Genomic DNA, 144,179 nt, shown 5'->3' on the forward strand with positions numbered 1-144,179 from the left:
TAGGAAAGGACGGACAAAGTATCTCTTCTACCAAACACACGATGGTACTACAACGCATCCGTTCTACCAGACATTCTTCAGAGGACAGGAAGATCTCTGTTGGGCAACACGGCCTTCCATCTACGACCAACCTATTGAAGCACAGCTCAGAGTAAATATTTATTGCATTTTCCTTTTCCAAATGGGCGGTTATTTAGAACGCATAAGATTCTGTATTTACGAAAGCATAGCTTTACAAGGTCCGATCAGAGACCAAATCCTTTGTTCCTCTGTCATCTCCTGACCTAAGTTCCCTTTTTATGTCTCTATTTTGTTAGGTCAGGGCGTGAGTTGGGGTGGGCATTCTATGTTTTGTTCTATGTTTTGTATTTCTGTGTTTGGTCTGGTATGGTTCCCAATCAGAGGCAGCTGTTTATCGTTGTCTCTGATTGAGAACCATACTTAGGTAGCCTTTTCCCACCTGTGTGGTGTGGGTAGTTATTTTCTGTTTAGTGTGTTTTACACCTGACGGAGCTGTTTCGGTTGTTCTTTTTTTGCTTGTTTGATAGTGTTCAGTTTTACCATTAAAATGATGAACACTTACCACGCTGCACCTTGGTCCTCACCTTCTTCCACCAACGGCCGTTACATCCTCAGTCTTCCCGTGTTTTCATTCAACCCCCAACCCCCTTTCTTTGTGTAACCAGCCGTCATATCTGTTCTGTCCGCTAGGAACGTTTTATTTTATGACATAATTAGTAATCAATGTATGACCCATCCTGTGTATATGTAATTCTGTGTGATTGTTTAGGTATTTAGTAAATAAATGATTAAACCAAATTTGGTATTGCTGACTCAACTTGTTAGCCAGGGTTCATGAAGATAACCAAGAATTCAATGACTTCAGATGAGACTGAATAAGGTGACGATTAAGAATTGACGGCTATTGATGTAAAAGATGACCAGGTCTTTAAGAGTTTATTCGGAAGATAACAGCTCTATAAACATTATTTCGTGGAGCCCCAACTTTCCAGTTAATTACATTTACATAATTAGTTCAATCAGGTAATATTAATTACAGATAAATGATTTTATAGAATAGCATATCATATCACTTAATCCGGCATAGCCAAGACACGACACCTGCAAGTACATGACAATAACATTTGATTAGTCGTCACCATTGGATCCAGGTGACTACGATTGATCCTCGTTATCTGATATGTTTTGCACACACACAATCATTTACAGCACCTTTCCACAAACCTTTTTCAAATGGACATGACATCCAATGTACCTTAAATAATAAAAATCTATAAATATAAAAATAAGTGGTGACAGGTAGTAGGTATGCTGCTGGCTTGATGCTAAATTAGTGTCTTGTCTCCAACTGGCAGCTGTAATAGTGTCGTTGGTTGGGAGAAGGGCGGGTGAAGGGCGGCTGGGCTGTGTCAGAAAAACGGCAGGAGCACAGCTGTCACGGGCGCTCTGTGAATGAAGCTGTCGCGCGGCCATTGGTAGGCCTGCAATGTAAACCACTTGCTGGTGAGAGATACTTAAATTATCCACAGTGCCACTTCATTAGAGATAGGCATACCATGCATGTAGCCTATGACAAAATACATGGATTTAGATTTAGGCTTACTACTTTGACCAACTGGGTAACACTTGCTCTTATACGTGTGTAATTAATTACTACAGTAACAACATATATTTAATGTTCTGGAACATTGGCAACTGGATGTTTCAATTTGTAGTTCATACATGTATAATCTATAAGAAAATAACTTTTACTTAATTAGCCATGAAATCCCGAGATTTAAAGCGACTGTTTTTCTGGAAGCTGTGATGCGCAATTTGCCCTACTTTTTCTCCCATGTGGGCCAGCCCCCAAGAAATTTGATTTCTATCCAATGAGCTTCAGCCCCTCACCATTTGAGTGACAGCTATCAAGATGCACACATGGCAGAGTGAAAGAGAGAGCAATGACATATAGCACATATATACACGTTTCTGACGAAGTGTGCAATTTTTGGTTACCACTTTTGTCTCGTGAGCACTACCTTCAGAACTACTGGCTAAAAAGAATACAAAAGTACCTGAGAATCTCTTTAATACCCAGGTATAAGAGCAACTCATTGAATGCCAACAATTGGCTGACCTGGCAATCTTACCAAGAGCAACAGGATACGAACCTGACTTCCTTGGGTCCAATAATATATACAAAAGTATGTGGACACCCCTTCAAATTAGTGGATTTGGCTTTTCAGCCACACCCGTTGCTGACAGGTATATAAAAACAAGCACACAGCTATGCAATCTCCATAGACAAACATTGCCAATAGAATGGCATTACTGAAGACCTCAGTGACTTTCAACGTGGCACCGTCATAGAATGACACCTTTCCAAAAAGTCAGTTTGTAAAATGTCTGCCCTGCAAGAGCTGTGCCGATGAACTGTAAGTGCTGTTATTGTGAAGTGGAAACGTGTGGGAGTAATAACGGCTCAGCTGCTAAGTGATATGCCACACAAGCTCACAAAACGCGACCACCGAGTGCTGAAGCGAGTAGCGCGTAACAATCATCTGTCCTCGGTTGCAACACTCACTACCGAGTTCCACACTGCTTCTGGAAGAAACATCAAAACAAGGACTGTTCGTCGAGAGCTTCATGAAAAGGGTTTCCATGGCCAGGCAGCCGCACACAAGCCTAAGATCACCATGCACAGTGAAGGGAAATCTTAACGCTACAGCATACAATGAAATAGCCGAATCCACTATTTTGAAGGGATGTCCATATACTTTTTATATATAGTGTATCTGACCTTCCTTGTGTACTCTAAAGCCCCATAGCTAGAATTCCTTTACAGCCAACCAGTTGGAAAAACCTATTGGCTACTTTGCATGACATCACAAATGCTAGCCACACTACCTATGGCTATCATTTCATCCTAGTAGTCACCCACAGCCCACTATCAAACAAAGTCACATTACAACTTTCTTTGTATTACCATTTTATGGGAAAAAGAGGAAACTTGTAAATATCTCATACCATTCCATTGTTCCCAAAAATATTTTTTTTGTGGCAAAATGTGATAGTGTTGGAGACAAGACTGATTAGTCAAAAGCCTTCCACAGACATGGCCTTTCTGTCACGCCCTGATCTGTTTCACCTGTCCTTGTGCTTGTCTCCACCCCCCTCCAGGTGTCGCCCATCTTCCCTATTATCCCCTGTGTATTTATACCTGTTTTCTCATTCTGTTTGTTGCCAGTTCGTCTTGTTCATTCAAGCTTACCAGCATTTTTCCTGTCAGCTCCTATCGTTTCCCAGCCTCTCTTTTAATCGTCCTCCTGATTTTCGACCTTTGCCTGTCCTGACCCTGTACCCGCCCACCTGACCTCTCTGCCCGACCCTGAGCCTGCCTGCCGTCCTGTACCTTTGCTCCACCTCTGGATTACTGAACTCTGCCTGTCCCTGACCCTGAGTCCGCCTGCCCCTGTTGCTACAATAAACATTGTTACTTCGACAGTCTGCATCTGGGTCTTACCTTGATCCCTGATACTTTTTTTCTTTCACTAGTAAGTTAGCTATAGAGTGCTGTGCAGTGCCTTCTGTGTGGATCAGTAAAAAGCCAAGCAGAGTAGCAGACAGAGGCGTGACCCTTGGGTCATCGATGAATGTTCTTTGGGGGAGTGAACAAAAGGCTAGCACCAGGTTGTAAACCTGTGAAAAAGCTTGTGAAAAATGTGTTTTTACTTTAAACATTAAATATATTGGAAGAGCCCACACAATACAAAAATAGCCTATAATCCAAAGTGAAGTGAAAGAGTGTGCAATCAGTTGGGATCCCAACTGGAGACAGGAGAGGAAAACAGAGGAATGCTTATTTTACATTTAAGCAATAGTTAATGTAAGTATCCATCCTGTGATCTCATCTTAATTGAAATACTCAAACATGAGGGTGACCAAACCCAATTATCACTCTCTTTTGTGAAATGGGGTGATATTCAGTTTTGAAAACAGGCTTGATGATAATACCATGTCCAGTTGAAGTTAAGAGTACACAATGCTTTGTTTCTTACAACACAAACATATCATTCTGAATCATGCATAGTGAACAACAGGAACAAATGTTGGCACATTTATGATCAAATGGGAATGTACTCTTGAGGTATTAAACGTACAATTCATTTTCTCCCTTTCCTCTCTTTGCATAGAAAAATACAAACACATAAACACCATAACACGCACACATACAAAAACACTTCACATAAGACTCCAAAGTGTTATAATTCATCTCTCATCTTCTTGCCCTTAGGTCGCACCAGTCTGCCGAGGAAGAGGATGGAGTTGGTCTTGGTGTCCTTCACCAGGAAGATGAAGGGATGGTCAGCGTAGAACAGCTTGGGGTTCTTCAGCTTGTCTGTGCCGAAGATGCTTATGTCTATGGGGTTCCCATCGGTGTCCCACTCCATGGCAGAGGCATGGAATACATTGGACAGATACAGGTCCTTCTTCCCAGAGATGTTGGACAGGTCCGCCTTGGTCTTATCCACAGCCTCAGTCAGACCCAGCTCCCCAAGGTGTTTCTGAGAGAGAGAGAGAGAGAGATAGAGAGAGAGAGAGAGAGAGAGAGAGAGAGAGAGAGAGAGATTTATTGTAAAGGAGTTTGAAGCACGAAGGAACTCTCAGCCACCTAAGAGTATCAGTGATGTGTACTGTATCCTAAAATGTTATTCAAACCTGGATCTCATAAACAGTTAACAAAATTATTGTAATTCAAATCTGGATCTCATAAACAAGTTAACAAAATTATTGTTATTCAAATCTGGATCTCATAAACAAGTTAACAAAATTATTGTTATTCAAATCTGGATCTCATAAACAGTTAACAAAAGTATTGTTATTCAAACTTGTATCTCATAAACAGTTAACAAAATTATTGTTATTCAAACGTGTATCTTATAACAGTTAACAAAATTATTAATAAATGTTGTTTTAAACAATGACCTGTGTCATCTCTAGGTATTTCCAGTACCTGGATGTTGTGGCTGACTTCCATGCAGACTTTGGGAAGAGACACAGCAACAGCCATCTCCTTTAGCTTGCCCATCCAGTCTTCCAGCTGCTTGCGGGTCAGCAGCTTCTCCAGCCTCTCCAGGGGCTCCACGTGGTAGGGCATGAAGAACACCAGGCTGGACTTCTTATGGGCCAGGGGCATGCTCAGGATGAACAGCTTATTCACCGTGTCTTCGTGGAAGCCATAGATACCTGCAGGTACAGTCAGTATGGATACAGACTCAAGAGACATTTCTAGGGCATTTCTTTACATCTTCCTTCACTTTGAAATGAGAACACCCCAGTTCAGTTCAAAGGTACTTTATGATATTATAATGAGGGCTGACCTGTGCGGTGCATCATGGGTACACCAACAGTGTGAGTGTGAGACACCAGGAAGCCACGGTTGTCCACCATCTTATGGTGGAACTGTTCATCCCAATGGGCTGTTCAGATATAAAGTAAAATACAATTATACTGTAAATATGTGAATGAGTAAAAAAACTAAGCGAAAGAGAGAAGAGTGCATCTACAAAATTCTGGTCCTTTGTAAGAGAGAACTCACGTTTAAAGAACATGGCATTGATGATCATGGCCCCATCGGTCTTCTCCACATCCTTGGTTACCTCGGGCAGCTTGCCATCGGTGGATTTGGCCGCCCAATCGTTGATGGACTTCACAGCGCTCTTCTTGTTCTTGAAGTTTATCTTTGTGTGTTCATATTTGTAGTGCTTCTTGCTGCTCTTGACAAAGGCATCTGCAAAGTTGACCGAGCTGGGGCTGTATAGGCGGTTGCTGATCTTCCAGGTGACGTTACGGGCCTTGGAGTCGCTGACCTCCTCCAGGAGCTCGGCCAGGCCAGCATGCAGCTGCTCGTCCTTCACTTTGTTAGCGCTCAGCACGGTCTTGACCTGGGAAGCAGTGGAGGCCTTGCCCCCGAGTGCCACCAGGCCCAGGGAAGAGGCCACCACCACCGGGGAGATGAGGATGTTCTCCAGGTCCTTTTCCTTGGCTATGTTCTGGTAGAGACTGAAGGCCAGGCTGGCGCTGTTGTCAGCCAGCAGGGTGGCGTGGTTGCTCAAGACCTTGTCTGTTGAGGCGGCGGTGGCAGCGGAGGCTGCAGTGGCCAATAGGGCCATGGCTACCAGGTTAGTCACCCACATGGTGTCAACCATATCAGTAGAGACTTGAGAGGGGACATGGAAATGGTGTATGAGTTAGATGTATACAGTGGACTTTCTTATGGAGCATCATAGCGATTACAGAGCAACAGAGTCTCAAATCCCATGTGTTAGAGGCAAATTAAATTAAATTTGTCCTGTATTTTGAATGCAGAAAACCTCTTGCGGGACTTCTCTCCTTGCTCTTGCCAGTGATAGCATAAGTTAAGGAGATAATGCACTTCTCAAACACTTCGCTGAGCTTCAAGAGGAATACCACATTCTCTTTTATTCAACCTGGATGATGCAGAATGGACATGCTGTGTGGTATACTAAGCTTTCATTATGCAGTCTGTAATGTAATTATAGACCTGAATTCATTGGTAGAGAATCTGAGAGCAGGGTTGACCGTGCCATTGGAGAGTCTCCAAGTAGACATTCAAGGCAAGACTCAAGAGCCACGTTGACACTGCAGCTGTAAAACGCCTAGAAGATGAAACAGTGGTCAACATTCTAAGTGGAATAATTCTACAGCAACTAATGAGGGCCATTAGCTACTGAATAAAGAATACAAGTTCTCTTAAGAAGAACAATGGACATTTAAATCAAGCTCTCGCTTCATTTGGGGGACCAAACACTTTTTTATTTATCTCTCCCTGTTCTGTGTTGCCCTGCAGGAGGCTTTCGGTAGCAGACAAGTAGCAACATGATCAGGTTAAGCCATGAAGTCTAAACAAAAGGATGCTATGTATCCTCTGAGGCCTGGAATGAGTGACCTTAAGCAGGCGTGAGGCTTCACATTTTTCAGTATTAAACAGAAAGTTTGATCTCTAATGTAACAATGACGCCCGTAGAAGTTTTGTTGGAACTACAAATTATTTCAGTACATTCTAAATTTGCATTACCTATTATTTTGATTCTGCATGCATAATTACAAATCACAGCACCAGCTAACGCCTCATGTCCACCAGATGCATCAAACTCTTCATTGTGAATGGAGCAGTCCACAACTGTGTGTGTACTGCATGTTTTCAATATTTTCAACTTGTGCTTTGCTTCACAAATGGAGGTAAACACACTGACTCCAACTAGCTAGGTTTTAGCTAGTTGAAACGCGAAACACGGGTGTCAAGTACGGAAAATGTGGGCCAGACATCCGGCAAAACAAAATGCATATGCATCTGGTGGACATCGGGCGTAATTCAATGCCCTTATAAGTCATAACAAAGAAACATCCTGGCACGTACAAATACCGGCAATGACGGTCTCATCTAATTGGACAGAAACCAGTGTGAGAGAAAGTTTAGAGGAGGAGGAATATGCCGGTTTACAGTTCCGTGCATCGTCATTAATATCTGTCTGAACATATGTTTATAAATTACACAGCTCATTTCTTCTGATAATCTATCTGATACTTTCTCTACACTCTCTACCACCACACAGCATGTGTTCAATTTACCAAGTAAAGTGAGATGCCCCCTGGCAGAGGCAACTGAGACTCAGATCAGAGCACAAGAGTCTGTTGCTGGGTGGGACCGCTACTAATAAAATAGGCTTCCTCAGACATGGCACAATTCAAAGCAGCATTGCCACTGTTAATTGACCATCACTTTATTTGATCATCATAGCATTTTCACTGTCATGTGACCCATTCATTAAGTGTGAACAGTGAAGTTGGGAGGAAGAAGTATGTTTTAGCCTGACAACTTTTTCCTTTCAACTGGCCTGCACATGCTCAATCACATGAAGCTGTATTGTAATACAGAACTAAATTAGCAAAAATAATTTTATAAGCCCGAAATGGAGGGACTTTCACATTCCTGGTCAGAAGTTTTCCTGCAGTTAACACAAGTCCAGCCCCCCCCCCCCCCCCCCCCCCTTTTTTTAACTTACCAGGCTCTTTCAGCAGTTGTCCTCTAATTTCTCTCTCAGCTTCCACACGATCCTTCAGCTGGTCTACAAACCATGGGGGAAATATTCTGGAAGTTGGGGAATGGAAAATGTTAATGACGTACAGTGATTTTCAATGCACTGGGCACTCCCACAGTATCTGTTGAGCAGCTATGTGAGTGGGACTTTCCCCCTCCAGGTCCTAAAGCCTGAGACACACTGAAAGCTCATTCACACTGCAGACAGACATCTGGCAGAGTTTCTATGAAGTTCATAGTTCTGTATTCTCAAATGTTGCTACTGTAATATACTGTACACAGTTTTAGACCATGCATCATAGAGCAACATTATTTTGTATTAATGGCCCTCCTGCCTAAAAAAACGGGGGAAATATGAATACTGTCTTAATTTAACAACATTTTCCACTTCCATTTTCGGATTTTCTGACAACTTCTAGATGTTGCACACCGCTTTGAGCCAGGGGTTAACAACAGACTGCTGGACTGAACACAGTGTGCAACATCTATAAATTGTCAGAAAATAGTGGTGGGAAATTGTGTTTTCTTAAGACAGTACACATATTTTTCTAGTGTTTGTGTGTGCCATTAAATCAAGTTAAGGAGGAAATTGAGGCCTTTGCAGCCTGAATGGATGATGCTTTATGTATGAGCTGGTCCCTGGTGGACACGAGTGTATAGCGGGCTGGGTACATTAATGTCAGACGCAGATGGCAAACAACATCAAATGAATAATAGTGCCATCTGTTTGGGTTACCTACTGCAAACAGAGTTGCAGGGAAGTTTTCTAACTAGGTCATTGAAAATCAAAAAATCCATGAGACCGAAGAATAATAATTGTTAGGGGGTAGAAAGTACTTTGGTATTATAATTGTTGTGGTTCGTAAATTTTGCTTGCAAGTTGCGAAGATTTGACCGTTTTTTTCTTCCTCTTCCTCCCCCTTCTTAGTGCCACGTCTGTGGCTGTGTCTGTCTGATTTGAGAGACTGATAGCGTGGGATGCAGGATGGGGGGTGTGTCCATTCAAGCCCCCCTACCTGGTCTGCCTAGCCATGCCAAATTGTTAAATGATCCCCTGGTGTCTAACTGACTCACTGAACAACATGTCATTATGGACATGCATGCAGTGTATCTGATTATTCCCTGTCGAAAAATCTATCCAGGCACTCTAAAACATGGAGTGTTTCTGCTGAACAGCAATAAAGTTTAGGAAATCACTCAACATGCCACAGTAGCCCAGTGTTTGGTGCCAAGGGATTTGTGACATCATGTTAGAAATTAGGTCACATTACACTGCTAGAGTGAAAAGGCTATGCATAAGACACATGTTCTGTTGATCTTTAGATACATGGACAATTTACATAGAGCCAACATTGGTCTGAGTACAAAATAAGTATCCCCACTCACCCACACCACATCTCCACCCTCAACATGAAAAAGCATAGCACTTGGCTACATGCTTTTGTATCACATAGCTAAATTCCAAACTGGCTCTTTGTCTCAGAAGAATAGGTTGGCCTGATATACTGCCTGAGGGCAGCATTGGTTTAGTTTTGCGTGCATATAGGGCTAGGCAGCCTCAATGAACTCTGCTGCTAAGTCTGCAGCTCAGCTAGCCAAGAGATGGGACTTCGAACATCTATACAGTTCAGATATATTTTCATTAAACTAAAATTCACTGTCACTGATTAACGGCAGAAACAGAATTAGGATCTCAATTTGGTCACCCTGTTGTTGCAGGAAATGTCCTGCACAGCTGGAAATGCACATTTGTAGTGTATTCAAGGCTTCTGAAGTTTTGCCCCAACTAAAAATGTATCAACCCCTACAAAAATGCCCATTAATTATAATCCACACAATAATGATAATTTCCTGTTTCTGCAGACTTATTTTCCTGTTGTGAGAAACTGGTCAAATTAAGATCCATCCTACATCTGTAGGAGAGACACAATGGTAAAACTGATGGAACAGACCCTCTTAAGATATTGTAATGGCTTTAAACATCTTGTGCCTTTTCTGCATATTTCTACAAATGTTTACAGACCAATCCATGAATGGTTTAATTGTGGTAATGGTTTAATTGTGTACAGTATATAAATGGCTATATAGTGCAGTCTCCAACTGAGATCTTATAGGCAATGCCAAACACAATGTTCTCTGTCATTAATAGATTACTGTATTGCACAGGAGGCTGCTGAGGGGAGAACGGCTCATAATAATGTCCAGAACGAAGCAAATGGAATGGCAAATACATGGAAACCATGTGTTTTATGTATTTGATGCCATTCCACTTATTTTGCTCCAGCTATTACCACGAGCCTGTTCTCCCCAATTAAGGTGTCACCAACCTCCTATGCTGTACTGTATTGTATACCTTCACTGAGGACTTAATAGCTCACGTTGGTTACTGCCTGCACAATACTGCATGTCAAGATGCATGTAACAATAGCAACGATGGCGGCATGGGAATCCCATCAACAAACAGTAGGAAAAAGGGGCAGTGGAACAGAACGTATATCCGTCTCCATGTTGTCCAGCTTCCTGTGATGACCTGCCTTGGTTCCACATCCAGAAATACTATGTAGCAGAGGGATGGAGGTGCTGATCATGGAGAGGGAAAAATAAGCATTCATGTGAAAAACTTCCAAAGCCATCTGGTTTCAGTTACCCTACAGTTCGTTCAGCACTCTGCTTAACTTTTTACATTTATTTAAGTAATTTATGAGGGGTTTTGGAGAATGTTTTGTATATCATATAAAATAAAATAAAATGAATGACAACTTCCATATCTTAGGCCTATAGCTCATCCATATTTTGAAGCAGAGGAGCATCCTCTTTGGAACTTTTTTCAGCAAACTTTGACTTTTCTCTCAAATACGAGCTCTCTGTAAGAGGAAGCATTGTCACAGTCGGTTTCTTCCTTTAGAAATAGAAATTGGCCTGATATTCTCATGATGTAAGACCTCAGTAATGTTGCCTTGCATGCTGATGCAACCTTCAGCTGTTTAACTCTCACCAACTACTGCCAAACCCACTCAAAGATGTGATTTACTGTATAAACTCTGGTACAGTAGTTTAGTGCCTGTCTGGAAAGAGTGGAAGTGTGCAGAGATATACTGTTACAGTTTATTCTGATCCCATTTATGCAGTGTTCTTCAATCATGTTCCTGAAGACCCACTGCCAGGTGAGCAGACCTTTGACCCAGCCCCATACTAATGAATCTGAGTCAGTTAATCAGGGGGTCAGTTGACATCAGGTGTGTTACTGCTGGGCTAGAGCAAAATCCTGCACACACTGTGGGTCTTTCAACCCATGATTGAAGACCACTGCACTAATGAGTAGAGTTTGTGTAGAAGATTTGTATCATGCAGAATCTTTTGTAATTTTTGGTCATATTGCTGACATACATATTGACAATACTTTCAGGCGTTGTACGTAGGAGTAGGGGCTAGTGTACATTTGGAACTGGACAAATGTTTTAGAGAGAGGCCCTCAAGTGAGCAAAGTGAGCTACAGATGGCAATAGCATTCTCTGGTGGATGAAAATCTGCTAATGTGCCATGATCATGACAGAGCTAGGGAATGTTCAGCCATGAGCTCTGTTGCACAATTATATATATATATATATATATAGATATATATATTTATTTATCTTCACTTGATTATAGCATTTAGATATCTGTTTTTTTTTAAATCAAATGACAGTCACACAATTTAAACTATTGGTTATAGACTTAGAAATGATCTATATATTTAAAAGTAACAGTAATTAACAGTTACAGTTTATAAACTCCTTATAAACCGCCTTGTAAATGATTGCAGTCAATCTCCAGCAGAGTGCTCTCAGAGACAGACACAGATTCACAGAGTCTCTGGTCACCTACTGTACAGTATGCTAAAGTAAATTAACTTCACTTGTCAGTTGCACAAGATTAGAGGGAATTGACGCAATCATCTTCCAAGCCAGGAGTTAATCTGTGGCTGTTAGGCCTGAAATAGATATACTGTTGGAAGTCACTCCCTGTGCCTGGTGTTGGCTCAATGCCTCCGAGCTGTATCAGGGGTTGGTGCTTGATGGCACCTGTAGTAGGCCAGCCATCCTGATTACTGGAGGTACCATACACAAATAGTACAGCCGATTAAGGCATGGACATCAAATCCAGCATTGAAAATCACCAACTACCATGATTTGGAACAGGGCCAGATTAAAAAATCACGGGCCCCAGAGCTTTTCATTTTTTATATACATGTACGGTGCATTCGGAAAGTATTCAGACCCTTTGACTTTTTCCACATTTTGTTACGTCACAGCTTTATTCTAAACTGGATTAAATAGAACAAAAATCCTCAGCAATCTACACAAAATAACCCCATAATGACTAAGTGAAAACACATTTTTATAAATTTTTGCAAATGTGTAAAACAAAAAAAACAGAAATACCTCAATTACGTAAGTATTCAGACCCTTTGCTATGAGACTCGAAATTGAGCTCAGGTGCATCCTGTTTCCATTGATCATCCTTCAATTGATTGCACATAATTTGGAAAGGTACACACCTGTCTATATAAGGTCCCAGAGTTGACAGTGCATGTCAGAGCAAAGACCAAGACATGAGGTCGAAGGAATTGTCCGTGGAGGGCTGAGACAGAATTGTGTCAAGGCACAGAGCTCGGGAAGGGTACCAAAAAATATCTGCAGCATTGAAGGTCCCCAAGAACACAGTGGCTTCCACCATTCTAAGGATCAAACCCGTTTTTTTCTATTTCTGCATAAAATGACATACCCAAATTTAACTGCCTGTATACAGCTCAGGACCTGAAGCAAGGACATGCATATTATTGATACCATTTGAAAGGAAACACTTTGAATGTTGTGGTAATGTGAAATTAATGTAGGAGAATATAACACAAAAGATCTGGTAAAAGATAATAAAACAAAATAACATGCGTTTTCTATTAAAAAAAATTGTTCCATGATATTTGAAATTGAAGAGAAAGGAATTTGTGTAATTGTAGATTCTGACCACCAGGTGGTAGCAGGGTTGTGCAAAGTTTCAGACTGATCCAGAGAAGTATTACATTCCTACACTTTAGTCTGCCAGGAGTTTGCCCAAATGTGACGAATTGGTCAATTGATATATTTTCAAGTGCATAAGTATAGAGAACACACAAAAATGCTATGGTAATGAAAAATTTAAGTTTACACACATCCAGGAATGTCATACATGATGGATAATTAGCTTCCCTGCAGAAAAAACACTTATCTTCACATGTCGAAGGGTGGGTGTGGGGCCAGAGACAGCAGGGGTTCAAACTGTAGAACCCAGTTCCTACATTTGAAAATAAAAATTTATTTATCAAAACAAAATTATTCTTCATTTAATCTCTGGGACCCTCAGGATGACAAATCAGAGCAAGATTACTGAACGTAAGTACATTATTTACCCTCAGAGGTGAATGTATCAAACAAGTTGACGTGATAAAAGTTTTTTGTTGTTGTGCACTCTCCTCAAACAATAGCGTAGTATCTTTTTACTGTAATAGCAACTGTAAATTGGACACATTAGCGCACTTTAGCAACAACCGTCCCGGTTTATGGACACCGATCCCATAGAGGTTAAATGGAAGAAGTTTGGAACCACCAAGACTCTTCATATAGCTGGCCACCCTGCCAAACTGAACAATCAGGGGAGAAGGGCCTTGGTCAGGGAGGTGACCAAGAACCCGATGGTCACTCTGACAGAGCTCCAGAGTTCCTCTGTGGAGATGGGAGAACCTTCCAGAAGGACAACCATCTCTGCAGCACTCCACTAATCAGGCCTTTATGGTAAAGGGGCCAGACTGAAGCCACTCCTCAGTAAAATGCAGATGACAGTCCACTTGGAGTTTGCCAAAAGGCACCTAAAAGACTCTCAGACTGTGAGAAACAAGATTCTCTGGTCTGATGAAACCAAGATTGAACTGTTTGGCCTGAATTCCAAGCGTCTCGTCCGGAGGAAACCTGGAACCATCCCGAAGGTGAAGGGTGTGGAGATATTTTTCAGCAGCAGGGACTGGGAGACTAGTCAGGATCGAGGGAAAGATGAACAGAGCAAAGTACAGAGAGATGCTTGATGAAAACCTGCTCCAGAGCGCTCAGGACCTCAGACTGGGGAAAGGTTCACCTTCCAACAGGACAATGACGCTAAGCACACAGCCAAGTCAACGCAGGAGTGGCTTCGGGACAAGTCTCTTAATGTCATTGAGTGGCCCAGCCAGAGCCTGGACTTGAACCTGATCGAACATCTCTGGAGAGACCTGAAAATAGTTGTGCAGCGACTAAAAATGGGAGAATCGCCCCAAATACAGGTTTGCCAAGCTTGTAGCGTCATACCCAAGAAGACTCGAGCCTGTAATCGCTGCCAAAGGTGCTTCAACAAAGTACTGAGTAGAGGTACTGAATACTTATGTAAATGTGATTTTTCAGTTTTGTATTTTTTAAACATTTGCTAAAATTGTAATAAAAAACTGTTTTTACTTTGTCATTATGGGGTATTGTGTGTAGATTGACGAGGGGGAAATCTATTTAATCCATTTTAGAACAGGGCTGTAAAATAACAACGTTTGGAAAAAGTCAAGGGGTCTGAATATAGGCTACTGTAGGCTACTAAATAACATTTCCAATGGTGCACTGACTCACCTAATAACAAAGATTAAGTCATAGGCTCCTCACAGTGATGGCTGATGCCCTCATCGTGGCAATAGCCTTTCTAAAGATGAGCTACTTTGAAAAACAGTGCTGTTAAAAATTGGGAGTTGTTGAGAAAATAAAATGTTCTGTTGGTTCTAGAGACAGATTAGTCTTCTCTTTTCAGCTTTAAACATTTGCTTTCCAAACTGTACGGTTTTCTTGAGAACAACCATAGAAATATAATCCATAGATGGCAGTCAGGACTGGCAGCCATTGTTAGCACACCCATACAATTAACAGTGAAATTGCCATGGTATTTTTTGCTCAGAAAACTTAAGGGGGCAAATAAAACCACCTGTGGGCCAAATTCGGCTCACGGGCCACCAGTTGGGGAACACTGATATATACTGTATATACTGTATAATACAGTTGCAGTCGGAAGTTTACATACACCTTAACCAAATACATTTACACTCAGTTTTTCACAATTCCTGACATTTGATCCTTGTAAGAATTCCCTGTCTTAGGTCAGTTAGGATCCCCACTGTATTTCAAGAATGTGAAATGTCAGAATAATAGTAGAGAGATGTCACGCCCTGGCCATAGAGAGGCTTTAATTCTCTATTTAGTTTAGGCCTGGGTGTGACTAGGGTGGGCATTCTATGTTATTTTTTCTATGTTTTCTGTATTGTTAGGTACCTTACAGAACTGTTCATTTTCCTCTTTGTTATTTTTTGTTCTAGTGTTCTGATTTGAATAAAATATCATGAACACGTCTCACGCTGCGCCTTGGTCCAGTCTTTCACAGGAAGAGGATTGTTACAGAACTACCCACCACCAAAGGACTAAGCAGCGTGGCCAGGAGAGGCAGCCCCAATATTTTTGGGGGGAGGGGGCACACGGGACGGTCGGCGGAGCTGAGGATGGAACCAGAGCCAGTCAGGGTGAAATTGGAGGTGAGCGAAGGAAGCAAAGCAGAGACAGTGAAGGAGTTGATGGGGAGATTGGAGGAGAGAGTAATGAGAGAGTTGCTGTGTTGGTGCATGAGGCACGACATCCGCCCGACGGAGCATGTCCTCGATTTGATTTCACCTGAGTCAGCTCTCCATACTCGTCCTGAGGTGCGTTGTAGCCGTCTGGTGAAGACTGTGCGAGCCCCACACACCAGGCCTCCTGTGCGCCTCCCCAGCCCTGCACGTCTTGTGCCAGCTTGGCGCAACAGATCTCCAGTACGCGTTCTTAGCCCGGTGCGCTTCATTCCAGCTCCCCGCATCTGCCGGGCTAGGGTGAGGATCCAGCCAGGACGGATGGTGCCAGCCCTGCTCTTGGGTCCAGTGCGTCTCCTCGGGCCAGGATATCCCATGCCGGCTCTAGGCACGGTTTCCCCAGTTCGCCAGGAGATCCCAGTGCGGCCTGTTCCAGCTCCCCGCACGTGCCGGGCTAGAGTGGGCATTAAGCCTGGAAGAGTGGTGTCAAGGCTACGCACCAGCTCTCCAGTGCTCGCCCACAGCCCGGTCTATTCTGTGCCTCCTCCACGGACCAGGCCTTCAGTAGGTCTCCCCAGCCTGGTGAGTAATGTGCCTGTAGCCTGTCCGGAGCTGCCAGAGTCGCCCTCCTGTTCGGAGCTGCCAGAGTCGACCCTCCTGTCCGGAGCTGCCAGAGTCGCCCTCCTGTCCGGAGCTGCCAGAGTCGCCCTCCTGTCCGGAGCTGCCAGAGTCTCCCTCCTGTCCGGGGCCCGCCGCGAGGGTCCCCGTTCCAGAGGCACCACCTAAGGGGGCCAAGCCAAAGGTCTCCGTCCCGCACCAGAGCCGCCACCGTAAAGAGGGCCCACACTGGACCCTCCTCTTGAGAGTCAGGTTTTGCGGCCTGAGTCCGCACCTTTGGGGGGGGGCCATAGAGAGGCTTTTATTCTCTATTTTGGTTAGGCCAGGGTGTGACTAGGCATTCTATGTTATTTTTTCTATGTTTTCTGTATTGTTAGGTTCTTTACAGAACTGTTTGTTTCCTCATTGTTATTTTTTGTTCCAGTTCTGATTTTAATAAAATATCATGAACACGTCTCACGCTGCGCCTTGGTCCAGTCATTCACAGGAAGAGGATCGTTACAAGATAATTATTAATTTCAGCTTTTATTTCCTTCATCACATTCCCAGTGGGTCAGAAGTTTACATACACTCAATCAGTATTTGGTAGCATTGCCTTTAAATTGTTTAACTTGGGTCAAACGTTTCGGGTAGCCTACCACAAGTTTCTCACAATATGTTGGGTGAATTTTGGCCCACTCCTCCTGACAGAGCTGGTGTAACTGAGTCAGGTTTGTATGCCTCCTTGCTCGCACATGTTTTTTCAGTTCTGCCCACAAATTTTCTATAGGATTGAGGTCAGGGCTTTGTGATGGCCACTCTAATACCTTGACTTTGTTGTCCTTTTTTGCCACAACTTTGGAAGTATGCTAGGGGTCATTGTCCATTTGGAAGACCCATTTGCGACCAAGCTATAACTGATGTCTTCAGATGTTGCTTCAATATATCCACATCAATTTTCTTCCTCATGATGCCATGTATTTTGTGAAGTGCACCAGCCCCTCCTGAAGCAAAGCACCCCCACAACATGATGCTGCCACCCCCGTGCTCCATGGTTGTTCTTCGGCTTGCAAGCCTCCACCTTTTTCCTCCAAACATAACGATGGTCATTATGGCCAAACAGTTCTAATTTTGTTTCATCAGACCAGAGGACATTTCTCCAAAAATGATGATATTTGTCCCCATGTGCAGTTGCAAACCATAGTCTGGCTATTTTATGTCGGTTTTGGAGCAGTGGCTTCTTCCTTGCTGAGCGACCTATCAGGTCATGTCGATATAGGACTTGTTTTACTGTGGATATAGATATTTTTGTACCTGTTTCCTCCAGCATCTTCACAAGGTCCTTTGCTGTTGCTATGGGATTGATTTGCACTTTTCGCATCAAAGTACATTCCTCTCTAGAAGATAGAACTCATCTCCTTCCTGAGCGGTATGACGGCTGCGTGGTCCCATTGTGTTGATACTTGCGTATTATTGTTTGTACAGATGAACGTGGTACCTTCAGGCGTTTGAAAATTGCGCCGAAGGATGAACCAGGCTTGTGGAGGTCTACCATTTTTTCTTGGCTGATTTATTTAGATTTTCCCATGATGTCAAGCAAAGAGGCACTGAGTTTGAAGGTAGGTGTAACGCACTGGGCGTAGTGGGTGCGGAGTCAGACACAGGAGGCAGAAGATACAGAGTAGCGCTTTATTACACACCGGGGAAAATGTACTCACCAAGAAACTGGGCGCACATATACAATTGCCCAAAACCAGGACCGCAACAGTCCGGAGGGAAAATCCAAAACAACCAGCACTACCACACAAAATAACCAGTGGGGAACTAAACAAGCCCGCACAAAGAGCAGGCGGGCCCACCAGCAGCTTAAATAGCCCAACTAAACCTAAACAAAAAACAGGTGTTACTAATCAGACAAAAACAACAGAAAAGGGATTGGTGGCAGCTAGTAGGCCGGTGACGATGACCACCGAGCACCACTCAAACAGGAAGAGGGGCCACCTTCTGTAGGAGTCGTACTAGTAGGCCTTGAAATACACCCACAGGTACACCTCCAATTGACTCAATTGATGTCAATTAGCCTATCAGAAGCTTCTAAAGCCATGGCATTTTTCTGGAATTTTCCAAGCTGTTTAAAGGCACAGTTAACTTAGTGTATGTAAACTTCTGATGCACTGGAATTGTGATGAGTGAATTGTAAGTTAAATAATTTGTCTGTAAACAATTGTTGAAAAAATTACTTGTGCCATGCACAAAGTAGATGTCCTAACCGACTTGCCAAAACTATAGATTGTTAACAAGAAATTTGTGGAGTGGTTGAAAAACGAGTTTTAATGACTCCAACCTAAGTATATGTAAACTTCTGACTTCAACTGTACATCATACATACACTGAGTGTTCAAAGCACCTTCCGAATATTGAGTTGTACATTGTTTGCCCTCAGAACTGCCCCAATTCATCGGGCATGGACTCTAGAAGGTGCTGGAAACGTTTCACATTAATGCTGCTCCATGTTGAGTCCAATTCTTCCCACAGTTGTGTGAAGTGGACTATTCTTGATACACCCGGGAAACTGTTGAGTGTGAAAAGGCACTTCAATCCTTGGTCTTGCCCATTCACCCTCTGAATGGCACACATTCACAACCGATGTCTCAATTGTCTCAAGGTTTAATAATCCTTCTTTAGCCTCTCCTTCCCTTCATCTACACTGATTGAAGTGGATTTAACAGGTGACATCAATAAGGGATCCTAGTTTTCACCTGGAATCATCTGCTCAGTTTATTCCATGGAAATAGCATGTTTGTAATGTTTTTTACACTCACTGTTATATTTTTGATGTATTAGTTTAGCATTTTGTTTTATCTTTAGCTGCCTCTTGGGCCTCCCACGGGCCTGGATTAATCTGGCCCTGATTAGGAATATGATCCTTGCAGGGAACCTATGGAAAAAATAATTGCGTTATTTAGTCATTATTGGAATATGTCGTTTACAGTGTGCACTTTTATTTACCTATCCAACGTGTAGACCTGATTCAGTTGATCATACCTCCGATGCTCATTGTGTCACTAGTTTCTAACGCCCTCTATTTAGAACCAGGGCAAATGCAGAGGATACACTGTAGCTCCACCCACACCGTGTCGAATGGATTAAGGTCCTCTCCTGATCTGCGAAGTGTGTCGGCGAGTCACAGTCCTGTGAGTCATTTTCTTGGGATTTAAAGAAAAATAACTTCGGACATTGTCATTTGAAATATAATCCTCGCTGCGTTTAGTTTAATTCATGTGATGTTTTGTCATTAGATGGGTTGCCAATATAACCAGAAACCACACATTTGCGTATTATTTGAAGTTTGAATCTGCAATAACTTCAAAGAGGGGACAAGTATTGGTGTAGCCTAATCTCACAAGAACATAGCTGTGACAGACAGGAACCTGTTTTATACGTTTTGCTTTGGAGAAGATACACGGTCGTGGAGGGAAGGTGAGTGTTGACATTGTGCGCAGGTTAACGGATTACGTTTCATATAATCCGATCGCTGTCACATAGTCTATTGACCTGTGTGAAGTGCCTTGTTTCCCTGCTATCATTTCATGAGACGCAATGAGACCATGATGACCAGAAAGTTGTATTTATTTTGGCTAACTGGGTAGATAAAATATACATCCTGTATAATGTATATAAAACATGTTAATTGGCACAGGTAAAGTAGCTCACAGTGGCTGACCAGACCTGGACAGTTTAAATATGATTTTTGTTCTCTATCACATCACCATCATCATACCTTACTGTATTATTTCTCACTGTAGCCTACAATTCCTGGTCAACCCTTACATTAAGTTGCACTGATACCTAGTTAAATAGAAATTGAATTCACTTGCGTAATGACCAAATAACTACACAGTAACTGTACTAGTGACCAATGCAGAAAGTACTTGGCCACTTGCTTCAATTCTAGTTGAATTAGTTGTTTTATACACTGTGTCTGCAATTACAGTGTAGTACTAGCTGAGTAATTAGACAATACTATATAGTTACAGATTGCAGAAGGGCAACTTTATGCAAACTATTTCCCAACTCATATCTCATATATCTCATATATTGATCTATAACCAGAGTTAAATTCAAGGCCAAATGAAGAAATGGCTCATAGTTACATTTGGGTCCTCTGCCATATATGACTGGGCCAGCAAAGACATCTCTGGGCTGCTATTATCTGTTTGTCTAGCTTGGGCCTGTCATAGAGATTATGATTTCTGAGAGAAGATCAACATTTGTGAATGCACACATTTCGCTTTGTGTTTTAATACAATTAATATTGAGGCCTGTTTTGACATTTTGACAGGTTATTATTTGTATTTATTGAACCTTTATTTAACTAGGAAAGTCAGTTAAGAACAAATTCTTATTTACAATGACGGCCTACCCCAGGCCAAACCCTAACCCGGACGACGCTAGGCCAGTTGTGTGCCGCCCTATAGGACTCCCAATCACGGCCGGTTGTGATACAGCCTGAGATGCAGTGCCTTGGACCGCTGCGCCACTCGGGAGCCCGTAGACTGACTGAAATATTTTCACCAGGTGTTGGCCAACCAGGTTGTGATATGGATCTCTTCCTATCTTTGTCCTGTACCAGATCCGTCAATAGTTTTAGAGAGAAGGTTGGGATGGGCTCTAGTAATCACAGCAACAAATCGCACCAGGGCCGTTGTAACATCTCAGTCATAAGCAACTCTAGGATCTCCATTTTAATTAATTGGGTTAATTAAGTTGACATTTTTTTTTTGCCTTTGAGAATCTGGTCGAGAGACTATACTTTTAGAGAAAAGGGTTCCAACAGGGTTCTTTGGTTGTCCCCATATGAGAGGTTCCATGGAGAACCCTTTTGGTTCCAGGTTGAAACATTTTGGGTTCCATGTAAAACCCTCTGTGGAAAAGGTTCTACATGGAGCCCCAAAAGGTTCTACATGGAGCCCCAAAAGGTTCTCCCTGGAACCAATATGGTTCTACCTGGAACCAAAAATAGTTCTTCAAAGGGTTCTCCTATGGGGACAGCCAAATAACCCTTTAGGTTCTAGATAGCACCGTTTTTTCTAAGAGTGTCGAGCCAGTGCTTTTGTAACAACACTTTCCAGTCTGTATCTTACCCTGCCTTTCCCAACCTACGTCATCATGAGGTTATTATCTGTCAGGTCTGAATCATCATTAATGAAATAATGATTTGGCCTCAATGTGGCAGACTCTGCATGAATGATCAAATGAATGCCAAGAGGTTACACAGCGTTGCTACTAAGGGACATCTCAATCAGCTTTAAGCCACATCCGCCCACTACCTGATAATGTCAGGTACATAACACAGTGCCAGCAAAGTCTATTTCTGGCACCAGCAACCTCAGCGATGATTGATTTCACATGTAGTATGAGTCATATCTGAACCTATGGTTTGAATGAGGGCAGTGTTAGTAAATGTTCAATGTCTTCCCACCCCTTTGATGAGTAGCTATGATGAGAACATTGCTCTAATGAAAACCCTATTGTGGGGAGGTGAACACACTGAATGAGAGATCCAGGAATGAATAACTCATGTAATATATTTTTCATGAGGGAATGAATGAATGATGAGGGAGCCTGGAGATAAGTAACACTGACCAATATAAAGAGCTAATTATATATATATCCATGGCAGAGACTCAGTGGATTATTCTATGAATAACCATGAGCTGATGATTCTAATGACAACGGTAACTTTGACATGTGCTCTCATCTGAGAAGCCAATTCTAGAACAATGCTATCGTCTGAGAGGATGGTTCTAGAACAGATTTGGCAAGGAAGTGAGACACAGGGAGAGAAACCTAGAGAAGTCTTCTCAGGTTGTTGTGGGCAGCCTCTCAAATAATCTAAACAGATTCACTCTCCTTGTCTCCTCTTCTTTACCTGCATGCTGGACAGAAGAAAACAAGTCCCTCTGCTGTAAGGATTTTACTTGGCTTGTCATACTTCTCATACTAGTGCAGATGGAGACGAGGAAGCCACTTTAGATGACTAAGATGCAGCCATGTTGGTAGGTAGCATCAAGGAAAGCAGAATAAAAAAGGAGACAAGGAGAGGAAGCCACTTTAGATTATTGAGATGTAGCAGTGTTGGTTGGTAGCTTCAAAGAAAGCAGACTCAAACAGGAGATGAGCAGAGGAAGCAACTTGAGATGATTGAGATGGAGTGTGGTAGATCTTTTGACCAGGGAAGCCAGACTCAGAGGAAAGACATAATGACACCCCAACAGGAAGGAAGTCCTGTCTCTTCAGTTCAGTCCCTCTGGCTATGGACAGATAACCACAAACAGCTGAGAGGAGACTGTTGATGAAAGATGTCACAAGACATTTAGGGGCCAGTCAGTTGGGTGGCTCTTCTGCATGGTTATTACAAGTTGCTAGGGGGACGCGTTAAAACAACGGGTGTTGAAGACACTCCGGTCAGCAAACAGACAACCAGACGGATTTCTCCATCTCTCACAGGTGGAACTAGACAGTGCCGTCTGATAGAGTGTGTTGACAGACATTTGCAGTGGATTATGGAATTGTTGTATCTTTTTCCATGGAAAAATAGAGAAACCAACATTGCACAGCATCCCCACACCTGCGACTGTTTCTCTAGTTTTTAACAATTTATACAATTTAGGACTAATTCCCAAAGGGGACTACACCCTTCTCTAATATTTGATTTGCCAGTTGTTTTGTAATACACACCACCCTGTCTCTTGTCTTGTTTCAGGTTGTTTTGCTTTTCTCTGTTTGCCCCTGGGACACTTGTTCCTCAGCTACAGTACGGCGGCAGTTATGAAACTCCCTGCAGCGATCCTTTAAAGGCCTCTGAAGTCTTACTACCTGGGATATTTTCCTGCCCAGGGTAAAGGTTATTCCAAAAAGCTCTGTTATAGATATTTCTCCAGTTAACTGCATCAACCATTGGCAGTATTGTATGTTAAACCCCAAGGAGTGCTTGAAGAATTCACTGACGAGTAGGTAAACCACACATTACCCTCCATATTATTGGCGAATGTGCAATCATTGGAAAACAAACTGGATGATCTACGATTAAGACTATCCTACCAACTGGACATTAAAAACTGTAATATCTTATGTTTCACCGAGACGTGGCTAAACGAGGAATCTAAATCTCTGTGCATCGGCAGAACAGAGCAGCTATGTCTGGTAAGACGAGGGGCGGGGTTGTGTGTCTATTTGTCAATAACTGCTGGTGCGCGATGTCTATTATTAAAGAAGTCTCAAGGTATTGTTCGCCTGAGAGTTCTCATCTATAGTATTCGTAGCCGTCTATTTACCACCACAAATCGATGCTGGCACTAAGACTGCACTCAACAAGCTGTATAAGGCCATGCGCAAACAAGAAAATCCTCATCCAGAAGCGGCACTCCTAGTGGCTGGGGACTTTAATGGTGGCCTTTTTACCTAATTTCTACCAGCATGTCACATGTTCAACCAGAGGGGGAAAAAATTATAGACCAGACGGATTACCAGGACGTGTACTCAAAGCATGTGTGGACCAACTGGCAAGTGTCTTCACTGACATTCAACCTCTCCCTGACCGAGTCTGTAATACCTACATGTTTCAAACAGATCACCATAGTCCCTGTGCTAAAGAAAACAAAGGTAACCTGCCTAAATGATTACCGCCCCGTAGCACTCACGTCGGTAGCCATGAAGTGCTTTGAAAGAATGGTCATGGCTCACATCAACACCATCATGCCGGAAACCCGAGACAAAGGAGGGGTGCGTGCTTAGTACAGGAGGGGTGTGTGCTTAGTCCCCTCCTGTACTCCCTGTTCACCCACGACTGTGTGGCCAAGCACGCCGCTCAACACCATCATTAAGTTTGCTGACGACAAAACAGTGGTAGACCTGATCACAGACAACGATGAGACAGACTATAGGTAGGAGGTCAGAGACATGGCAGTGTGGTGCCAGGACAACAACCTTTCCCTCAATGTGAGCAAGATGTAGGAGCTGATCGTGGACTATAGCAAAAGGAGGGCTGAACATCGATGGGGTTGAAGTGGAGCGGGTCAAGAGTTTCAAGTTCCTTAGTGTCCAGATCACCAACAAACTATCATGGTCCTAAAACATCAAGAGAGTTGTGAAGAGCGCACGACAACACCTTTTCCCCCTCAGGAGACTGAAAATATTTGTCATGGGTCCCCAGATCCTCAAAAAGTTTGAAAGCTGTACCATCGAGAGCATCGCCACTTGCATCACCACTTGGTATGGCAACTGCTTGGCATCTGACATTTAGGCGCTACAGAGGATAGTGCGTACAGCCCAGTACATCACTGGGGCCAAGCATCCTGACATCCAGGATTTACCTCGACTAACCTGACTTGCTACCGGTACCCCCTGTATATTGGCCAAAGCATTTGCTACGGTAGACCATTCCATTATTGTGGGCCGACTAATGAGTATTGGTGTCTCTGCGGGGTCTTTGGCCTGGTTTGCTAACTACTTCTCTCAAAGAGTGCAGTGTTTAAAGTCAGAAAGTCTGCTGTCTCAGCCACTGCCTGCCACCAAGGGAGTACCCCAAGGCTCGATCCTAGGCCCCACGCTCTTCTCAATTTACATCAACAACATAGCTCAGGCAGTAGGAAGCTCTCTCATCCATTTATTTAGAGATGATACAGTCTTATACTCAGCTGGCCCCTCCCCGGATGTTGTGTTAAATCCTCTACAACAAAGCTTTCTTGGTGTCCAACAAGCTTTCTCCACCCTTAACCTTGTTCTGAACACCTCCAAAACATAGGCCATGTGGTTTGGTAAGAAGATTGTCCCTCTTCCCACAGGTGTTATTACTACCTCTGAGGGTTTAGAGCTTGAGGTAGACACCTCATACAAGTACTTGGGAGTATGGCTAGACAGTGCACTGTCCTTCTCTCAGCACGTATCAAAGCTGCAGGCTAAAGTAAAATCTAGACTTGGTTTCCTCTATTGTAATCGCTCCTCTTTCACCCCAGCTGCCAAACTAACCCTGATTCAGATGACCATCCTACCCATGCTAGATTATGGAGACATAATGTATAGATTGGCAGGTAAGGTGCTCTCGAGCGGCTAGATGTTCTTTACCATTCGGCCATCAGATTTGTCACCAATGCTCCTTATAGGACACATCACTGCACTATACTCCTCTGTAAACTGTGCATCTCTGTATACCCGTCGCAAGACACACTGGTTGATGCTTATGTTTAAAATCCTCTTAGGCCTCACTCCCCCTATCTGAGATATTTACTGCAGCCCTCATCCTCCTCATACAACACCCGTTCTGCCAGTCACATTATGTTAAAGCTCCCCAAAGCACACACATCCCTGGGTTGCTCCTCTTTTCAGTTCGCTACAGCTAGTGACTGGAACGAGCTCCAACAAACACTCGAACTGGACAGTTTTATCTCAATCTCTTCATTCAAAGACTCAATCATGGACACTCTTACTGACAGTTGTGGTTGCTTTGTGTGATGTATTGTTGTCTCTACCTTCTTGCCCTTTGTGCTGTTGTCTGTGCCCAATAATGTGTGTACCATGTTTTGTATTGCTACCATGCTGTGTTGTCATGTGTTGCTGCCTTGCTATTTTGTTGTCTTAGGTCTTTCTTTATGTAGTGTTGTGTTGTCTTCCTTGTTGTGATGTGTGTTTTGTCCGATATTTATATTGTATTTATTTTTTAAATCCCTGGCCCCCGTCCCTGCAGGAGGCCTTTTGGTAGGCTGTCGTTGTAAAAAATAATTTGTTCTTAACTGACTTGCCTAGTTAAATTAAAGTCAAATAAAATAAATATAGCTTCATTATTGTTATGTCATTTTTCTTGTTACTTTTTGATGTGATTTAGATGTTTAGTAAATATTTTCTTAACTCTATTTCTTGAACAGCATTGTTAGTTAAGGGCTAGTAAGTACGTATTTCACTGTCAGGTCTGCACCTTTTGTATTCGGCGCATATTACAAATAACATTTGATTTGAACTTATTAAGAGAATATTGAGATAAATAATTATCGGTCTGACTTTGTCTCTGTTTAAGGCAGTTTGATTTATTGAAAGGTATGAGTGTTTTTTAAACTTCATTCCTTTTGCAGCTAGCTGCTGGCTTCATCTGTCCTCCACTTGTCTGTTTGAAACCTATTCAAAAGAAAAATAAAGACTTTTCCTTTTGTGTTCAACTATTCATTTGAATGGAACAGCCTAACAGGGATAAACATTTAACCTGTCATCAGATTTCTTGTTCTGAAAAGGCAGAGTGTGTCAATAGGGGGATGGGTGACCTGACCTGGGTAAAATATTTCCCTTGTGATGGAGTGCTGGGCGTCCCTGCATAACCCTCTCCTGGGGGCCAGTCCAGGGTGTGGACTCTGGCAGGGTGCCCACGGCTCAGCTCGCCCAGCATGGTGAGCTGCTCTAGGCTAGGTCTCTATGATTTAAAATTTACAACGTACTGTAGGTGTACAGGGCGAGAGTAAATTTGGAGTAATCAAGGTGACATACAGTGACACATTCAGTACAGCCTTGCACACTGCTTTTACACTGCTTCTACTCGCTGTTTATTATCTATGCATAGTCACTTTACAAATTACCTCGACTAACCTGTACCCGCGCACATTGACTCGAATGTTCACAACGTACTGTAGGTGCACAGGTCGAGAGAACATTTTGAGTAATCAAGGTGACAGACAGTGACAAATTCAATACTGCCTTGCACACTCTTGCCTACATCTAGCTGATATAGGGTTGCAAACGAGAGCTTCTATTGGACAAATTCAGGCACACTATACAGTGCATTTGGAAAGTATTCAGACCCCTTGACTGTTCCTACATTTTGTTACATTACATCTTTATTCTAAAATGGATTAAATTGTTTTTTTACCTCTCTTTAATCTACACACAATATCACATAATGACAAAGCAAAAACAGTTTTTTAGAAATGTTTGTCAGGTTGGATGGGAACGTCAGTTATTTTCAGGTCTCTCCGGAGATGTCACTCAGGAACACTCAGAGACTTGTCCCAAAACCACTCCTGCGTTGTCTTGACTGTGTGCTTAGGGTCGGTGTCCTGTTGGAAGGTGAACCTTAGTCCTGTCTGAGGTCCTGAGTGCACTGGAGCAGGACCTCATCAAGCATTTATCTGTACTTCGCTCCGTTCATCTTTCCCTCAATCCTGACTAGTCTCCCAGTCCCTGCCGCTGAAAAACATCCTACAGCATGATGCTGCCACCACCATGCTTCACCATAGGGAAGGTGCAAGGTTTCTTCCAGACGTGACGCTTGGCATTCAGGCCAAACAGTTCAATCCTGATTTCATCAGACCAAAGTATCCTTTAGGTGCCTCTTGGCAAACTCCAAGCAGGTTGTCATGTGCCTTTTACTGACAAATGGCTTCCGTTGTGCCGCTCTACCATAAAGGCCTGATTGGTGGAGTGCTGCAGAGCTGGTTGTCCATCTGAAAGGTTCTCCCATCTCCACAGAAGAGCTATGGAGCTCTGTCAGAGTGACCATCGGTTCTTGGTCCCATCCCTGACAAAGGCCGTTCTCTTCTGATTGCTCAGTTTGGCCGGGCAGCCAGCTCCAGGAAGAGTCTGTCTGTCCCAGATCTGTTACTCGACACTATCCAGTGTTGGAGCTCTACGGACAATTCCTTCGACCTCATGGCTTGGTTTTTGCTCTGACTTGTGTTGTCAACTGTGGAACCTTATATAGACAGGCGTGTGCCTTTCCCAATCATGTCCAGTTAATTGAATTTACCACAGGTGGGCTCCAATCAAGTTGTAGAAACATCTCAATTTCGAGTCTCATAGCAAAGGGTCTGAATTAGTGATGCACCGATATGTCATTTTTGGTCGATACCGATTTCTGATATTTTCATTGCCAAATTAAACCAATACCGATAACCAATATTAAACGTTCTTGCAGCCTTTTTTTGCATTCTAGTACAATAAAAACGCTAACACAACACATGGACGCGTGGTCTAAGGCACTGCATCTCAGTGCAAGAGGCGTCACTACAGTCTCTTGTTCGAATCCAGGCTGTATCACATCCAGACGTGATTGGGAGTCCAATAGGGTGGCGCACAATTGGCCCAGCTTCGTCCCGGATTTTGCCTGGGTAAGCCATCATTGTAAATAAGAATTTGTTCTTAACTGACTTGCCTAGTTAAATAATGGTTACACACGCGCGCACACACACACACACACCACTGACCAAAAAGTAATTTTGTTGGCATTTACGTATGTCCCCATTACCAGAAAAACATAATCAAAACCTATTTCTTTCACTTACTTGCTGTGCTGTTTCATTGTTCATTTGTTCAGTCTTTTCATTCTCAATCAGGATTTCTATGGAACGCCATTTGGGTCTTTGCGTGTCAAAAAATATATAACACTATAACACCATTTGACACCAATTACACAAACACAAGATATATACACTGCTCAAAAAAATAAAGGGAACACTAAAATAACACATCCTAGATCTGAATGAATGAAATATTCTTATTAAATACTTTTTTCTTTACATAGTTGAATGTGCTGACAACAAAATCACACAAAAATTAGCAATGGAAATCAAATGTATCAACCCATGGAGGTCTGGATTTGGAGTCACGCTCAAAATTAAAGTGGAAAACCAAACTCCAGACTGATCCAACTTTGATGTAATGTCCTTAAAACAAGTCAAAATGAGGCTCAGTAGTGTGTGTGGCCTCCACGTGCCTGTATGACCTCCCTACAACGCCTGGGCATGCTCCTGATGAGGTGGCGGATGGTCTCCTGAGGGATCTCCTCCCAGACCTGGACTAAAGCATCCGCCAACTCCTGGACAGTCTGTGGTGCAACGTGGCGTTGGTGGATGGAGCGAGACATGATGTCCCAGATGTGCTCAATTGGATTCAGGTCTGGGGAACAGGCGGGCCAGTCCATAGCATCAATGCCTTCCTCTTGCAGGAACTGCTGACACACTCCAGCCACATGAGGTCTAGCATTGTCTTGCATTAGGAGGAACCCAGGGCCAACCGAACCAGCATATGGTCTCACAAGGGGTCTGAGGATCTCATCTCGGTACCTAATGGCAATCAGGCTACCCCTGGCGAGCACATGGAGGGTTGTGTGGCCCCCCAAAGAAATGCCACCCCACACCATGACTGACCCATGCTGGAGGATGTTGCAGGCAGCAGAAAGTTCTCCACGGCGTCTCCAGACTCTGTCACATCTGTCACGTGCTCAGTGTGAACCTGCTTTCATCTGTGAAGAGCACAGGGTGCCTGTGGCGAATTTGCCAATCTTGGTGTTCTCTGGCAAATGCCAAACGTCCTGCACGGTGTTGTGCTGTAAGCACAACCCCCACCTGTGGACGTCGGGCCCTCATACCATCCTCATGGAGTCTGTTTCTGACCGTTTGAGCAGACACATGCACATTTGTGGCCTGCTGGAGGTCATTTTGCAGGGCTCTGGCAGTGCTCCTCCTGCTCCTCCTTGCACAAATGCGGAGGTAGCGGTCCTGCTGCTGGGTTGTTGCCCTCCTACGGCCTCCTCCACGTCTCCTGATGTACTGGCCTGTCTCCTGGTAGCGCCTCCATGCTCTGGACACTACGCTGACAGACACAGCAAACCTTCTTGCCACAGCTCGCATTGATGTGTCATCCTGGATGAGCTGCACTACCTGAGCCACTTGTGTGGGTTGTAGACTCCGTCTCATGCTACCACTAGAGTGAAAGCACCGCCAGCATTCAAAAGTGACCAAAACATCAGCCAGGAAGCATAGGAACTGAGAAGTGGTTTGTGGTCACCACCTTTAGAACCACTCCTTTATTGGGGGTGTCTTGCTAATTGCCTATAATTTCCACCTGTTGTCTATTATTATGATTTCACAGAAGTGTGATTGACTTGGAGTTACATTGTGTTGTTTAAGTGTTCCCTTTATTTTTTTGAGCAGTGTATATAACATTATTTGACGTGTCAAATAAGCTTGTTGACCAATCAGGACCTGAATATGACTGCACGCCACATAATAATTGAACGTGTTCATACATTTTTTACGTAGTTATTACATATGCCATAATTGAATAGATAATGCTAAACGAGGTTGCAATGTTGTTATATAAAATCAACAGAAGACAATAATTGTTTAATTTGCAAAAATCTGTTGAAATCACACTGGATGTATAATACTTTAGAATTGCACTGGGGGCATATTGCGGGACTCTGAAACAACCGTGAATTGAGACACATTTATTGTCAACCTATTTGTATTGAACACTATTCCCGAGGAAAAACAATACTGCGTGGATGTTTTGGAGTCTGGTACCTCTGAGGAGGACGTTGGGGAAAAATATCTTCATTATTGAGTAGACTGAAACCCCATTTCATTGATCCCCAATCCTTAGGTAAGTTGTACAGAGCAATATGAATGTCAATACACAAAATAGGCTGACTGGGGAGGTGATTTCACAGTCACAGTCCCGCGATAAGAGCTACGATGCTAAAATTTGCGTGAACTCTTCACAGTTGTGTTCTGTGGGTGTCACCGAGTAGACTGATATCCCATTTCATTGCTTCACATTCCAACCTTGTTTAACATTATCCACCAATTCTAACCTTCTGCATCACTGTGTAACTCCGGTAGGGCAACATCTGAAAAATAGCGCACTTGGTAGTGTGTACCGGTGCTCGACCAGTCGGCGAAAGCCAACATCACTCACGACAGAGAACTGTTGATTGTCAAGGGCAATGAATTCCATTAGAGTTGTCTCACTGAATTTTATTACTCTTTCAAATGACTGCTCAACTTGTTTACTGCTCGATCCACACAGCAGATATTGTGGGCTGGGTTAGAAATGCTGTGTTGCATGTGTAGTGCAACATTTACAATGTCGTCATTACGTCATATACAGTGGGGCAAAAAAGTATTTAGTCAGCCACCAATTGTGCAAGTTCTCCCACTTAAAAAGATGAGAGAGGCCTGTAATTTTCATCATAGGTACACTTCAACTATGACAGACAAAATGAGAAAAAAAAATCCAGACAATCACATTGTAGGATTTTTTTATGAATTGATTTGCAAATTATGGTGGAAAATAAGTATTTGGTCAAAAACAAAAGTTTATCTCAATACTTTGTTATATACCCTTTGTTGGCAATGACAGAGGTAAAACGTTTTCTGTAAGTCTTCACAAGGTTTTCACACACTGTTGCTGGTATTTTGGCCCATTCCTCCATGCAGATCTCCTCTAGAGCAGTGATGCTGGGGCACCGTCCTAGGATACCACCTTTCCAACAAGTTAGTTTGTCAAATTTCTGCCCTGCTAGAGCTTCTCCGGTCAACAAGTGTTGTTATTGTGAAGTGGAAACGTCTAGGAGCAACAACGGCTCAGCTGCGAAGTGGTAGGCCACACAAGCTCATAGAATGGAAACGCCAGGTGCTGAAGCGAGTAGCGCGTAAAAATAAATACTCACTAATGACTTTCAAACTGCCTCTGGAAGCAATGTCAGCACAATAACTCTTGGCCGAGCAGCCGCACACAAGCCTAAGATCACCATGCGCAATGCTAAGCATCGGCTGGAGAGCTGTAAAGCTCGCCACTATTGAATCAAATCAAATCAAATCAAATGTATTTATATAGCCCTTCGTACATCAGCTGATATCTCAAAGTGCTGTACAGAAACCCAGCCTAAAACCCCAAACAGCAAGCAATGCAGGTGTAGAAGCACGGTGGCTAGGAAAAACTCCCTAGAAAGGCCAAAACCTAGGAAGAAACCTATAGAGGAACCAGGCTATGTGGGGTGGCCAGTCCTCTTCTGGCTGTGCCGGGTGGAGATTATAACAGAACATGGCCAAGATATTCAAATGTTCATAAATGACCAGCATGGTCGAATAATAATAAGGTAGAACAGTTGAAACTGGAGCAGCAGCACGGTCAGGTGGACTGGGGACAGCAAGGAGTCATCATGTCAGGTAGTCCTGGGGCATGGTCCTAGGGCTCAGGTCCTCCGAGAGAGAGAAAGAAAGAAAGAAAGAGAGAATTAGAGAGAGCATGTGTGGGGTGGCCAGTCCTCTTCTGGCTGTGCCGGGTGGAGATTATAACAGAACATGGCCAAGATGTTCAAATGTTCATAAATGACCAGCATGGTCGAATAATAATAAGGCAGAACAGTTGAAACTGGAGCAGCAGCACGGCCAGGTGGACTGGGGACAGCAAGGAGTCATCATGTCAGGTAGTCCTGGGGCATGGTCCTAGGGCTCAGGTCCTCCGAGAGAGAGAAAGAAAGAAAGAGAGAATTAGAGAGAGCATGTGTGGGGTGGCCAGTCCTCTTCTGGCTGTGCCGGGTGGAGATTATAACAGAACATGGCCAAGATGTTCAAATGTTCATAAATGACCTGCATGGTCGAATAATAATAAGGCAGAACAGTTGAAACTGGAGCAGCAGCACGGCCAGGTGGACTGGGGACAGCAAGGAGTCATCATGTCAGGTAGTCCTGGGGCATGGTCCTAGGGCTCAGGTCCTCCGAGAGAGAGAAAGAAAGAGAGAAGGAGAGAATTAGAGAACGCACACTTAGATTCACACAGGACACCGAATAGGACAGGAGAAGTACTCCAGATATAACAAACTGACCCTAGCCCCCCGACACATAAACTACTGCAGCATAAATACTGGAGGCTGAGACAGGAGGGGTCAGGAGACACTGTGGCCCCATCCGAGGACACCCCCGGACAGGGCCAAACAGGAAGGATATAACCCCACTCACTTTGCCAAAGCACAGCCCCCACACCACTAGAGGGATATCTTCAACCACCAACTTACCATCCTGAGACAAGGCTGAGTATAGCCCACAAAGATCTCCGCCATGGCACAACCCAAGGGGGGGCGCCAACCCTTGGAAGGCTACGAACTTGGAAGAACAGAATTGTCTAGAATGTAATTGTATATTGCAGGGTTAAGATTTCCCTTCACTGGAACTAAGTGGTCTAGGATTAGTGGAAACGCGTTCTTTCGAGTGATGAAACACACTTCACCATCTGGCAGTCTGACAGACAAATCTGGGTTTGGCGGATGTCAGGAGAATATTACCTTCCCAAATGCATAGTGCCAACTGTACAGTTTGGTGGAAGAGGAATAAAGTTTTTCATGGTTCGGGCTAGACCACTTAGTTCCAGTGAAGGGAAATCTTAACCCTGCAATATACAATTACATTCTAGACAATTCTGTTCTTCCAAGTTTGTAGCAACAGTTTGAGGAAGGCCCTTTCCTGATTCAGCATTACAATACCCCTGTGCACAAAGCGAGATCCATACAGAAATTGTTTGTCGAGATCCGTGTGGAAGAACTTGACTGACCTGCACAGAGCCCTGACCTCAACCCCATCGAAACATTTGGGATGAATTGGAAAGCCAACTGTAAGCCTGGCCTAATCACCCAACATCATTGTCCGACCTCACTAATGCTCTTGTGGCTGAGCGGAATGAGATTTTACGACAAGCATGTGTCCACATACTTTTGGTAATGTACACTAAACAAAAATATGTGTTGGTCCCATGTTTCATGAGCTGAAATAAAAGATCCCAGAAATGTGCACAAAAAGCTTATTTCTCTAAAATGTTTACATACCTTCTAGTGAGCATTTCTCCTTTACCAAGATAATCCATCCACCTAACAGGTGTGGCATATCACGAAGCTGGTTAAACAGCATGATAATTACACAGGTGCACCTTGTGCTGGGGGCAATAAAAGGCCACACTAAAATGTGTGTTTTTGTCACACAACACAATGCCAAAGATGTTACAAGTTTTGAGGGAGCATCAATTGGCATGCTGACTCCAAAAATGTCCAACAGAGCTACTGGCAGGGAATTGATTGTCCATTTCTCTATCATTAGCCACCTTCAACATCGTTTTAGAGAATTTGGCAGTACGTCCAACTGGCCTCAAAACCGCAAACCATGTGTATGGCATCGTGTGGGCAAGCGGTTTGCTGATGTAAACATTGTGAACAGAGTGCTCCATGGTTGCGGTGGGGTTATGATATGGGCAGGCATAAGCTACGGACAAGAACACAATTGCATTTTATCGAATAGCAATTTGAATGCACAAAAATTGCCGCAATGAGATCCTGAGGCTCATAGTGAGGCCCTTTTTCTTAAGGTGTCTGTACAGATACAGATACCTTATCTGGCACAGTCATGGGAATACAGATGCATATCTGTATTCCCAGTCATGTGAAATCCATAGATTAGGGCCTAATGCATTTATTTCAGTTGACTAATTTCCTCCTGTGAACTGTAACTTAGTAAAATCTTTGAAATTGTTGCATGTTGCATTTTATATTTTTGTTCAATATAGTTAGTATATGTTTATCTCTGTTTTGTTCTGTTTGCTACCGCTTAAGATGTGTTTTTCAACAAACTCGGTGGAATGAATACACCCCAGATCACACGCAAACACAGTTCACTTTCATAGCAGCCACATACAAACAGGATAATAATTTTACTCATTGTGTAATTCCTTCTCACATCTACACGCTTTCCTCCTCTGTCCCTTCGCTTGTAGACTTCAGTGTACAACAAACACATCAGCTGTCTGTGACCAGGTGAAAAAAACTTTCGAAGCCAAACCTTCATATCATAACCGCTAACCGCTATACACAGCCTACATTGTTGTCTCTATATTAGCTAACTTCATAGTCAACTTAGCCACTAGAACTAACTCGTTAGTAAACCCGCTACAATCATGCAGTACAGTGTACAGTCAGCAAACAGTTTAGCAGTTACACCTGTGGACCCCAGTGGCAATAATGAATTGAACCAAAAGCTTACCTTGACTTGGAAGGGTTCCAGTGTTGGATAGCCATAGCCAGCTAGCTAACATAGCATCCCTCTCTGCCGTATTTTGAGTAGGCTAAACTAGCTAGCTGCATTCACTAGCTAAGTGAAAGTGAAAAGAAAAATACATGTATCTCTCGCTCTCTTGCTTCTCCTTCATTTTTCAATTAATTAATTTGTTCAAAACTGTTCAACTATTGTCTTTCTCTCTCTTAGTCAACTACTCACAACATTTTATGCACTGCAGTGCTAGCTAGCTGTAGCTTATGCTTTCAGTACTAGATTCATTCTCTGATCCTTTGATTGGGTGGACATCATGTCAATTCATGCTGTAAGAGCTCTGATGGGTTGGACGATGTCCCCCGGAAGTTGTCATAATTACTGTACATTTATGGAATGGGTGATATCCATGAGCTTCCTAGGTTTTGTATTGAAGCCAATGTACCAAGATGAGGACGGAAACGAGCTGTCCTCCGGCTAAACCATGGCGCTACCCTACAAAGTGCTGTTAAGGCTACTGTAGACTGTTACAAAACAGTGTGTTTTAATCAATTATTTGGTGACGTGAATATATTTAGTATAGTTTTATATAAAAAGGATTGCTTTTTTAATGTTTCACTATTTTTATTTTTATGAAATTCACTGAGGAGAATGCTCCTCCACATTCTCATCTGAAGAGCCTCCACTGGTTTATATGGTCATTACTCAATAAAGCATCAATCTTATTTCTTGAATAAACCCTATTCCAGGACCAGGCTAGATCTGTGAAAGGCTGATAGGGAGCTCATTCCAGCGTCATGGAAACAGTGGACCTGGCACAGTAGCTTTACACAAAACACAGCTGAGCTGAGGAAACCAGATAATACAGCTGGAGCTGCCAGCCACTCACGTTTTCAATCTCATTCTCTCTATCTCTCCGTTCTGAGAATCGGTCAGTCTGTTAGGTGATAAAGTACAGGGGGAAATTCACTGCTCTCTTTGTCTGGGAAGATTAACCAGGAAATGGGCTCCTGTCACTGTTCTATGTCTTCATCTGACAGCCATTCACTGAGAGAACACTGACGCTCACCCGAACCGCTGGTGTGATTAAAAAGACCAATAAATATTTTCGTGCTTATCTCGTTTAGGTTGGCATGGTAGCATTGATTTGGTAAATCAACAGAGTGGAGGAGATAGTGGAAGTGTAGCTTTGGCAATGATTGATACCGTATGTTCTCGTGTAAAATTGATTTTCAGCTTGAGGTAGGGAAAAACTAAGGGGATGTGGCTGACAGGCAAACTGATATATAATTTCCAAATTTGTTTGCATTAAGGTTAGGTTAATATTAGGGTTAAGGTAAGAGTCAGTAGGTAAGGGTCAGCTGTCAATAAAATATCACATTTACATAAGTATTCAGACCCTTTCCTCAGTACTTTGTTGAAGCACCTTTGGCAGCGATTACAGCCTTGAGTCTTCTTGAGTATGACACTACAAGTTTGGCGCACCTGTATTTGGGGAGTTTCTCCCATTCTTCTCTGCAGATCCTCTCAAGCTCTGTCAGATTGGATGGGGAGTGTTGCTGCACAGCCATTTTAAGGTCTCTCCAGAGATGTTCGATCAGGTTCAAGTTCGGTCTCTGGCTAGGGCAATCAAGGACATTCAGAGATTTGTCCCGAAGCCTCTCTTGCGTTGTCTTGGTTGTGTGCTTAGGGTTGTTGTCCTGTTGGAAGGTGAACCTTCGCCCCAGTCTGAGGTCCTGAGCACAATGGAGCAGGTTTTCATCAAGGATCTCTGTGAACGGAGCAAAGTACATATTTCCCTCGATCCTGACTAGTCTCCCAGTTCCTGCCACTGAAAACATCCCCACAGCATGATGCTGCCACAACCATAAGGATGGTGCCAAGTTTACTCCAGATATGAAGCTTGGTAGTTAGGCCAAAGAGTGTCTGTTCTGATGAAACCAACTCTTGTTTCTCATGGTCTGAGAGTCTTTAGGTGCCTCTTGGCAAACTCCAAGCGTGCTGTCATGTGCCTTTTACTGAAGAGTGGCTTTCGTCTGGTCACTACCATAAAGGCTTGATTGGTGGAGTGCTGCGGAAATGGTTGTCCTTCTGGAAGGTTCTCCCATCTCTACAGAGGAACTCTGGAGCTCTGTCAGAGTGACCATCGGGTTCTTGGTCACCTCCCTGACCAAGGCCGATTGCTCAGTTTGGCCGGGCGGCCAGCTCTAGGAAGAGTCTTGGTGGTTCCAAACATCTTCCATTTAAGAGTGATGGAGGCCGCTCTGTTCTTGGGGACCTTCAATGCTGCAGAAATGTTTTGGTAACCTTCCCCACATCTGTGCCTCGACACAATCCTGTCTCGGAGCTCTACAGACAATTCCTTTGACCTCAATTCCTTTTGCTCTGACTTGTGCTGTCAACTGTGGGACCTTATATGGACAGGCATGTGCCTTTCCCTATCATGTCCAATTAATTGAATTTACCACAAGTGGACTCCAATCAAGTTGTAGTAACATCTCAAGGATGATCAATGGAAATCGGATGCACCTGAGCTCAATTTCGAGTCTCATAGCAAAAGGTCTGATTACTTATGTAAATAATATATAACTCTTTTTTTTTATTATACATTTGTACATAAAAATCTAAAAACCTATTTTCGCTTTGTCATTATGGGGTATGTATGGATTGATGAGGAAAACATTTGGAAAAAGTCAAGAGGTCTGAATACTTTCCGAGTACACTGTAGATGAGATAATAGACAAAAAGTTGAATCATGTTCTGTTTTACATGTAATTAATACTTTCATTGAATGTTGGAAAGTGCATCACATGTCGTTAGGCCTAGTCTCTCATGACAGCCTCAGCTGATTTGGTTCTGGGTGCTGAGGTTGGGTTTGGCTTGATATGTGTTGAATTGAAAGGACATTAATTTGTCATTTTGTCCATTAAAACATGGTATTGGTCCTCAGTATCAAGTGAGTTGCCAGAGGATGGATGATGTGTTTCAGTCCTACAGATATATAGTATGATTTCCTTTCCTAGTCACACAACATTAAGAATTTATTGTAATAAGAATTTTTCACAATAATTGAGAAGGTTGCAACTTGAGATTGTTCACTCTTTTATTATGAGACCAGGCTGCTTCATCCAAAAAGTTCATAATTAATGTGAATATGTTTTACCTACTGTTTCAGAGCACCTCTCCAGTTTCTCATTACTTTACTCATTTCAAATGTATATATTGTATTCTATTTGCCCCCAGGTGGTAAGGGTAGGTAACAACACATCCGCCACGCCGATCCTCAACACGGGGGCCCCTCGGGGGTGCGTGCTCAGTCCCCTCCTGTACTCCCTGTTCACTCATGACTGCACGGCCAGGCACGAGTCCAACACCATCATTAAGTTTGCCGATGACACAACAGTGGTAGGCCTGATCACCAACAACGATGAAACAGCTTAGGAGGAGGTCAGAGACCTGGCCATGTAGTGCCAGGATGACAACTTCTCCCTCAACGTGATCAAGACAAAGGAGATGATTGTGGACTACAGTAAAAGGGGGACCGAGCATGCCCCCATTCTCATCAACAGGGCTTTAGTGGAGCAGGTTGAGCTTCAAGTTCCTTGGTGTCCACATCACTAACAAACTGTCATGGTCCTAATTCACCAAGACAGTAGTGAAGAGAGCACGACAAAGCCTATTCCCCCTCAGGAGACTGAAAAGATTTGGCATGGGTCCTCAGATCCTCAAAAGGTTCTGCAGCTGCACCATCGAAAGCAGTTAGAAAGAGAACTGAAGGTCAATGTTTCACAAAATCGACTCTTGTTTTGCAACTGTAGACAATTGACCCATTGGTTGTGTCTAAGTATTATGAAGCCATGAGGAAGGTTCATACTACAGTAGTTGCATTGAGACACTTTCAAAGGTATTGTTTACGTAATACTGCTGTTTAAATGACTGTCAAGATGAAAATGTTGAACGACAGAGTAATAAAATAAATGATAGACAGTGACTCCAGAACAGAGGTGTCAGCAATTTGAGGAAAGGTTTCCTTGTTCTCCAAAAGGGTATGAAAAAGCTATCTTTGCCAAGAGGACATTTTTAAACGCAACCAAGACAACCAGCATTTTAAAAAGCATGAGGCAAATGGGAGCTGAATATACTGGGCCTCTTTCTCGAGCAGGCTATTCTTTTAACAGGCCATTTTGAAATATGCTGATGTGTGCTTGGTTGCCAAGAACTCATTAATCATAGGATGGTTGGAGGCTTCGGATGGAAGAGTTACCATGAGTAAAGATAAAGAAACCAATCCACTGATCCACAATCCGGCTACCCCAGTTACATGACTAAGGCACAGAATATTCATGCATGTTTTTAGGATTTATAGGGTTCCTGTTGTTCATCACAACAATCACCATGGAGTTCAGTTACTGGAAAGACAGTCATCATGTTGAGTAGCTGGAAAATATAATAAACGGTATTCCACACAAACACTCCTTTATCTTCCTTCAAGTTACTTTATTCTCTCCAAATGATCTCTCCAGTTTTTAATTATCTTCAAGATGTTTCGGTCTTCTTCTCCTGCAGGCTTCCTTGTTCAGTGTGGAATGCTAGCGGACCGGTGGCGAGCCGAGGCTGAAGGAGCATGGTGAAGCACCAACCCTTGCAGCAGGTCTATGAGAAGCAGCTGTGTTTGTCCTTCCTCACTGGGATCTATGGCTGCCGCTGGAAACGCTACCAGCGTTCACATGACGACAGCTCCAAGGTGAGAGACAAGACTTCTGCAAATGTCACAAGATGTTCTGTTGTGGACAAATGATAGGTGTATTTGTACATTCTCTTGTCATACAAATCAGTGGAATGTCTGAGAGCTAGATTGTCCTGACCTTTAAATGCACCTGCTGGCAACATGTCTGGACTTGTTACTGAGGACCACTCTAGTCCTCAATCAGTCAAATACATTATTAAAGGTCACACTATTTAAAAATAAGATGGAGAACAAGCTATAGGATGAAAAATACTGGCGTTTTGGGCGCAGGTACAGCCAACTAGCGCTAGCTAATGCTACCTACAAAATAATATTGTGATATGTAACTGTATCGATTCCCCCCCCCCATCACTAATAACCAGTAGATCCACTGAATGACCGTTAGTCATAATATCTATTTACCCACATGGATTGAGGCCCAAACAGAGAATCTGTGCTAATGCTGCTTAACTATGCTTTGAGCTCAAAAGAAAATGCTTTGGATCTCCTCATGTGACATTTACTGAGCAGCAGGAGACCGCAAAACATCAATGGTAATGATGAATTACCAATATAGGGATTGATAGACCTTCATAAGCACAATTAGTATTTTGTGTGTGAGTGTGTGTGTGTGCGTGCATGCATGTGTGTGTGGTGTGTCTGTGTGTACATGATGTAGGAAAAAAGTGGGCTAGACTGTTTATTAGGCTGTCATTAACATTGCTGCAGCATACCTGATATAACTCCATGTCCCTAAGTGGAATCAACATGTTTAAACCAGAATGATCTTTGAGAAACTGGTTACTGTTTGACGTTTGAATGTTTATGGATTGGCTGCTTTGCGTCAATCCAATTAACGTAATAAGAAAATCCCCATAACAATTTGTCTGTTTCAGCTAGAGATATGGGCTGCGTCTCAATTCACCGCATCCGCCTATGTTGGCGTTCTGCATCTGTGGTGGAAAGTGGCAGAGCTACAGTACTGTTTCACAGACCGGTAGTCTTCTCACAAAAATGTTTGTAGCGTGCGAAAGGTTTGGCCTACAAACTAATATAACCACTTGATGGAAAGATGAGACTCCCACAAACACGATGGTGTTCTCCCAGTACCAGGAAGTTTGGAAGTATTTTGTGCTCCAAATAAAGGGGTTAAATACGTGTAAAAGAAATACATATATTTATATGTACTGAACAATAATATAAACGCAACATGCCACAATTTCAAAGATTTTACTGAGCTAGTTCATCTAAGGAAATCAGTCAATTGAAATAAATTCATTAGAACCTAATCTATGGATTTCACATGACTCGGAATACAGATATGCATTTGTTGGTCACATATACCTTAAAAAAAGGTAGGGCGTGGATCATAAAACCAGTCAGTATCTGGTGTGACCACCATTTGCCTCATGCAGCGCGACACATCACCCTTCGCATAAAGTTGATAAGGCTGTTGATTGTGGCCTGTGGAATGTTGTCCCACTCCTTTTCAATGGGTGTGCGAAGTTGCTGGATATTAGAAGGAACTGGAATACGCTGTCGTACACATCGATCCAGAGCATCCCAAACATGCTCAATGGGTGGGTGACATGTCTGGTGAGTATGCAGGCCATGGAAGAACTTGGACTTTTCAGCTTCCAAGAATTGTGTACAGATCCTTGCGACATGGGGCCATGCATTATCAAAAATGAGGTGATGGCAGCGGATTAATGGCATGACAATGGGCCTCAGGATCTCATCATGGTATCTCTCTGCATTCAAATTGCCATTGTTAAAATGCAATTGTGCTCGTTGTCCATAACTTATGCCTGCTCATACCATAACCCCACAGCCACCATTGGGCTTTCTGTTCACAACGTTGACCTCAGCAAACCGCTAGCCCAAACAACACGTGGTCTGCGGTTGTGAGGCCGGTTGGCCAAATTCTCTAAAACAAAGTTAGAAGTGGCTTATGGTAGAGAAATGAACATGCTGGACATTCCTGCAGTCAGCATGCCAGTTGCAGTCAGCATTGTGTTGTGTGCATTTTAGAGTGGCCTTTTATTGTCTGTGTAATGACCATGCTGTTTAATCAGCTTCTTGATATGCCACACCTGTCAGGTGGATTAATTATCTTGGAGAAATGCTTACTAACAGGGATGTAAACAAATGTGTGCACAATTTTTTTTAAAAATAAGCTTCTTTATGCAAATGAGCATTTCTGGGATCTTTTATTTTAGCTCGTCAAACATGGGACCAACACTTTACATGTTGCGTTTATATTTTAGTTCAGTGCATATTCCTGAGCTTTCTTATATTTCCTATACTGTATACAGGACAGACACTTCAAAACCTTATTCCTTATGATTTTTCGGGGGGACTGTATGTTTTGCCATTTAGGCATGTGTTATTCAATGCGTTTATGGGCTATAGAAGACGAGGCCAAATTTAATATGTATATTTTTTTATACCTACATTGGTCCTACAATTCTAAATAAAATAGCTAAATGGTCCATGGTATGACCATCTTAAATCCATTCCATATGCTAGTTTAGTCTGAAGTCTGTTTATTGAAGAACTGCCTTATTCAGACCATGGGTGGGTGATGGATGATTTTCCAACAAATTTGTTAGTGAGATTATGGCAGTGGTAGAGGCTTGTTTGTAAGCAAAACAAAGTCAGGAGACATACAGTATCACTTGCAGGGGAAAAACAGTGACAAAGGAAACTTGACTGAGATACAGTAACCTGACACGTGTGAGATGGGGCACAACAATATCAGTCAGCCTGCAAGGCAAGAGCCTGCCTGTATATGACCTTTGCCTTAGGCTTCATAGAGAGAAATAAGATACAGTATTATACGCCTTATAATATGACATTATAGTTCATATATGCTTATAACAGGTGTTATAGTGTTATATATAGTGTTATACCTGTCAGCTCTCTGTAAAATGTTACAGAGGGAGGCTGCAAGTAATGTGCATAGGTATAGAGGTCAGTGTGTACTATAACGCTAAACTCCTTTTCAATGGCTAGCAGGACACAGTTCTACCCATCCTGTATTGAAAGCTGATCACACCTCAGGAATATTTGAACAATTTTCCAAACATACATACATAAAGAAAGACAGACAGACATTATTCAGTTGATTCAAAATAATAGTTTCCAAAATACAGTTATTGTCTTGTTATGAAATGCAACTCAAATTCAATGTTCTGTCAATAGTGGTCTGTATCAGCGAGGAGTAGTCATCCAACTCTGCTGCTCATTGTAAAGTTTTAGCTTTATGGCAGGCATTGGCAGCCATAAGCTTAGTGTAGAAGTCAATGGGGTGTTTTAATGTAATACTTTGACCCAGACTCCCAGCTGTGTGTGACGCAGACTGGAGTATTACAGCCACTCCTGCTGTACTTGACTTGTCATTAGACTATAAAGACGCAGTAGGTTGTCCATAAATTAGGCCAGTTAGGGAATGTGTAAGCGGGGCATTAATGAAGTGCTGACCAAGAGGAAAAATACGAACATACAGCTGCACGCCTACTTTCCCTCTCTCCATTTACAAAGCAGAATGTAGTCACTCACACACACATGCACACCAAGGTTATTATAGTTTTGTGTTTTTATATTAGTATATATTTCTATTAGTTTCAAGATTTTTATTTGAAATTCAGTTTAGTTTCAGTCAGTTTTCAGATCTGATTTACTAGTTTTTAGTTAGTTTAAGTTTTATAAAAACATTTCTATTTAGGTTTTATGTTATTTGGTTTCAGTTTTAGTGTTAGGGACAGAAAGTAGCCTATGTGTGGGAGGCTAGGAGCCATTTATGTTTTGTATAGTTTTGGTGTTTTTTGAGATGTCACTTCTGGTGCAGTAATGGCATAAGGTGATGGGTCAGGTCCTGAGTTATAGTCCAAGATAGACACCCGTTGTTTTAAATGTAATTTACTCACGTTCACATACCCTGTTTCATGGTGGTTGCCATCTGCTTTATAGAGCCGATAGCTAGCACTCAGTGTGCACTGGAACAAGCGCGAGCAGCGTCATCACATCATCCAGAAGCATGGCAGACATTGAACAAAAATATAAACGTAACATGCAACAATTTCAATGATTTTACTGAGTTACAGTTCATATAAGGAAATCAGTCAATTTAAATAAATTAAGAACAGTCATGGGCCCACCCAATTGGGAGCCAGGCCCAGCCAATCAAAAGCCCACAAAACGGCTTTATTACAGACAGAAATACTCAGCTGTTTCATCAGCTGTCCGGGTGACTGGTCTCAGATGATCCTGCAGGTGGCGGCTCCCGCAGGAGGCTGCTTATGGTATAGAAATTAACATTAAATTCTCTGGCAGCAGCTTTTGTGGACATTCTTACAATCAGCATGCCAATTGCATGCTTCCTCAGAACTTGAGACATCTGTGGCATTGTGTTACAAAACTGCACATTTTAGAGTGGCCTTTTATTGTCCCCAGCACAAGGTGTGTAATGTGTGTAATGCACCTGTGTAATGATCATACTGTTTTATCAGCTTCTTGATATGCCACACCTGTCAGGTTGGTGGATTATCTTGGCAAATGAGAAATGTTTACTAACAGGGATGTAAACAAATTTGTGCACACAATTTGAGAGAAATGTTTTTTGTGCGTATAGAACAATTCTAGGATAATTTATTTCAGCTCATGAAACATGGGACCAACACCTTGCATATTGCGTTTATTTTTTTGTGAAGTATAAATGTTAATATCTTTGGCTGTGAGTTATGGAAAAAAATATTTACTTGACTAAAGGTGATGACTAAGGTGTCTTATTTGCAATTTTCAGTGTGGACTACTCCATGGCAATTATCTTTTTGGGCTTGAATTCAGCTAAACTGCAATACCGAAAGAAAAAAAAAGTCCACTGGGTACAGTGGAAAGTGTGCTTCTAGACCGGAACCCTGTGGCCTTGGTCAGGTCATAGGTTAGGTTAAGTTTAAAGGTACACTCAGTGAGATGTTGTAGCTTAATGAAGTAAACAGTAGTAGTGGGTCAATTTCCACCACAACCAGGAGCATTGTAGTGCGAGGTTAAACTTCTCAGCTGTTTTGGTCCAGTAACTACCCGGTTGTAGCAGCGTGACGCACACCCGTGCACATGTGCAGATACTCTGTGTGACTATGTGAGAGCAAAGTCTTGCATAATGTTCATCTCATTGGGTGTGTTCGAGTAGTAAGGCTAACAACACCAACTGTACGGAAGTCGATGAGTGTAGTTGGGAGAGATGAATCTGTGACAGCTGAACAGCAAGGCTCAGATTAACAGGCATATTGTTTATAAATGTTGAAATAAGCGTTTCTTAATCCCCATATTTAAAAAAAACATAACATGTGTATAATAAATTGGTAAGAGAGTCTCAAATGTCACTTTCATTTGTATCCTCTGTTCTGCTTGTATGTTTAGAATCGCTTTAAAGTTGCAGTCACATCTTTGGTCACGTTCGTGGAGGTCAACCAAAAACACCCTAATGATTAGCCAGACAAATATTGCCTTCCACTAACCAGGAATTGTCTGCATGGTGCAGTTGGTGAGGATGCAGCTAACAAAACACGTTCCCAAAACGTTAGAGAATGTTCCCTAAAGAGTCTCATTAGGTCATTAATTAACGTTTTCATAGGAATGTTTCCATTATGTACAAGGAATATTTCCAAGAGATCATTCCCTTAATGTCAAATAGAACTTACCCAGAACGTGGTTACCAATTTAAGATATTCATGTTCTAGACACGTTTCATGGTAACGTTGCAAGAACATTGTGTCCAGACGGTTGCCGTGTTCTCAGAACATAAGATATGAATGTTCTAGACATGTCTCATGTGTCCAGTTTTCTGAGGGTTAGGAGAATATTCCATCAACGTCCCACCAAACATACACAGAACATGGTTGCCATGTTCTCAGAATCTAAGATGTTAATGTTCTAGACATGTTTTATGTTGCAAGAACATTTCTCTGTATCAGTTGTCAGAACGTCGCCTGATGTTCCCAAAGAAACAATACCCCAAAAATGTATGTTTCGTTAACATAATGCCTTGTTACTTTTGCAGAGCCAATCAAGGCCCTGATTAGTGAACCACTGATCCATTCATAGGTCTTTGTCTTTTGGCAAGGTTAGGGATACTTTCACACCGACACATTGCTTTTAACATGCAGTTTTCAACTTACATATTTTACATAAATAATTTCATTGTGCATGTTCATGTATATAGTAACTATTAATCTTGTCTTCACCTGAGATTTAAACTCAAAACCTCTTGGTCCACGATACTCTGATCTTTCCACTACGCTACCATGTCTGTGTCAGATGTCAGTTAATCTGACGAGTCTCATCGTTGATTTGACTTACTTATTTCAGCGATTTTTAAAGGCTTTTTGTATAGTTGTCTAATGTTGGTGGGGCATGTTAACCTGTTTTATTGTTACTCCGGAATCACTATGATTGAATAAAAATAGTTTTTCTTGAGTGTACTTTTATCAGAGCTGAGATTTATATCAAAGTTGCATTCATCTATTCCTTACACCAATCAAGTAGATTCATCTACATAAGTTCCTAGGTAGGAGGAGTTTCTTCTGGACAGGGCCTAACTATAGTGGCCCAATAAGCACATGCCCTTCAGATATCCCTTATTGGGACAGTGGTTAGGGTGTTTAACATTGTTGCTGGTGGCCTCGGATTGAGGCCCAGTAGGGGAGTCACCATACTCTTACATTTTCAGTAATATACAGTTGAAGTCAGAAGTTTACATACACCTTAGCCAAATACATTAAAACTCAGGTTCACAATTCCTGACATTTAATCCTAGGTTCAATTCCCTGTCTTAGGTCAGTTAGGCTCACCACATTATTTTAAGAATGTGAAATGTCAGAATAATAGTAGAGAGAATTAATTATTTCCGCTTTTTTCTTTCATCACATTCCCAGTGGGTCAGAAGTTTACATATACTCAATTAGTATTTGGTAGCATTGCCTTTAAATTGTTTAACTTGGGTCAAAGGTTTCGGGTAGCCTTCCACAAGCTTCCCACAATAAGTTGGGTGAATTTTGGCCCATTCCTCCTGACAGAGCTTGTGTGACTGAGTCAGGTTTGTAGGCCTCCTTGCTCGCACACACTTTTTCAGTTCTACCAACAAATTTTCTATGGGATTGAGGTCAGGGCTTTGTGATGGCCACTCCAATACCTTGACTTTGTTGTCCTTAAGCCATTTTGCCACAACTTTGGAAGTATGCTTGGGGTCATTATCCATTTGGAAGACCCATTTGCGACCAAGCTTTAACTTCCTGACCTGACTGATGTCTTGAGATGTTGCTTCAATATATCCACATAATTTTTCTGCCTCATGATGCCATGTATTTTGTGAAGTGCACCAGTCCCTCCTGCAGCAAAGCTGGGATGGTGTTCTTCAGCTTGCAAGCCTCCCCCTATTTCCTCCAAAAATAACGATGGTCATTATGGCCAAACAGTTCTATTTTTGTTTCATCAGACCAGAGGACATTTCTACAAAAAGTATGATCTTTGTCCCCATGTGCAGTTGCAAACCGTAGTCTGGCTTTTTTATGGCGGTTTTGGAGCAGTGGCTTCTTCCTTGCTGAGCGGCCTTTCAGGTTATGTCGATATAGGACTCGTTTTACTGTGGATATAGATACTTTTGTACCCGTTTCCTCCAGCATCTTCACAAGGTCCTTTGCTGTTGTTCTGCACTTTTTGCACTAAAGTACGTTCACCTCTAGGAGACAGAACGCGTCTCCTTCCTGAGCGGTATGATGTCTGCGTGGTCCCATGGTGTTTATACTTGCGTACTATTGTTTGTACAGATGAACGTGGTACCGTCAGGCGTTTGGAAATTGCTCCCAAGGATGAACCAGACTTGTGGAAGTATACAATTCTTTTTTTTCTGAGGTCTTGGCTGATTTCTTTTGATTTTCCCATGATGTCAAGGAAAGAGGCACTGAGTTGAAGGTATGCCCTGAAATACATCCACAGGTACACCTCCAATTGACTCAAATGATGTCAATTAGCCTATCAGAAGCTTGTAAAGCCATGACATCATTTTCTGGAATTTTCCAAGCTGTTTAAAGGCACAGTTAACTTAGTGTTTGTAAACTTCTGACCCCCTGGAATTGTGATACAGTGAATTACAAGTGCAATAATTAATAATCTGTAAACAATAGTTGTAAAAATGACTTGTGTCATGCACAAAGTAGATGTCCTAACTGACTTGCCAAAACTATAATTTCTTAACAAGAAATGTGTGAAGTGGTTGAAAAACAAGTTTTTCAACCACCCAAATCTAAGGGTATGTAAACTTCTGACTTCAACTGTGTATGTATATGTATGTACATTTTGTACTGCTCTTGGCATATAATTATTGTTTGGATAACCTTATTTGCTATTTTGTATTGAATAATTATTGTAATGTTTGTTTATGTGTCAAGGGATGGGCTATCAACTGGTAATTTGACACGAAAATACAAATGAATTCATACATTAATTTGTATAGATCTGAAACAACTTGATACCCTACATATACAAAAGTATATGGACACCCCTTCAAATTAGTGGAGTCGGCTATTTCGGGCACACCTGTTGCTGCCAGGTGTATAAAATAGAACACAGCCATGCAATCTCCATAGCAAAAAACATTGTCATTAGAATGTCCTTACTGAAGAGCTCAGTGACTTTCAACGTGGCACTGTCATAGGATGCCACCTTTCCAACAAGTTAGCTTATCAAATTCCTGCCCAGCTAGAGTTGCTGTTATTGTGAAGTGGAAATGTGTGGGAGTAAAAATGGCTCTGACGCCAAGTGGTATGCCACACAAGCTCACAGAACAGGACCACCGAGAGCTGAAGTGCGTAAAAATCGTCTGTGCTCAGTTGCAACACTCACTACCGAGTTCCAAACTGCCTCTGGAAGCAACGTTATGAAATGGGTTTCCATTTCCGAGCAGCTGCACGCAAGCCTAAGATCACCATGTGCAATACCAAGCGTTGGCTGGATGGGTGTAAAGCTCGCAGCCATTGGACTCTGGAGCAGTGGAAACTCCAAAACTCCAAAACCAAAACAGCCCTATTTTTTTTATTTTTTTTATAAAAATTATTTATTATCATCAATACCATTCATTCTTTACAACTCATAATTTCCATACAAACTCAAATAGTGGTATTTTAATTTAAACAAAACAAAAACCCCAAACAAAACCTCAGGGGAGCATCTTCCCTCCCAGTCATCCTACAAACTACCTTTCCCTATCTCCCCATCCCTAATCTATCCCCTTACAAATCTAAATGACACCCAGCCCTAAACCCCCCTTCCACCTCTCCCGGGCAGCATGCTGCCCCCACTTCCTCTCCTCCCTCTTCATCCTCCCCCTCAAATCTCCTTCCACCCTCCTCACTATCCCTTCCACCCCCCAATCTCTCCCTGTCTTCACCATGTTCTGCCTGGCTTCCCACAGCCCCCGTTTAAAGAGACTCATGAGAAGCCAGAGCAGAAACCTGTCCCTATCCGTCCCTCTCGCTCTCCCTACACCTCTCTCTAACCTGGCCCACGTCAATACAAAATCCCCCCTTACCAAACCTAACAACACCCGTGCCCTAGCCCATACTACTCCGGCAAAGGCACAGTCCCAAAAGACATGGCGCACAGTCTCCTCCCTGTCACAAGAAGATCTTGGACAGGTGGGGGATTGCACCAAACTATACCGGTACATGATGGAACGTACCGGCAAGCACTTATGGAGGCCCAACCAATTCAGGTCCTTGAGCCTGTTGTCCAGACCCCGCGCCTGCACTCCCTCCCAGACCACTTCCGAGATGCCCACTACAGGCGCCGGACTCCGCCTTTCTGACCTCCTCGTACAGGTGCCTGTGATCTAAACCTACTCGGGCAACTTCAACCTCAGGGTGCTCACGCAGCCACTTGGCCGCATGACCAAAGTGCCACGGCAGCTGTTCCGCCCGAGGACCCGTGTTAGACCACACCATTACGCTTCTCGCCTGATACGAGAAGAACACCCGCAGGAGGTAACCGGACGGGTGTATCACTGGATGAGCAAGCTCCGTTAACAAGAAAGAAACAAAAATTGCGTCCAGCTTGAGGGGGAAATGTGGTACCCCCCTACCTCCCTCCCCGATGGGACAAAGCATGCGTGCCCTGGCGACCCACTCGCACCTGCCACTCCACATGAACTGAAACACAAGCCTCACTAGAGGCCTCCTCAGACTAGCCGGCAATGGGTAGATGTACGCCAAATACAAAAGAGACGACAACACATCCACCTTTAGAACCAGGACTTTGCCCATAAAAGACAAATACCTAGCCTTCCACATTGCTAGCTTCCTCTGTACCCCTGCGATACGCATGTTCCAGTTTAGCGTCGCTGAGCCGGAGGTCTCAAAATGGACCCCGAGAATCCTCAGGGCCCCCTCACAGAGAGATAACCCCCCGGCACATCCGTTCTACCGCGCCATCTTCCGAAAAACTTGATGGAAGACTTTGCATGGTTCAGAACTGCTCCCGACGCTCGGGTGAAATCCCCAAAGATGGCAAGGGACCTTGTCAGGCACGAGTCCTTGCACAGCAGCAAGGAAGTGTCGTCGGCATACTGCGTCATCTTAACACGCAGCCCACCACTTCCAGGGATCAACAAGCCTTCCACCCCTGTGTCTGCCCTAATGGCAGCCCCCAGAGGCTCCATGTACAGAACGAAGAGGAGAGCCGAGAGTGGGCACCCCTGCCTGACCCCAGACGAGAGGTCAAAAACGTCACCCAAGTGACTATTTACACTAACTCGGCACCCCGCTCCGACATATAATGTACGAATCTCTCCTATGAACTTCTCCCCAAATCCTAATCGACCTAACACTCTGAATAAAAATGATCTATTCACGCGATCAAAGGCTTCCGCCTGATCTAGCGCTGCTACCATTAAAGGCAGTCCTCTATCTTCAACCCAAGCGATGGAGTCCCTGATTAACTGTAGGTTCCATCTAATAGAGCGGCCCTCTACCCCGCACGTCTGATCCTCATGGACGACATAGGGAAGGGCTGTGCGCAACCGGTCTGCTAAAACCTTTGCAAGTAGCTTGTAATCTACACACAGCATGGTCAACGGCCGCCAGTTGCCAAGGTCTGTTACTTCCCCCTTCTTATATAAAAGTGACAGCACACCAACAGCCATTGATCCCCCCGGGACCCCCGTCTCAAGGATGGCCTTCAAGACTTCGAGGACCACTGGTCCAAGTATACCCCAAAACTTGAGATAAAACTCAGCCGGCAGCCCATCTATCCCAGGCACCTTCCCTTTTCCCATCCTCCTAAGAGCGCTCTCAACCTCTTCTAGTGAGATCTGGGCCTCCATCACTTCTCTAATGTCCTCCGGCAACCGCCTGGACAAGTGTTCTAAAAACACATTTCCCTGCTCTACATCTATTTCCCTTTCCTTAAATAAACCTTGGAAATGATCAGTTGTCACCCTGACCATATCCTCTGGTTCTCTAACTATACTACCATTTTCTTCCCTAACGCCATGCATTACCTTCCTACTCTGTCTGGCCCTAACCGACTTAAAGAACATAGCAGAACAAGTCTCATTGTGTTCTAGAAAGCCACTATTGTAAGGGCGTTCGTCTGTAGGAGGAGGAGAAGCGGACCAAAGCGCAGCGTGGTGGTTATTCATATTTTAATAAATCACTACACATGAACAAACTAACGAAAACAAGAAATGTGAGAACGCAAAACAGTCCTATCCTGTGACGACAAACACAGTGACAGGAACAATCACCCACAAACACACAGTGAAACCCAGGCTACCTAAGTATGATTCTCAATCAGAGACAACTAATGACACCTGCCTCTGATTGAGAACCATACTAGGCCGAAAACATAGAAATGCCCCAAAACATAGAAAAACAAACATAGACTGCCCACCCAACTCACGCCCTGACCATACTAAATAAATACAAAACAACAGAAATAGAGGTCAGAACGTGACAGTACCCCCCCCCCCCCCAAAGGTGCGGACTCCGGCCGCAAAACCTTGACCTATAGGGGAGGGTCTGGGTGGGCGTCTGTCCGCGGTGGCGGCTCTGGCGCGGGACGCGGACCCCACTTCACCATTGTCTTAGTCCGCCTTATTGTCCACCTCCCTGGCTTACTCACCATGGCCACCCCTCTCAATGACCCCACTGGACAGAGGGGCTGCTCGGGACAGAGGGGCAGCTCGGGACAGAGGTGAAGCAGCTGCTCGGGACAGAGGGACAACTGCTCGGGACAGAGGGGCAGCTGCTCGGGACAGAGGGGCGATAGCAGCTCGGGACAGAGGGGCGGCAGCTGCTCGGGACAGAGGGGCGGCAGCTGCTCGGGACAGAGGGGCGGCAGCTGCTCGGGACAGAGGGGCGGCAGCTGCTCGGGACAGAGGGACAGCTGCTCGGGACAGAGGGACAGCTGCTCGGGACAGAGGGACAGCTGCTCGGGACAGAGGGACAGCTGCTCGGGACAGAGGGGCGGCAGCAGCTTGGGACAGAGGGGCGACAGCTGCTCTGGACAGAGGGGCAGCTGCTCGGGCGGCCCCTGGCTGACTGACGGCACTGGCGGCCCCTGGCTTACTGGCGGCCCCTGGCTGACTGGCGGCACTGGCGGCCCCTGGCTTACTGGCGGCCCCTGGCTTACTGGCGGCACTGGCGGCCCCTGGCTGAATGGCGGCCCCTGGCTGACTGGCGGCACTGGCGGCCCCTGGCTGACTGGCGGCGCTGGGCTGACTGGCGGCACTGGCGGCCCCTGGTTGACTGGCGGCACTGGCGGCCCCTGGCTGACTGGCGGCACTGGCGGCCCCTGGCTGACGGGCGGCACTGGCGGCTCCTGGCTGACGGGCGGCATTGGCGGCTCCTGGCTGACGGGCGGCACTGGGCAGACGGGCGGCACTGGCGGCGCTGGGCAGACGGGCGGCACTGGCGCCCTGGCGGCGCTGGGCAGACGGGCGGCGCTGGCGGCGTTGGGCAGACGGGCGGCGCTGGGCAGACGGGAAGCTCCGGCAACGCTGGGCTGAGTAGCTCTCCTAGCGCCGAACAGGCGGGAGACTCCGGCAGCGCTGGAGAGGAGGAAGGCTCTGGTAGCGCCGGAGAGGCGGGAGACTCCGGCAGCGCTGGAGAGGAGAGAGCCCCTGCAAGGATGGGCCGGAGAGACAGCCTGGTACGGGGAGCTGCCACCGGAGGGCTGGTGCGTGGAGGTGGTGACGGATAGACCGGGCCGTGCAGGCGCACTGGAGCTCTTGAGCACCGAGCCTGCCCAACCTTACCCGGTTGAATGGTCCCGGTCGCCCTGCCAGTGCGGCGAGGTGGAATAGCCCGCACTGGGCTATGCAGGCGAACCGGGGACACCGTGCGCAAGGCTGGTGCCATGTAAGCCGGCCCAAGGAGACGCACTGGAGACCAGATAAGTAGAGCCGGCTTCATGGCACTTGGCTCGATGCCCACTCTAGCCCGGCCGATACGCGGAGCTGGAATGTACCGCACCGGGCTGTGCACCCGCACTGGGGACACCGTGCGCTCCACAGCATAACACGGTGCCTGCCCGGTCTCTCCAGCCCCCCGGTAACCACAGGAAGTTGGCTCAGGTCTCCTACCTGGCGTAGCCATACTCCCTGTTAGCCCCCCCCCAATACATTTTTGGGGCTGACTCCCGGGCTTCCATCCACGACGCCGCGCTGCCTCCTCATACCAGCGCCTCTCCGCTTTCGCCGCCTCCAGTTCTTCTTTGGGACGGCGATATTCTCCTGGCTGAGCCCAGGGTCCTCTTCCGTCTAATTCCACCTCCCATGTCCATAACTCCTCGCGCTGCTCCTGCTGCTGCTTTTTCCGTTGCCCATTACCACACCGCTTGGTCCTGTTGTGGTGGGTGATTCTGTAAGGGCGTTCGTCTGTAGGAGGAGGAGAAGCGGACCAAAGCGCAGCGTGGTGGTTATTCATATTTTAATAAATCACTACACATGAACAAACTAACGAAAACAAGAAATATGAAAACGCAAAACAGTCCTATCCTGTGACACCAAACACAGTGACAGGAACAATCACCCACAAACACACAGTGAAACCCAGGCTACCTAAGTATGATTCTCAATCAGAGACAACTAATGACACCTGCCTCTGATTGAGAACCATACTAGGCCGAAAACATAGAAATGCCCCAAAACATAGAAAAACAAACATAGACTGCCCACCCAACTCACGCCCTGACCATACTAAATAAATACAAAACAACAGAAATAGAGGTCAGAACGTGACAACTATGCGCACGCTCCAGGAAAGCTCGAGCCTTCCGCTCCTGCAACTCCCTGAGCTGCGCCTTTAGGGTTGCGGATCTCTCCCAGTCAAACGACCCGCCGAGGTTGCCTGCCTCGTACTCGAGTTCAATTAACCTTTGGATACGATCCACCTCCCTCCTCTCCTCCCTTTTTTTCCTCTTGCAATATCCTATTATAAAAGCCCTAATCCTCACCTTAACTAAATCCCACCACTCTAACACCCCATCGCACATGGACCGGAGACCCTCAAGCCTCCAAAAGAAACCATAAAACCCGTCAACAAAAGCCTGCTCCTCCAGCACATCCCGATCTAGCTTCCAGTACCCCCTACCAAAGAGGCAGACTGGCGACCCCACCTGCAGGAGCACGCCGTCGTGATCCGAAAAGAAAACAGGCAACAGCCGCCCAGACAACTTACCCAAAGACCTGGGTACAAAAATATAGTCGAGCCTCCGCTCAACCCCCCTGGAGTTGTGCCATGTAGGACCGTCCATTTTCGGAGTAGTGTGCAGACCACCATCTACCAGACCATGGCAAGCCATTAGCCTGGCAATGGCGCCTGCACTGCTATCCCCCCCTCTTCCTAAATCTGTATTAAAATCCCCCCCTATCACTAATTTCCTATTTGTGACACACAGGGGCGTCAGACAGTCCACCATCTCCCTCCTGTCTGCCACCACCTGTGGTCCATACACCACCACTAATCTAAAATTACAATCCCTTATCGTGACATCCACCCCTATAACCCTCCCCTGCATTACCACAAAAGAATCCTCCACTTTAACCTCCCTGTGCCCACACAAAATCCCTACCCCCGATGAGTGCACCCCCCCAACACCCCAAACTGACTCCCCCTTGTCCCACTCCCTCTTAAACCTATTAACATCCCCTCCATCCCTCAGGTGAACCTCCTGTAAAAAACAAAAATCAAACCCCACACCCTCCAAATAACTAAAAACCGCCCTCCTCTTAACACAATCCCTTAAACCCCTTACATTTAAACTAACAAAAGTAAAATCAGACCCCATGAAAGAATAAAATAAAAACATGTAATACACTCAAATTCTAAACCCAGACAGAAAAAAACAAAAACAGGAGACTCACCCGATGCTCCCCTGCTCCATATCTACCGGTGATGACACCATCTGTACTCCCAACATCCCCCCCTCTTCCTCCATCTCACCAACCCAGGATGCAGGAATAGTGTTTGGCTCCGGGGTGCCCTGCACCCTGGGTCTACCCCCACAATCCTCCCCCTCCCCAGTGCTGCAGCTGGATTGGAAAAAATTCCCCAAACAAAAAACTCCCCACCTCCTCCTGTACCCAGTCCTGAGTCCTGTTAGGTGTGTCCCCACCCAACAGATATTGAGAGCCTGTGGAAACCAGCAGCAACCCAGAGGTTTCTCCCACCCCCATCACTCTCTTGGCCATCCCCTCCCTCTCACTGTCGGCCAATCGCTCCCTCCTCTTCATTCTCTTCATACCAACCCCCCCCCCGCCAGCTCCTCCACCATACCCCTCATCTCTTCCACCAGGGCACATTCCCCCCAGTCCACTTGCTCTTCCACCGTCTCCTTCTCCACCACTCCTCCATCGCTTTCTTCTCTCTCATGCTCCTCCACTCGGTTGCCGTCTTCCGCCGCTTTTCCTGGTTCTCCTACTCCCGTGCCTTCCGTTTCCTTCTCTCTTCCTTCCGCCGCTTCTTGCTCCTCCTCCTTCCTTGTGGCCTTCCCCTCTGGACCTGTACTCTGATCATGAGGCGTGCTTCCTTCCCCTCCTCTTCTTCCCCCATCCCCCGCCCCTGCTCCCCCCCCAGCCGCAGACGCATATGACCGCTGACGGGCCGGGCACCCCCGCCACAGGTGTGCTGACGAGCCACACCCATGGCACATCTTAGGCTTGTCACAATCCCTCGCCTCATGATCCTCAGATGCACAAAATCTGCATTTTCTTGTACTGCATGAGGCGAATATGTGACCGTAGGCCATACAGCGTCTGCAAAATGGGGGCTGACGTGCATAAAACAACGTCCCCCTGTCAGCCCCTAGGGAGAACATAGCAGGAGGATGGAGGTAGCCACCATGTCCCTTTGGGTCCTCTCTGAGGAGGGCCTGGAAACCTCTCCTCCCATTCCAAAACCCAAGGGAGTCTTTGAGGTGCCTTGCTGAGGAGACGTTATCCATATATCTCCCCAGAAAAGCCCTCACCTCTTCGTCCTTAACATAAGGGTTGTAAATGTTGACAGTTACAACCCTAAAATTATTCTTCGCCAGGCTTGTTATTTCGTAGTGGCACATCGGCCTCTCACCTCCCACTGCTCTTGCCCTTCTCAGGATATCATTGTGTTTTGCCTCTGTATATAGTGCCACGTCGTATGCTCCCTCCAACGAGTTGCCTTGGAAACAAAACACGTCCTTCACCGTCAGCTTTAGAATCCCCATCAATATTATCCTTCCAAAAGATTCCTGTCCTAAAGGCTCCATCTCCTTTTCCTTCCAAGCAAACCTAATCGTGTTAGCCAGCCCAATCCCAGGGACCGACCGTGTTGATGTATTTGGCACCATCTCCGCAAGGAGAATGGCGCTCGTTCTCTTCTCTTCTCTTCCAAAACAAGGGAAAAAGAAAAAACCGAAGTGACTGAGCCTGGTGCAAACAAACACAGAGACAGGAACAATCACCCACGAAACACTCAAATAATATGGCTGCCTAAATATGGTACCCAATCAGAGACAACGATAAACACCTGCCTCTGATTGAGAACCACTCTAGGCAACCATAGACTTACCTAGACTACTTCACTAAACCACAATCCCATAACCTACAAAAAACCCCAAGACAAAACACACCACATAAATACCCATGTCACACCCTGGCCTGACCAAAATAATAAAGAAAACACAAAATACTAAGGCCAGGGCATGACAGCTTCACTATCTGGCCGTCTGACCGACGAATCTGAATTTGGCAGATGCCAGCAGAACGCTACCTTCCCCAATAAATACTGCCTACTTTAAAGTTTGGTGGAAGATGAATAATGGTCTGGGGCTGTTTTTCATGGTTCGGGCTAGGACCATTAGTTCCAGTCAAGGGAAATTTTAACGCTACATTATTCAATTACATTCTGGACGATTCTGTGCTTCCAACTTTGTGGTAACAGTTTTGGTAGGCCCTTTCCTGTTTCAGCAAGGTCCATACAGAAATTGTTTGTCGAGATCAGTGTGGAAGAACTTGACTGGCTTGCACAGAGACCTGACATCAATCCAAGTCGAACACCTTTGGGATGAATTGGAACGCGGACTGCGAGCCAGGTCTCATCGCCCAACATCAGTTCCCGACCTCACTAATGATCTTGTGGCTGAATGGAAGCAAGTCCCCGCAGAAATGTTCCAACATCTAGTGGAAAGCCTTCCCTGAAGACTGGAAGCTGTTATAGCAGCAAACGGTTGACCAACTCCATATTAATGCTCATGATTTTGGAATGAGATGTTCAATGAGCAGGTGTCCATATACTTTTGGCCATGTAGTGTATGTGAATATGGACCATATGGAAAGTGTGTGTGTATAGACAGTATGGAAAGTATGTTGATGGGTTCGGATTTCTAAACTTTTTAAATGTTGTTAATCATCAGATATACTAGAGACATGAGTAGTGCCGTAGTCTGGTTTATTCACCAGAAGTTAATTGTTATCTGCAGGAGGAATGTTTATGGTGGGTTCAAGGAAGGTTGGATAGGATCCAGGGGGCTTTGGGAGGTGCTGAGTAGAGGAGAGGCAATCACATGATTGCATTCACTGATAATGGTGGGGAGCTGTGGAGAAGTGAGGAAGGGGGTTGAGATCAGGTCGCCTTAAGGGAGAAGGAACAGTTTGTGGCCCGCATCACTTAATTTCCTGCCTAGTAATAAAGATGTAATGTTAAGAGTGGAGACTCCACCCAATTTGGGGTATATATATTACCACTGGTGGAAATATGTCTTTGTCTTATGCAGCTGTATGACCCAATGGGGGAATCAAATCAAATCAAATGTATTTATATAGCCCTCCCTTACATTAGCTGATATCTCAAAGTGCTGTACAGAAACCCAGCCTAAAACCCCAAAAAGCAAGCAATGCAGGTGTAGAAGCACGGTGGCTAGGAAAAACTCCCTAGAAAGGCCAAAACCTAGGAAGAAACCTAGAGAGGAACCAGGCTATGAGGCGTGGCCAGTCCTCTTCTGGCTGTGCCGGGTGGAGATTATAACAGAACATGGCCAAGATGTTCAAATGTTCATAAATGACCAGCATGGTCAAATAATAATAATCACAGTAGTTGTCGAGGGTGCAACAAGTCAGCACCTCAGGAGTAAATGTCAGTTGGCTTTTCATAGCCGATCATTAAGAGTATTTCTACCGCTCCTGCTGTCTCTAGAGAGTTGAAAACAGCAGGTCTGGGACAGGTAGCACATCCGGTGAACAGGTCAGGGTTCCATAGCCGCAGGCAGAACAGTTGAAACTGGAGCAGCAGCACGGCCAGTTGGACTGGGGACAGCAAGGAGTCATCATGCCAGGTAGTCCTGAGGCATGGTCCTAGGGCTCAGGTCCTCCGAGAGAGAAAGAAAGAAAGAGAGAAAAGGAGAATTAGAGAGAGCACACTTAAATTCACACAGGACACCGGATATAAACTCGGTTTAATAAGCTTTACTAATCGTCCGTGAGTTTTAATAGGTTAATTTAGAACTTAACAAAGTGAATATTAAAGGTTTGTATTACAGTAGTTATATAGATGAGCCATGACTAGAATACTGTATATTAATATAAATTGGGTAAAACATTACGTAAACATTATTGAAATAACCAGTGTTCTCTTAGGTGCAACTTAGAGTATCAGGTGGTAACGGCTAGTGACATTAATTGAAGTTCAGGGCAGGGTACTGGCCGGAGGTCGGCTAGTGGTGACTGTCTGAAGGCCTGGAGATAGAAGCTATTTATCAGTTTCTCGGTCCCAGCTTTGATGCACCTGTACTGTCTCCGCCTTTTTAGATGGTAGCGGAGTGAACAGGCTGTGGCTCGGGTGGCTGGGGTCCTTGATGATTTTCTTGGCCTTCCTATGACACCGGGTACTGTAGATGTCCTGTTGGGCAGGCAGCGTGCCACCGACGATGCCTTGGGCTGACCACACCACTCTCTGAGGAGCCCTGCCATTGCAGACGTTGCAATTGCCCCACAGAGGTGCTGAGCTTCCACCCCTGTGAGGCCTCCGTGTTGAGGATCAGCGTGGCAGAGGTGTTGTTGCCTACTTTCACCACTTAGGGTCAGCCCGTCAGGAAGTCCAGGACCCAGTTGCACAGGGAGAGGTTCAGATCAAGAGCCCTGAGCTTAGTGATGAGCTTGGAGGGAACTATGGTGTTGAAGGCTGAGCAGTGGTCGATGAGCAGCTTTCTTACATAGGTATTTCTCTTGTCCAGGTGGGATAGGGCAGTGTGCAGTGCAATGGCGATTGCGTCATCCGTGGATCTGTTGGGCGGTATGCAAACTCTAGTGTGTCTCTGGTATACTCAGACTAAATGCAACTCTCTAACAATACTTATTTATCTCAGTCTTATTATTAGAGTTCATTCTGATATTGACTTGGCCTTTGAGATCGTACTGCTGTGATTCCCAGTCCTGAGTTGATCCTCCTGTGTTTGTATATCATTGCTTGCTGGTACTTTGTGGTAGGCTGGTATTTCTCAGAAACAGATTAGCTCTTTCCTGCTCTTCCAGCCAATAGAGAACTTTGTAATAAATGACCTAGAAATACTTTCGCTCAACACTAGCACACCATGAAGCAGCCCATGCTGAGCAGGAGTGAGGAGGGAATTCCGGCTGGAGGTCATTTTATGATCCATAGCTCAATCATACGTTGCAAGTTATTATTGAGGCACAAAGCATCAATATTCACATTGTAGTATTGCACCTTATTTTTTATGTACATATTTCCATGTAGTGCCACACACCTGATATTGAAAAATCCATAGGATAACTTGTGTGTGTGTGTACTTTATAATACAGAAGCGAGATGTGAACTGTATGTCTGAGAAGGTTTGCCGGTAATGGTAACCAGTCATACTGGTTGTCTGATTAAGCGCATTCATGGTGATTAATCAGTGTTCTTCTCAGTAGATGTAACAGTGTGGTAGATCAGCACTGCCTATTAGGGTTATAATTAGCAGGCTGTGAAGACGTTAGAGAGGGAAGGAGAAGGATGGCCAGACACCGTCTGGGTGCCCATATGCTACTGTGCTCTGGAGGAGGATGTAATGGGATTGGAAGTACGTCAGGATTAGACGTCATCAGCTTGGTGACAATGAATGAGTCACCCACTGTAATGTGTTGTCTGCTAAATGTGTACAAAATATCCTTCTCCTTGGTTCTCTCCTAACACTAGCTAACTTCCTGAATTAACGGCATCGGAAATTAATTTCACCCCAAACCTGCTTTGGAGAGATTCCTCCGACTGTTCTTGAGTGAATGTGAGATTCACCATGTGACTGTGGCTGTAGTCCTACACCTATGCACTTTCAGCTCACTGTAAGTTGACCAATTAAATACTACAACCTGACTTTGTCAGAGCCCCTGCCCCACTGTCACTTTGTATTACCTCTATTACCTTAGTCGCATTAGGTCTAGGGTCTAACTTTACTGCTTACACACACACACACACACACACACACACACACACACACACACACACACACACACACACACACACACACACACACACACACACATACACATACACACACAGTCAAGTCAAGGCTGTAAAGTATTGTGCAGGACAAGGTAATTGAATGTCTCAAGTAGTGTGGTGGTTACCTCAGAAACCAGAATTCATTAAAACAGCAGCCCTCTACTCTCCCATTCTCCCCTGTGCATTAACTCTAACCTGCAGAAGGTGAGACCTCTCTGATCAGGTTTCTTATCTTTCCTCTGAGTGCAGTGTGAAGTGTTAATGTGGTATTCCACTCTAACCAAACATCTACACACCTCTAATAATAGACTAGAGGAGATGTGGAGGAGATGCAGCACTAGTATGGCCAGCATGAGGTGTAAAACTGACCACTGGTCAACTCCAACTGGCTGTGGTCTGACCTGGGCCACGTTCAGTAGGCAATCGTTGTAGAACTTTGCAGAAAGAGATGTCATGAATAGCGCTGACATGATACCATATTCTTTATAATCCTTGGGAAATTTGCTCTTCCGCAACGTTGTGCCCTGCTGCATGGGCCCCTGACCTGTCTTATCCCCCTCAATCCAGTTCATTACTTTGGGGGAAGTGCCTGGTAATCTGTCCAAACCTTCTCCTATACTTTCACTCTATAAGTCAAACCAGAGGACAGACAAAAGGTGAAGGTTCTGTTAGCAATCAAGGGGAAAATGTATTTTTATTTAAGAGGTCAGGTGTTGTAGAATTGTTTTTACTCTTAGGACTTTTTGCCTTTGTGTGATTGTTTAAGCTTAAAGTTGTGTAATGTTATGTTAAAAGTGTTATAGAATATAAATGTGACCGATCGCCTCGATTCGGTCTTATGTAGCAGAATTTGAAAGTGTTTTTTTACACTGGATAAAAGTAGAGACTAAGAGCTAAAAAATTGTAAAACACACTGCAATTGGAGAACAATGGGAAAGTCATTTTTCTTTTAAAAATGGCCCTTGAATGTTTTGGTATACCTTCTGGAGAATCCAAAAAATGGCCCTTTAATGTTTTGGTATACCTTCTGGAGAATCCAAAAAATGTCCCTTGAATGTTTTGGTATACCTCCTGGAGAATCCATTCAGCATCGTTCACACCTTCTTAACCCTTAGCCCCACCCATCTCTTTAACGATTCACATGTGAGGCCATTTGCTAAACAGAGTGATTAGTTTAGTGAACAACCAAAGATTTGAAGACTAAAAGTGGTAAAAGTATTAGCCTACAATAAGGAAAACTCAAGGTAAAAAAAAAACACTTGATCTAGTCCTTGGCCTATATCCTAATCTGACTTTGGTGCAGGTCATGTTGTTCTTCACATTACCGTCTCTGGTAAACACACTATATCAAACGAAATAAAAAGTTGATTTGTCACATGCACCGGATACAGAAGGTGTAAACAGTACAGTGAAATGGTTACTTGCATAGTAACAATATCAAAAACAGAAAGTGTCCAGATAAAAATATTTTATAAATATTTTTGAATTATTAGATTATGCTTACCTGACACACTTGTCTAAATTGATGGGTCATGTGAAATAAATGCTATAACCACTCCTCAGCCACATCTAGTTAAGTGGATGAATCACTATTCTCTAGACTTGTACACATGTTCATGAAATACAATAGATGGCCGTAATCACCCCCGGGCACCTGGCTATCTTGATGGGTCATGTAATTATCTGGCGAAGTGTTTTGTTTAGACATGTAGTCTCTTGCTTATACATGTAGCCAACTAAACAATGAAGCGGCATTATCCCAACTCATACTACTACCAACCATTACAAACATTGTCATAGCTGTAATATAAATCTGCAGGAACCTAAAGCTAACCAACCCGGTTCAATGTTAGCTACAGTAGCTAACATTAGGCTATAACGAAGAATGGAAATAGTTTTCCAAGGCTAAACCAGCTAGGCTTGTCATTTAGCAATTGTATTTGTATTTACGGATGGAATACAAGTTTGTTATTAAGGAACTTGAAAGTTCACTTGTTCCAGAAGGCATTTGTGCCCCCCAAAAAACATTTTGATAAAAAATGTTTATGTTCAAATGACTCACCTGTGAAGTAGTGACGTGTGACATATGCCTAATTTCCTGAAACGAGTCACAAATGTCTTCTTCTTGTCTGTTGTGTGTTCACCAGTGGGAGTGTGCATGGTTCATCATCTTGTGCAGCACCTTCTCCCTGCTCCTCTTCTGGGCTTACTTCTGGTTGGAGGCCCACAATGACTACAACCAATTCAACTGGTGAGTGGGGCAGTTAGACCTTACCAGAGTGACTTTGAGCTGTTTGTACCATTGTTTCTGTCCTTCAGAAGCACTCTCTCTTTTGAGCAGTTTTAAATTAGTAATTGAATGTGAGCATATTTCAATATCTCCTAGAAGGGCTTGTCTGTTTCATCCTCTTCTTGTCAAGGCACTGGTTCACCTTCCCCACCCGTTGTCTCTCATCCTCAGGTTACTATACAACCGTTCTGGGGAATGGAAGGACGGGACTGTCCCCATTCTGGCAACCACCGCAGTTGGCTTTAGTTACATTACATTTTTAATGGTGAGTGAGTTACCCATGTTTGGTTATATGCTTATACACACAGTAAAGCACATGTTGCTGCAGCAGCTTCAGTATGATCTAACCTGATTGTGGCTCTGTTCGTTTCCAGATTTTAGCACTTTGTCATATTTCGCTGGGACAGCAGCTGAACCTCTACTGGATCCACAAGGTAGGCTTCCAAATTAACTCTGACCTACGGAAATAAATACCGTATTACTATTAGCCCTGCATAGGAATGTGTAGGACAAATCAAACTGTTAGTATGTTTTTTAACTCAGGTTGGTGTGTTGGCGGCCTTGATCACCACTGTCAGTGGCGTGGTCTCCATCGATGACGTCTGGGGGGACGAGTGGGACATCATCCTCATATCTCTACAGGTCTACATCTCTATTTGTCTCCGTTTCTCTATTGGTCTTTTTTAGATGTTTGTGTGTAAACAAGGTTATAAAACTCCTGTCTTCCTGTGTTGTAATTCAGTCCACAGGTCCTTTCCTGCACATAGGAGCTCTGGCTGCCGTCACAGTGCTGGGCTGGCTAGTTGCTGAACAAGTGGTCCGTGCAGAGAGAACCAGTAAGTGTTGTGTTGGCTTAGGATTGGCTTTCACTGTAACTCTGACCAATAATACCAATATTGTACATATTACATTACATCATAATTAATATCATTGTAAACCATTATAACCATTAAGATGTTTGATAACGAACAATAACTGCAGCAGCATTCAGAAATTTGTGAGGCCTAATGTCCTCACTCTGTGGTCTTCCTCCTTCCCAGAGTTCCACGTGATATTGCTGCTGGTTTACCTGAGTGTTCTGCTGGCCCTCTACATGGCTCCCCTCGCCATCTCCTCACCCTGCATCATGGACAAGAACAACCTCAAATCTCGACCTGACGTCATTGGACGACGGGGAGCGCCAATGGTAAGGCAATGGCTCTACTCTCTAGCCTCTTCATGTAGATCATTAATTATTAAATAGGTATAAGCAATAATGGTGGCTGGAGTTCACAATCACATTCAATTTCAGAGCTGTTCTGCTTCAGGGTAATGAATGTACTGAATGTCTTGGAGCCCCAATAAAGAGCCCCATTAGCGAACACTATTTACTTGCTGGACAATGAAACAGTTCATTGGATAGGTGGAGTTCACAATCAGGTTCAAACAGGTCTGCTTTGTGACATGCACTGACTGTGCTGCCTTGACCTGGTAATGAGTGCAGGCTATATAGGGCCAGACAAACAGCATTTGTCCAGTCAGTGTATAACCTAGAGTCTATTGACGAACCGGTAATAATCATTTTTTAGTTTAAGCTAAAGATATATTTTTGCATGGTCTGTGTTTCAATCCACCGAAACCACCTATGTCACCCTTCCACATCTGCGGTGGAAAGTGGCAGAGCTACAACGCTGTTTGTCAGACAAGGAGACATCCCGAAAACTGGTCTTCTCACGAAAACGTGTTTGGCCTACAAACTAATACAAACCACTCTATAGAAAGGGGAGACTCTCACAAACACAATGTTCTCTGTTTTGCTCTATGACCCCTCACAAGTGTCACGGGACTCGTCTAAAGGTAACCCATACAAATGAAAAGAAGTATGGAGGTAGTTTTGTGAAAAGGGGCTAAACGTGTAAAAAAAATACATAAATATTTCCTGACATATAGGACACTTCAATACCTTATTTTTTGTGATTTATTTTTGGACTGTCTTTTTTGTGATTTAAGAATGTGTTATTCAATTTGTTTCTATGGGCTATAGTATTTTATTAAAGGCCAAATTCTATATATTATCAAAAATGTGTATATATATTTTTTTGACCTAAAGTGGTCCTAAAATTGTAGATCAAATAGCTAAAGGATCCATTGTATGACCTTCTTAAAACAATTCCATATGTCGTCCCCCTCCCCCAACGGAGTAGCTGTAGGTTCATTGATCGAGAGCACATTTGTTAGGATTGTAGATGTTTGGTTTGTTTTCTACTGTTGGTAGGGAACACAATAAACTGTCCTGTCCCGAAGCAGCTGGGTAAGTAAACATTGTTCCAGACCACTTGCTTTAAACAAATACACACTCACACTGTAGCCCAGACACTCACTCTGCCTGTCTACCTGCCTTCAAATCACAAACACACACTCCACAAACACAAAAACACAAACACACACTTTCAGCCCGTCAGGGCTTGCCTCTATTGACTCCTGCTGTGGGTAATATGGTAGCTGTCTGTGGAAGGAGACAGAAGACCAGTGCCTGAAAGCTGCTTCCCAAAGGACAAGACAGATTCATTATTCTGTCTTTCTATGAGCTTTATTCTACAAACTCAGACAAGGACCTCTTCCCTCAGGAGAAATCAAAGGATCAATATATTCAGAAGTGGATTAGTATGTCTAACATTATACGGCTGTAGTAGGTTTGAGTTGTGGTGTAGATACCTGTCTTTGTCACAGAGAGCGAGGATTCATTTAATTGAAATGATGATGTCAGAGGTGTACTGCTGTAAATGCCTCTCTGACATCCACTTGCTAGAAAGATCAATGGCTTTTTTACAGGTCTCATCAACCACACCATTTGTACAATGTTTAAAAAGCTTATGATAAAATATAACTCCCGCACATACAATTACCTCTTTTGCTGACCTTTTACCTATTTATTAAAATAGTGAAATAATAATGCCACCCACCACTAGATCAAATGACCACCATCAGATTCTAACAACCTATAATAACCCATTATACCTCTCTAAGGCTGTCCCTCTGTCTGTGTCCTGTGCTGTAGCTGGCTCCAGAGAACACCCTGATGTCCTTCAACAAGGCTCTGCAGCAGGGGGTTAGCTCCTTGGAGGCCGACGTCACCGTCAGGTAACCAACCATACTCGACCAGCCAATAACCTTACCCCACCCCACCCTACCACCTCAATGTTTGGAGCAATGAGTTCTTTACCGTAGACTGGGAACGAATCAATAGCAACAATCTCAGGGTTTAAATGGTTATAGAGCAAATCTAAAGAGCCCCATTCTGTCGCTGCCTTTGATATAGTCAACATGTTTTAAGACCATTTTAATCTCACATCCATTCATTTTCAATGCATTATAGGCCTTTTATTACAGGCTCTTTTTTCCCCTTACATTGCCACAGAAACATATTCTTTATTTATGAAAGCAGTGACATAAGGGTGAATGACATATGTTGCTGGTTCAGTGATGTAAGTCTGTGGTCCCACCTCTCCCCTCCAGTCTGGACGGGGTGCCCTTCCTGATGCGAGACCGCACCTTGAAACGGACCACTGACATCGCCAAGGTCTTTCCAGACAGGCAGCATGAGGACGCCTCTCTCTTCAACTGGACAGAGATTCGCTCTCTAAATGCGGGGCAGTGGTTTTTGGAGGTACCTTTCTCTCTCTTTTTTTCTCTCTCTCTCTCTCTCTCTCTCTCTCTCTCTCTCTCTCTCTCTCTCTCTCTCTCTCTCTCTCTCTCTCTCTTCTCTCTTTCTCTCTCTCTCTCTCTCTCTCTCTCTTCTCTCTTTCTCTCTCTCTCTCTCTCTCTCTCTCTCTCTCAGTATCTTTACTCTCTTTCTTTTTGTATTGCTTTTTTTCTTTGTCCCTCCCTTCTCTAGTCTACCTCTCCCTCTCTCTACACCGAGACAATTTTAGAATGTATCTTTTTTTGCATCACCTCATAAAATAAATACCCTCTCTGTCTCTCCAGAACGACCCCTTCTGGACTGTTGGGTCTCTGACAGGGAGGGACCGGAACCGGATACGGAACCTGACAGTGTGTAGCCTGGTAGAGATGTTGCGTCTGGCTGCCAGGGCCAACCGGTCAGCCCTGTTGTATCTCCGCAGACCTCCCCCAGAACACCCACACTACAAAACCTGGATCATGGACACCCTGTGGGCCGTCCAGAGGTCTGGGATATCACAGAAGAGAGTGAGATGGGTCTCACTGAATCCTTATTAGTAATATTGGTAGAAAAGTGTGAATCAAAAAGCAGGTCCAGTCTCTTACCCTGTGTCTTGTGCCCTATTGCTCTTTAGGTGACGTGGACCCCGGACACAGACAGGGGCCGTGTCAGGGGGCTGCAGCAGACCTCCTTGGAGAAGCTGTCAGTGGAGGAGCTCAGACACAGAGGTATCAGCAGCCTCACCCTGCGCTACTCACAGGCCAGCAACAAGGACATTCAGTAAGACATACCTACTGTTACTCTCAAACACTAACCCTAACCCTTCACATGCTGTGATCTTCCACAATCTTAACCGGACGTGCCCCAAGATTCTTATCTGGAAGGTCCACAAATGTTATCTAAATCCCTAACCTCACCCTGTATTACTCACAGGCCAGCATTTCCAATAACTATTTGTCTTTGTAGGGACTTCTTGGCAAACAACATGAGTGTGACGGTGTACCCAGTGAATGAGCCGTGGCTTTACTCAGTGCTGTGGTGCAGCGGGGTGTCTTCTGTCTCCTCTGACACCCCTCAGGTCCTCCGCAAGGTGCCTTACCCCATCTGGCTTATGGTAAGCAGCTCCGCCTTTTCTTTATTTTTACTGTTTTCTACGTTGATGAAGGGGGAAAAAATATTTCATAAATTTTAGAATATACAGTGCCTTGCGAAAGTATTCGGCCCCCTTGAACTTTGCGACCTTTTGCCACGTTTCAGGCTTCAAACATAAAGATATAAAACTGTATTTTTTTGTGAAGAATCAACAACAAGTGGGACACAATCATGAAGTGGAACGACATTTATTGGATATTTCAAACTTTTTTAACAAATCAAAAACTGAAAAATTGGGCGTGCAAAATTATTCAGCCCCCTTAAGTTAATACTTTGTAGCGCCACCTTTTGCTGCGATTACAGCTGTAAGTCGCTTGGGGTATGTCTCTATCAGTTTTGCACATCGAGAGACTGAAACTTTTTCCCATTCCTCCTTGCAAAACAGCTCGAGCTCAGTGAGGTTGGATGGAGAGCATTTGTGAACAGCAGTTTTCAGTTCTTTCCACAGATTCTCGATTGGATTCAGGTCTGGACTTTGACTTGGCCATTCTAACACCTGGATATGTTTATTTTTGAACCATTCCATTGTAGATTTTGCTTTATGTTTTGGATCATTGTCTTGATGGAAGACAAATCTCCGTCCCAGTCTCAGATCTTTTGCAGACTGCATCAGGTTTTCTTCCAGAATGGTCCTGTATTTGGCTCCATCCATCTTCCCATCAATTTTAACCATCTTCCCTGTCCCTGCTGAAGAAAAGCAGGCCCAAACCATGATGCTGCCACCACCATGTTTGACAGTGGGGATGGTGTGTTCAGCTGTGTTGCTTTTACGCCAAACATAACGTTTTGCATTGTTGCCAAAAAGTTCAATTTTGGTTCAATTTTCCACATGTTTGGTGTGTCTCCCAGGTGGCTTGTGGCAAACTTTAAACAACACTTTTTATGGATATCTTTAAGAAATGGCATTCTTCTTGCCACTCTTCCATAAAGGCCAGATTTGTGTAATATACGACTGATTGTTGTCCTATGGACAGAGTCTCCCACCTCAGCTGTAGATCTCTGCAGTTCATCCAGAGTGATCATGAGCCTCTTGGCTGCATCTCTGATCAGTCTTCTCCTTGTATGAGCTGAAAGTTTAGAGGGACGGCCAGGTCTTGGTAGATTTGCAGTGGTCTGATACTCCTTCCATTTCAATATTATCGCTTGCACAGTGCTCCTTGGGATGTTTAAAGCTTGGGAAATCTTTTTGTATCCAAATCCGGCTTTAAACTTCTTCACAACAATATCTCGGACCTGCCTGGTGTGTTCCTTGTTCTTCATGATGCTCTCTGCGCTTTTAACGGACCTCTGAGACTATCACAGTGCAGGTGCATTTATACGGAGACTTGATTACACACAGGTGGATTGTATTTATCATCATTAGTCATTTAGGTCAACATTGGATCATTCAGAGATCCTCACTGAACTTCTGGAGAGAGTTTGCTGCACTGAAAGTAAAGGGGCTGAATAATTTTGCACGCCCAATTTTTCAGTTTTTGATTTGTTAAAAAAGTTTGAAATATCCAATAAATGTCGTTCCACTTCATGATTGTGTCCCACTTGTTGTTGATTCTTCACAAAAAAATACAGTTTTATATCTTTATGTTTGAAGCCTGAAATGAGGCAAAAGGTCGCAAAGTTCAAGGGGGCCGAATACTTTCGCAATGCACTGTAGCTGTAATGTAATAACATTTTTACATTGCAAAATAATAGTGAAGACATCAAAACTATGAAATAACATATATGGAATCATGTAGTAACCAAAAAAGTGCTAAACAAATCAAAATATATTTTATATTTGAGATTCTTCAAAGTAGCTACCCTTCGCCTTGATTCTTTTGGCTATAACATGATTTCATATGTGTTATTTCATAGTTTTGATGTCTTCACTATTATTTTGCAATGTAGACAATGCTGTTACATTACAGTTATATTCTAAAATTGGTTAAATATTTTTTTCCCCCTCATCAATCTACACACTACCCCATAATTACGAAAACAGGTTTTTAGACATTTTTGCAAATGTATTAAAAATTTAAAAAACAAAAATACCTTATTTACATAACTATTCAGACCCTTTGCTTTGAGACTTGAAATTGTGCTCAGGTGCATCATGTTTCCATTGATCATCCTCAAGATGTTTCTGCAACTTGATTGGAGTCCACCTGTGGTAAATTCAATTGTTTGGACATGATTTGTAAAGGCACACACCTGTCTATATAAGGTCCCACGGTTGACAGTGCATGTCAGAGCAAAAATCAAGCCATGAGGTCGAAGGAATTGTCCGTAGAGCTCCGAGACAGGATTGTGTCGATGCACAGATCTGGAGAAGTGTACCAAAAAAATCCCCAAGAACACTGTGGCCTCCATCATTCTTAAATGGAAGAAGTTTGGAACCATCAATAAACTTCGTAGAGCTAACTGCCTGACCAAACTGAGCAATCAGGAGAGAAGAGCCTTGGTCAGGGAGGTGACCAAGAACCCGATGGTCACTCTGACAGAGCTCCAGAGTTCCTCTGTGGCAATGGGAGAACCTTCCAGAAGGACAACCATCTCTGCAGCACTCCACCAATCAGACCTTTATGGTAGAGTGCCAGACGGAAGTCACTCCTCAGTAAAAGGCACATGATATCCCACTTGGAGTTTGCCAAGAGGCACCTAACCGACTATCAGGCCAAGATAAACAAGGTTCTCTGGTCTGTTGAAAAAAATATTGAACTCTTTGGCCTGAATGCCAAGCATCACGTCTGGAGGAAACCTGGCACCATCTCTACGGTGAAGCATGGTGGTGGCAGAATCAAGCTGTGGGGATGCTTTTCAGCGGCAGGGACTAGGAGACTAGTCAGGATCGAGGAAAAGATGAACGGAGTAAAGTACAAAGAGATCCTTGATGAAAACCTGCTCCAAGGCGCTCAGGAACTCAGCGCTCCAACAGGACAACGACCCTAAGCACACAGCCAAGACAATGCAGGAGTGGCTTTGTGACAAGTCTCTGAATGTCCTTGAGTGGCCCAGCCAGAGCCTGGATTTGAACCCGTTTAATTGTCTCTGGAGAGACCTGAAAATAGCTGTGCAGCAACGCTCCCCATCCAAACTGACAGACAGAGCTTGAGCGGATCTGCACAGAAGAATTTGCGAAACGCCCCAAATACAGGTGTGCCAAGCATCTAGCATCAAATCAAGTTTGATTTGTCACATGTGCCAAATACAACAGGTGTAGACATTACAGTGAAATGCTTACTTACAAGCCCTTAACCAACAATGAAGTTTGAAGAAAATACCACAAAAAAAACTAAGAGATAAGAATAACAAATAATTAAAGAGCAGCAGTAAATAACAATAGCAGAGCTATATATAAGGGGTACCGTTACATGCCAGGGCACAAGTGTCGAGGTAATTGAGGTAATATGTACATGTAGGTAGAGTTATTAAAGTGACTTTGCATAGATAATAACAGAGAGTAGCAGCAGCGTGGAAGAGGGTGGGGGGGCAATGCAAATAATCTGGGTAGCCATTTGATTAGCTGTTCAGGAGTCTTGTGGCTTGGGGGTAGAAGCTGTTAAGAAAGAAAAGCATTTTTGACCTAGACTTGGCGCTCCGGTAACGCTTGCCATGCGGTAGCATATTGAACAGTCTATGACTAGGGTGGCTGGAGTCTTTGGCAATTTTTAGGGCCTTCCTCTGACACCGCCTGGTGAAGAGGTCCTGGATGGTAGGAAGTTTGGCCCCAGTGATGTTCTAGGCCGTACGCCCTACCCTCTGAAGGCCGAGCAGTTGCCATACCAGGCGGTGATGCAACCAGTCAGAAAATGCATAACATTTTGAGGTTCTGAGGACCCATTTCAGTCTCCTGAGGGGAAAAGGCATTGTCGTGCCCTTTTCACAACTGTCTTGGTGTGTTTGGACCATGATAGTTTATTGGTGATGTGTACACCAGCTCTCAACCTGCACCACTACAGCCCTGTTGATGAGAATGGGTGTGTTTTCTGTCCTCCTTTTCCTGTAATCCACAATCATGTCCTTTGTCTTGATCACGTTGAGGGAGAGGTTGTTATCCAGGCACCACACTGCAAGGTCTCTGACCTCCTCCCTATAGCCTGTCTCATCGTTTTCGGTGATCAGGCCTACCACTGTTGTGTTGTTGGAAAACTTAATGATGGTGATGGAGTTGCTTGACCATCCAGTTATGGTTGAACATGGAGTACAGCAGGGGACTGAGCATCTATGCACTTACTGATGAATCCAGTGACTGATGTGGTGTACTCCTCAATGCCATCGGAAGAATATGAATCCAATAGCATATTCCAGTATGTACTTGCAAAACAGTCTTGTAGCTTAGCATTTAACCAGCAGCATACCACCCCGCATACCACTGCTGGCTTGCTTCTGAAGCTACGCAGGGTTCATCCTGGTCAGTCCCTGGATGGGAGACCAGGTGCTGCTAGAAGTGGTGTTGGAGTGCCAGTAGGAGGCACTCTTTCCTCTGGTCTAAAAAATATTCCAATACCCCAGGGCTTCGAATGGGATGTTAAACAGGTGTCCTGACTCTCTGAGGGCCTTAAAGATCCCATGGCACTTGTCGTAAGAGTAGGGGTGTTAACCCCGGTGTCCTGGCTTGCCCTCAAACCATCACGGTCACCTAATAATCCCCAGTTTACAACTGGCTCATTCATACCCCTCCTCTCCCCTGTAACTATTCCCCAGGTTGTTGCTGTAGATGAGAATGTGTTCTCAGTCAACTTACCTGGTAAAATAACAGATAAATAAATAAAAATCTGTGTCATCTGACCACTTCCTTATTGAGCGAGTCACTGGTACTTCCGGCTTTAGTTTTTGCTTGTAAGCAGGAATCAGGAGTATATAGTTACGGTCAGATTTGTTAAATGGAGGGTGAGAGTGAGCTTTGTACGCATCTCTGTGTGTGGAGTAAAGGTGGCCTAGAGTTTTTTTCCTCTGATTGCACATGTAACATGTTGGTAGAAATGAGGTAAAACGGATTTAAGTTTCCCTGCCTTAAAGTCCCTGGCCACTAGGAGTGCCGCCTCTGGATGAGTATTTTCTTGTTTGCTTTTGGCCTTATTCAGCTTGTTGAGTGCATTCTTAGTACCAGCATCAGCTTGTGCTGGTAAATAGACAGCTATGAAAAATATAGATGAAAACTCTCTTGGTAAATAGTGTGGTCTACAGCTTATCATGAGATACTCTACCTCAGGCGAGCAAAACCTTGAGGCTTCCTTAATATTATATTTTGTGCACCAGCTGTTTTTTACAGATAGACACAGACCGCCACCCCTTGTCTTAACGGAGGCAGCTGTTCTATCTTGTCGATGGACCGAAAACCCAGCCAGCTGTATGTTATTCATAACGTCATTCAGCCACGACTCGGTGAAACATAAGATATTACCGTTTTTTATGTCCCATTGGTAGGATAGTCTTGATCGGAGCACATCCATTTTGTTGATGATGATGGTTGCACATTGGCTAATAGTACTGATTGTAGTACTCACTCGCTATCGGATCCTTACAAAGCACCCTGACCTACGTCCCCGGTGTCTCTGTCTCTTATTCATGCCAATGACTGGGGTTTGGGCCTTGTCGGTTGTCTGAAATAAATCCTTTGCGTTCGACTTGTTAAAGAAAAAATCTTCGTCCAGTACGAGGTGAGTAATCGCTGTCCTGATATCCAGATGCTCTTTTCGTTGATAAGAGAAGGTGGAAGAAACATTATGTACAAAATAATTACAAATAACGTGCAAAAACACACACAGTTGGTTAGGAGCCCGTAAAACGGCAGCCATCTCCTCCGGTGCCTACGTTCAAGGGGAGGGTCATGTGAAAATGTTTTTTACTTTGGGGAGGGGAGTGCATTTTTTTCATGACACCTTGTGTGGACCAGCCCCTCCCCCACAGTAAATTTAGATCTGTCCCTGATTAATGAGCAATTTGCCTAATTGGGTAATGGAAACACTTCAACCACTTCATTTTTATTCAATACTGTTGGTTTTTGGTATGACATCATTACATCCAGCTGTTTTTATCAAAACATGATAGTTACATGGAAACACAGCCAAGCAGGCAATTGTTGTATCTATTTTCTATGCAAACTTTCTACATGTAAAAAATAAATCACTGGACAAGTTAAAGGAAACATAGGTAGTGAGTGCAGCCTACTGAATCGCATTGGTTAAAGAGAGCCGTTCATTTGGCTCTCTAATTTGCATAGGCTACTGGTAGGCCTAGGCTTTTTGCCGATTGTCTGCAGATTATTAATTAAATATTTATTATTAATTAAATAATTTGATGAAGATGGTGAATCACCACTGCAGGAACAATAGGTATTGGAGAGCCTCATTCTAGTCCAAATATGATCATTCAGGCCCTCACTGAATACAGGCATTAAAACAGAATTGAACCATTTTCAAATATGTATTGACCTTAGTAGGGAATCAACTAAATGTATTGAAAACGTATTCGTTTGCCCAAGTTTATCATAAGACATGAACAGAATGCATCAGTGATTTGAATTTCCTGCAACTTTCTGAAGAAGCAACAAGAATTCCACTTTGTGTAGACGTTAGCAATGATGCTAATGAAAACAGTCTTCTGGTAGATGAAAGACTTTCCCAAAAAGCTTGTCAATTAAATGTAAACTACAAAGTAGCCTAGGCCTAAGAATTATATCATGATTATATTCATCATGTTTAAAATTATGGTTTAAGCATTGTTGTGGATTTAGTACATTCCAATTTTGTGGTTTTTCTAATAAAAAAATAACAACAGAAACCTGAAAAAACAAAACCTTTAATTTATTTTTCAATATAATTGTGAGCTATTTAATGATTTTTTCTGTATTAATAAAATACATCATTTGAAGACAAACATTGTGGCAATTAATGTCTTGCAGTAAAACTGTAAATAAGACTAATCTCAAGAGATTATATTACAACTAATTTTTCTAATCTGGGAGGTATACTCAAAAAAGTATGGAATTCAGGCATTAGAATTTACCAGTCGCCACCAAAATAGAGCTCCTTCTGCAAAAAAATGTATGAGAGGCACTGAGACGTACAGTAGGTTTTTGTGGTTATGCTTCCATCTAGTGGTGGAGGATGTTGGTTCTCATTGGCTGTCTTGTTTTTCCAGAGCCCAGATAAATACTGCTTGGTCTGGATCACCTCCGATCTAGTCTCCATCGCCATAGTTATAGGAATATTCATCTTTCAAAAGTAGGTACCCATTGTTTTATTGAGATTCTATTATCAAACTTGATTTCCTTCTCATTTTGCTATGAGCAGTTGTATATTTGCAGCATACTTTACACTGCATTAATTCTATATGTCTGCTTCACTGTAAAAGTTTAACTGTTGTGTAGTTGTAGAGGTCTGAGTCTACTTTGATCTCTGTGATGAGGTTTGTGCTACATAGCCCTCTGCTTCTCAACTGACTCTTCTGCTCTTTCCCTTTCACTACCCTGCCTTTCTGCTCTCTCGCGTTCTCTTTGTTGACTCTCTCTCATCACTGTCTTTCCATTTCTCTCCTTCTCACTATCTCTCATTTGTTCCTTCCTCCTTCCTCTCTCTTTGCCTTGTTTGTCCTTTGTTCTGCCTGATCTGCATGCTACGTTTCTCTGCTGCACTCTGGCGTCTGTCAGCTATCATGTGATCAGGTAACTGAGGTGACTTCACTGGCTCATGTTGCTTCCTTGTTTTCTGTCTTATCGGTCTTCTATCCTTGAGCTTCTCGTGTGGCTCTAATGTTCATGAACTCAGTGAACACTATAGGTTTCATTTGTCTTAATGTGTTCATCAATTATCAATGTTTTATCAATTCTAACAAGTAGAGGCTGCTGAAGGACAGCTCTTAATAATGGCTGGAATCTAGTCAATGGAAAGGTGTCAAACACGTCAAAAACATGGTTTCCATGTGGTTGATACCACTCCGTTGACTCCATTTCAGCCATTATTATGAGCCGCCCACCCCTCAGCAGCCTCCACTGATTCTAACGGTGTGTCTGACGGTGCTGTGCGTCTCTGTGCTGCACCAGGTGGAGGATGAGTGGCATGCAGAACTACAATCCAGAGCAGATCATGCTGAGTGCTGTGGCGCGCAGACCCAGCCGGGATGTCAACGTCATGAAGGAGAAGCTCATATTCTCAGGTACCAAAACACAGGAAAAGGGAAAAATGTGTGTTGCCAGCACCATGGTCAAACTAACCCACTTGACCTAATCAAGAATGAAAAAGAGTGAGGGTCAAAGTTTAATTCTTCTTTTCTCTCCTTTTTTAGAGGTAAGTAATGGAGTGACCAGTACAGATGAACATCTATATCCAGAGAATGGCTATGACATTGGGCAGTACAAGTGAGCTGTGTCTCTGTACCTGGAGAATGGCTATGCCAATATGCAGGAAGGATGAGTTGTCTCTGTACCTGTCTGCGCTGGTTGTGACAGCTACACTTATGACGGCATAACATGGTGACCGCAACAGGCAGAATCACAATGGCTGCTACTGTAAACATGGATGTTTCTACCAACATGTCGGAAGTTTGAACTTTAAAAAGTTCTGAATGTTCAATATTTTGAAGACTGTTGACCTTCTTGCTGGAGTGACTTTTTTAGAAGTTGTTCTGACGGATCATGGGATGTTTTTCTTCGATAATTTGTTTATATAGCAGAGGAAAAGCGTCCTGCTCTGGACATTGAGTTGAGTTTTTCTGTTATTTTATTTTCCCTCAGAGGATTTTCATGGTTTGGATTTCTGAATACTATGATATAAGACTGAATTCACTAACATGTGTGTCCTCTCCTATCGATGTGTGAATGACATTTTGCATTATGAGAGTGAACTGTTCTTGCATTGTCAAATCAAATCAAATTTTACTGGTCAATAACAGATGTTATTGCGAGTGTAGCGAAATACTTATGCTTCTAGATCCGACAGACAGTGCAGCAGTATCTAACAGGTAATACGGTTGAAGTCGGAAGTTTACATACACCTTAGCCAAATACATTTAAACTCAGTTTTTCACAATTCCTGACATTTAATCCTAAGAAAACTTCCCTGTCTTAGGTCAGTTAGGATCACCACTTTATTTTAAGAATGTGAAATGTCAGAATAATAGTAGAGAGAATTATTTATTTCAGCTTTTATTTCTTTCATCACAGTCCCAGTGGGTCAAAAGTTGTGGGTAGCCTTCCACAAGCTTACCACAATAAGTTGGGTGAATTTTGGACCATTCCTCCTGACAGAGCTGGTGTAACTGAGTCAGGTTTGTAGGCCTCCTTGCTCGCACACGCTTTTTCAGTTTTGCCCACAAATGTTCTATGGGATTGAGGTCAGGGCTTTGTGATGGCCACTCCAATACCTTGACTTTGTTGTCCTTAAGCCATTTTGCCACAACTTTGGAAGTATGCTTGGGGTCATTGTCCATTTGGAAGACCCATTTGTGACCAAGCTTTAACTTTCTGACTGATGTCTTGAGATGTTGATATAGGACTCATTTTACTGTGGATATAGATACTTTTTTACCTGTTTCCTGTTTTGCTGTTGTTCTGGGATTGATTTGCACTTTTCGCACCAAAGTACGTTCATCTCTAGGAGACAGAACGTGTCTCCTTCCTGAGCGGTATGACGGCTGCGTGGTCCCATGGTGTATATACTTGCATACTATTGTTTGTACAGATGAACGTGGTACCTTCAGGCGTTTGGAAATTGCTCCCAAGGATGAACCAGACTTGTGGAGGTCTGCAATTTTTTTTCTGAGGTCTTGGCTGATTTCTTTTGATTTTCCCCCAAATGTCAAGCAAAGAGGCACTGAGTTTGAAGGTATGCCTTGAAATACATCCACATGTACACCTCCAATTGACTCAAATGATGTCAATTAGCCTATCAGAAGCTTCTAAAGACGTTACATTTTCTGGAATTTTCCAAGCTGTTTAAAGGCACAATCAACTAAGTGTATGTAAACTTCTGACCCACTGGAATTGTGATACTGTAAATTATAAGTGAAATAATCTGTCTGTAAACAATTGTTGGCAAAAAATTACTTGTATCATGCACAAAGTAGATGTCCTAACCGACTTGTCGAAACTATGGATTGTTAACAAGAAATTGGTGGAGTGGTTGAAAAACGAGTTTTAATGACTCCAACCTAAGTGTATGTAAACTTCCGACTTCAACTGTATATGTTGCCATACTTCTGCTGGTTGTTCTTCTCATCGAAACTTCAGCCCAAAATGATTTTGCCCTGTGTGCCATTCTCACCATAAATGATTTAACAGCTGCATTTCAATAATACATTTGTGTAACAATTGCTTTAATGAAGGAGAGCATTCAAGAAACTGACAGTATGCTACTCACTCTCAAAGCACTTTAACAAAATGTTAAATAATACCATAAATCAAAACCATAAGATACAGTACAAAAATCCTTTAAACCCTCATTTAATCAACAAGCTCTCGCAGTCGCACATCAGAATTAGACGTTCATCCATGTTTCTTAAACATGACATTTTGAAGTTATTCCCAACATCAAACGTCAAAGTGTTTAGTTACTTCTCTGTATAATTCCAAGGTTAAATTTTAGGTATTAACTCTGAAGTCTTAAGGTTAGGCATTAACACCAAATGGTTAAGGTAAGGGTTAAGGTTAGGGATAGGCTTAAAGCAAAATATCAAAAACAACTTTCTATTGCTGGATTCAAACATGCAGCCTTTGGAGCCACAGGCAGATGCTTACGCACATCTGCCATACCTGTCCACAATACCTACTTAAAGATAACAGCACTTACTGTAACCCCTAGAGCCAGTTTCCACGTCCTCTCCCGACCTCCTCAGACATGTATGGACATTGAAAACTGACTTGTATCATGGGTGACCTGCCTGTATTTAATCTCTCCCATTTCCACAGGCACCTCTTGTACTGTACACCCACACACAGTAAAGTTGACATTGCACATTGTGCTAAAAACAAAGCCTAGCCCACTGTGATGATTTCACAGGTCCAATGTCAATGATTTGAAAGGCTTGGGCTACATCATCATTAACATTTACAAACCAGCAGCCAATCCAACTCACTAGAACAGGAAATTGTGTACAGTAGCTTCATGCATAAAATTGCAGTGCCAGCCACATAGGCTACAGATACTAAATGCAGTATGAAAGCAAATAGGAGTGCTCTTGTAATGCAGAAAAGGGCTTTCACATTAGATCATGATCTGGGTGAATTGCATCGATCCACATCGATCATTTTTAGGTTAGGTCTGAGCCATGGGAGGATGATGGTGCAGTGCTTGCAGGTGGATGTCTGTCTCCTTGCTGTTGTCTGAGCAGTCCGAAGGGATGTAACAGCCAGAGTCTCTGGGGCAGTCGTTCAGGTCCGCTTTAACACTCTCAGTCGGGGACTTGGCATCCTGGTTTAACTCTCCCTCCTCACCATCACCTAGAATGGAATGGGTATGGGGGCTATGAGAACTTGTATTCAAAAGTAATGGCCACAGATATGCTCCCACTATATCAGAGTAGCAGAAATAACTTTTTTCATAGTTTCCTCTTTCCCCCCAGCCCCGAAATATGCCTATTGTAGCTGGATGTTTGATCTTTATGTAGGCTGTGAAAGCTGTGAGACCATGTTACATTTGCTTACCGCAGCGAAAAGTGAAGTTCAAAAGATAAAAAGGTTTGCATAAGCTTGAAAAACATGACAGATAAGCTAGGGCCGCGCCCATACCACAGTGTCTTACCTCTGAAAATGACATTTCCTGTTAGTAGCTTGTCTTGTCTTGCACCACTCAATGTAGTTTCCTGACTCTGCCTTTCCTTTCATGTCCTTCTAGTAACTGTCTCTTTACAGCCTATAAGCAGTGTTTTGCGTATTTGCAGTGTGTATAGATTACGTATACAGTACCAGTCAAACGTTTGGACACACCTACTCATTCAAGGTTTATAGTTTTTTTTAAACTATTTTCTACATTGTAGAATAATAGTGAAGACATCAATACTATGAAATAACACATATGGAATCATGTAATAACCAACAAAGTTTTAAACAAATAAAAATATTCTTTGCCTTGATGACAGATCACCTGGAATGCTTTTCTAACAGTCTTGAAGGAGTTCCCACATATGCTGAGCACTTGTTGGCTGCTTTTCCTTCACACTGCAGTCCAACTCATCCCAAACCGGGTTGAGGTCGGGTGATTGTGGAGGCCAGGTCTTCTGATGTAGCACTCCATCACTCTCCTTCTTGGTCAAATAGCCCCTACACAGTCTGTAGGTGTGTTTGGCCATTGTCCTGTTTCAAAACAAATGATAGTCCCACTAAGTGCAAACTGGATGGGATGGCGTATCGCTGCAGAAACCTGTAAAGCTGAATTCTAAATAAATGATTGATTACAGACAGTGTCACCAGCAAAGCAACCCCACATGATCACACATCCTCCTTCATGCTTCACGGTGGGAACCACATATGCAGAGGTCATCCGTTCACCTACTCTGCGTCTCACAAAGACATAACAGTTGGAGCCAAAAATCTCAGATTTGGACTCATCAGACCAAAGCACACATTTCCACTGGTTCTAATGTCCATTGCTCGTGTTTCTTGGCCTGAGCAAGTCTCTTCTTATTATTGGTGTCCTTTAGTGTTGTTTTCCATGCAGCAATTAGACCACGAAGGCCTAATTCATGAAGTCTCCTCTGAACAGTTTATGTTGAGATGTGTCTGTTACTTGAACTCTGAAGCATTTATTTGGGCTGCAATTTCGGAGGCTGGTAACTCTAATGAACATATCGCCTGCAGCAGAGGTAACTCTGGGATTTCCTTTCCTGTGGCGGTCCTCATGAGAGCCAGTTTCATCATAGTACTTGATAGTTTTGCGATTGCACTTGAAGAAACTTTCAAAGTTCTTGAAATGTTCCGTATTGACTGACCTTCATGTCTAAAGTAATGATCAACTGTCATCGCTTATTTGAGCTGTTCTTGCCATAATATGGACTTGGTCTTGTACCAAATAGGGCTATCTTTTGTATACCCCTACCTTGTCACAACACAACTGATTGGCTCAAACACAGGCACATCTGTTAACCAGGCACACCTGTTAATTGAAATGCATTCCAGGTGACTGCCTCATGAAGCTGGTTGAGAGAATACCAAAAGTCTGCAAAGCTGTCATCAAGGCAAGGGGTGATAACTTTGAAGAATCTCAAATATAAAATATATTTAGATTTGTTTCACACTTTTTTGGTTATTCAATTATTCCATATAGATATCTCATAGTTTCGATGTCTTCACTATTATTCTACAATGTAGAAAATAGGAAAAATAAAGAATTGTCCTTGAATGAGTAGGTGTGTCCAAATTTTTGACTGGTAATGTTTAGTATAACACATCTTTAGCTATCCATGGCCAGTACAAGATGGCTGATATCCTGTTATTTACACACACTGTGAGGTGAACACAATTAATGTTACATTCTGAAGTTCACTTCTTGCAGTGATATTACTTTGTTAATACAGACAGTCTTTACTGAGTCTTCTACATGAATTCAGTTACTTTCTGACTGAACCCCTTTTGATTTGAATGAAACCCTCCATCAATAAATACATCAAATAGGATCTAAGCTACAACATATATTATGAACAAGAAAAAAAATCTAGATCTGGCAATATTAGATCATTGACGTGAAAGCATAATCCTTGCTCCTGCCTAAAGCTATGCGACGCCCACGAACATTAGCCTTATTCAAAAATGTATTAAAAATATATATTAACTCAGCAATCTACACACAATACCCCATAATGACAAAGCAAAAACAGTTGTTTAGACATTTTTGTAAATCTCTTAAAAAAAAAAAACAGAAATACCGTATTTACATAAGTATTCAGACCCTTTGCTATTAGACTCGAAATTGAGCTCAGGTGCATCCTGTTTTTTCTACAGCTTGATTGGAGTCCACCTGTGGTAAATTCAATTGATTGGAAAGGTACACACCCGTCTATATGAGATCCCACAGTTGACAGTGCATGTCAGAGCAAAAACCAACCCATGAGGTTGAAGGAATTGTCCATAGAGCTCTGAGACAAGATTGTGTCAAGGCACAGATCTGGGGAAGGTTACTAAAACATGTCTGTAGCATTGAAGGTCCCCAAGAACAGTGTGGCCTCCATCATTCTTAAATGGAAAAAGTTTGGAACCACCAAGACTCTTCCAAACTGAGCAATCGTGGAAGAGCCTTGGTCATGGAGATGACCAAGAATCCGATGGTCACTGACAGAGCTCCAGAGTTCCTCTGTGGAGATGGGCGAACCTTCCAGAAGGACAACCATCTCTGCAGCACTCCACCAATCAGGCCTTTATGGTAGATTGACCAGACGAAAGCCACTCGTCAGCAAAAGGCACATGACAGCCCACTTGGAGTTTGCCAAGAAGCACCTTAAAGACTCTCCGACCATGAGAAACAAGATTCTCTGGTTACCAATATTTAACAATTTGGCCTGAATGCCAAATGTCACGTTTGGAGGAAATCTGGCACCATCCCGAAGGTGAAGCATGGGTGGCAGCATCATGCTGTGGGGATGTTTTTTAGGGGCAGGGACTGGGAGACTAGTCAGAATCAAGAGAAAGATGAATGGAGCAAAGTACAGAGAGATCCTTGATGAAAACCTGTTCCAGAGTGCTCAGGACCTCAGACTGGGGTGAAGGTGTACCTTCCAACAGGACAACGACCCTAAGCACACAGCCAAGATAACGCAGGAGTGGCTTCGGGACAAGTCTCTGAACGTGCTTGAGTGGCCCAGCCAGAGCCTGGTCTTGAACCCGATCAAACATCTCTGGAGAGACCTGAAAATAGGTATGCAGCTATGCTCCCCATCCAACATGACAGAGCTTGAGAGGATCTGCAGAGAAGAATTTGAGAAACTCCCCAAATACAGGTGTGCCACTCTTGTAGCGTCATACCCAAGAAGAATCGAGGCTGTAATCGTTGCCAAGGGTGCTTCAACAAAGTACTGAGTAAATGGTCTGAATACTTATGTAAATTTAATATTTCAGTTTTTATTTTTTTTACATTTTAACAAATTTCTAAAAACCTGTTTTTGCTTTGTCATTATGGGGTATCATGTGTAGATCCAAAATGTAACTTTCTTACTACTTCAGGCATGATGTGAAAAACTCACTTTCATAAACTCACTTTCTTACTAATTCTACTTCCAGATGTGAAAAACTCACTTTCATAAGTGGAACTGCAAGTTCCCAAGTTCCCAAATTCCCAATCACGTTACAATTTTGAAAATACAAATTAGATTAAGAAAACTTCACATGTGAAAATCTCACTTTCACATTTGGTAGTGAAACAGTGTTACTCTCCTTGCACACTACTACTTAGCCTACCTGAGCATTATAATTTCAAGTGTGTTAAAGGTCATTTCTTATTTCTGAGCCATTCATTCGGACTGTTACTGCTGCAGGCGCATGCCTCTCTTCTTCATACGTTGGTCAGTGACCATTGGAAGATGCCGAATGAAAATAACAGGTAAGATAGCTCTCTGTGTCTCCAAATCTTATCCTGTTTTACGGTTTCTATGCAAGGTTACATTTTCAAAATGTAGAGATAACATGTTTAACTTTCATTTTCAATTTATAAGTTAAGTTTTGACGAGTAAAAAAAATGTGAGACTTTTACAATGTACATGAGTTTAGTAGCTAGCTAACTAACTTTGGTATGCAAGTCAATGAGAAAAAGATGGCGTCTCTGATGACTTCTTATTTATCATGTTTAACATGTAAACATTTGGTTAATCAGTTAACTTTGTCATTTTATTGTGATTAATCACATTGTCTGAAAGCATTCAAAATACACTGAAAACATCCAAAATACATAATCTATACAGCTAAAAACAAACAATGCAATCTCAAAACAAGTTAACATTGAGGTTAAAGAAAGTGTGCTCATCAATGAACCTAATTTTGCTAAATGTTACTTTGGACAAACTCAAGACGTTAACATTCTTACAATCCTTTTTTATAAAAAAAAATCTTGCATTTGTGCAAATTCTGAATTTGCGATTAATCTGGATTAATCAGCAAATCCTGTGACAAACTTGATTAAAATGTTTTATCGTTTGACAGCCCTAGTTGAAATTGACATTAAAATGGCAAAAAAGGAACATGTGAAAGTGTTGCAGACATGACTTGTCATGGTTGCTTTTGCTGATGGTCATGTGATGAGGTAGCCCCCCTCTGCAACTTCAACATTTGTGTTGATCCTCTTAGTCTAATGGTCAACACGTTGGCTTCACTTGTGAGAGACCTGGGTTCTAATCCTGTCAGTTCTAAAAGTACATGTGAAATGTTGGAAAACCACATGTCTGTGTCATGAAAAATTGTCATGTGGAACAACATGTGAAATGTCACGTGTCCACAAACCCAGTGTTTTTATTAAGGGTATCCTGTTATCATTAGCATCTTTACCTGTGTACCTGATACAGCACATCCGCTGATGGTATGCCCTTCATTACCTGCTTTGGCGATCTGTATACATATGCGGAATACATATGCTTTTGTCAGAACTAACACTATTGTGCATCACCTAAGGCCTAGGTGTTGTCTTAAGTGCCTTTTTTTAATTGTATTTTACCTTTATTTAACTAGGCATGTCAGTTAAGAACAAATTATTATATTTAATGACAGCCTAGGAAGAGTGGATTAACTGCCTTGTTCAGGGGCAGAACGACAGATTTGTACCTTGTCAGCTCGGGGATTTCGATCTTGCAACCTTTCAGTTACTAGTCCAACGCTCTAACCACTAGGCTACGCTGCCACCCTCTGCATTCCACCTGGAAATTTAAGTAGGAGGAAGACTACCCTAACTCACTTTGGGGTTCTTGGAGGCACTCGATGGCTGCCATGAGAAGATGTCTGTGTTCAGGATCAGTCACATTGAGTTCCATCAGATACTTCTCCTTCAGCTCTTGCAGGTCATCTACTGTTTGATAGCCATTCAGGAGCAGTGAAGAGGCATACTCCTACAATACATGTAAACAATACCAATCTGTAAGCAAGTCGCCATGTTGCAATGAAAAACGCAACTAAATTGACATTGACATCAGAAACATATTGTTCCCTAAAGATGCAATTTATCTGGGGATTTTTTCCAAAGAATCCAGGGAACCTGTTTTTTTGCAAGGGATTATTTGTAACCACTTTGAGGAGAGAGACAGAGAAGAGAGGGAGAAAGAGCGAGTCAGTCTACCTCCAGATTGAGGCGCTCTAGGAGCTCCTGTAGCGTTTTGGGACGGGGTCTCCTGCTCCTCCTGTGTGTCCTCATCTTCTGAGGCAGTTCAGGAACCTTCTCTACTATGAGGTCCACGTAGATGAACTTAAAGTTTCCCACCTTGTTGTTCAGCATGCCTGTCCATATACCCACAGGAGGCTTGCTGATTATCTCAATCACATCCCCCACCTGAAAGAAGAATTGGTCCTTTTACTTGAGAAATACTGTACATGTAATAGATCAACACAGCCTACTTTGCAAGACATTGGCTCGATCTCAACTGTTTAAAAATCCAGGAAGATGTGTGGAATGACAGGTTTGACATTTGAGAAAGAGGCAGTCTATAACTATTCATCATAATATGTTATATTATTCTACATTCACAGCAATATTTCAGTCAGTCAGGAATCAGGATACAACTGGTTTAGTCAAGTAGGCTAATTACCTTAAGTTTAAGTGATTCCGTGTCGTAGGGACTGGGGACAAAGTCTGTGTGGACCCGGGCTCTGCCACAGAACTGGCCTGTGTAGGGCAGCACCTCATCCAGCCTCAGACTGTCTCTGTTACTGAAGCCATCTGACCCGCTGGTCAACCCACCTGGGGAGCAGCACACAACACAGTTTGATTGGTAGGAGACCGACAACATGATGTTTGACTTCACATCAGTTTTTACAAAGACAAAGCCAAATGTGTTACACAGAGCATTTTGGGTACTGTACATCATGCAACATAGTGAGGGAGTTTTCTGCTCCTAGATGAGGATTTATGGTCTAATGGTAGCCTACTTGCTGATTTGAACATTTAAATTATGAAAGGTATGGCAGTGAGTGAAACATTGACAGTTTAGACTTTTGACTGTGATTATCTTTGTCAGGCATCCTTGTTGGGTTAATCAAGATGCAACAACATGCCTTAGTACAGTTGAAGTCGGAGGTTTACATAGACCTTAGCCAAATACATTTAAACGCAGTTTTCACAATTCCTGACATTTAATCCTAGTAAAAATTCCCTGTCTTAGGTCAGCTAGGATCACCACTTTATTTTAAGAATGTGAAATGTCAGAATAATAGTAGAGAAAATGATTAATTTCAGCTTTCATTTCTTTCATCAGAAGTTTACATACACTCAATTAGTATTTGGCAGCATTGCCTTTAAATTGTTTAACTTGGGTCAAAGGTTTCGGGTAGCCTTCCACAAGCTTCCCACAATAAGTTGGGTGAATTTTGGCCCATTGCTCCCGACAGAGCTGGTGTAACTGAGTCAGGTTTGTAGACCTCCTTGCTCGCACACACTTTTTCAGTTCTGCCCACAAATGTTCTATGGGATTGAGGTCAGGGCTTTGTGATGGCTACTCCAATACCTTGACTTTGTTGTCCTTAAGCCATTTTGCCACAACTTTGGAAGTATGTTTGGGGTCATTGTCTATTTAGAAGAACCATTTGCGACCAAGCTTTAACTTCCTGACTGATGTCTTGAGATGTTGTTTCAATATAACCACATAATTTTTCTGCCTCATGATGCCATGTATTTTGGGAAGTGCACCAGCCCCTCCTGCAACAAAGCACCCCCACATGATGCTGCCACCCCCGTGCTTCACGTTAGGGATGATGTTCTTTTTCCTCCAAACATAATGATGGTCATTATGGCCAAACAGTTCTATTTTTGTTTCATCAGACCAGAGGACATTTCTCCAAAAAGTACGATATTTGTCCCCATGTGCAATTACAAACCATAGTCTGGCTTTTTTTATGGCGGTTTTGGAGCAGTGGCTTCTTTCTTGCTGAGCGGCCTTTCAGGTTATGTCGATATAGGACTCGTTTTACTGTGGATATAGATACTTTTGTATCTGTTTCCTCCAGCATCTTCACAAGGTCCTTTGCTGTTGTTCTGGGATTGATTCTCACGTTTCGCACCAAAGTACGTTCATCTCTAGGAGACCGAACGCGTCTCCTTTCTGAGTGGTATGATGTCTGCGTGGTCCCATGGTGTTTATACTTGCATACTATTGTTTGTACAGATGAACATGGTACCTTCAGGCATTTGGAAATTGCTGCCAAGGATGAACCAGACTTGTGGAGGTCTACTGTTTTTTTCTGAGGTCTTGGCTGATTTCTTTTGCTTTTGCGATGATGTCAAGTAAAGAGGCACTGGGTTTGAAGGTATGCCTTGAAATACATCCACAGGTACACCTCCAATTGACTCAAATTATGTCAATTAGCCAGAAGCTTGTAAAGCCATAACATAATTTTCTGGAATTTTCCAAGCTGTTTAAAGGCACAGTCAACTTAGTGTATGTAAACTTCTGACCCACTGGAATTGTGATGCAGTGAATTGTAAGTGAAATAATCTGTCTGTAAACAATTTTTGGCAAAAATGACTTGTGTCATGCACAAAGTAGATGTCCTAACCGACTTGCCAAAATGATAGTTTTTTTATTAACATGAAATGTGTGGAGTGGTTGAAAACAAGTTTTAATGACTCCAACCTAAGTGTATGTAAACTTCCGACTTCAACTGTAGATTGGGTTCCATACTTAGATTTTTATCAACCACAATGTGTAGCATGCTTTACTGTAACGCAGAGTAAGCACAAATTGCATTAGTAGAGAGTGAAAGGGAACTTAATTAGTTCAGTAAGGTCTTGGCTGTGTGCCCAATGAGCTTACTGGAATTGCTGTGTCCACTGTTGAGACCGTAGAGACTTTCAAGGGAGTGACTGGACACTCTGTGTCCTTTTGGAAATGAATGGACACCATTAACAATATCCCCTTCTCCTTCTTCATCTCTCTCTGTCCCGTCAACCTACACAGGAAAATACAACAGACGTTTTATTATTTTCTTTGCCCTCCTTTTCTTATGCTGTCACTCCCCATCTCATCTTATCTCACAGCGTGGTAGTTGAGGAGGATAAACAGGAAAAAGCAAAACCAATCAGAGGGCTGGGTCAGGCCAGGGCTCTAAGCTATTCTGTGTTTAATTTATCATGTGCCAAAGCTGCTCAGTATCCCAGGCAGTTTATGTAAGGGCACAGAAGAGCTCCTCTCCTCTCTTCTGCCAAGAGTCCTTAATCCACACAGAGCAGCCTTGCCATTTATTACTGAGACTTGACATGGCCAGGAAGTGTGTGTCATCTACCATAGGCTCTGACTGTCCCTCCCTGGTCCTCTCTGTGAGAGAAGAGTTGCTTCTTTTTAGCTCCACAAATCGCTTGGTGACCAGGTGATGTGGTAATGAGTCTTTGATTTGTTTTGACTCAGTGATGTTTAGACATGTTGGTTGTCACGACACTCCCTTTTAGGGTGAGGATCATAGCCCTCTCTCTCACTCCCTCTCCCACCAAAGGTTTATGAGGGTCATAAATACCTAAAAATCTTTACCACACTCGGGCCAAAATGAAGGTTGAGAATCCCTTTGTTACCACAGAGAAAGACTTTGCAGTACGGTAACCTCAAAAGGTTGAATAATGTAGCAATATTTCAGTATTCCAACCAGTTGAAATTGTCCGTGGGTACATAAAGAACAATCGTGTCGAATTCCTTACTAATTTGTCATGTAACTATCACAGCAGAACATCATAACTGTTTCTCTGAATGTGTATATTTCCCAGTTACCAGATTTACATCTCAATATTGTACAAAATTGCTGATTGAGTATGGGACTACTTTTGAAAATATTAAATGTGATGTTAGCCTTCTAAATTAGAGTGGTTTTTCATGTACAGTTTTAACTAGTCAGTGACTACACCCTGTGAGCACAGACATTTACGTCGGTGTCATGGAACACCCCCTTTTCTACTCCAGAATAAAAGGACTTGTGACAAAATGTACATTTGGTCAAGATAACGCCGGGACAGGGTCCCCATGTTGAAATGGCTACTACTCTAGACCAAAACATGCCAGGTGATGCTGGTGTGTGAAGAGGTTCAAACTACTCTGGTGACCAGAAAACATGGAAGCTGTCTCTACATGTTGAAATGGTTGGCAACTCTACCAAAGAACAAGACCAGAGAACATGGAGATCATTCCCAAGTTGATATGGCTAAGAAATCTACAAACTAAAGAACAATTATTCAGGCTGCAGCTGTTTAAGTACTTTAGTCTGGTAAACGCAATTGGTCGAACGACCGAATGGTACTCTGACATATCCATTACAACAAGCTACAACTACGAAAGACTTTGATCTCTAGTGGTCAAACCAGAGACTTTCTGTCAACAATCTATCCAGCAGACGGACCGGCGATCGCAGAGAGGGACAACAAAGGCATACACTCATAAATATGTAAATTCCTATTTATTTTTGAATGAGGGGTTGTTCATGTTCAAAGTATAAGCATTTCCATGAGTGTAGTGTAGTGTATATAGGGGGGTCCACTCTGAGTTTCCCACTCTTGAGCTGGCCCCACCCCTTTTCTTTGTCTACCAAGCCGTCATATCGGCTTAGCGCACTTGGGACTTTTCAGTGTATCATGTCAGCAACCAATGTAAAACTGTTGTGTGTTTATGTAATTCTGTGATTGATTAGTTAGTAAATAAATAATTAAGCCAATTTGTATATCGCTGATTCATGATTTATTTTAGGGTTCGTGCAGATATCCAAGGGTTTGCGACTTTCAGGAATGAGACTGAAGAGGTAGCAATACATTAATAGAAGACTGTAATCGATAAGATAATAAAATATCTGAAGAGTTATATTCGGGAAATTGAAACTCTATAAACAACATTTTCCCTTGGTGCCCCGACTTCCGAGTTAATTTAAATTACAGGATTAGTTTGATCACTTAAGGAATAATTACAATATAGAGAATTGATTTGATAATATAACAGTCTTCACATTTTTGTATTTATTTTTTATATATGCAAGTCAGTTAAGAACACATTCTTATTTTCAATGACGGCCTAGAAACAGTGGGTTAACTGCCTTGTTCTTTCGGTTACTAGTCCCAACGCACTAACCACTAGGCTACCTGCCGTTCGATGACAGCAAACGCTACAACAAGGTCTTTGGGCTAAAAGCCTGGGAGTAGGCTAACTTGTTCATAGTGACATGTATTCATGGATGTATTCGTGAAGGGAAGCCAGGCTTACCCAAAAAATGTACCAAGAAAAAATAATGCATTTTTCGTCTCTCTGTGTTTCATAAATGCAGCCTCTTGCGAATTGAAGGAAAATTATCTCACCGGAGAAAGCATCCGATCGAGCAAAACATCACCCTTCTGTCTCTTGTCTCTGGAGGGGTGCGTCACTTGAGTGGGTTGAGTCACTGATGTGATCTTCCTGTCTGTTAGCACCCCCCTCAGGTTTGTGCCGTGGGGTAGATCTTCGTGGGCTATACTCAGCCCTGTCTCAGGGTAGTGGGTTGGTGGTTGAAGATATCACTCTAGTGGTGTGGGGGCTGTGCTTCGCAAAGTGGTTGGGGTTATATCCTGCCTGTTTGGCCCTGTCCGGGGGTATCGTCAGACAGGGACACAGTGTCTTCCGATCCCCCCCCTGTCTCAGCCTCCAGTTTTTATGCTGCAATAGTTTGTCAGGGGCTAGGATCAGTCTGTTATATCTGGAGTATTTATTCTGTCTTATCTGGTGTCCTGTGTGAATTTAAGTACACTCCCTCTAATTCTCTCACTCTTTCTCTCTCTTTCTCTTTCTATTTCTCCTTCTGGGGCGGCAGGGTAGCCTAGTGGTTAGAGTGTTGGACTAGTAACCGGAAGGTTGCGAGTTCAAACCCCCGAGCTGACAAGGTACAAATCTGTCGTTCTGCCCCTGAACAGGCAGTTAACCCACTGTTCCCAGGCCGTCATTGAAAATAAGAATTTGTTCTTAACTGACTTGCCTGGTTAAATAAAGGTAAAATAAAAAAAAAAAAAAAAAAAAATTCTCTTTCTCTCTCTCTCTTCCTCTCTCTCTTCTCTCGGAGGACCTAAGTCCTAGTACCATGCCTTAGGACTACCTGGCCTGATGACTCCTTGCTATCCCCAGTCCACCTGGTCATGCTGCTGCTCCAGTTTCAACTGTTCTGCCTGCGGCCATGGAACCCTGACCTGTTCACTGGATGTGCTACCTTGTCCCGGACCTGCTGTTTTGGACTCTCTCTACCGCACTTGCTGTCTCTAACTCTGAATGATCGGCTATGAAAAGCCAACTGACATTTACTCCGGAGGTGCTGACCTGTTGCACCCTCTACAACCCCTGTGAATAATATTATCTGACCCTGCCAGTCATCTATGAATGTTTGAACATCTTGGCCATGTACTCTTATAATCACAGCACAATCTCAGCACAGCCAGAAGAGGACTGGCCACCCCTCAGTGCCTGATTCCTCTCTAGGTGTCTTCCTAGGTTCCGGCCTTTCTAGGGAGTTTTTTCCTAGCCACTGTGCTTCTACATCTGCATTGCTTGCTGTTTGGGGTTTTAGGTTGGGTTTCTGTACAGCACTTTGTGACATCGGCTGATGTAAAAAGGGCTTTATAAATACATTTGATTGATTGAGTGATTGATCTTTATGTGTAGGCCATCCAGCTGATGCTGTCTGGTCAAAAATAGTATGAAATTGTTTGCTGCCTGTAGCATTGAATGCAAGGGGAGCCAGTGAGCATTGTGCTTCCCTTGATTAAAAAAAGTATATAAGCTTTGTGTTAAACTGAGTGAGCACAACTGTGAATGGTCCCGGTGCACCAAAAAAAGTTTCAAGAGAAGCCAGTTTGGATTTGGCTTCACTCCAATCACATCACATCAAGAGCAAAACATCATTGTCAGAAAAAACTTGGCCATTTCCATGGATGGATATAGGGATTTGGACTTGTGGTTTTTACTTAATTATCCGTGCTGGCCAACGATTGTATTCTGATCCAACCATAAATTCATACATTGTGCCCTTGAGAGGATGGAAGTATGTAGCTAGATGTAGTAGGCTAATATTAACTGGCCCAGCAGACTTGGACCAGCTCCGCCACGCTGTCTCCCTGCAGGGAGCCACCATTGGGAGGCATGAGGAGCTACTGCTGGACCTTTTGGAAGGGCTTCATTCCCTGACGAAATGCCACGACCAAGGGTTCAAGGCTATCATGGAGCGAATCAGTGAGTTAGCTCATAGGCAGCCTGTCACCTCTGAGACCTCCCAACCACCCAGTAACCTGTTTACTATCAGTGGTGAGTTTGTACAGCCTACCCCAGCTCCCCGAGAACCCCGCTTACCTCCTCCGGATATTCTGTGGATCCTGGAACCTGCCAGAGTTGAGAGCTTCAAGTTCCTTGGTGTCCACATCAACAACAAACTAAAATGGTCCAAACACACCAAGACAGTCGTGAAGAGGGCACAACAAAGCCTATTCCCCCTCAGGAAACTAAAAAGATTTGACATGGGTCCTGAGATCCTCAAAAGGTTCTACAGCTGCAACATCGAGAGCATCCTGACTGGTTGTGTCACTGCCTGGTACGGCAATTGCGCGGCATCCGACCGCAAGGCACTACAGAGGGTAGTGTGTACAACCCAGTACATCACTGGGGCTAAGCTGCCTGCCATCCAGGACCTCTATACCAGGCAGTGTCAAAGGAACGCCCTAAAAATTGTCAAAGACCCCAGCCACCCCAGTCATAGACTGTTCTCTCTACTACCGCATGGCAAGCGGTCGCAGAGTGCCAAGTCTAGGACAAAAATTATTCTCAACAGTTTTTACCCCCAGGCCAGAAGACTCCTGAACAGGTAATCAAATGGCTGCCTGGACTATTTGCATTGTGTGCCCCCCCAACCCCTCTTTTACGCTACTGCTACTCTCTGTTTATCATATATGCATAGTCACTTTAACTATACATACATGTACATACTACCTCAATTGGGCCGGCCAACCAGTGCTCCCGCACATTGGCTAACCGGGCTAACTGCATTGAGTTGAGGAGCGCGTCCAGGAACATTCAGCTTAAATCATGTTAAATCATCTTGGTGTCATGATGGATCGCATTGTCCAGACTATGGACCGCTGGCAGAGACAGAAGGTTCCCTCTACCCGTCCCGTCCGGAACCAGTCCCAGTGGGATACGGCTCTCTCTTCCCAGGGAGTATGATGGGACGGCAGCACAGTGCCAGGGATTCCTATTACAACTGGACCTCTACCTGGCCACTGTGCACCCAGCTCCCTCGGGAAGGGAGAAAGTTTCTGCCCTCATCTCATGCCTCTCAGGAAGAGCTCTGGAGTGGGCAAACGCCGTGTGGGGAGAAGGAGAAGCGGCGTTGGACCACTTCGAGGAGTTCACCCATCGCTTCCAAGCCGTCTTTGACCATCCGCCCAACAGGGCCCTCATCGACCACTATCGGTGCAGCCTGTGTGAGGACATCCGATGTGAGCTGGCCTGCAGGGATGCCACCATCTCCTTTGACCAACTGGTGGATTTGTCATAACCTGCTGGTCACCCGGGGACGTCCAGAGGGGGCTCTGTCTGTGCCATCTTCCAGCACCCCCGCTCCGGTGGCCATGGAGTTGGGAGGGGCTGCTCATATGGAGACTTCAGGAGGAGCCATCACATGCACCATCTGTGGCCACAGTGGGCACACTGCCGGTCGGTGCCAACAGGCAGGGCACTCTGGCGTCACCCCAGGTGAGTTCCCACCACACTCATCCAGAGTCCTCTGTTGTGCACCTGTTTGTTCCGGTTTGTTTCCCTGAGTTCTCCCCGCATTCCCAGCATAAGGCGCTCGTCGATTCAGGCGCAGCTGGGAATTTTATCGACAGAGCATTAGCCCTTAGTTTAGGGATCCCCATTATTCCTGTAGTTAGACCTTTCCCGGTTCACGCTCTGGGGGGGTCACGAGGAGAAAATCAGTCTCTTGTCATTGACTGTCCTGCGTTTCCCGTGGTACTAGGCCTTCTCTGGTTAGCTCTTCATAACCCCACTATTTCCTGGCAACAGGGTGCTCTCACGGGGTGGTCGCGAGAGTGCTCGGGGAGGTGTGTAGGGGTTTCCGTTGGTGCTACCACAGTGGAAAGTCCAGACCAGGTCTCCACCGTGTGCATCCCCCCAGAAAATGCAGATTTGGCTCTCGCCTTCTGTAAAAAGAAGGCGACTCAATTTCCACCTCATCGACGGGGGAATTGTGCGATAAATCTCCTGGTAGACACTGCGCTTCCGGGTACGCCACCAAAACTCCGCCCCTGTGCTTTCTTCTCAAAGAAGCTCAGCCCAGCGGAGCATAACTATGATGTGGGGGACCGGGAGCTGTTGGCTGTGGTGAAAGCGTTGAAGGCGTGGAGACATTGGCATGAGGGGGCTAAACACCCTTTCCTCATCTGGACTGACCACCACAACCTGGAGTACATCCGTGCAGCGAGGAGACTGAATCCTCGTCAGGCGAGGTGGGCCATGTTCTTTCCCCCGTTTTGTGTTTACCCTGTCCTACAGACTAGGTTCCCAGAATACGAAGGCAGACGCACTGTCTCGGCTGTATGACACAGAGGAGCAGCCCATGGATCAGACTCCCATACTCCCGGCCTCTTGCCTGGTAGCGCCGGTCGTGTGGGAGTTGGATGCGGACATTGAGCAGTCGTTGCGTACAGAACCCGCTCCCCTCCAGTGTCCGGTCGGACGTATGTATGTTCCGTCTGCTGTCCGTGACCAGTTGATCTATAGGGCCCACACGTCACCCTCCTCTGGGCATCCGGGGATCGGTCAGACGGTGCACTGTCTGACTTTTGAAGTACTGGTGGCCCACCTTGGCTAAGGACGTGAGGATCTATGTTTCCTCCTACTCGGTGTGTGCCCAGTGTAAGGCTCCGAGACACCTGCCCTGAGGTAAGCTACACCCCTTACCCGTTCCACAATGACCTTGGTCACACCTGTCTGTGGATTTTTTTAACTGATCTACCTCTTTCACAGGGAAACACTACAGTCCTGGTCGTTGTGGATCGTTTCTCTAAGTCCTGTCGTCTCCTCCCTCTGCCCGGTATTCCTTCAGGAGGAGCCATCACATGCACCATCTGTGGCCACAGTGGGCACACTGCCGGTCGGTGCCAACAGGCAGGGCACTCTGGCGTCACCCCAGGTGAGTTCCCACCACACTCATCCAGAGTCCTCTGTTGTGCACCTGTTTGTTCCGGTTTGTTTCCCTGAGTTCTCCCCGCATTCCCAGCATAAGGCGCTCGTCGATTCAGGCGCAGCTGGGAATTTTATCGACAGAGCATTAGCCCTTAGTTTAGGGATCCCCATTATTCCTGTAGTTAGACCTTTCCCGGTTCACGCTCTGGGGGGGTCACGAGGAGAAAATCAGTCTCTTGTCATTGACTGTCCTGCGTTTCCCGTGGTACTAGGCCTTCTCTGGTTAGCTCTTCATAACCCCACTATTTCCTGGCAACAGGGTGCTCTCACGGGGTGGTCGCGAGAGTGCTCGGGGAGGTGTGTAGGGGTTTCCGTTGGTGCTACCACAGTGGAAAGTCCAGACCAGGTCTCCACCGTGTGCATCCCCCCAGAAAATGCAGATTTGGCTCTCGCCTTCTGTAAAAAGAAGGCGACTCAATTTCCACCTCATCGACGGGGGAATTGTGCGATAAATCTCCTGGTAGACACTGCGCTTCCGGGTACGCCACCAAAACTCCGCCCCTGTGCTTTCTTCTCAAAGAAGCTCAGCCCAGCGGAGCATAACTATGATGTGGGGGACCGGGAGCTGTTGGCTGTGGTGAAAGCGTTGAAGGCGTGGAGACATTGGCATGAGGGGGCTAAACACCCTTTCCTCATCTGGACTGACCACCACAACCTGGAGTACATCCGTGCAGCGAGGAGACTGAATCCTCGTCAGGCGAGGTGGGCCATGTTCTTTCCCCCGTTTTGTGTTTACCCTGTCCTACAGACTAGGTTCCCAGAATACGAAGGCAGACGCACTGTCTCGGCTGTATGACACAGAGGAGCAGCCCATGGATCAGACTCCCATACTCCCGGCCTCTTGCCTGGTAGCGCCGGTCGTGTGGGAGTTGGATGCGGACATTGAGCAGTCGTTGCGTACAGAACCCGCTCCCCTCCAGTGTCCGGTCGGACGTATGTATGTTCCGTCTGCTGTCCGTGACCAGTTGATCTATAGGGCCCACACGTCACCCTCCTCTGGGCATCCGGGGATCGGTCAGACGGTGCACTGTCTGACTTTTGAAGTACTGGTGGCCCACCTTGGCTAAGGACGTGAGGATCTATGTTTCCTCCTACTCGGTGTGTGCCCAGTGTAAGGCTCCGAGACACCTGCCCTGAGGTAAGCTACACCCCTTACCCGTTCCACAATGACCTTGGTCACACCTGTCTGTGGATTTTTTTAACTGATCTACCTCTTTCACAGGGAAACACTACAGTCCTGGTCGTTGTGGATCGTTTCTCTAAGTCCTGTCGTCTCCTCCCTCTGCCCGGTATTCCTTCAGGAGGAGCCATCACATGCACCATCTGTGGCCACAGTGGGCACACTGCCGGTCGGTGCCAACAGGCAGGGCACTCTGGCGTCACCCCAGGTGAGTTCCCACCACACTCATCCAGAGTCCTCTGTTGTGCACCTGTTTGTTCCGGTTTGTTTCCCTGAGTTCTCCCCGCATTCCCAGCATAAGGCGCTCGTCGATTCAGGCGCAGCTGGGAATTTTATCGACAGAGCATTAGCCCTTAGTTTAGGGATCCCCATTATTCCTGTAGTTAGACCTTTCCCGGTTCACGCTCTGGGGGGGTCACGAGGAGAAAATCAGTCTCTTGTCATTGACTGTCCTGCGTTTCCCGTGGTACTAGGCCTTCTCTGGTTAGCTCTTCATAACCCCACTATTTCCTGGCAACAGGGTGCTCTCACGGGGTGGTCGCGAGAGTGCTCGGGGAGGTGTGTAGGGGTTTCCGTTGGTGCTACCACAGTGGAAAGTCCAGACCAGGTCTCCACCGTGTGCATCCCCCCAGAAAATGCAGATTTGGCTCTCGCCTTCTGTAAAAAGAAGGCGACTCAATTTCCACCTCATCGACGGGGGAATTGTGCGATAAATCTCCTGGTAGACACTGCGCTTCCGGGTACGCCACCAAAACTCCGCCCCTGTGCTTTCTTCTCAAAGAAGCTCAGCCCAGCGGAGCATAACTATGATGTGGGGGACCGGGAGCTGTTGGCTGTGGTGAAAGCGTTGAAGGCGTGGAGACATTGGCATGAGGGGGCTAAACACCCTTTCCTCATCTGGACTGACCACCACAACCTGGAGTACATCCGTGCAGCGAGGAGACTGAATCCTCGTCAGGCGAGGTGGGCCATGTTCTTTCCCCCGTTTTGTGTTTACCCTGTCCTACAGACTAGGTTCCCAGAATACGAAGGCAGACGCACTGTCTCGGCTGTATGACACAGAGGAGCAGCCCATGGATCAGACTCCCATACTCCCGGCCTCTTGCCTGGTAGCGCCGGTCGTGTGGGAGTTGGATGCGGACATTGAGCAGTCGTTGCGTACAGAACCCGCTCCCCTCCAGTGTCCGGTCGGACGTATGTATGTTCCGTCTGCTGTCCGTGACCAGTTGATCTATAGGGCCCACACGTCACCCTCCTCTGGGCATCCGGGGATCGGTCAGACGGTGCACTGTCTGACTTTTGAAGTACTGGTGGCCCACCTTGGCTAAGGACGTGAGGATCTATGTTTCCTCCTACTCGGTGTGTGCCCAGTGTAAGGCTCCGAGACACCTGCCCTGAGGTAAGCTACACCCCTTACCCGTTCCACAATGACCTTGGTCACACCTGTCTGTGGATTTTTTTAACTGATCTACCTCTTTCACAGGGAAACACTACAGTCCTGGTCGTTGTGGATCGTTTCTCTAAGTCCTGTCGTCTCCTCCCTCTGCCCGGTATTCCTACGGCCCTACAGACTGCGGAAGCCCTGATTACTCACGTCTTCTGGCACTACGGGGTGCCTGAGGATATAGTTTTTGATCGGGGTCCCCAGTTCACGTTGAGAGTCTGGAAGGCGTTCATGGCACGTCTGGGGGTCTCGATCAGCCTTACCTCGGGTTTTCACCCAGAGAGTAACGGGCAGGTAGAGAGAGTCAACCAGGATGTTGGCAGGTTTCTGCGGTCCTATTGCCAGGACCGGCCAGGGGAGTGGGCGGCGTTCGTGCCCTGGGCCGAGATGGCACAGAACTCGCTTCGCCACTCCTCCTCTAATCTCTCCCCCTTTCAGTGCGTATTGGGGTACCAGCCGGTGCTGGCGCCTTGGCATCAGGGTCAGATCGAGGCTCCTGTGGTGGACGACTGGTTCAGGCGCGCGGAGGAGACATGGGAGGCCGCCCTTCAGCGAGCCGCGCTTCACCAGAAAACCAGCACGGACCGTCACCGCAGTGAGACTGGCTCTCGACCCGAGACCTGCCCCTCCATCTGCTCCCCCTGAAGCTGGGACTGCGGTTTCTGGGGCCCTTCAAAATCCTGAGGAGGGTGAACGACGGATGTTACAGATTACAGCTTCCCTCTGATTATCGTATTAACCCCTCGTTCCATGTGTCTCTCCTCAGGCCGGTGGTGGCTGGTCCGCTCCAGGAGTCTGAGGTGCGAGAGGTCCCTCCTCCCCCTTTAGACATTGTTCGTTCCATCCTGGATTCGAGGCATCGGGCGGGGGGCCTTCAGTACCTCGTGGAGTGGGAGGGGTACGGTCCGGAGGAGAGGTGCTGGGTTCCGGTTGCGGATGTCTTGGATCCCGAACAGCTGTTCGCCCTGCACCTCGCCCTCGGGGTCGTCCCGAGGCCGGTGTTGGCGCACTGCTGGAGCAGCGCGTCAAGGGGGGGTACTGTCAGGACTTCTACCGAAGTCGGCTCCTCTCCTTGTTCGGGCAGCGTTCGGCGATCAACGTCACCGGCATTCTAGCCATCGCCGCTCCATTTTTCATATGTCCATTTGTCTTGTCTTGTTCCATACACACCTGGTTTTCATTCCCCAATCAATCTACATGTATTTAGGCCTCTGTTCCCCATCATGTCTTTGTGTGTAATTGCTCATTGTTAACGGTGTATGTTTACGCACAATACTTTTATAGTTTATCTTCTTGCGTCGAGCAATCCCGTGTCCGGGAGCGTAATTATAGCCTCAAGCTCATTACCATAACGCAACGTTAACTATTCATGAAAATCGCGAATGAAATGAAATAAATATTGGCTCACAAGCTTAGCCTTTTGTTAACAACACTGTCATCTCAGATTTTCAAAATATGCTTTTCAACCATAGCTACCCAAGCATTTGTGTAAGAATATTGATAGCTAGCATAGCATTAAGCCTAGCATTCAGCAGGCAACATTTTCACAAAAACAAGAAAAGCATTCAAATAAAATAATTTACCTTTGAAGAACTTCAGATGTTTTCAATGAGGAGACTCTCAGTTAGATAGCAAATGTTCAGTTTTTCCAAAAATATTATTTGTGTAGGAGAAATCGCTCCGTTTTTTTCATCACGTTTGGCTAAGAAAAAAACCCGAAAATTCAGTCATTACAAAGCCAAACTTTTTTCCAAATTAACTCCATAATATCGACAGAAACATGGCAAACGTTGTTTAGAATCAATCCTCAAGGTGTTTTTCACATATCTATTCGATGATAAGTAATTCGTGGCAGTTGGGTTTCTCCTCTGAAGCAAATGGAAAAATACACGCAGGTGGAGATTACGCAATAATTGCAACGGAGGACACCAAACGAGCACCTGGTAAATGTAGTCTCTTATGGTCAATCTTCCAATGATATGCCTACAAATACGTCACAATGCTGCAGACACCTTGGGGAAACGACAGAAAGTGTAAGCTCATTCCTGGCGCATTCACATCCTTATAATGAGACATTGGAACACAGCGCTTTCATAATCTGGGGCATTTCCTGTTTGAAATTTCATCTTGGTTTCGCCTGTAGCATCAGTTCTGTGGCACTCACAGATAGTATCTTTACAGATTTGGAAACGTCAGAGTGTTTTCTTTCCAAAGCTGTCAATTATATGCATAGTCGAGCATCTTTTCATGACAAAATATCTTGTTTAAAACGGGAACGTTTTTTTATCCAAAAATTAAAAGAGCGCCCCCTATATCGAAGAAGTTAAGTTCCGTGTTTTTGGGAACTTATGTCATTTTTTGTGCCTATTGTTGAACGGAATAAAAGTGCGCCGGTTTACTCTACTCTGTTCTCCTGCACCTGACTTCACCTTCCTTACACAGCCTTAACAATTACAATATAGCAATTAAACATTGGAATGGTAGGATGTGCAGAAGATGAATGTGCAAGTAGAGATACTGGGGTGAAAAGATAAAGATAAATAAATAAATAACAGTATGGGGATGAGGTAGATTGGATGGGCTATTTACAGATGAGTTATGTACAGGTGCAGTGATCTGTGAGCTGCTCTGACAGCTGGTGCTTAAAGCTAGTGTGAAAGGTAAGAGTCTCCAGCCGCACAGATTTTTGCAGTTTGTTACAATCATTGGCAGCAGAGAACTAGAAGGAGAGGCGGCCAAAGGAAGAATTTGCTTTGGGGGTGACCAGTGAGATATACCTGCTGGAGCACGTGCTATGGGTGGGTGCTGCTATGGTGACCAGTGAGCTGGGTTAAGGCGGGGCTTTACCTAGCAGAGACTTGTAGATGACCAGGAGTCAGTGGGTTTGGCGACGCGTATTAAGCGAGGGCCAGCCAACGAGATCATACTGGTCGCAGTGGTGGGTAGTATATGGGGCTTTGGTGACAAAACGGATGGCACTGTGATAGACTGCATACAATTTGCTGAGTAGAGTGTTGAAAGCTATTTTGCAAATGACATCGCCGAAGTCAAGGATCAGTAGGATAGTCAGTTTTATTCTAGATTTATTTGGAGATGCTTAATGTGAGTCTGGAAGGAGAGTTTACAGTCTAACTAGACACCTAGGTATGTGTAGTTGTCCACAATTCTAAGTCAGAACCGTACAGAGTAGAGGTCGACCGATTATGGTTTTTCAACGCCGATACCAATACTGATTTTTGGAGGACCAAAAGAAGCCGATACCGATTTTGGAAAGGACATCGCCGAAGTCGAGGATCGGTAGGATGGTCAGTTTTACGAGGGTATGTTTGGCAACATGAGTGAAGGATGCTTTGTCGCGAAATAGGAAGCCGATTCTAGATTTAATTTTGGATTGGAGATGTTTAATGTGAGTTTGGAAGGAGAGTTTAGTCTAACCAGACACCTAGGTATTTGTAGTTGTCCACATATTCTAAGTCAGAACCGTCCAGAGTAGTGATGCTGGACGGGCGGGCATGTGCGGGCAGCGATCGGTTGAAGAGCATGCATTTAGTTTTACTTGCATTTAAGAGCAGTTGGAGGCCACGGAAGGAGAGTTGTATGGCATTGAAGCTCATCTGGAGGTTAGTTAACATAGTGTCCAAAGAAGGGCCAGAGGTATACAGAATGGTGTCGTCTGCGTAGAGGTGGATCAAAGAATCACCAGCAGCGAGAGCGACATCATTGATGTATACAGAGAAGAGAGTCAGCCCAAGAATTTAACCCTGTGGCACCCCCATAGAGACTGCCAGAGGTCCAGACAACAGGCCCTCCGATTTCACATACTGAACTCTATCGGAGAAGTAGTTGGTGAACCAAGCGAGGCAATCATTTGAGAAACTAAGGCTGTTGAGTCTGCCAATAAGAATGTTGTGATTGACGGAGTGAAAGCCTTAGCCAGGTAGATGAATATGGCTACACAGTAATGTCTCTTATCGATGGTGGTTATGATATCATCTAGGACCTTGAGCGTGGCTGATGTGCACCCATGAACAGTTCTGAAACAAGATTGCATAGCGGAGAAGGTACTGTGAGATTAGAAATGGTCAGTAATCTGTCTGTTAACTTGGCTTTCAAAGACCTTAGAAAGACAGGGTAGAAAATATATAGGTCTGTAGCAGTTTGGGTCTAGAGTGTCTCCCCCTTTGAAGAGGGGGATGACTGCGGCAGCTTTCCAATCTATGGGAATCTCAGACGATACGAAAGAGAGGTTGAACAGGCTAGTAATAGGGGTTGCAATAATTTCGGCAGATAATTTAAGAAAGAGAGGGTCCAGATTGTCTAGCCCTGCTGATTTGTAGGGGTCCAGATTTTGCAGCTCTTTCAGAACATCAGCTATCTGGATTTGGGTGAAGGAGAAGTGGGGGAGGTGTGGGCGAGTTACTGTGTGGGAGCGCAGGGCTGTTTACCGCGGTAGGGGTAGCCAGATGGAAGCATGGCCAGCCGTAGAAAACTGCTTATTGAATTTCTCAATTACTGTGGATTTATCGGTAGAGACAGTGTTTCCTAGCATCAGTGCAGTGGGCAGCTAGGAGGAGATGCTCTTATTCTCCATAGACTTTACAGTGTCCCAGAACTTTTGAGTTTGTACTACAGGATGCAAATTTCTGTTTGAAAAAGCTAGCCTTAGCTTTCCTAAAAGCCTGTGTATATTGGTTCCTAACTTCCCTAAAAAGTTGCATATCACGGGGGCTATTCGATGCTGTAAGGTCTACTGCACCTGTTGTATTCGGTGCACATGACAAATCAACTTTGATTTGGAGGGAGCAAAACATCAGTTTTTGGTTTGGACCGACCTCAATAATTTGGAATATCTCCGCACAGCCAAGAGCCTTAACTCCAGGCAGGCCCAGTGGGCTCTGTTATTCATCAGCTTCAACTTCACAATTTCTTATTGCCCAGGGTCCAATAATGTTAAACCTGACACCCTCTCTTGCCTGTACAGTCCCGCTGCCACCTCCTCTGACTCCGAGACCATCCTCCCTACCTCATGCCTTGCGGCTGCTGTGAGCTGGGGTACTGAGGGGGAATATTTTCAGTCTCCTGAGGGGGAATAGGTTTTGTCGTGCCCTCTTCACGACTGTCTTGGTGTAGTAACTGGGGTTAACTCTCCATGGTTCTAAATCAATAGTTATTTAGTAGTCTGAAAATGTTGGAAACATGATCTTGCTTTACCCTGCTGTAGGTCATGTAACTGTTTGTTACATGCAATATACTTTGTGAACTTTATTCTGCTACTGTGTATTCTTAATGTCTCGGACTTAAACCTATATGTCACGGTCACAAGGCATATGAACTAACAGGTTATAGAGCGAACAACACAATTATCACAACACATAGGTTGTGATATAGCTTTTTTCTGGCTTGGCTTCCCCAGTGATTTTACCCACACACCGTAACTGCTTGTTCATCATCATTTACAGTATAATCCTTTCTTTGCCTGTCATCCTCCTCAGGATCCTCCTGAGAAGCCTTGCACTGTATTATAACTATATTGTATTATCACTATATTGTATTATCAAGGTTCCAGTTCTGTTCCTATAGTTTGTGTGGTCTTAGTATTTTCTACATACTAGCCCATACCTCTGCATTTGGGCATCTGCTTTCTTTTCGTTGAACTTACATTTCACTCTTTTGACTTTTATCCGAGGTCTGTCGTACACTGAATGTTGAGGCCTGATCTGTATGACACAATGTGCTCTGCTCACTCACCATTTCCTCTGACAGGGCTTTGGCATAATTCCTGCCCATCCTCTTCATCATCGTCAGTGAGATGGCCTTCATCTTCTTCCCTATACCTCCTGATCTGGTCTGGTCACCACTGTCAACCTGCTCTCCCTCTGCAGACTGCACGCATATTAACACACACATGTTGTTACATAGTTGACATGCTTAAACTACGATACAGCAATATACAAAGGCCAAAGTTAGTGTTTCAGAAATATTGTGTGTTAACATTAAAAAGATGAGTCAGCCCCGCTGACTTGAAACATGTTGTTTTGTTTCAACAAATGTCGAAAACTAATGTTGAAACAATGAAGAAAGTTTACAGTGTCACTTATAGGGAATTACTGGTTGAAGTAGCCGACAAAATCAGACAATTGCTTCACATACCGAAGGATCGCCATTTTCCACTGGCTTCACTTGGGCTGGTTGGTGTCTAAAGGTGTCAAATCGGCCAAAGCTGGTGGAGCGCTGGGTGAGATGGGAGATTAACGGATTAAAATGTGTTTTGGATGGTAACAGCAGAACACATGTTGTCTGGCTGCCGTGTTTATGTAGAACTCCGAGCAGTCATGTCTGTAGGCCTATACCCTGTAAACCATCTAATCTGCTGTTCTTCTGGTCATGTATTTACATAGTGCTGTCTGTATTACCATCAGGATCTATTATGGCATTTTATCCATCAGACTAAGATTTTTCTTAATCTTTTTTGTACTGAATTGTATCTAATGTTGCATTTGATTAGGGTTGGATTTAATGATGTAACTGCAGTTTCAGTTTGGACTCATGAGCATTGAGAACTACTGTATAGTAATGGATGAGTGCTGAGTGGCGCTCAGCTTCACTGCAGCTAATGAGGTTTGTATCAGTTATGGTCAGCCATTTTCCATAAATTATGCTAAATCTAAATTAATACATTGAATATTATAGTATTTTGTTATTATTTTGCTACTTTATTTGTTCAGTGGTGTTTTCCTGTTATATAATATTGTTATTGTTATGCAATTTATTATTCTAGCAGAGTGGTTCCCAAACTGTGGGGCGAGCCTATTAGGGGGGAAAATTGTGTATCAGCTGTTTTCTTCTTGTCATGTCAGTCATTGCTGACCTTGAAGATCTATTTGTAACATCAGAAATGTCCAGATCAACTATATCATGTCAGGTAATGTTTTTTTTAGCTAGGTTTTTTTACCCACTGATTTTGTTGTCATGTTTGAATCACTCAGATATCACATGAACACTAATAAGAAATGGCAAAATGTGTAGAATTGCAGGAAATTTGCTTTTAAATGGCAAAGAAAATTACATCTGTCCATTGCAAAATGGATAGAATTGCAGGAAATAAGCTTTAAACCTGTACAATTATCTCTCCGGCAACAAAAAGGGTGTGAACCGTTTGTGTCATGGTCAGTGCTTGTGGCCATAGAGATACACGTGACGTGTGGGGAGAACCACTGTTCTAGCACATTCTAGTCCTCCTGATCTCCCTAAAACCTGTCATCTAATTGAAGATAATCTAATTGAAAGATAATCGGCAAAAGCGTCATTAAAATGGAGAGAGTGTGAAAAGCAATGGTCCGTTGTTCACTGGCGGCCCATTAGATAAATTCTGAGGCTCTCGCCCAACATCTGTTACATTAAACCCTGGCTTGTGGCCCAACACTGACCATCTGACCATTACTGAACCGGGAACCTTGGCCGGCTGCAGTCACCGTCACCTACTGGGGAAAGCTAATGATGTCTAATAGAAATAATGGTCAAATAGCAAGAGCAGCAAATGCTAGTATTGCTTTTATAATGAACTCAAATATTTTGAGTGAATCTTCATTCATTAATATCCTGCCCAGTACATCACTGGGGCCAAGCTTCCTGCAATCCAGGACCTATATAATAGGCAGTGTCAGAGGAAAGCCCATAAAGTTGTCAGAGACTCCAGTCACCCAAGTCATAGACTGTTTTCTCTGCTACCTCACGGCAAGCGGTAGCAGAGCACCAAGTCTAGGACCAAAAGGCTCCTTAAGAGCTTCTAACCCCAAGCCATAAGACTGCTGAACAATTAATCAAACGGCCACCGGACTATTACATTGACCCCCCCCCCCCCCCTGTTTGTTTTGTACACTGCTGCTACTCGCTGTTTACCATCTATGCATAGTCACTTCATCCCTACCTACATGTACAAATTACCTCAACTAACCTGTACCCCCGCACAGTGACTCGGTACCGGTTCCCAATGTGTATAGCATCGTTATTGTTATGTTATTGTGTTACTTTTGATCATTTTTTACTTTCGTTTAATTGGTTAATATTTTCTTATTAACTCTCTTGAACTGCACTGTTGGTTAAGGGCTTGTAAGTAAGAATTTCACGGTAAGGTCTACACTTGTTGTATTCGGCGCATGTGACAAATTAAGTTTGATTTGATGTGCATAATACAGCCCAATGTTTGGAAAAATATGCCTTAGAGCATTTCAATTTATTGTAATACACGCAGTTTAAGAATGTCAAGCAAAATGCCCAACGAGTTAGACGTATAAATATTGTTTTTTGTTATTACATTGGATAGTAGCAAATCGAAAAGCAAATTGTACCCCCCAAAAACCTGACATTTAAAACATCTCACCTTCGGTTTTGTCTTGCTCTTTGGGTCTTTGTTTGAGACGTTTGACGGTTTCCTGTGAAGCATTGTGCTGAATCTGAATTACCGCTGGATACTTCTTATTTTGGATCAAAAACAACTGTGCTGTAGCCTATTCGACCAATCATCATATCAACTGTGCTGTAGCCTATTCGACCAATCATCATATCAACAACCTACTCCCCCGCAACAGTTGTGCAGAGCAGGTACATTTCCTCTAAGTCAGGAAGGATGTGACTATATCTACACAGTCTGTTTATCTGTAATCAAAGGCAAGAATGTGTTGTACTTTCAGGTGGAAGGTGTAAAGTTTTGTCAACAAGCTGCATAAACTGAAACATCTTCAGTGCACCAAGAAAGCCTCATTGATCAGACTGCTGGATTGTTGTTGTATGGTAAAATCATTTTATGAAAGTTGAAAGACAATTCAATCAATGTCACAAACTGTTGCCTACATGACACTTTTTGACAACGCACCAAGTTAAATGCAACTCACTGTAACCAGTAAAACTACTGATGAGGAAGTGGCCAAGAGACTGGTGAACACAGGAAGGGGTGAATTCCACGAATCCTGTATATTGCAGTTTCAGCTCTACTACCTCACTGAGTTAAATCATTGTTAAATGAATACAAAGTATACACCCGTTCACAATAATTTTTTGCTCCTACAGATAGTGAGTCACGTGGCCGTGGCTTGCTATATAAAGGCATCAAGGCATTCAGTTACTGTTCGATTGAACGTTAGAATGGGCAAAACGAGTGACCTAAGCGACTTTGCGCGTGGTATGAAACAGATGGCCTCTTTGGCGTTTTACACACGACAGTGTCTAGGGTTTACCGAGAATGGTGCGACAAACAAGTCCTGTGGGCGAAAACACATTGTTAAGGAGAGAGGTCGAAGGAGAATGGCAGGAATTGTGCAAGCTATTGTTACGGATTCCTCTGGAACTTTCATTATGCACAATTGGCCCCTATTCCCAGTTATTAGTAATTGTATAAGTGTGCCCTTGGTTTACCGGTCGGTGCGTGTGCTGTGTGTTTTGGCTTTCGTGCCATTGTGGATTTCCCAGATGATTACGGGTCATGTCCCGTGTGTTAATCATTGTGCGCGTGTGTTATTTATTCGAGGTACTCCTCGCTCTTTTGTTTGGTTTTCTACCCTGTGTTTGGTATTGTTTGTTTGGTCTTCGTCCCTGTGCATTTACACGGCATGCCATAATTTGGGTGAAATAAAAAAAACTATTATGCATTCCTGCGACCTTTCTCCCGAATCATTCATACCAATAAGACAACAAACAGGCAAATAACGGTGCAGCAGTGGTGTGCAGAACGGCAGCTCGGAATGCACAACTCGTTGGTGCTTGCCATGGATGGGCTATTGCAGCAGACGACCACACCGAGTTCCACTCCCATCAGCTAAAAACAAGAAGAAGCGTCTCCAATGGACACGCAATCACCAACACTGGACAATTGAGGAGGGGACAAAAAGTCAGGATTTGGCGTAAGCAGCATGAGTTCATGGACCCATCCTGCCTGGTGTCAATGGTACAGGCTGGTGGTGGTGGTGTAATGGTGTGGGGAATGTTTTCCTGGGACACATTAAGTCCCTTGATACCAATTGAACAATGTTTGAATGCTACACCTTGTAGAATCCATGCCCCAAAGAATTCAGGATGTTCTGGAGGCAAAGGGGGGTCCGACCCGGTAATAGATGGGTGTACCAAATAAACAGGCCTTAAGTTTGCCTTAATAATAATTTTCCCTGTGTAGTGTTCAATTACAGCAATTATTTTGTATAGAAATCATAATGCTTAATAAAAATGGATATCAATTTATTTGTCAGGGTTAAGTGTACCCTACAAAGCAATAATGTCTTAGGACACACCAGTCCCATATTGTCCCACAGTACCTCTATCATATCTAGGGTTTCAACTTTTAATAAATTCCCTGGTTTTCAAGAAATCCTGGTTGGAAGATTACAGAGTTCCTGCTTATTCCCACCTGATTCTGGGAATCCTCCAACTGGGATTTTGGGAAAACCAAGGAATTTTTTGAAAGTTCCAGGAATTGTGCAACCCTAATTGTAGCTCCTTTAAGTTAGTGTTTCACAACTCCGGTCCACGATTTCTCACAGCAGTACACATTTTTGTTGTAGCCCTGGAAAAAAACACCTGATTCAACTTGTCAAGGGCTTGATGATTAGTTGACAAGTACAATCAGGTGTGCTTGTACTGTTGTATGTACTGTTGAGGGTACTCGAGGACCGGTTTTGGGACACACCGCTTTAAGTGAACTGTATCTTACCGTGGATTCTGAGATGTCAAGATCTGTGATCACCCATTGGAGCAAGAAATCTGGGGGTATCTGTTTGCTGTCCAGTTCCTGGACCAGATTCTCAAAGTTGTCCCAGGCTGTTGCTCGGGGCAGGGTGAAGTCGAAAGCCACAGTTCCAGGACTCGCCTGGGGCCTGGTGGCAGGTGTGGAAGGGGACGTCCCAGGGTGGAGGGACTTCTGTGGGGCCCCAGTGGTGGTTGTGAACCCAAGTGCTCCAAGGTCCTTCCACAGCTTTCCCATTGGTCTCCTTAGTCTGCTGCTTCTATGGTGATGGTTGGGCAGCCTTAGAGATCTTCTTCTCTGTCTTCTTCACCAGCCCGATGCAGGTAATGACAGGACTGTCATTACTGAACACAGAGTCTGCTAAGTGACGTGGACAAGAAGAGAAATAAGGGGCTTTGTAGGCCTATTCATTCATAGGTTCTGATTATGGCCTTGTGGGACGATACGTCAGTTAATCTTTAAAGAATGATAAAATCATTAACTTTGTGAACAAGAGTTCACCCTAGAATTTTAGCGGTTTTGAATTCATAAGATCTGTTCTGTAAGAGGCAGGCAGGCAGCTCTGTCTGTGCTTTTTGTGATGAGGTGCATCCATGAGAACTCATTGCTATCAGTCTTTCCATCATCTAGTCCAATCTGGCTTCCCTTCTTCACTCTCACTAGCCTCTGGAACCTCTTCAACGTTCCCTTAGATTCAGAGATATCAGCCTCCTCATCACCAGTCTGCAGCAGATTAATATGGGTAGGCTTTCAGTGTCCATAATATCAGTGTGCATTCTGTAATGGCTAGTACTCTCAAGTTGTCAAGTTGCCCCCCGTGAATATGATTGGCCACCCCTCGCCTACCATCAACCAATCATGTTAATGCGGAGTAATACGGAGCCCTACGCATTGTTACAACATTTGGGAGGTTGCTCCATACAGTGTCTCCGGACAGCTTAAATCAGCTTTAAGACAGAGGGGCGCTATTTGCCTCATTTGGATGCTTTCTCTTGTGCAATAGAAGTTTATTTTCCCTTGGCACACACTTTGGAGGCTGAATGTTTTTACAATGATGGTGTTTTTAAGAGATGTCCCTTTCCATTCAAATGGCGTGTGAACAGTGCACTGTTCGGATGCTGGACTTTGGAGTAGACAATGCTGAAGCATTTAATGCGTTGAACCATCATCATTATATAAAATAAACCCACTTGCATCGATTAAGGTTTAAAATGTTATTGCCCCCCTAAACTGGGTCTGTGACCCACCTTGGCCACCCTATACAACATGTCCTGGACATGCCACTGGAAACACCATCAGTTTCCATGAGCATGAGGCCTCTGGTCACTCCTGCAGCACCACCTTTGTCTGCTTTTTTAACCACAATCTGTTCATTTTTGGACAATGATTCAACTGCATCCCGTTCTGTCTTAGAACGATTACGTTGTGTTTGATTGGAGTCAATTTTACCCTTAAACAGATTCTCCACATCAAAATGCACTTTCTTGGTGTGACATTCTGGACGATGGAACAAAAAGCGGACTTGGGCTTAAAAGGTGTTTTTGAGGGAACAGAAACTGCCTGACCTGAGACACTGGCGTCTGTAGTTGGAGAGATGTTTTGCTTGTACCGGGCCTTCCGATGTAGATTCCTGTAGAAACGATATAGGTCAATCTTTGTATTAAATTCATTAGTTTAATATGTGGGGGCAAAGGACATTTAAATACCCTGGTTTAAATTAAGATATGGATTTCTCACCCTTCCTGTAGGGTTGTGATAAGTCCATTTGCTGTTATTTAGTGGACATTTTGCTCAATTGCCTTCAGCTATGTTTAGACTGTTGTTGTTCATGTTTTGCTGTGTTCTAGTGTACTATGGAATATATTGCTTTCTTATTCTTGACACTTCTCCCAAGCATATTTAAGGTTAGAACTACCTTTTAGTGTTCTGATACTTCTAGCTTGAAGTTGTATATTTATGATAACATAGCTACAGTATTTCACCTTTTAATGTGTATAGTATTGCTTACTAGGTGTATCCAATCAATTTTGTAACCACTCCCTCTTCCAATTAGGGCTAATTGGAAAAGCTGTTCAAAAGAGGACATTGTATTCCTTTTTTTTTGTACTCCCTGACGAAGGCCTTGCAGCCGAAATGCGTCGGTTTAAAAAAAACTTAGTTTGCCATACTAATAAAGGCATTTTAATTAATTATATGAAGAGCGCCTTGGTCCTCCTTTCTTTTTGATGATTACATTCATGTACAGTAAATTCATAATGTTTGTTTTTCTTATCATTAATACTTAGCTCTCAGTGTAAGCAAGTGCAAGCAAATGTGCTGCGACGAGGTAGGCCAATGTTTTCTGAACTTTCAAAATGGACAGTGTTAGATTCTAGCTTGAAATGTACTGATTCATGTTGCCATACTAGAACTCATGAATTACTTCACATGTATAAGGAATCTATATGTTGGGGTCAATGTCAATGAAGGGTAGATGGGAACTAGGAATATGGAAAGTCACAGAGTAAGACTGAAGAGTTAGAGAGAAAGAGTAAGACTATTCTGTTCCATGTTTCTAAGGAGGGAGGCAAAAGGAAATTGTTAGTCTCTGATCAGGCAGGCCAACTGCGGAACTACTTTAGGGAGGAATGCATCTCAAGGTCAAATCAACAGATCTGGGAGGGGGGCCAGAGAGGCCCACCACAACGACTTTCCTACCCAAGTCCTATCTCACACACACTTCCACAATGGTTTTAGAAACAGTGAGAAGAACCAATTAAATTCATGTCTAGCAAAAGAGATGTATTGGTTTTCTAAATGTGTAAGGAGTTGACCCCGCCAATTAGAAGGTTATAAATATATGTGCTTGTGTAATCTGCCATGTCTTTGCAGCTGTTTGACCCAGTGGGTGAATAAACTTAGTTTGAGATTTTTCTAGTTGACCATTTGAGTTTTTAAATCTGTTTGTTAAGAACCTAACAACAGCAACAGAAATGTATATAGATGTTAGTTAAAATAAATTAATCAAGATGTTGAGACCTTAACTTTACTCGTCTTTAAGTCACCACACACACACACACACACACACACACACACACGAGAGAGCGAGAAAGTCAGAGAGAGAGAGATGAAGGGGAGGAGACAGGTTAAAGAATACTTTTTAAGCCTTGAGACAATTGAAACACGGATTGTGTATATGTGCCATTCAGAGGGTGAACAAACCTCCAAACTCCAAACGAGCTTCAATGCCATACAACACTCCTTCCGTGGCCTCCAACTGCTCTTAAATGCAAGTAAAACTAAATGCATGCTCTTCAACCGATCGCTGCCTGCCCCCGCCCGCCCGACTAGCATCACTCTCTGGACGGTTCTGACTTAGAATATGTGGACAACTATAAATACCTAGGTGTCTGGCTAGACTTTAAACTTTCCTTCCAGACTAATATTAAGCATCTCCAATCCAAAATGAAATCTAGAATCAGCTTCCTATTTTGCAACAAAGCATCCTTCACTCATGCTGACAAACATACCCTCGTAAAACTGACTATCCTACCGATCCTTGACTTCGGCGATGTCATTTACAAAATAGCCTCCAAAACTCTGCTCAGCAAATTGGATGCAGTCTATCACAGTGCCATCCGTTTTGTCACCAAAGCCCTATATACTACCCACCACTGCGACCTGTATGCTCTCGTTGGCTGGCCCTCACTACATATTCGTCACCAAACCCACTGGCTCCAGGTCATCTACAAGTCGTTGCTAGGTAAAGCTCCACCTTATCTCAGCTCACTGGTCACCATAGCAACACCCACCCGTAGCACACGCTCCAGCAGGTATATTTCACTGGTCATCCCCAAAGCCAGCACCTCCTTTGGCCACCTTTCTTTCCAGTTCTCTGCTGCCAATGACTGGAATGAATTGCAAAAATCACTGAAGTTGGAGACTTATATCTCCCTCACTAACTTTAAGCGTCAGCTGTCAGAGCAGCTTACCGATCGCTGCAGCTGTACACAGTCAACCTGTAAATAGCCCATCCAACTACCTACCGCATCCCCATATTTATTTTTGTTTTTCTGCTTGTGCCCACCAGTATTTCTACTTGCACGTCCTCATCTGTACATTCTATCAAGGCAGTGTTAATTGCTAAATTGTAATTACTTCACCACTATGGCCTATTTATTGCCTTACCTCCTTACTTCATTTGCACATGCTGTATACAGATTTTTTTTTGTGTTATTGACTGTACTTTGTTTATCCCATGGGTAGCTCTGTGTTGTTGTTTTTGTCGCACTGCTTTGCTTTATCTTGGCCAGGTCGCAGTTGTAAATGAGAACTTGTTCTCAGCTGGACTACCTGATTATATAAAGGTGAGGGAAAAAGCCTAGCTTTTAGCTAACTAGCAGCTCCGGTCATATTTTGCAATCTCCCATGTGATCTCTAACAAAAGACAGGCTCTCCTCCATCTTGTGTTAGAAACACTACACTTGTCCGTTCAATAGCGGGGGCAAGACTCTGTAAAGATGACGTACAACGTAATGAAATACTTCACAATGTAAAAGGGGCATAAGACATTAGCGAGCTGAGACGTAGGTAGCCTATAGGCCTATTCGTTCAGCCACACAATTGAATGCATGTTAAAATTCTGGCAAGCATGTACATATTCTCCTCCGTTTGTTGGTTGTTAAGGTCGATGGCTCATCTACAGTGCCTTCAGAATGTATTCATACCCCTTGACTTATTTCTCATTGTGTTGTGTTACAGCCTGAATTCAAAATGGATTCAATTGTTGTTTTTTCTCACCATCTACACACAATACCCCATAATGACAAAGTGAAAACAAGTTTTTTGAAATGTTTGCAAATGTATTGAAAATTTAATACAGAAATATCTCGTATTCACACCCCTCTTTCTGGGTAAGTCTCTAAGAGCTTTACATGCTTGGATTGTGTAACATTTGCCCGTTATTCTTTTCAAAATTCTTTAAGCTCAAATTCTTTGTTTATCATTGCTAGACAAACATTTTTAGGTCTTGTCATAGATTTTCAAACAGATTTAAGTCAAAACTTAAAGAAGACATTCACTGTCTTCTTCGTAAGCAACATCAGTGTAGATTTGGCCTTGTGTTTTAGGTTATTGTCCTATTGAAAGGTGAATTCATCTCCCAGTGTCTGGTAGAAAGCAGACTGAACCAGATTTTCTGATAGGATTTTGCCTGTGCTTAGCTTTTATCCTAAAAATCGACATTCCTTAATGATTACAAGTATACCCATTACATGATGCAGCCACCACTATTCTTGAAAATATGGAGAGTGGCACTCAGTAATGTGTTGTGTTGGATTTGCTCCAAACATAACACTTTGTATTCAGGACAAAATGTGAATTGCTTTACCACATTTTTTTGCAGTGTTTCTTTAGTCCCTTGTTGCAAACATGATGCGTGTTTTGGAATATTTGTAGTCTGTACAGGCTTCCTTCATTTCTCCCTGTAATTTAGGTAGGTACTGTGGAGTAACTGCATCCTCCGATTTATCCTATCACAGCCATGAAACTCTAAGTGTTTTAAAGTCACCATTGGCCTCATGGTGAAATCCCTGAGTGGTTTTCTTCCTCTCCAGCAACTGAGTTAGGAAGGACGCCTGTATCATTGTAGTGACTGCGTGTATTGATACACCATCCAAAGTGCAATTAATAACTTCATCATCCTCAAATAGATATTCAATGTCTGCTTTTGAAAAAACTGATCTACCAATAGGTGTCCTTCTTTGTGAGGCATTGGAAAACCTCCCTAGTCTTTGTGGTTGAATCCATGTGTGAAATTCACTGCTCGACTGAGGGACCTTTCCGATAATTTTATGCGTGCTGTGCAGAGATGAGACAGTCATTCAAAAACCATGTCCATGCAACTTATTATGTGACTTGTTATGCACATTTTTACAATTTAACATGATTAGGCTTGCCATAACAAAGACTCGAGACATTTCAGCTTTTCATTTTTAATTTGTAAATATTTCAAAAAACATAATTCCACTTTGACATTATGGGATGTTGTGTGTAGGCCAGGCTGTAACATAACAAAATGTGGAAAAAGTTAAGGGGTGTGAATACTTTCTGATGGGGTGTCTAGCTCTGCCACAGCGTTTGATTTCCCCAGTAATCTGAGTTTAACAGCGTTGTCTAGATGTTATGCACAATTCTTATGTTTTGAGAACATTTCAGACAGTTGTTTTAAATCCTTAAACCCAGACTTGAACCACACCCTCTCCATCGAATCACAGGCAGGGGAAGCATAATAGTGATTGCTTTGCGACGCTCGCAGTTAGTCACTGCTTCCTTCCAACAACTTAATGTAGAATTTGTGATTTCTGACTTGGTATGTAATGTTTATGTCCAATGAGCACCAATAAATGTTATCTTTAATTTATCTTCATACGGCAAGGATTGAAAAGGATTTGCCAGTACATTGTCAATGTGACTAATGATGATGACTGTTTGCTTGCTTGCTAAGATTTTGAAAGTATAATGTTGACATGATCAGTCCAATTAAAGCTAAGGGAGACATAACGTGATTTGACTTCATTTTGATGACTTTGAGTCTTCTTGGATGAGCACTTCTTCTGTAAATCAATGACTCCCATTGTTTGGGCAAAGAGACATGTATCTTGTCAGTATATCCATAATCTTCAGCCTTGCTCTCCCATAAATTCTGCAGTGACACAATGTCCACGAGTGACAGAACCCTGAGCCAATTAACATGATTAACAACGCCTACTCTATGTGCTTTCGCTGGCAGCCCCTCCGCCACAGAAAGCACTGAGCTAGGCTGAAACAGCTGCATTTTGGAGCTGCCTTACTCAAAGGAGACCAAGTTTGTATGGTACTTTATCAACTGAAATATTTTTTTACATTGTTTGCTCAACTGATATGTGACATGAATTAATGCCAGAATTACATCCTACTTTTTAATTGTATTTTTTAAACAGGTGGGGTCAAAACAGGTGGGGCACTGCACCACCTGCCCTGAATGGTGCGGCAGGGTAGGGTAGCCTAATGGCAGGGTAGCGTAATGGTTAGAGCATTGGGCTAGTAACTGAAAGGTTGCAAGCTCGAATCCCTGAGCTGACAAGGTACAAATCTGTTGTTCTGCCCCTGAACAAGGCAGTTAACCCACTGTTCCTAGGCCATCAATGTAAATAATAATTTGTTTGTAACTGACTTGCCTAGTTAAATATTTAAAATGACAGGTTGCCACTGTGTGCAGGTGTAGGGTTACCTACTGAAACTACCACACATGGTCAAGAATCCAAATGAAACTGCCATCTGTCTCAGCCTCAGTTTGTTTTTTACACCCAATAACAGAATATGTTATTCGGGCTAATTCCAAATCAAAGTTTGTCACGTGCGCCAAATACAACCTTACAGTGAAATGCTTACTTACAGGCTCTAACCAATGGTGCCAAAAAAAGGTGTGTGTGTGTGTGTGTGTGTGTGTGTGTGTGTGTGTGTGTAAAGTAAAGAAATAAAACAGTAGAAAGACATTTGAAAAAAAAGAGTAGCAAGGCTATATACATACACCTGTTAGTCAGGCTTATTGAGGTAGTATGTACATGTAGGTATCGTTAAAGTGACTGTGAAAATATGATGAACAGAGAGTAGCAGAAGCGTAAAAAGAGGGGTTGGCGGGTGGTGGTACACAATGCAGATAGCCTGGTTAGCCAATGTGCAGGAGCACTCACTGGTTGGTCGGGCCAATTTAGGTAGTATGTACATGAATGTATTGTTAAAGTGACTAAGCATATAAGATAAACAGAGAGTAGCAGCAGTGTAATAGAGGGGCTGGGGAGGAACACAATGCAAATAGTCGGGGTAACCTGTTTAGGAGTCTTATGGCTTGGGGGTAAAAACTGTTGAGAAGCCTTTTTGTCCTAGACTTGGCACTCCGGTACCTCTTGCCATGCAGTAGTAGAGAGAACAGTCTGACTGGGGTGGCTGGGGTCTTTGAAAATTTTTAGGGCCTTCCTCTGACACCGCTTGGTGTAGAGGTCCTGGACGGCAGGCAGCTTTGCCCCAGTGATGTACTGGGCCGTACGCACTACCCTCTGAAGTGCCTTGCGGTCGGAGAGCAATTGCCGTACCAGGCAGTGATGCAACCGGTCAGGATGCTCTCGATGTTGAGGCTGTAGAACCTTTTGAGGATCTCAGGACCCATGCCAAATCTTTTTAGTTTCCTAAGGGGGAATAGGCTTTGTCGTGCCCTGTTCACGACTGTCTTGTTGTGTTTGGACCAATCTAGTTTGTTGTTGATGTGGACACCAAGGAATTTGAAGCTCTCAACCTGCTCCACTATATCCCCGTCGATGAGAATGGGGACGTGCTCGGAGCTCCTTTTTCTGTAGTCCACAATCATCTCCTTAGTCTTGGTTACATTGAGGGATAGGTTGTTATTCTGGCACCACCCGACCAGGTCTCTGACCTCCTCCCTATAGTATAGGCTGTCACGTTGCTGTCACGTTGTTGTTGGTGATCAGGCCTATCACTGTTTTGTCGTCAGCAAACTTAATGATGGTGTTGGAGTCGTGCCTGGCCATGCAGTCGTGGGTGAACAGGGAGTACAGGAGGGGACTGAGCACGCACCCCTGGGGAGCTCCAGTGTTGAGGATCAGCGTTACAGATGTGTTGCTACCTACCCTCCCCACCTAGGGGCAGCCTGTCAGGAAGTCAGGGATCCAGTTGCAGGGGGAGGCGTTTAGTCCCAGGATCCTTAGCTTGGTGATGAGCTTTGAGGGTACTATGGTGTTGAACGCTGAGCTGTAGTCAATGAACAGCATTCTCACATAGATGTTCCTTTTGTCCAAGTGGGAAAGGGCCATGTGTAGTGCAATAGAGATTGCGTCATCTGTGGATCTGTTTGGGCGGTATGCAAATTGGAGTGGGTCTAGTGTTTCTGGGATAATGGTGTTGATGTGAGCCATTACCAGCCTTTCAAAGCTATTCATGGCTACGAACGTGAGTGCTACGGGTCTGTAGTCATTTAGGCAGGTTGCCTTTGTGTTCTTGGGCACATTGACTGTGGTGGTCTGCTTGAAGCATGTTGGTATTACAGACTCAATCAGGGACATGTTGAAAATGTCAGTGAAGACACCTGCCAGTTGGTCAGCACATGCCCGGAGCACACGTCCTGGTAATCCGTCTGGCCCCGCAGCCTTGTGTATGTTGACCTGTTTAAAGTTCTTACTCACGTTGGCTACTGAGAGCGTGATCACACATCGTCCGGAACAGCTGATGCTCTCATGCATGCCTACGTGTTGCTTGCCTCGAAGCGAGCATAGAAGTGATTTAGCTCGTCTGGTAGGCTCGTGTCACTGGGCAGCTCCTGGCTGTGCTTCCCTTTGTAGTCTGTAATAGTTTGCAAGCCCTGCCACATACCACCCTGCGTACCACTGCTGGCTTACTTCTGAAGCTAAGCAGGGTTGGTCCTGGTCAGTCCTTGGATGGGAGACCAGATGCTGCTGGAAGTGGTGTTGGAGGGCCAGTAGGAGGCACTCTTTCCACTGGTCTAAAAAAAAAAATATCCCAATTCCCCAGGGCAGTGATTGGGGACACTGCCCTGTGTAGGGTGCCGTCTCTCGGATGGGACGTTAAACGGGTGTCCTGACTCTCTGAGGTCATTAAATATCCCATGGCACTTATCGTAAGAGTAGGGGTGTTAACCCTGGTGTCCTGGCTAAATTCCCAATCTGACCCTCAAACCATCACGGTCACCTAATAATCCCCAGTTTACAATTGGCTCATTCATCCCCCTCCTCTCCCCTGTAACTATTCCCCAGGTCGTTGCTGCAAATGTGAACGTGTTCTCAGTCAACTTACCTGGTAAAATAACGGATAAATAAAATAAATAAATAAATAAAAAACATCCGACGAGCGTCGGAGCCGGTGTAGTATGATTCAATCTTGGCCATGTATTGACACTTTGCCTGTTTGATTCGTCGCAGGGCATAGAGGGATTTCTTGTAAGCTTCCGGGTTAGAGTCCCACACCTTGAAAGCGGCAGCTCTACCCTTTAGCTCAGTGTGAATGTTGCCTGTAATCCATGACTTCTGGTTGGGGTATGCATGTACAGTCACTGTATGGATGACGTCCTTGATACACTTATTGATAAAGCCAGTGACTGATCTGGTGTACTCCTCAATACCATCGGAAGAATCCCAGAACATATTCCAGTCTGTGATAGCAAAAGTCCTGTAGTTTAGCATCTGCTTCATCTGACCAGTTTGTGCTTGTCACTGGTGCTTCCTGCTTTAATTGTTGCTTGTAAGCAGGAATCAGGAGGATAGAATTATGGTCAAATTTGCCAAATCGAGGGAGAGATTTGTACGCGCCTCTGTGTGTGGAGTAAAGGTGATCTAGATTTTTTTTCCCCTCTGGTTGCACATTTAACATGCTGATAGAAATGAGGTAAATCTGATTTAAGTTTCCCTGCATTAAAGTCTCCGGCCACTAAGAGTGCCACCTCTTGGTGAGCTGTTTCCTGTTTGCTTATTTCCTTATACAGCTGACTGAGTGCGGTCTTAGTGCCAGCAACTGTCTGTGGTGGTAAATAAACAGCCACGAGAAAAAAAAAGTAATCTCTTGGCAAATAGTGTGGTCTACAGCTTATCATGAGATACTCTACTTCAAGCGAGCACAATCTTGAGTCTTCCTTAGATTTCATGCACCAGCTGTGGTTTACAAATATACCGTCTTAGGGTGGTGTTCTATCTATCCGGTGCATCATACAGTGGGGCAAAAAAGTATTTAGTCAGCCACCAATTGTGCAAGTTCTCCCACTTAAAAACATGAGAGAGGCCTGTAATTTGCATCATAGGTACACTTCAACTATGACAGACAAAATGAGAGAAAAAAAATCCCGAAAATCACATTGTAGGATTTTTAATGATTTTTAACTTTGCATTGATTTGGCACACGTAATGTGTTACACAAGTAGGTCTGCTGAAATCATTTCAGAATACCCTGATGAACCTAGAGGTTTACATAGGCTAACACAGAAAGGTTGGTCTTCAGGCACCCATCCAGTGACCTGAAGCTTTAGCAGCAGACTGCAGTCACAGGTTACGAGCAGTGTCTGACTGGTTTGTTGTTGTTGGAGACTATAACGTCAGTGTGTTGGAAGCTATTGGCCTGATTTGAGGTATGATATACTACTTTAGGTCCCACTTTATTTGGAAAGTCAACTATAGGTGGTCTTTTTTTTCTCAAACTTTCAATTGTATTGACATGCAACAACTTGCCTAGGGTTTGGGTTACAATAGTTAGTTAGTGTATTGATAGTTTGTTGAACATCTGGTTGAACTCACCGTGGGTATACATGGATCTGAGCCTCTCCACTTGGCACTGTCCCTCAAAGATGGGCTACTGTGTCTACTACTGGTTTCATGGATGACTGGGTGTTTGTTGAGGGAAGGCTCATACAGGCTCTCTGTCGAGCCTTCCTAGACCAGAGGAAAGAGAGCAACATGATCAGGGACTGGAAGGATACAATACTGTAAACACACTGAATGCTGGGGTTTATTGATCATTCCATAGGGTATTATTGATTTATTCCAAGGTCAAAATTCAAGATTTGCCATGTTTCATGACTCGTTACTGTGTTATATTGGTTGTCAAATGTATGCGGTAATGCTAGAAAAGTCCACTCTCTGGTAGCAAGTTCTAGATGTGTTATTTGGTTATGTGCTGGACTCTTTCAATTAGGGGTGATGCGGCTCGCCAGGTCAGGCCAGGAGACTGAAATCTGTTCTCAAGTACTCATTAAATAAAGGAACAGAACGATGCACCCTAGTTTCCTGTTCAAAGCTATGCCCATTGGAAATTCCACAGTAACCGATTGATGCTGAGACAATGATTACACAGTTAAACAAACCATACAACTCTATGCACAAAGACTACCGTTAACCATTTAACAGAACATTTTACAAAAACACATTTACTTGAACAGTGCCGAAGCAAAGTTTGGTAACCGAATGACAGCACAAAACTGTAATTCTGTTACCAAACTTTGCATCTGATCAGCTCTAAAAATGTAATTGTCCACATGTGACCACATAGATCCTTTCTGATGTGGAGGGGCACACATTACAGTATGACCCCCATTAGAAAGAGATCTAAAGGGGCTTACAAGCCATCCAACCACAGTCCTTCTTGACCCAAGAGTGGGTTTAAGTGCTGCTCCTTGACCATGTGATCTCTGTTGTGGGTCAAGGATTGCTGAGGTCAGATCGGATAGATGAGTCAACATGGCTGCGTTTACAAAGGCAGATACATTTTTCCACTAATGGTCTTTTGACCAATCACATCAGATCTTTTTACATCAGATATTTTTTTGAGCTGCTCTGATTGGTCAAAAGACCAATTAAGGCCTTTGCAGACTCGGATTATGTCGGATTCAGATGTATGATTATTACATGTCACACTGTGCAATGTTACCAAATTAAAATCTCGATATCAACCTGGCCAGATTGTACGATTTCCTTCAATTCTCTGCGATTGGCTTGCGAAGCTACATTAGCCAACGTAGGTTATGTCAACTGCAGCGGGTGTATTTGTGCCAGCACCTGCAGCGCAAGCCTCACTCTGTTAATGCGCAAGTGACACGAGTTGGGAAAAACTTAAAGTATGCATCTTAGAAATAGTTTTCACATACAAACTTGTCGGAACTCAAAATCAAATAGGCTTCCACAAAATAAAATGGTAATTGTGGTAGAACATTTACTTTGATTAGCAATTTTGTGCATTTATCAAAATCCCATCAGGTAGCCTGATATTAGATGTGTCATATGAACAAGATGGGAAATCGTTCTTCTTGCACAGCATGTATGTCACACCCTGACCATAGTTTACTTTGTATATTTCTATGTTTTGGTTGGTCAGGGTGTGAGCTGAGTGGGCATTCTATGTTTCATGTCTAGTTTGTCTAGTTCTATGTTTGGCCTGATATGGTTCTCAATCAGAGGCAGGTGTTCGTCATTGTCTCTGATTGGGAACCATATTTAGGTAGCCTGTTTGGTGTTGGGTTTTGTGGGTGATTGTCCTTGGTGTCCTTGTTCCTGTCTATGCGTTAGTTTACACAAGTATAGGCTGTTTCGGTTTTCGTTACGTTTATTGTTTTGTAGTGTTTGTGTTTAGTGTGTTTTTTTCATTAAACATGAATCGCAATCGACACGCTGCATTTTGGTCCGACTCTCCTTCACATACAGAAAACCGTGACAATGTAAATGTTTAAATCTAACAATTATGTAAATCTGACTCTTCAAAATAGTCGTATTATTGTGTGCATACTCAGTGCTGGCCGTGTTCCTATTGGTCAGTCATCGGGATTGGCTCGTAACACTAGCCGTAATGCACGGACACTGCCAGAACTTTGTCTGAGCCTACAACCGCACATGGCGGTACTTAATCCGCAGACCTAGACCCTGTCACACTGAATGAGCCAAGATGTCCTACAATCATTTACGACCTAAGAATTTGCCCATGATTTGGACACTTGTCTGGAATGGCAAAATCGTAGTATAAGACGTCTAAAATCATACAGACTGCAAAGGCCTTAAGTGGAAAAAATATCAGAATTGGGCTTCCTGTATACACACAGTCCATGAGTTCTGTGCTCAGTCAAGTCTGTGTTGAGTGATTGGAATGGCATGATCTTTCCAGTATTACCATTTTCTTCTGCATATTTGGGGTTGGTTAGTATCAGAAACCCCTAAAGTCTGTTATAAATGCCCATATAAAACCCAGTTTCTCAGTTACCAAATAGCAAAGCGGTTAAGAGCGTTGGGACAGTAACAGAAAGGTCGCTGGTTGAATCCCCAAGCAAGGTGGAAAGATCTGCCATTCTGCCATTGAGAAAGGCAGTTAACCCCCAACCACAACTGCTCCCTGGGTGCTGATGATGTGTATGTTGATTAAGGCAGACCCCCTCACCTCTGATTGAGGGGTTGGGTTTAATGTGGTAGACACATTTCAGTTGAATGCATCCAGTTGTGCAACTGACTAAGTATCCCCTTTCCCCTCCTTAAATCCGACCTTGGGTTACAGTCAAACCTGATGTAAAAGTCATGCCCTGAAGTGTGTAGTGTATGTGACAACTAATGAAGTAGCTGTATTGACACTATACACAGTGAGCATAGGGGATTAAATGTTGACGCTTGACCGATTACTTTGGCCTAATTCATGAATAGGACATGTTCCTCTCTACATAACCTTGTGATCTGTTGTATGGAGCTCCAAGTCAATTTAATTCACCCAGTAAACCCAAGCAGGCAAAAAAAACATCAGATTTTTCTCCTTTTAAGGTATTTTACAAATGTACAAGTTATGCTTTTTTCATTTTTTTGCTAATCAATTTTGTGGGGTCGTCCGGGATGTGAATAGGGTAAATTGACTGTCTAATTGTGTAATTAAAATGAATATTTTAGCTTTGCTGAGTTCAAAAGCATGGTAGTGTCTTGTGTGCCTCTTTGCCTATATCTACGGTGCATTCGGAAAAAAATCAGACTAATTTACTTTTTCCACATTTTGTTACGTTACATCCTTATACTATACATCCTTATACATCCTTACACAATACCCCATAATTGTGTGTAGATTTACAGGGTGGCAGGGTAGCCTAGTGGTTAGAGTGTTGGACTAGTAACCAAAAGGATGTAAGATTGAATCCCCAAGTTGACAAAAAGCTGTCTTTCTGCTCCTGAACAAGGCAGTTAACCCACTGTTCCTAGGCTGTCATTGAAAACTAAGATGTTGTTCTTAAGAATATACCCCCAAAAAAGTAAGATAAGAATAAATGATTAAAGAGCAGCAGTAAATAACAATAATGGGGCTATGTACAGGGGATACCGGTGTCAAGGTAATTTAGGTAATATGTGCGTGTAGGTAGTTATTAAAGTGACAATGCATAGATAATAACAGAGAGCAGCAGCAGCATTCCAGAGGAGGAGGGGGCAATGCAAATATTCTGGGTAGCCATTTGATTAGCTGTTCAGGAGTCTTATGGCTTGGGGTAGAAGCTATTTAGGAGCCTCTTGGACCTAGATTTGGCGCTCCGGTACTGCTTGCCATGCAGCAGCAGAGAGAACAGTCTATGACTTGGGTGGCTGGGGTCTTTGACAATTTCAGGCCTTCCTCTGACACCGCCTGGTATAGAGGTCCTGGATGGCAGGAAGCTTGGCCCCGGTGATGTACTGGGCCGTAAGCACTGCCCTCTGTAGTGCCTTGCGGTCAGGGGGCCCGAGCAGTTGGTATGATACTATATATCCTCTTATTCGTATGATATTGCATGGCTGCTATTCCATTCATAATGTAACATAACGTAACATATTATACTAAATGTAGTGTCACAGATTTACGTAGAGGAATTATACGAATTGCCTTTAGACCACGTTGGCGTTACAGACCAGTATGACCAACCTAATTTGTGATGTGGAGGAGGGCCATTAATGAGTTACGAAATAGTTATTGTACAACCCTCAATTACACCATTTAATCTGTACAACCCTGTGGGATCTTCATGCCCCGTTGACCTCAGTGAGAAGAATTACAATGTAAGTCACAGGCCTGTACAGGCTATATACAGTATAAGAATCATTTTTCTAACTTAATTAGGCTTTTTGGCATATTTACTAACTAACAATGGTATGGCAGAAGCACACTTTTGAGAACAGCCATAATGATGACACTACGCTGTCATCTTAATATTGCATCTATTAAGATAGCTAAATATGAACTCTTACACAGAATAACATGAATGCACCACATATACACTATGGCTATATTTAATTAAACTTTAATAATGTGTTTGGGACATGTTCATGAAATGCTTATAGATGTGTAATAAATGTGTTATGGACATATTGCCAAAGTAGGGCTCCCAAGTAGCGCAGCGGTCTAAGGCACTTGCAGCTCAGTGCAAGAGGCGTCACAACAACTCCCTGGTTCGAATCCAGGCTGTATCACATCCGGCCGTGAATGGGAGTCCCATAGGGCGGCGCACAATTGGCCCAGCGTCATCCGGGATAGGCTGTCATTGTAAATAAGAATTTGTTGTTAACTGACTTGCTTAGTTAAATAAAGGTTACATTTAAAAATGTACCTATTTTCTATCCACAAATGCTATTCAAGAAACTTCATTGGCTCAGCCTCTGTCCTGAAGTAGTATTTGTTTCAGAGGGGATTCGCAGGACCATTGACCAGAGCAGCAGAAACTCAGAAAAACAACCATATTGTCTATATTTTTATTACACAAATCCCATCTATCTCTAAATACAATTGTTTAAAATACAGTGATATTATTTCTCCATTCCAAGGACTCATATCTGTTTTCAATCACCAGGCTATATTGCTCATTTGCTCTAAGCAGAGGTCCCAGAGAGGGTTGGCCTCAGAAAAATAACATTAGTATTATTATAGATGTGAGGCTCAGTGTAACTGTAGAACTACTACTCTAACTGTAGTTCTGCTCCATCACTCACTACTTCAGCATATTTCTCATATGGTGGGCACATGTGTGTTGAATTTCTGGTCTGCATCCCTCCTATTCTCTCATCCAGATCTGCCTCAAGTCATTGACCATGTTTACATGCACACCAATATCCCGTTATTATTCGGGGTACTCAAGTATCATTTATTTAGTTGATGTGTATAAACATCATATTCCGTTTGCAATAACCCGAATGAGCTCTAGTCTGGTGTTGAGGAACCTAAATAAGAAGCCTGGGATATGCTGATCTAAGACTGGTACTGTGGCATGTAAACATCTTATCCCATTTTCTGTTGTTTTTTGCGTTCTGCACAGACTCAGTTTCGCATTGTATGCCTATCACCGTTGAAGTTCAGATGGAAACAGTAAAAGTTGGAATAGGAACTGAAGTCTGGGCACTGATGATCAATGGGCCCCACCGCGGTCGGTAATTTGACCATCCCTACTACAAGTTCAGATAGCTGGCTGCTAGAGTAACTTACTAATACATTTTTTTTGCTGACATGGGCTAATTGTGTGACTGCTGATGCAATACCAAATGTTGAAATTGCACCTTGTGTATTCTATTATTGGAACTGTCAACAGTAAGTTGAGAACCCATGCAGCCCTCTGGCCGCCAGTTGCCCATCCCTGTTCTTGTCACTCCCTGATCTGTTTCACCTGTCCTTGTGCTGGTCCCCCCCTCCCCAGGTGTTGCTCATCTTCCCAATTATCCCCTGTGTATATATACCTGTGTTTTCTGTCTGTCGGTTGCCAGTTCGTCTTGTTTGTTCAAGCCTACCAGCATTTTGTCTCAGCTCGTTTTCCCTCATCTCTCTTTTTCTAATCCTCCTGGTTTTTGTCCCTTGCCTGTCCTGACCCTGTACCCGCCCGCCTGACCACTGTCTGTTTCTGACCCTGAGCCTGCCTGCCGTCCTGTACCTTTGCTAAACCTGTGGATTTCCAAACTCTGCCTGACCTGACCCTGAGCCTGCCTGCCGTCTTGTACCTTGGCCTCTGCTCTGGATTATCAACCCCTGCCTGCCTTGACCTGTTGTTTGCCTGCCCCTGTGGTTACAATAAACATTGTTACTTCACACAGTCTGCACTTGGGTCTTACCTTGATTCCTGATAATTCTAACTCTTTCAGACATGACTTAATTCTGTTGCAGAGACCCTATCGTAGCCAGATAAAAACCAGTGTCAACATCTGGATGAAAGACAAAGGAGGAATAATAATACAGCATCCAGATTATTCCTAATTTGTCCAGGGATGGTGGAAAGATCTTTTGACAGGGTGCGTCTAGTTATTTTTCTGCATATAATTTTCAACATTAAGTAGACTATTTGTTAATAAACTTGTTAATAATTAGACACATGCAGCGTCTCTTCTATCGTTCCTTGATGCTCTAGAATACTAAATAAAGCCTTGCTCATCAAAATAATGTCATAAATCAATAGAATTTATGCATCATGAACAATCTATAATTTTTGGGGGCTACACCACACGCATTCTCATTTTCTCAAGATGAAAGAAATAAAGAAATCCACTCCTGTTCCCAAGACATAATTAACATTTGGTCTGTAATTTTACTGCAAAATACACAGTTGATAAAACCTTAGGAACACCTTCCTGATATTGAGTTGCACCCCCTTTTGCCCTCAGAACAGCCTCAATTCATCTGGGAATGGACTACAAGGTGCCGAAAGCATTCCACAGGGATGCTGGCCCATGTTTCCCACGGTTGTGTCAAGTTGATTGGATGTCCTTTGGGTGGTGGACCATTCTTGATACACACGGGAAACTGTTGAGCGTGAAGACCCCAGCAGCGTTGAAGTTCTTGACACAATCAAACTTGTGTGCCTAGCACCTACTACCATACCCTGTTCAAAGGCACTTAAATCTTACCCATTCACCCTGCAAACATTTACCTCCCCCCATGGCAAAATGTGTCGAATTGCAGGAAATTGGCAGTAAAACTGCAATTTTTTTCTCTCCACACCATGGCAAAATTAGTAGAATTGCATGAAATGAGTTATAAAACTGCAAAATCATCTCTCCGCCCCATAGTAAAATTATGTAGAATTGCAACAAACGTGCATTAAAAACAACCACACCATTTTCTTTGCACGCCATGGCAAAATTGGCAGAATTGCAAGAAATTAACTTTAAAACATAGTTTTTTCTCTTCGCTGTCACGAGAGGCGCCGCTAGGATTGCGTATCCCTGATTTAGAACAACACGTCTTGCTTTTGTCAGCACTGATACCACATTATGTGTGTGATATGTCGCTTCAGACCTGAAGACTTGTCGTAGCTCCCAGAGCTGATGCCTAGGCTTTAACTCAAACTCCTGTGTCATGTAGCAAGTTATGAAGTTGTTATAAACACCTTATGTCACCTTTTCTCCAGTTATGTATGAGGCATGCATTTGTCAGGGTTCAGAGGGATAGGCGTATCGCTTGGCTTGCATGTAAATTCATTAGAGCTTTGTGTGTGTGTGTGTGTGTGTGTGTGTGTGTGTGTGTGACTCCAGCTGAGCATTGCATGTCTATCTGTGTGTTCTGGCCTTCACGCTCGGCTCCTACTGGGGGGGGGGGGGGGGGGGGGGTTTAGATTAGTCTGCTGGAGCAAGACTCAAACTTCTTTGTCATCAGTCTCACTCCAACACGCATAGCAGCAGCCTTGTTCTCTGCATGGCAATATACTGTACGATATCCTGTCTATCACATAACATAGTATAACGTTAATGGTTTAAAAATAGTTTTGAATAGAATAGGTGCAATTTGTTTTCCATGTCATGTACATCGTAAATGTAGAAACTTGTATTTACTCAGCAAAGCCCAGTTGAGACCAGGGTCTCATTTTCAATTGTGCCCTTAGATCATAAAGAAAATAAAATAAATATATATAACAAGATACAATAACAAGTCATTTACATTAGAACATCACTAACATCACAGCCATCATAAACAAGTTATTAAATCAATCAATCAAAACAATTGCACACCTCGTTGAACTTATCATCGGTGTTTAAAAAATATCTTGTGGCACCAGGGAAACCAAATGTAATGAATTTTGAAAGGGATTCCAAAATGTAGAGTGTATAAACTAAAAACGGATTTACCTAATTCCTTGGAGACCCGAGGAATCTGAAGAGTTAACCAACCCTGTGAAATGGTTTGGTAGCTCATTCTTTTATACGTTAGCAACAAAGTTAGGTAAGTTGGGAGCTTGTGTAGTAGGGCTTTGTAAACAAAAAGGGAGTAATGAATTGATCTACGGGACTTCCAGCCAACCTTTTGATACAGGATGCAGTGGTGAGTATTAAAACTGCCACCAGTGATAAAACGAATGGCACTATGGTAGACAGTATCCAAAGGTTTAAGAGTAGTGGCTGCTGCAATCTGGTATATTGAGTCACCATAATCAAGAACTGTCAGGAAAGTCGACTGTACAATCTACTTCCTGCAATTAAAGGAGAGGCAAGATCTGTTTAAAAAAAATAAGCCCACTTTAAATCTTAGCTTTTTAACTAGCTTATCCGTATGTTTTTAAACCATAAGTCTTTGTCAATCCAGATGCCCAGATATTTGTAGACGGGAACCTGATCAATGGGATAAATATATAATAAATACACCCATCCATTGTTCAGATAACAGTTACTGCAAAATCCAAGTTATAAACCCAAAATTGGCTATGTTTTCTGGCTATGTGACTACTGAGTGGCCTAGAATACAGTTCAGGATTGCAGTTAATATTGTAGGATAGTCGTTAAAACCCATCCATTACTGCAACGTCACATTGCAGACTGACGGTGTGCTGCTGTCCCGCAGTTATCTGCCATTGTTTCAGTCAGACTGATCCCTGGCACAGGGTGTATAACTTGATCCGGGTTGCTAGAATACAAACTCCTGATCCTGAGGTGGTGGAGGAGATGGAGGAAGAGGAGGAGGAGGAGGCTACTCTACTACTGGAAACACACAGATATATCATGTCTCTACTGCTTTCTCCACTTATTCTCTCCAGTTGAGATCCAACCAGCTGAACAGAAGATATGAATTCACAAATTCTATGAATTATGACATTAATTCAACTGTATATCAAGTCTGTTGATTTAAACCCAAGTGGCTTTTCTTACAGACTTCTCTTGTGTGTTTGTACTGTTCATGTGACATCTTATACATATGATTTATTAAAATAACTTTACATTTAAAATGGATTTCATGCTGTTGTTAGTATCATCATATAATATTGGACTGGATAGTTTGCATTGCTGGGCCCTCTACTGGGAGTTCTAAGTAGTTACCCACACTGCATTTGGGACAGACACCACTGTTTTCCTCAAGATGGCAGTGTTACTCCTACTGTTTTTCAGTAGAGCTCTGCATGAACTGTCACAGTTCTCATATACACAAGAAAACCCAGGAAGTAATGGGGTTAATGTCATACTGTTTTCAATACTCCACTCACTATGACTGATGTAACTCACGTCTTGTGACTTGCAAAACACATTGACGCTTGTGTTACTGTAAGAAGTAGTTTTGTTTAAAATCAAAAACATCTGTTCATATCAATCACTTCACAGGAAAAATAACAATAATTTTTGCTGTCAGGTGAGATTTTTGTTGGATGTTAAGTGGATGAAATTTTAATATTGCTTAATTATTTGGGCCGCTGTAGTAAGAATCAACTAAGCTCTCTACTAATGTCTTTGGGATCACAACATCTCTATTGAAGTGCTAAACCAAGATAGCTTTCATTCTTTCTCTTACTATTCCCTTGCTACTTAAAATTCAATGAAATATTCCTTGTGATTTGGAAATATTTCAGTATATTGGTACTTGCATTATGGCCATGAACTGTCTACTGTACATGATTGCAATATTTAATTAGAATAAAAAATTCATCATATCAAATGTTGACGTCCCAAATGGTTTGTACTGTTGTTGGTGAGTCTGGAGCCTGAGACTGAGATAAAACAAGGAGGATTAAATGTTAATTTACACCGCAGCCTTTGTTCACCCATCCGAACACAGGATGGAGACCAAACCTTTGACCCCCCCCCCCTTCCCCTCTGAACCACAGGGCACTCGGAATCTAAACCCAGGGGTTATGACCCTGCGCCCTTACTTGCAACATTTTAAACGTTGGATAGTCAAAAAGTGAAACAGTTTGTCCCCTTAGAATGGTCAACCTATCATTCCCTTGTCTGGTGAAGGTATGTGAGCATGCTGACCCCTCACAACCTTTCATTAGCTCTTCTTTTTATTACACTGCTTCCTCACAGCTGCCTCATCAGCATGTAAGAGAAAGAAGGGGGGGAGGGAGGGATAGGGGGGAGGGAGGGATAGGGGGGGAGGGAGGGATAGGGTGGGGTACATGGAAACGCGAAAAGAGAGAGAGGGAGAGAGAGAAAGGGAGATGGAGGGAATGCCTAAAACAGCAGGGTAGGGAGAGAGAAGGATGAAAGATGAGGCACGGAGATATAGCAAGCACTGGGAAGATAGATTGGCATTCTGTGCTGCGATGACTGAGAACTTCCCGTTTAAATCGTGTCACCGTCTTTGATGCCGGACCTCTGTATCTGATCTCCGTTCTCCTTGGGAGTTGTAGTTCAGATTACTTATGTAGGACTCAAAACAGATCCCATGGAAAATATAGCCACAGTTTAAGATAAGCTTTTGGGGGAAAACTTTTTCTTATGGCAACTTTTTATTGGAAGAGTTATATTGGAGTTGACCATTTGAATGTTACAGCTAAAGGTCATTGCTCCATGTATGAATAAGGTAATTGGATTTTGGAGTCTGTTGATACTGTGAGGCTATCAGTAGATGCGAATGCCTTCCCCCGCCATTGTAATTCAGTGTTTTGCTTGTTTTGTTCCCATGCTGTTAGAAATGCAGTGGTATTCGCTATGGCAGCAGAAAAAGAAGCACCTTCACTTGTTCTGCACATTGTGATCTCAGAAACACAGGGTGCATACTTGCGAACATTAGAAAAAGTTGACATTTAAGTTGAAACTTTTTCTCAGTCACAAAATGCACATCAGCCAAATAATATTGTTGAGGTAGTGATACAACTCTACATGTAAGCTGTTCCCATTAGATAACCTGGCACATTTAGCCCTATAATAACTTGACCAGCTGGTAATGAATATTTTCTGTAACAAATTCCGCATCAGCATATCAAAGCTCTTAGACTTTATATCTACCAACAATTTCTTAAAATAGGTCAACATGGCCACCAGAGGGATATTTTAAACCTTCAAATTCAAGGTTTACTTTTGTTCCACTTGGTCTGTCACAATTGAAGTGTGCCAATATTGCATGATGCAACCTTGACTAGGCTACTAGCTACTAATGTTAGATTAAATTCAAGAAGCACGTTTTCGCATACATGACAAAATCCCATGCTTATATGTTTCACACACATCCATGTGCTTTTACAGGAAAAAGATAAAGGACGTCTATACAACATTTATGTGTATTGTACATTGTTAAAAAAAGTTGAAGAGCCTCATGGTTTTGTCAAATTGCTGTCATGTACCGCCATTACAATCACTGCCAGGCAGTGCCGGCCACTGATTGACTCAATATCAGGGGCGCAAGGTGGTTGGAGTTGTCAACAAAGCAGCATGACAGAAATATGATGCCAAGTTTTTGAACTATTGGTAATTTCGTTGAGAAGATACATAAAGCGATCTGTGACCAATGCTGCACATGCTGCCACTGTTTTGAACAGATTAGATTATACTATTTAGAACGAGCAGCTAGCTCATGTCACAAATGAACAAATGCACCAGGGAGAATGCAACAAGCATGCAGATGCAATAAGTGAAAACACATTATTTAGCTAACTGGGGATAGCTAGCTAACATAATGTCACAAAGCATGATGCGCTAGCCAGTTAACTTTCATTCTGAAATAACTTAGTCAGATATTTGTTTAAAAATACTTGAAATTAGCATGGGAGCTAACTAGCTAGAAAGCTTATTAGAAATAGATAACTGGTTAATTTGACCAAATATTTGACCAAACTCTTTCTTAATGTATCTCAAAATGACTGTACTGGCTAATTAATTTGATCGTGCTTTGTGATACACCCTGTTTTATGCTTTTTTTAGTCCACACAAAATGTCGCCCTGTCACCTAGAGTAGAACCTGATGAACAGCATGGGGAGAAACAATTCTAGCTAGTGTATCCCTTTGTCCTTCGACTGTTGTTTGATATAGTTATAGTTGTTTATCAGGTCCCAGGCTCCCATGACTGTTATGATTATTTATTTCTAAATTAATTAGAATTAGCTTTTTGCTTTAGCACCATCTGTACCTGATAGAGCAGATCTAGTCTCACGTGCGTAAGTAAGCCGTCTGGTGCGAGAGACTCATTTGGAGGGAGACTAGAGGAGACCCAGAAGTTCTGACTGAACGGACACACATTTGACGGTCCAGTTACTTTGTGCTGTTATAATTTATGCTATGAAATCCTGCGATTTCATTGGAGCTGTTTCCCCTCACACCAAATAGTTGGCAAAACATTCCAATCAATGTTCGCATGGCCTATCTGTACACTGTTTGTAAGTCTATAACGTCTCACATGGCGATGGAACTGCTATTGATGGCCGTCACTGAGGGGAGCACTGCAAGTAACTGAACAGCTTGTTTTGAACAATATATTTCTGAAACAGGAAAATCTACACATTTACTAAGCTTTTATGAGCATTTATAACATAGTCCATTAATTATATCATATATATTGCGTGGATGAAGGGCTGGTGGGGGGTGGACGGGTTGAATAAATAGAAAACAATGCATTCAAAATCCAGATATGTATTATTCTTGTCCAATTTCTATTTATAGGCAATATTAGGCTACATCATTATTTATTTGTATCTACCATTAGGTCCTGAAGCATAGGCTTACACACTAACTGTATGCTCACCAAATACACACCAATAGCCAAATGTTTTTGGGAATTTGGGCAGAAAATGTTAATTTTGATCCACTGAGGCAAAAAGGGAAATGTCGTTGAATTCAGTAAGAGGAAAGCTGTGAAATGGAGTGTTGAAAATAAAGAGTAGGAAGGGCCAGAACAGTAATGTTTGGGAAAGATTTTGTGAAGTGGTAAAAGAGGATGATACTAGTGTTTGCTATGTTATGTGTGAGTATTGTGAGGTGCTATATACATTTAAGAGTCACAACAAGGGTACATCAAATATGGCACGTTAAGGGAACTGTAGCCTACTGTTCAGATGGGTTAAATGGAATATTAGGTTAACAGAAATCTGTACACTGATTGTAGGTCTATAACGTCTCACATAACTCTACTAATCTCTCCTAATATAATATTAACTCCCTCAGAATTAAGCATTTCTTGCAGTAAAATGATACACCAAATATACATTTTGATTCAGAACACAGTGGAGAAATATGAATGTGATTAATTTATTTCAGCTTCTTGAGAGAATGAATACGTGTTAGAGGTTCTATCTAGAACAGGTTCTAGAACCTGTAAAGGTTCTATCTTCATCCAATCAAATCAAATCAAATTATATTGGTCACGTACACATACTTAGCAGATGTTATTGTGGGTTTAGCGAAATGCTTGTGTTCCTAGCTCCAACAGTGCAGTAGTATCTAATAATTCACAACAATACACACAAATCTAAAAGTAAATATTAGATTGAGCAATGTCGGAGTGGCATTGACTAAAATACAGTAGAATAGAATACTGTTTATACATATGTACTGAGTAAAACAATATGTAAACATTATAGAAACATTATTAAAGTGACTAGTGTTCCATTATTTAAGTGGCCAGTGATTCCAAGTCTATGTATATAGGGCAGCAGCCTCTTAAGGTGCAGGTTTGCATAACTGGGGAGAAGCCGACTAGTGGTGGCTATTTAACAGTCTGATGGCCTTGAGATAGAAGCTGTTTTTCAGTCTCTCGGTGCCAGCTGTGATGCACCTGTACTGACCTCGCCTTCTGGATGACAGCGGGGTGAACAGGCGTGGCTCGGGTGGTTGATGTCTTTGATGATCTTGTTGGCCTTCGTGTGACATTGGGTGCTGTTGGTGTCCTGGAGGGCAGGTAATATGCCCCTGGTGATGCATTGGGAAGACCGCACCACCCTCTGGAGAGCCCTGCAATTGCGGTTGCTCTACCAGGCGGTGATACAATCCAACAGGATGCTCTCAATTGTGCATCTGTAAAAAAGAACTGTGAGGATTTTAGTGGCCAAGCCAAATGTATGCAGCCTCCTGAACTCCACACTGTCTGTGTGGGTGGACCATTTCAGATCGTCAGGAATTTGAAGCTTTCCACCTAATCCACTGCAGTGCCGTTGATGTGGATAGGGACAAACTCCCACTTCTGTTTCCTGAAGTCCACGATCAGCTCCTTTGTTTTGTTGACATTGAGTGAGAGGTTATTTTCCTGGCACCACTTTCCCAGGGCCCTCACCTCCTCACTGTAGGTTGTCCCGTCATTGTTGGTAATCAGGCCTACTACTGTTGTGTTGTCTGCAAATGTATTGATTGAGTAGGAGGCATGCGTGGCCATGCAGTCGTGGGTGAACAGGGAGTACAGGAGGGGGCTGAGCACGTACCCTTGTGGGACCCCTGTGCTGAGGATCAGCAAAGTGAAGGTGTTGTTTCCTACCTTCACCACCTGGGGGCGGCCCTTCAGGAAGTCCATGACCCAGTTGCACAGGGGGGGGTTCAGACCCAGGGCCCCGAGCGTAATGATGAGCTTGGAGGGTACTATGGTGTTGAATGCTGAGCTATAGTCAATGAACAGCATTCGTACATAGGTATTCCTCTTGTCCAGATGGGATAGGACATTGTGCTCTGCGATGGTAATTGCAATGTCTGTGGATCTATTGGGGCAGTAAGCAAACTGAAGTGGGTCTAGTGTGTCAGGTAAGATAGAGGTGATATGATCCTTAACTAGCAAAGCACTTCATGATGACAGAAGTGAATGCTACTTGGCGATAGTCATTTTGTTAGGTTACCTTTGCTTTCTTGCGTACTGGGGCAATTGTGGACATCTTGAAGCAAGTGGGGACAGCAGACTGGGACACGGAGAGATTGAATATGTCCGTAAACACTCCAGCCAGCTGGTCTGTGCATGCTCTGAGGATGCGGCTAGGAGTGCCGTCTGGAGCCCGGCAGCCTTGCAAGCGTTAATACGCTTAAATGTCTTACTCACGTCAGCCACGGAGAAGGAGAGCCCACAGTCGTTGGTGGCAATGTGTTATCCTCAAAGCGGGCAAAGAAGGTGTTTAGCTTGTCCGGAAGCAAGATGTCGTAGTCCGCGACGTGGCTGGTTTTCTCTTTGTAGTCTGTGATTGTCTGTAGACCCTGCCACATACGTCTCGTGTCTGAGCGAGACTCCACTTTGTGACTCCACTTTGTCTCTGTACTGACGTTTTGCCTGTTTGATTGCCTTACAGAGGGAATAACTGTTTGTATTCAGCCATATTCCCAGTCACTTTGCCATGGTTAAATGCAATGGTTCGCGCTTTCAGTTTTGCGCAAATTCTTCCATCTATCTACGGTTTCTGGTTTGGGGAGGTTTTACTAGTCGCAGTGAGTACAACATCTCCTATACATTTCCTGATGAACTCAGTCACCGTATCTGTGTATTTGTCAATATTATTCTCAGAGTCTGCCAGGAACATATCACAGTCGTTGTGGTATCGACATGAGCGTGAATATACACAACTGTGACTATAACTGAAGATAATTCTCTTGGGAGGTTCTACGGTAGGCATTGGATTGTGAGATATTATAGGTCGAGTGAATAAAAGGACTTAAGTTTCTGTCTGCTATCACAATGTGTAGTTAATCAACATACACCCCTGTCTTTCTTCTTCTGGGAGAGTTATTTCTTTCTGTCTGCGCAATGTACTGAGAACCCAGCTGGCTGTATGGACGGGGACAGTATATCCCGAGAGAGCCATGTTTCTGTGAAAAATAGTATTTTACAATCCCTGATGTCTCTCTGGAAGGAGATCCTCGCCCTGAGCTCGTCTACTTTATTATCCAGAGGCTGAACATTAGTGAGTAATATACTAAGAAGCAGTGGATGGTGTGCACGCTACCTGAATCGGGCTAGATGTCCACTCCGAATACCTCTTCTCTGCAGGCTGTGTTTTGGAGTAGCCTCTGGAATAAGTTCAATTGCCCTGGGAGTACAAACAAAGGATCCAATTTGGGAAAGTAGTACTCCTGGTCATGATGCTGGAGAGTTTCCGCCGCTCTGATATCCAAAAGTTATTTCCTGCTGTATGTAATAACACAAAACATTTTCAAGGCTAATAATGTAAGAAATAAGACACAAAGAAAACAACATACTACAAAGTTGCTTAGGAGCTAGAAGCAGAGCTGCCATATCTATCGGTGTCATCCTAAACTTGTGTCATAAAATCAGCATCATAAAAGCTGATCATATTTTCAACCATATAAAATATGCATCCAAGCCAAACTGAAATCTTATCATAAACATGTTGGGCCGTTTCACAGCTGTCACGTCCTGACCTTAGTTCCCCTTTTTATGTCTCTATTTTAGTTTTGTCAGGGCGTGAGTTGGGGTGGGCATTCTATGTTTGGTTCTGTGTGTTATATTTCTTGGTGTTTGGCCTGGTATGGTTACCAATCAGAGGCAGCTATCAATCGTTGTCTCTGATTGAGAACCACACTTAGGCAGCCTGTTTTCCCACTATGGGTAGTGGGTAGTTGTTTTTTGTTTCAGTGTTTGCACCATACGGGACTGTTTTGGTTTTCATTTATTCTCTTGCTCTTTTGTATTTAGTGTTCAGTTAATTAAAGGAAATATGAACACGTACCACGCTGCGCTTTGGTCCTCACCTTCTTCCACCAACGGTCGTTACAGAACTACCCACCACCAAAGGACAAAGCAGCATGGTGAAAGGGACTCCTGGACAGGCGAGAAGCACTATCTGGAGTATGAGACAACCTAGGAGGAGATAGAGAGGTGGTTGGTCGACCCAGGGAGAGTGCCGGAGCCCGCCTGGGATTCTCTAGAACAGTGCGAGGAGGGATACCGGAGAATGGAGTTGGCGACACAAACACGGCTGGCAAGGAAGCCCGAGAGGCAGGTCCAAAACAATTTGGGTGGGGAACACGGTGAGTGTGGCAGAGTCAGGTTGGAGACCTGAGCCAACTCCCCATGCTTACCGTGGCGGGCATCGTACTGGTCAGGCACCGTGTTATACGGTGGAGCGCACAGTGTCTCCAGTACGCGTTCTTAGCCCGGTGCGCTACATCTCAGCTCCCCGTATCTGCCGGGCTAGGGTGAGGATCCAGCCAGGGCGGATGGTGCCAGCCCTGCTCTCCAGACAGCCAGTGCATCTCCTCGGGCCAGGATATCCTGCGTTGGCTCTGCACACTGTGTCTCCCGTGTGTCTGCACAGCCCAGTGCGTCCTGTGCCTGTGCCCTGCGCATGCCGGGCTAAAATCACCATCCAGCCAGGACAGGTTGTGCAGGCCCTTAGTTCGAGACCTCCAGTGCGCCTCGGCCCGGTCTATCCTGTGCCTTCTCCCAGGACCAGGCTGTCTCTCCGTCTCCTCCCTCCAGGTTCTCCCTCCTGTCCGGAGCTGCCAGAGTCACCCGTCAGTCAGGAGCTGCCAGAGCCGCCCGTCAGTCAGGAGCTGCCAGAGCCGCCCGTCAGTCAGGAGCTGCCAGAGCCGCACGTCAGTCAGGAGCTGCCAGAGCTGCCCGTCAGTCCGGAGCTTCCAGAGACGCCCGTCACTCCGGAGCTGCCAGAGTCGCCCTTCACTCCGGAGCTGCCAGAGTCGCCCTTCACTCCGGAGCTGCCAGAGTCGCCCTTCACTCCGGAGCTGCCAGAGTCGCCCTTCACTCCGGAGCTGCCAGAGTCTCCCGTTTGTCCAGCACTGCCAGAGTCTCCCGCCTGTCCGGCGCTGCCAGAGTCTCCCGTCTATTCGGGGCCCGCTGCAAGGGTCCCCAGTCCGTTGTCTGCAGCGAGGGTCGCCGCTCCAAAGGCGCCACCTAAGTGGGCCAAGACTAAGGTGGAGTGGGGTCTATGTCCCGCGCCAGAGCCGCCACCGCGGACAGGTGCCCACCCAGACCCTCCCCTATGGGTTTAGGTTTTGCTGCCGGAGTCCGCACCTTGGTACTGTGGGGTGGGCATTCTATGTTTTGTTCTGTGTGTTATATTTCTAGGTGTTTGGCCTGGTATGGTTCCCAATCAGAGGCAGCTGTCAATCGTTGTCTCTGATTGAGAACCACACTTAGGCAGCCTGTTTTCCCACTATGGGTTGTGGGTAGTTGTTTTCCGTTTCAGTGTTTGCACCATATGGGACTGTTTCGGTTTTCATTTATTCTTTTGTATGTAGTGTTCAGTTAATTAAAGGAAATATGAACACATACCACGCTGCGCTTTGGTCCTCACCTTCTTCCACCAACGGTCGTTATAACAGCTTTTAATTTCCTTAAAACCATTCAAACTGATGTCATTTGGAAATTTTGCATGGAAAATCATTCCTGTTTTTTTTAGGGGGGGGTGACAGGTATTGCAGAGATGAAAGAGAACTTTACTGATGTCAACTAGATTGAAGTATTCATCAATTTATGTCATTATTCTGGTGCGCAAGGGTTTATGTACTGTAGTCTTCTAGGGCAGTATTGACAGAAGAGAAGCTGCATGTATCAAAGACAAGTTGACTAACAAATAACCTAGCAAATTGTCAGAAATTATAAGAAAAAATATATTCAAGTTAAGCTTTAAAAAAATCCTACAAGTCCAAGCTGGGGGGGTCTAAGCTAACATATGGAATTGTTTTAAGAAGGTCATACAATGATTCATTTAGCTATTTGATTTCAAATTTTAGGACCCCTTTAGGTATCCCAAAAATAAAAATGTGATAAAATATAGCATTTGGCCTATACTAACATGAACCATAGAAACTCATTGAATAACACATTCATAAATGCCAAAAAGGACAGTCAAAAAATGTATTATAACAAATATGGTTTTGAAGTGTCTAAGCGATATAAGAAAAATCAGGAAATAAATATATATATTTTTTACACATATTTAATCCCTTATTTCTGTTGGCACAAAACTCTTACCTTTAGACGAGTCCCTGGACATTTGTGGGGGTCATAGAGCAGAACAAAGACTATCATGTTCGTGAGCGTCTCCCCTTTCTACAGTGGGGTCCTATTAGTTTGTAGCCCAAACTGTTTGGACGCTACAGACAAACTGTTGTTACATCACCGGTGTGTTGGCACATCACAGGTGCATCAATAGACTCAAGGAAATTAAACCCACACCCCTTGTCAAAAGATCGTTACCCCATCTCTGACTGTGCAGCGCATTTTCTGTGGGTTAGGGTCAGGTGCAGACCTCAGATTTTCACTATCACATACTGTTTAGCAACTGTGGGTGGGTGCGGGTGAACAAACAGCTGACCTGCGCATCAGTAGCTTACATGTCTATGTAATAGGCCTAATAAACATCATTACTAACAGTGTGGTTGTCTACAAGGCTGAAGAAAGATGCTGCTCCTGCATTCGGAAAGTATTCCAGTCCCTTGACTTTTCCCACATTTTGTTACATTACAGCCTTATTCTAAAATTGATTAAATTGTTTTTGTTCTTTTTTTTCAGTCTTCACACAATACCCCATAATGGCAAAGCAAAAACTTTTTTTTTAAAATATTTGCACATCTATTCAAAATAAAAAATATTCGGACCCTTTACTCAGTACTTTATTGAAGCACTTTTGGCAGTAATTACAGCCTCGAGTCTTCTTGGGTTTGACGCTACGAGCTTGGCACACCTGTATTTGGGGAGATTCTCCCATTCTTCTCTGGAGATCCTCTCAAGCTCTGTCAGGGTAGATGGGGAGTGTCGCTGCACAGCTATTTTCAGATCTCTCCAGAGATGTTCGATCAGGTTCAAGTCCGAGCTCTGGCTGGGCCACTCAATAACATTAAGAGACTTGTCCCAAAGCCACTCCTGCATTGTCTTGGCTGTGTGCTTAGGGTTGTTGTCCTGCTGGAAGGTGAACCTTTGCCCCAGTCTGAGGTCCTCAGCGCTTTGGAGCAGGTTTTCATCAAGGATCTCTCTGTACTTTGCTCCGTTCATCTTTCCCTCGATCCTGACTAGTCTCCCAGTCCCTGCTGCTGAAAAACATCCCCACTGCATGATGCTGCCACCACCATGCTTCACTGTAGAGATGGTGCCAGGTTTCCTCCAGATGTGATGCATGGCATTCAGGCCAAAGAGTTTAATCTTGGTTTCATCAGACAAGGAAATCTTTAGGTGCCTTTTGGCAAACTCAAAGTGGGCTGTCATGTGCCTTTTACTGAGATGGTTGTCCTTCTGGAAGGTTCTCCCATCTCCTCAGAGGAACTCTGGTACTCTGTCAGAGGGACCAATCGGGTTCTTGGTCATCACCCTGACCAAGGCCCTTCTCCCCCAATTGCTCAGATTGGCTGGCCTGCCAGCTCTAGGAAGAGTCTTGGTGGTTCCAAACTTCTTCCATTTAAGGATGATGGAGGCCACGTTGTTCTTGGGCACCTTCAATGCTGCAGGCATTTTTTGGTACCCTACCCTAGATCCGTGCCTCAACACAATCCTGTCTCGGAGCTCTACGGACAACTGCTTCGACCTCACAGCTTGGTTTTTGCTCTGACATGCACTGTCTACATTGGGATCTTATAGAGACAGGTGTGTGCCTTTCCAAATGATGTCTAATCAATTGAATACCGCATGTGGACTTCAATCAAGATGTAGAAACATCTCAAGGATGATCAATGGAAACAGGATGCACCTGAGCTCAATTTTGAGTCTCATAGCAAAGGGTATGAATACTTGTGTAAATAAGGTATTTCAGTTTTTTATTTTGAATACATTTGCATGAGAAAAAAATATAATTTCATCCATTTTAGAATAAGGCTGTAACGTAAGAAAATTTGGAAAGGTCAAGGGGTCTGAATACTTTCGGAATGCACTGTATTCTTAATCTTCATTTTTAATGTGTGGCTGCACTTCCATTATTAACAACACGCTGAAATCCTATCTCACCTGGGAATCAAACTTTTAAGAAATTACAAAGAGCAAAGCTTGCTACACTGTGAGCTATTTGTCCAGTGAAAATGTTGTCCGTGTTTTAGTAGGCTAACTTTGATTAGCAGATGATGCCGTTCGACTTCTGTTGAGGACGCTGTCATGGAAAAGTGTTCGATCATGTCTAACTATGTGAACATTTGTAATTGACTGATGCAGAATTTGTAACAGGAAATAATCACTGCCAGCTGGTCAGGTTAGGATATTGCTAAATGTGCCAGTTTATCTAATGGAAACAGCTAACATGTAGTGTTTTATCACGTGCAACTGTGTTAACGATTTTAATTGGCTGATGCACATTTTGAGACAGATGAAATGTTTAATTAAACTCAAACTTTTTCTAATGTTCGCAAGTATGGACCCCCAGTGTTCTGACATTCAAGTTCTACAAACACATTTCTGCTCTCTGTTTTTTACACAAACAAGGACAGCTTGACTTTCTCCTTTCCTTGCTGTGTTCTGAAGCCAATGATGTCCTTAATTGTAGCTAGGTCCTAGGGTTACAGTAATGTCAGAATGTATTTGTTTAGTAACATGGCATGGAGCTCATGACTGAGCCTTGCCCATGTCAGATGGTATCGTGACATCCAGCACGATGAGACAACTGAATGTATTTCACTAAAACCTCTTGTAGCTAAACCTGCCCAGAGGATATAATGGCACATTCATATCTGGAAGATGACGTGTCTTGTTAAAACCTCTCTAGGGGGTGTGGGACGGTAGCGTCCCACCTGGCCAACATCCAGTGAAATTGCAGGGCGCCAAATTCAAAAACAGAAATACTCTACGGCGAAATACTCTACGGCGAAAGCATACCATACCATACCATCTGAGAACAGCGCCCAGCAGACAAATCATTACAAACAGTTACCAGCCAAGTAGAGGAGTTACACAAGTCAGAAATAGCAATAAAATGTATCACTTTGATGATCTTCATATGGTTGCACTCACAAGACTCCCGTTTACTCAATAAATGTTTGTTTTGTTCGATAAAGTCCCTCTTTATATCCAAAAACCTCAGTTTTGTTCACGTGTTTTGTTCAGTAATCCACAGGCTCAAAAGCAGTCAAAACAGGCAGACGAAAAATCCGAAAAGTATCAGTAAAGTTTGTAGAAACATGTCAAACAATGTTTATAATCAATCCTCAGGTTGTTTTTAGTCATAATCGTCAATAATATTTCAACCGGACAAAAGCTTTGTCAATATAAAAGAAAAACAAGAAAGGATCGCTCTCGGTCGTGCGCATGAAAGACCTCTGGGACACTGCAGTGTCCACTCATTCAGAGTGGTCTTACTCCCTCATTTTTTAGAATACAAGCCTGAAACAATTTGTAAAGACTGTTGACATCTAGTGGAAGCCATAGGAAGTGCAATTTGAGTCCTAAGTCAATGGAATCTGTATAGGCAGTCAATGGAAAACTACAAACGTAAAAAAATCCCACTTCCTGGATGGATTTTTCTCAGGTTTTCGTCTGGCATATCAGTTCACGGACATTATTTTAACAGTTTTGGAAACATTCAAGTGTTTTCTATCCTAATCTACCAATTATATGCATATCCCAGCTTCTGGGCCTGAGTAACAGGCAGTTTACTTTGGGCACTTTTCATCCGGAGGTGAAAATAGTGTCCCCTACCCTAATGAAGTTTTAACTGTCACTTGACATGAGAAAAGGTTGACAGTCACATGTCAGAGACATCAAGTGTGTGCGTGTGTGTGAAGGTGTTTGTGTCATTGGGGTTGGGGGTGCTTATCAGCTGCTTTTGGAGCTAAGTAAGATCAGGATGACATTGCCTCTATTCAATGCCATGCCACATGGCACGTGGGTCATTTCCCTCTAAAATGTCACTCACAGTTGCCCCCGTCACCATCTTCTTGTCCTGAATGCCACATTCACCCTTCAACCTTACAGTAATGTAGAAGAGGACAGGACAGCCACACTCAGTTTCATTACGCCCGTTTATTTGCTTTGCATGTACAGTGCCTTGCGAAAGTATTCGGCCCCCTTGAACTTTGCGACCTTTTGCCACATTTCAGGCTTCAAACATAAAGATATAAAACTGTATTTTTTTGTGAAGAATCAACAACAAGTGGGACACAATCATGAAGTGGAACGACATTTATTGGATATTTCAAACTTTTTTAACAAATCAAAAACTGAAAAATTGGGCGTGCAAAATTATTCAGCCCCTTTACTTTCAGTGCAGCAAACTCTCTCCAGAAGTTCAGTGAGGATCTCTGAATGATCCAATGTTGACCTAAATGACTAATGATGATAAATACAATCCACCTGTGTGTAATCAAGTCTCCGTATAAATGCACCTGCACTGTGATAGTCTCAGAGGTCCGTTAAAAGCGCAGAGAGCATCATGAAGAACAACCAACACACCAGGCAGGTCCGAGATACTGTTGTGAAGAAGTTTAAAGCCGGATTTGGATACAAAAAGATTTCCCAAGCTTTAAACATCCCAAGGAGCACTGTGCAAGCGATAATATTGAAATGGAAGGAGTATCAGACCACTGCAAATCTACCAAGACCTGGCCGTCCCTCTAAACTTTCAGCTCATACAAGGAGAAGACTGATCAGAGATGCAGCCAAGAGGCCCATGATCACTCTGGATGAACTGCAGAGATCTACAGCTGAGGTGGGAGACTCTGTCCATAGGACAACAATCAGTCTTATATTGCACAAATCTGGCCTTTATGGAAGAGTGGCAAGAAGAAAGCCATTTCTTAAAGATATCCATAAAAAGTGTTGTTTAAAGTTTGCCACAAGCCACCTGGGAGACACACCAAACATGTGGAAGAAGGTGCTCTGGTCAGATGAA

At 43.6% G+C, this 144,179-nt stretch overlaps 3 protein-coding genes across 6 annotated transcripts; 1 reads left to right on the forward strand and 2 right to left on the reverse strand.

Annotated features, from left to right (window-relative positions):
- Positions 1–2,756: 2,756 nt before the first annotated feature.
- On the reverse strand, positions 2,757–8,248 carry LOC110537441 (serpin H1). 2 transcript variants are annotated; one of them, XM_021623489.2, is made up of 6 exons: positions 8,091–8,208; positions 6,569–6,683; positions 5,603–6,223; positions 5,385–5,483; positions 5,018–5,250; positions 2,757–4,568 (listed from the first exon to the last, which is right to left on the reverse strand). In XM_021623489.2, the coding sequence occupies exons 2-6, from the start codon at positions 6,612–6,614 to the stop codon at positions 4,266–4,268; spliced, it is 1,302 nt and encodes a 433-aa protein (XP_021479164.1). In that variant the 5' UTR covers positions 6,615–6,683; positions 8,091–8,208; the 3' UTR covers positions 2,757–4,265. The 2 variants fall into 2 exon arrangements, with proteins under 2 accessions (XP_021479164.1, XP_021479165.1); XM_021623490.2 differs by lacking the exon at positions 6,569–6,683 and having other exon boundaries at positions 8,091–8,248.
- An 11,248-nt stretch (positions 8,249–19,496) lies between these two features.
- Positions 19,497–76,935, forward strand: LOC110537442 (glycerophosphodiester phosphodiesterase domain-containing protein 5). Of its 3 annotated transcripts, none has more exons than XM_036937395.1 (16): positions 19,497–19,552; positions 39,779–39,956; positions 63,109–63,212; positions 63,423–63,516; positions 63,626–63,685; positions 63,795–63,893; positions 63,994–64,087; positions 64,292–64,437; positions 66,289–66,371; positions 66,747–66,897; positions 67,218–67,439; positions 67,547–67,692; positions 67,879–68,026; positions 75,187–75,269; positions 76,088–76,200; positions 76,330–76,935. In XM_036937395.1, the coding sequence occupies exons 2-16, from the start codon at positions 39,837–39,839 to the stop codon at positions 76,404–76,406; spliced, it is 1,740 nt and encodes a 579-aa protein (XP_036793290.1). In that variant the 5' UTR covers positions 19,497–19,552; positions 39,779–39,836; the 3' UTR covers positions 76,407–76,935. The 3 variants fall into 3 exon arrangements, with proteins under 3 accessions (XP_036793290.1, XP_021479170.1, XP_036793289.1); XM_021623495.2 differs by having other exon boundaries at positions 19,516–19,838; XM_036937394.1 differs by lacking the exon at positions 19,497–19,552 and having other exon boundaries at positions 38,871–39,956.
- Positions 76,936–78,132: 1,197 nt separating this feature from the next.
- LOC110537443 (SAM domain-containing protein SAMSN-1) lies at positions 78,133–106,638 on the reverse strand. The gene is made up of 8 exons (XM_021623496.2): positions 106,390–106,638; positions 104,160–104,240; positions 103,758–103,892; positions 87,973–88,108; positions 85,753–85,904; positions 85,287–85,496; positions 84,909–85,059; positions 78,133–79,480 (listed from the first exon to the last, which is right to left on the reverse strand). Exons 1-8 carry the CDS (start codon positions 106,450–106,452, stop codon positions 79,296–79,298), a joined length of 1,113 nt encoding a protein of 370 aa, XP_021479171.2. The 5' UTR covers positions 106,453–106,638; the 3' UTR covers positions 78,133–79,295.
- Positions 106,639–144,179: the final 37,541 nt, after the last annotated feature.

Source organism: Oncorhynchus mykiss, chromosome 12 (assembly GCF_013265735.2).
Source record: "Oncorhynchus mykiss isolate Arlee chromosome 12, USDA_OmykA_1.1, whole genome shotgun sequence".
Taxonomy (NCBI): Eukaryota; Metazoa; Chordata; class Actinopteri; order Salmoniformes; family Salmonidae; genus Oncorhynchus; species Oncorhynchus mykiss.

What these genes read in the sequence shown, in the direction of transcription:
- LOC110537442 (XM_036937395.1), top strand. Translation starts at nt 39,837, where the DNA reads ATGGTGAAGCACCAACCCTTGCAGCAGGTCTATGAGAAGCAGCTGTGT. An exon ending in GTTACATTACATTTTTAATG is followed by an intron (nt 63,517 to 63,625) that starts GTGAGTGAGTTA and finishes GTTCGTTTCCAG; the next exon opens with ATTTTAGCACTTTGTCATAT. An exon ending in ACCTCTACTGGATCCACAAG is followed by an intron (nt 63,686 to 63,794) that starts GTAGGCTTCCAA and finishes TTTTTAACTCAG; the next exon opens with GTTGGTGTGTTGGCGGCCTT.
- LOC110537441 (XM_021623489.2), bottom strand. Translation starts at nt 6,614, where the DNA reads ATGGCACGGTCAACCCTGCTCTCAGATTCTCTACCAATGAATTCAG. An exon ending in ACCCATGATGCACCGCACAG is followed by an intron (nt 5,251 to 5,384) that starts GTCAGCCCTCAT and finishes CTGTACCTGCAG; the next exon opens with GTATCTATGGCTTCCACGAA. An exon ending in AAGTCAGCCACAACATCCAG is followed by an intron (nt 4,569 to 5,017) that starts GTACTGGAAATA and finishes TCTCTCTCTCAG; the next exon opens with AAACACCTTGGGGAGCTGGG.
- LOC110537443 (XM_021623496.2), bottom strand. Translation starts at nt 106,452, where the DNA reads ATGCTTCACAGGAAACCGTCAAACGTCTCAAACAAAGACCCAAAGAGC. An exon ending in AAGCCCTGTCAGAGGAAATG is followed by an intron (nt 88,109 to 103,757) that starts GTGAGTGAGCAG and finishes TTTCCTGTGTAG; the next exon opens with GTTGACGGGACAGAGAGAGA. An exon ending in CAGTGGACACAGCAATTCCA is followed by an intron (nt 85,905 to 87,972) that starts GTAAGCTCATTG and finishes GCTGCTCCCCAG; the next exon opens with GTGGGTTGACCAGCGGGTCA.